This window comes from Ischnura elegans, chromosome 1 (genome assembly GCF_921293095.1).
Source record: "Ischnura elegans chromosome 1, ioIscEleg1.1, whole genome shotgun sequence".
NCBI classification, from domain to species: Eukaryota; Metazoa; Arthropoda; class Insecta; order Odonata; family Coenagrionidae; genus Ischnura; species Ischnura elegans.
Genome location: NC_060246.1, coordinates 169403725 through 169547903, shown reverse-complemented (window position 1 = coordinate 169547903; position 144179 = coordinate 169403725). Strand labels below are relative to the sequence as shown.

Below are 144179 nucleotides of genomic sequence, written 5' to 3'. Positions count from 1 at the left end.
TACCAGGAAAGAAAATAGAACTCAGTCTCATTCCATCTAGCATGACAACTAATCACATAGTGACTCGCCGCAGTCGCGTCCCGGTGAACCAAGTTCCGCGGATGACCAGGCGCTCATGAGTCAGTGAGCGAGGGGACTGCAGGCTCTAGTGCAGTGGTTCCCAAAGTGGGCGCTACCGCCCCCTAGCTAGGGTCCCCGCCCCATAGGCCTAGGGGGCGTTGCTGTGGTCTATGGGGGCGAAAAGTGCCAAGGGGGCGGGGCAGGGCGGCGCCGGAGGGTCCTGACAATGTGACAAATGCGAAGGCTCCGTAACCTTCCTTTTGTATTCGTTTTCAAGCTTCGTTTCTAAAGTTTACTTTGTTTCCCGCATACGGAAGTAATTTAAACCATGTGTTTTCTTACATTTTAAAGTAAGAACGGTTGAAAAATATTTCCAAGCCATTCTTGCACAAGGGAAACGTTTGAAGGGGTTTAGTTTCATTTGGTCTATCGTTGGTACAACTTCACGACACAGAGAACTTAATTATTTATTAGTCATTTAATTAGGCATTGCTTTTAATTTAATTATTACAACGTTCCTCATTTGGTTAATTCGTATATGATTCTGATTATTATTTGAAAGATACCGATTAGGGGGGTGTTGAGTATAGGTTTATGGATCCAAGGGGGCGGTGGCTCGAAAAAGTTTGGGAAACACTGCTCTAGTGGATGCGTTAGACGAGCGGTGCGAGAAGTATGGGATGAAGATTAATCACAAGCAGACCAAGGTAATGCGGTTTTGTAAAGCATCGCGAGCGAGAAATGTGACACTCAAGATAAAAGTAGGTTGGGAGAAGCTTGAGCAGGTAGCGCAATTCAACTATTTAGACTAAAATGGTTAAAATAATTTGATAGTCTATTTATCAGCTGCATCACGTTTTTTACAGATTTACGTGGATGAAAATACGTGTCTAAATATATACACACTGTTGATAATGTAGCTCACTTAAAAAGGATTTATATATTCACCATTATTCCTTTTACTTCTTTCCCACCTTCCCACAAAATATAAGCTTCCTCTTTTCTCCTCATTTGGTCTTCATATTCTTCTTCCTCTTTGATTTCCTTTCACTTTCCATGCATAAAAACAGAAAACTTGGAAAATCGCGCTCGCCCCGTTCCAAACACACCGCTCGCAGCACAACACAGGGCTTCGGACTTCGGATGATAAAGAAAAAAACTTGGCCTGCTGGGGTCCGACCACGGGTCAGACCGGCAGATGCAGTAGTAAGGACATCAGGAAGCGAATTGCATTAGCAAAGGAGATGTTCATGAACAGGAAGGAGCTTCTGAGAAGATCGTTATGTAAGAGTTGAAAGAAAAGGTTAGCGAAGAGTTTGATCTGGAGTGAGGAACGTGGACACTAAGGAAGGAGGACAAGAGAAGATGGGAGGCATTCGAGATAAGGGTATGGAGAAGAATGGAGAAGGTGAAATGGACGGAGAGGAGGAGGAACGACGAAGTGCTGGACATGGTGGGTGGGGAGAGGCAACTTTTAGATGAGATACGAAGGATACAGACGGTATGGATGGAGCGAGTACTTAGCGGAGAGGGGATGTTGAAAACAGTGTTATATGGTAGAATTTTAGGGAAAAGAGGGAGGGGAAGGAAGAGAATAGGATTGTAAGATAGATTTAAAGGGAGTAGGTCTTATTAAGAATTGAAGAGGGAAGTGCATGATGTAAGGGGAGGCTCCCGGAATTCTTATTAAGAACTACATGGAAACCTACCTTAATTGGTGTAATACAATAATAATAAACAGGACAAAAGAAAGGGTCTAACGGTGACATTGTGATGGAGAAATGATATTTGGTAACTAAATGTATTTTTGGATGCTACACCTAACAAAGTGAATGGAATTAATTTGCAAGAAATATTTAAATTCCAAATTTGCATTCGCTGTCTCCTTAACTTTCGAAAAAAATTAAAAAAAAACGAAAAAAATCGATATCTTACAACGCTTTTGCTATGCCACTAATTACGTCGCGCCGTGTGCATGTAAGTTTTAACTCAACGAGTATATTGGCGCTTGAATTCTTCAAGCGGGTTCAAAAAGGCGGAGGGAGCATATATGAGTCACCTGTAGCCGAGTCATGTGTCCATAAGAGACTTAATTTGGCTTAGGTTTTCAAAATTTCAAGAAAGCAACGATATTTGGTTTTTTTCAACGTTTTAAGTCCATAAGCGTTATGAAGAGCGGCTCTTGAAAATGGGATGCAGATTCGATAGATATATAAAGACATACCACCTACAAAACATACGTCTTTAAAGCAGTACGAAAAATAGCAATTTGTAACAACACCCAAAATCTCTTTAATCTTACAGAAATAGTTTTCAAGATATTGCATTTAGCAAAATAGCCTTAATAATGAAAACGATATTTCACCTAAACCGACATCTCTAATGTCAAATATGCGATCCTAATGATTTCCTTTCCAGTCAAATAATTAAACCCAATAAATGCCAAATTAACTATCCCAGTGGATGATAAATCCTTTGAGGAATAGCGATTCAATTAATTTGAAGAAAACGCAGATAATGTATATATCGAAGAGGAGTTCAACAATCATCCATATTTCCAATCTGACAAATATTTCTCGGGTTTGCATCCAAGTTAAAGCTTTTATGGCTTACATAAAAGCTTTAACCTGGATGCAAACCCGAGAAATATTTGTCAGAAGTATTCACCAGGAAAAACTTAAATCGTTTATATTTCCAATCATTTGCATGAAGAAGGCTAACATGGACCTATTCACCAAATTTTATCAGGCTAACTGAAATAATAATGTAGATATGCAATTTTCCGTATTAGATACTATAATCGAATCGAACTTTCGATAATACCGAAACTTATATTGAACGATTCGCGATCCCATTGAATCTTATTATCTACTCATTGGTCATTACCTTCATAATGAATACTCAACTATTCCCGCCGATGACAATTTCTATAAGTTATAGCAAATATATACCTACATTTTACAAAAACGCCGAATCGATGTGTATCGAATGGGAGCCTAGCCAGCAGGCAAATTTCCATAGTGCAGTATGAACAATGCCATGTTGAACCTATTCACCAAATTTTATCAGTCTAACGTCAACAGTTATCAAGATATGACAATTTGCATATTTCCTCAATATTCGTATCGAATTTTCGACTATCCTGACATGTGTATTGCAAAGTTCGCTATCCCATTAATATAACATTGATTCAACGGCCATTTTCTTCATACTGCCTTATTAACTGTCCCCGTAGATGCGAAAATGTATAAGTTAAAGCAGTTCGATATATATCGAAGTTGAGAGTACATGCTAAACATATTCCCATAGGAGGTTATGAGGAATATCAAGATATACCAATTCACTAAATGTCATTGGTCCTACGGAAACAATTATCAAGTTAAAGCAATTTGCGTATTCGCTTTAGTAATCGAATTCAAATTTCGATTTTACTGAAACCTGTACTGTAAAATCCGCAATGCTATTCATTTAACATCGAGTCTATGGTCATCCCCTACATTATTCCTTGTCAACTATGCCCGTGGTTGTTAATTTCTACATATCACAGTAATGCGATACATTTTAAGAAAACGCAGATTCGATATATATATAGAATGTGAGGCTACATAGAAAACAAATTACCATTGCGAATTATGAGGAATACCACGATGTACCTATTCACCAAATTTCATTACTCCGACGGAAATACTTGTCAAGTTATGCCAATTTGTACATTTTCTATAATAATCGTATCGAACTTTCGATTATACTGACACCTGTACTGTAAAATCCGCAATGATATAGATTTATCATTCAATCTATGGTCATCCACTATATGCATAATTCCTGCTCAACTATGCCCGTGGATATAAAATCCTAAATTTTATAGCAATGGAGAACTTGCAAGGATTTTGTACAGCCAATTTAACTCATGCATCGTATATAAAATCAAAAATCTTTAATATGTATACTTTTCTTTAACCTGAGAGACGCATATTAATTGAACAGTAGCGCCCTGAAAATAATGATATCGTTTTATGGCCTTTATGACGCGTGACGTCATATATGCCGTTCCGTGGCATGGTAACTATGGCATAACGAAGTGTTTATCAGTTCGAGACGCTTTACATTGAGATATACATCTCCTGCGCTGTAGTACAAGTTTAAAGATGTACGCTAGCCGTTTTTATTTCACACTTAAGAGAACTATCGGCATGGAAGCTGGATATATTCGTGCCCGGAAATCTGCCCGAATATATCCAGCTTCGCCCGGAGCCCGGAAATCTACCCGAAGTCGACTCTCTCATAATAATGGAGTACTTAATGAGCTGTGAAAAGTACACATCAGCTGAAATACGAAATGTAAAGGCTTTTCGGTAAGTATTTTATGTTATTAACGAGATAAATGAATACATAAATTGTTTTCATGTGAATTCTGTTGTAGTAGGTCGTCATTATTAGCAAGTCGTGATAATCATGTGACCTCTTCGCAATGTTTACATTATGAATCTATATTCCAGATCAATGAGAAAAGAATACATTGTGAGCGCGATTGAACGTGTGCGATTACAAAGATCTAATAATTCATGCCGGCTGAAGTGTGAGATTTGTCCGGAACATAAAGTTACGGCCAAAAATTATAATACCACCATGGTGTTCGACGCGTCGAAGACGATTTTGAGCCTTGACTGTCACGATTGCACAGCGTCGTCAGTTAATTATGATGCTTCGGCGTAATGATTCATTAATACTAGTTATTAACTAATTCGTGCATATCTTTATTAGTAGCTGAGGCCACAGTTAATAGCTTTATAAGTACCTTTATGTTATGATGTTTATTAGTAGTGGTTTCAAGTAACTCTTAAATTTAATGTAATTTCATCAAAGTTTAGACGTATACCGACGTTTTTTATAGACGAAATATGCACGTAGAAAAATGGTAATATGTAAAATAATAATTTGTAAAAAATAAAATGTAAATTATTTTTATGTAAGATGACTAATGATGCAATGTTTACCACTTCATGTTTAAGAGGGATGCAAGCATGCCTTGTACAATGCCTTTATTTATAAGTATTGCTAAAATAATAGACAAGCTCTCACTGACTCATTAAATCTCAATACCTAATCACACTTCTTCTTTATCTTATTTTGTAAATTTATCAACCCTGCAGCTATTTTATTGACATAATTTAAACTCACAATAAGATTTCTGTCCATGCATGTAATTGGCTTGAGCATTTTAAACTCTCTTAATCTTCCAATGACTCGCTAAATATGGATTATTAGACTTGCAATCCTCTTACTATGTATTACATTAGCCTTGCTGTATTTTTCTGCCACTTTATCTGAGGGAGGTCTAACTAACCTTCATCCTTTTCTCAGCTAATAAGTGGCCTATTCCCTTAAACCCTCTGTCAGCCATCATTTCACAGCCATTGGGTAACTCGTTTAAATAGCCACAATCTGTAACTATGCTGACATCAGTTGCTCTTCCTTCATAACCATCTGATAAAAGGTTTATGAGGCCATCTGGTGTTGCAGAAATTAAGAATTTAATAGTGTTTGCTTTCTTATGATTAGACCAAGTCAATGCTTGATGCGTTGGATTGGTGATCTTTTCACGCAATTTTTCCGACAAGTTGCCATTTAAGTTACATTTAATTACCATATAAAGCTCCCCTGCCCTCCCCAACACTCCGCCCGTGCTCCTTTTCCCCGTTAGTGCCGGCCAGAGTCCCGGAGGAAGCGGCCGGAACGGCGGCCCCCGCTGCAGTACTGCCTCGGAGTCCTCGGAACGGCATATGTGACGTCAGACCCTTGGAAATAACCACGCCTCCTTTTTTACGCCGTTTTTCGCGCCGTTGGATTTTCAACAACTTTGAGAATTTTTATCTCGGGAAAGAAGCCTTACCTAGCCCTCGGGTTTTTTGCGTTGCACAAGATCCAACATTCTCTATCTCCTCTATTTTTTTTCAAAAAATGTGCAAGTTCTCCATTTGATATTATTTTAGAAAACGCATTTTCGATATATAACGAATGTAAGACAGCATGCAAAACATATTTCCATTGCGCATAATGAGGAATACCAAGATGTACCCATTAATCAAATTTCGTTGGTCTAACGGAATTACTTGTCAAGTTATGCCAATATTCGTATTTGCTATAATAATCGAATCGAACTTTCGATTATACTGATACCTGTACAGGAAAATGCGCAATGCTATTGATTCAAATTTTATTCTATGGTCATCCAATACACATTTCCTCCTCAACTTTGCCCGTGGATGTTAAATCCTATGTGGTATAGCAATTCGATATATTTTAAGAAAATGCAGATTCGATATATATCGAATATGAGACTACATACAAAACATATTCCCAATGTGCATTATATGAGGAATACGATGATGTACCCAATCACCAAATTTTATCAGTCTAACAAAAATACTTATCAAGTTATGCCAATTTACGTATTTGGTATAATAATCGAATCGAACTTTCGATAATACTGACACCTGTACAGTTAATTACGCGATTACATTGATTTCTATTCCAGTTGTTGGTCATTTTTCATGCTATGTCGGCACAACTATCCCCAGTAATGAATATTCCAAATAGTAATTAGCATTCGATAAAATTCAATAAAACATATATTCGATATATATCGAAAGTGAGTCCACCAGCAGTAGTCAGTTTAACATTGCTGTATGGAAAATACCAAGATGTACCCTTTTGCCGAGTTTCATTGGTCCATTGGAAACACCAACGAAGCTATGTTCATTTGCTATTTTCGATGGATGCATAGGTCACCCGAATAGGCAATGGTCGTTCTCATCTTCAATTCATATACATATCCATGGTGCATGAAGTATAAGATATTAATTTGAAAACAAAAGAGCAATGCATTTCGAAAAATGGACTGAGATGGTCGATTGAGTATCGTCCCGTACTTGTCCAATGCATTATCCTTCCGTCTACTGACATAGATCCTTCTGATACGGCATTGCGTGTATTTCTTACGGGGACCGACCTCGGCCGTTCGCGCGGGAGTAATGGCGGCGAATGCCGCGGATTCAAACACATAATTTGGGAAAATTTCAAAATTAAATAATTCATTTACTATTACGATAGCTAAATAAAAAAGAAAAACTAAAGCACATCGGTACGCTTTAAATAATATTTTCGCAAGATGAATAGCTCAAGTTTCGGTCGCCAGCTCTCAAATCGAAATCCCATTAGATCGCGTGTAAATCGATATCTCGAAATCGGCTCGACTTGGGAGCTTCTAACCTATGTCAAAAAAATCGGCCAAAAAACTTATTTTTCTCATTTGGATCTCGTCCTCGTGCGGCGATATTAAGTGGGTCCTATCGCAAATTCATTTTTCCCGTAAGAGCCCATGTTAAAGTAGATCGATATATCTCGAAAAGTATCGCACTTTTTGGCATTTTCAGATTTTTCTCCCGATGATATTTTTCAGTTTTACCACAAAGATTCCAGCTTGGTAGTTTGGGCTGCGAATTTGTATAAATCACCCAATTAGTGAATCAAATTGCAGCTATTATGGGGGCGTAAATGAAATTTGAAGATTGAAGTCGGTTTCCATCCTAACAAGTAAATATTCAATGACGGCATTTATTGGATGTTGTTTGTGACATCTGAGGAACCAAAAGAAAAAATATTCTGTGTACAACTATACATGTTATTGACATTTATTTTTTATGGACTAAGTTCAACACTTACATCAGCATACAGATAATAATGATTTCTTTAAATCATGGGAGGCATAATTTCCTCTGGCGTTGCTATCTCTTCACGCTTCTCTCTGTACCCAGGCAATACGTTTATGCCACAAACCCAGTGTGTATGAACTTACATAAGGCATTAGTTCAATCACCACCATAATATATTTAAAATATCCAATAGCTCTATCTCGTATGTACTTATCTTAAGTAGGCACTATCTCGTCAATGGCAACAAGGTGAACTCTGCAGTGCTGAGGGGCTAGACGCCAGGACACCACCATTTACACCAACTGGGTCTCTGGCCGAGAACTGAACGGCAGGTTTTTCCCTGGGCTTGCATCCAGTTTGGAGAGACAACCATTTCCTAGGAACAGCAGAGAAGAGAAAAAATAATCTATATGCCAAAATTCTACTTTGATATAATTTTCAGTGACGCAGTATACACCTCGCATCTGCTTTTAAATGAAATTGAATTTAATAAATGTGAGAGACATGCATTCATTTTTCTCATCTTTGTTTCTTTTCTTCGCTTTGCTCTATCCCCAGAAAAATCATTCCACATAGCCAAAATTTATTGCGAAGGCTTCCGCTATGATCAGGATGCTCTCTCGATGAAAAGTCGCTAACCATGACGCATATATTTACAATAAATACGTGATCTTGTCAAAGTTAAAATGGCAAACGGACTGAGTCCCTTCCCCCCTAGCCGAAGCCTATTTCGACTAGAAGATAGGATTGACACGAGCTTCTGCTCTGCTTCGGTGGGTCGATCGCAGCATTGGGCACTCATAGATATACCTTGGGATACTCGTGCGTTATTTCGGAAGGCCGCTTTACACGGTGCATGATCATTCGAAAGATCATTCGAATGACCATCATTCATCGTGTATAACGGAAATTTACTGCATTCGACTGATCATTCAAATGAAATTTCAGGCCTGATCTAATTTGCTTGAATGATTTTCGTGAATGATATGAGCGCACGGCGTCCATCTTGCCATTGGCATCCACCTCGGAATTTTAATATCATATATAACAACTTTGGAAGCATGGTAACCCATGAAATAGCTCAAATAATCAATATTTATGCGAAAGATCCACAGAGAAAAAATCATTCGCCTTGACCGGGATTCGAACCCGGATCCCCCGATTTCCGGTCGAGTGCTTTAGCCAGTTAAGCTACCGAGTGGATATTTTCGGACACTACCGGACAAGGTGTTGTTGCTGGACTGCTGAGCATATGATGCCACAAGCAGTCCAAATCGTGCGCACAGCGCCACAGCCGGAGAGCAGGCCCGGACATAGAACACAAGGGGTGTTCGCTCTAGACTAATTTAAAGTATACCGGAACTAGCCGCGGTGATAACTTTTTACGGGAGTCACCCGCAATGCACAATCGTGCGAAAGATCCACAGAGAAAAAATCATTCGCCTTGACCGGGATTCGAACCCGGATCCCCCGATCCCCGGAAATCGGGGGATCCGGGTTCGAATCCCGGTCAAGGCGAATGATTTTTTCTCTGTGGATCTTTCGCACGATTGTGCATTGCGGGTGACTCCCGTAAAAAGTTATCACCGCGGCTAGTTCCGGTATACTTTAAATTAATCAATATTTACTTTGAAGGAAAGTAAATTCACAAGTATTAATTCTCTAAATAGAGTAATTCGGAAAAAACATTCCGGATTTTTAAAGTTCAAAACCGTCGTTTTTCTCCTCGATTGCGTCTATATTTTGTTTGATTTACAATTATCAAACTAAGTATATTTAATGATTTGGACGCTAAATTTTGGGGTGAGACTCCCAATTAATGACAAAATCTCTGTTTATTCGGTGAACACATTCCAGCCAAAACGAGCCGTGATATCATTGGCCCACCTAGAAAGTCACAATCTCACAGGGTTGCCTATAAGTCATGGAGCAAACCCCATAAACTAGCCCATTAATGTCACAGTCCACTTTCTTTCCCTGCATCGATATTTAAAGGACAGTGAATTCTCTGTGGTGAATAATTTAGGTACTCATAAAGCCTTTAACTGTAATTGCGCGCACCACAAGGCTACGAATGCTCTCAAGATATCCCAAAGGGGAAGTAGCAAGCAATGAGATAACACTGAGCCAACTTCATTGTAGAAAGTATGAGGATGCTGAAGCGCACTCTTTCGAAAATAGAGCAGGTCCCTCCTTTTTTCTCTTCCCGGTAACTTTCTTCTCTCGCACAGAAATGACCTTTGCTAGACTGCATTGTGAAGGCTGTGTACTCAAAGGGACCCCAAACATAAAAACTCTTTGTCGACCGGTCTTCACCTCTGTGGAGCTTTTGCTTTTGGCTTATTGTGTTTTTTTTTATTGGAGCTGGGCGCTGCGACGTCAATTCGGGACTCGTCTCCAGAAGGTAGGATTTTTCTGAGAAGCAACGAGCAGTTTTGCCCCAAATTATTTTTTCACGTACTTTATAATTTACTGGATCAGAATGGAAAAGTCCTCGGGAAGCCAATTGAAGTTTCCTTATGATCATGTTTTAGAGCGCACTATCTTGAAGTATTATCATGGTTGCTCTGCAGCGAAAACAACTTATTATGTACTTCGTGAAGGGATCACAAAATGCACCATTTATTAAAGTGGTTTTCCGCTATAATTTCGTACTGTTCTAAGTCCTGTCATTACTTAGTACGTCATACCCCACCGAAAGTCAAAGCAATACACAATTATATTGAAGCGCACATGTAAACCAAGCATTCCGTCGTCTGCGACTCCCAAAACAAATCATGTGGTAAGAAACGGTCGGAAATATCGTTAGAATCGAAATACATTATCGATGGTCGCACCAGTGCGCATCATTTCTGCGCAGAAAATTCGCCGAAATCATTCACCGTGTATAGCGGTACCGGCGAATGAATTTCATTCGAATGATCATTCACCGTGTAAAGCTGCCTGGAGATTTTTCATCTCTCCCCTCGGAACAGCAGCGCCGTGATCCACCCGCGGGGAAGGAGGGGACCTTGGATACACCTGACGGGTCAAGTAGATGCCATTTTCCACCTTTTATAGCAAAAATATTTTGATCTCCGCAGATTGGAGGCACGGCGAGGCGGCCTTGATGTCAAAGAGTGGTTGGCATTAGCTCTCGCGATTTCAACGAGTCGGTCGCAGTAATATTTCCCAGAGCTCCGGGCTTGAGTCGATTGCGTGAGCTCCCGTGAAGTCCTCCCTATGTTATATATAAGGAAACGCTACTAGCGGTTGAACTTAGATAAATAAATAACCATATGATTAAACACAGAGACAGAGGAAAGGAACTCACGAGATATTTCCCAGGCGTTTCAGTGGATGACCAACTCTTCTCAATGAGAGAGACTGCTGCCATCTATAGACGCCTTTTTTCTGATCGGACTCTTTCGCCTTCCGCTGGTTCCGCAATGAGTTGTTCGTTGTTCAAGGGCCCCGTGCGCAAACATAAAGTTATTGCCTCGTTCTTTGCTTTGTGCGTGCGAACGCGAATCTTGTGCCTGAATCCTAAGGATTCCATACGATATGTGATCAGCACGAACGTTGTTGACTTCGCGGAGAAGTTTCAATGATTATTGAAATTCATTTGTTCATGTGACCATCAAATACATTATAATGTTGTGAAAGCTGCTTAAGTTCATGGTTATGATTGTGTATCGATATATGCTTATGTAAAATATTTGGTAACTGTATAAACAAGCATGTAGCTGTTATTACCACATGTATTGTAACGAGGCTTTGTTGTAATTCATGTTGAGTAGTGAGTCTTCCTCAATGCATATTTTATGCTGTGCCGTCTCCTGCATGTTGCAGCCACTGCTTCCCCACTCTCTCCAAGGCAGAAATACTTGCGCAGGTTGGCTACAATCCGCAATATAGGCTGAAAATAAAACTATTAAACTTAAGTTTGATGTAAGTATAAACTGAAAACATCAACCCTAATATTCATTGACCAAGTCCTATTGGGCCCATTTCAGTTTCCCCTCTATTCTGCGAATCCTTCTCATCTCAATCACCCTCAGCCGTAAAGTACCTATTTATATTTTTTCCCATAAATCTGCTACACATGTTTTCACATTCCCTAACGTGGTTTCATACATATAATAAAACTTTCGTTTTTCTAACAATGTGCTGGTCCCAGAGAAGAAAAAGAATTCAGAGCTTCTACGATAGTTCTCTCCTTCGCAATTTTGTTTATCTCTTGGTTACTACTTCCGGTTTTATCCAACATCGCGGCAAAGGACTTCGCTATAATTTTTCCCTTTATGCACTCGTTTGCTATGAGTGGTAGGAATGTAAGTACATTTGCTGACTTTATTAACCTTTAACAACTTTGTGTAAAAAAAATGAACGCGGAAATCACAAGACCTTGAAACTGCGCTGCGTCGGGTCGCGCAAATGCGTTTTCTATGTCTAAAGGATCAAAATAAAAATTAGATGATTTTCGAACGGCCGAGATTTCAAGCAGTTTAAAATTTCAGCAGCGATCTCAAGCCTTAAAGAAATCGAATAAAATATAAATCCGCCATTGAATTTCTTGAAATATTTCTTATGGAGAAATTTCTCAATATTACTTGGATGTTTGGAAAGCAATATGGCGATGGCTATAGCGATCTGGCGTCAGGTTTATCAGTCCACAATTAACATTTCTCATCTAGTTTCCCGAAGCAAGATGAGAATCTGCAGCATGCTGAAGCGACAGTGGCAGACAGTACGGCGACGCGGCAAGACAAGAAAGGAGAGGATTGCGCAGGTGCTCGCATAATTTGTAGGGAAGCCGCGACGGTCCCTTTCCCACACCCTCTCGTGGCCAGAATCTCAATTAAAGAGCCGTGATTCATCGGAAGAGTTTTGTGACGCCACCATTGCAAGGCCGCTCGCCGCTCCCTCATCCAAGCACGCTTTATTTGTGGCCGTCATTATCATCACCTGACCGACTCGCCTTCCTGCCAACAGCCTGCTCTTTATTGACATGCTCCCCCTCTCTCTCCGTTGAAGGTTTTTTCCTCCCGTTACCTAATAAGTTAGTAGCGCACAACCTGTTCACATGCATAAAAATGTCTTGACTATGTAGCGATGGATCCGTCTGGTAGTCGAACATGCGAATCTCAAGGTAAGAATTCGACTTTGAAGACGGGACTCCCCTCTCCGTTGCCAAGGGGACGCCACTCCTTTTTTTGCATCGCACAATGAGACCGCCTCCTTTTTATGTCCTTGGTCTCGTCATGGGTCTGTAAGGAATCGCTTTACTTCACAATTATTGCCACAAGCCGGGATTCAGACCAAGGGCCTCAGGCTTTTCGGGACTCTGATCATACCACTTTTACCAATTTCACCACCTTTAACGGTGAAGGTTCGAAACTTATCACACATCTGTTTACATTTTAAGTCCGAAGTAACAATTCTATAGGATCTATGCTCAAACTTTGGACGGGAATTCGGTAATCTACCGGCAGTCGCTGTTTTCCGGACGGCAAGCGACGAACTCGGGTATGCAAAAATATATTCATTGGTTAAATTACTCAGGCCTAGATCATTTTTAAGCGGGCTCATTGTTTCCAGATCAATTATCACCTAATTAAATGATCACAATTTATTTTAAATCATTTCCATGAGTCTCCCACACCCTAGGGCCTCAGCCAATAATTCAATGAATTAACAAATACATTCATTATTTCACATAAATAAATTTAAAAATCCTATCTGTTGGGCAACAACTTTATCGCGGTGGAGAGGTTTGTGCCTAGCAATAACCCTAGGAGCTACATTGGGATTAATTTTAAATTATTCCCGGTAGGGCCACCAATGCCAGATAGGTCGAAGGGTAGGAGCCGGACGAAAGGTAGTCCACGTGATGGTGTCACTTGGATAACACTGTTGGAATGGAGGTGGGAAACCAGTGGGTCCATAACATGTGGAATTCTTGCAGAGGCTCAAATCGGCATCCGAGATGAATCAAAGAAGATGGAGACGAGCAGGAAGGATGTAGCGACTGCACTGGCATGGAATATGCGGGCGAGGGACTTAGAAAGAAAGTGTGAAAAGGGGATGGCAGATATGTTACGACTCTTCGAAGAGAGGGAGAGCGTTAGAATGTAATTAAAAGGTGGCGATTGGGCTATCACACATCGGGCATGAGAGTGGCTGGTGTGGAGTGGATGGTAACCGGTGGGATTCTTGCCGTAGGAATTGATGCGCAAGCCACCAGTGTTTGGGCGTTTTAGTGTACATGCACACTGTCAACGATATATGGAAAAGGAGCACAAGATAATAACAAGGAAATCCCTAGTAGACAAATTCATATGTAATGGGGGACTGAAACGCACAAGTCGGAAAATGAAAAAAAAACGAAAATTATTATTAGAAATGCGAAATGAGGATGGGGAGGAATGAGAATGAGGGGAATTCTTAGAGAATAGATGGCTCAAGCGTGGTGAGAGTGAAGGGAAACATCGGTTAGTCCAAGGGACGTTCTTTTCTTCAACGGAAACGATAGCCAATGCAATGGCAAAAGAGGCTCATATAAGTGCATATCGCGGAAAGTAACTAAGTGGGATTCGCAACAGCTCCAAAAATTATTGCTAAAGAAACCTCTGTAATTCTCTTTTTATCTTTCTAGAAGAAAGCACTGCTGGCATTAAGCCGGATAAAAAATTAATTGTTGGTAAATTAATTGTAAAAGTATGAATTGCTGATGAAGTTGAAGAAGCATAGAAATAAATTTCCTTTCTTTCCATTACAAACAATCCAGTCGTCACCAATCGAGGTACCACACACCTATCTTAAATTTACCAAGGATAGCAATAGTTTGCAGTTCGCTTCACGATTAACGCGATCTAAACTGATATTGCGAGAACTGAGCTTCGTGAAATTTCGAAGTGCGGCCAATGCCCTCAACTCCCACTCATTATGCGATTCCGAAATACATTATTCTCACGGCAACGTTCACGCATACTCGTTAATCTGATTCGTCGTCCATAGTAACGCCGGTTATGCATATGATGGAATAGGGTAGTTTCCTTCATCAAAGAAAACGAAAGGCATTGATTGCGATTCCTTACCCACCATTAGTGTAAATAATAATATACAAATTATTTGGTTTTAGAAATACCGGTTTAGACGAATGGCAATGGTCAATTTTAACCTCATTTGAAAAAGGCCAGATTGGCGCCCATGCGATTCCACTCCAAGTGACGTCACAGGGACCTAGTTTCTATACGAGTAGTCAGGAGTTTTACATCGTCTGAGATTACCAATGCTTGCATGAGGCACAGAGCTCAGGGAAACATGTCTTAATGATCACCTATTTTAACTCCCTAAGATCGAAAAGTTTCCTTCGTTTGATAGGGTATTAATGATCCTTATTTAAGCCAAGCGCTACCAGCTTGTAGGGTACTCTGCTACCTGCTAGCAGCCTGCGTCGTATTAGCGCTCAAGCCTCGCCTCAAGATCACCTCACAGGGCGGCAGCGGGAACCAGAAATACCTCACGCGGACTTTTCCCAGCATTCATACTTAGCCGTCGCGTTTTCGCGCTTGAAATTTTTCACTTTTCGTTTAATCGCGAAAAATAGATATCGTCATTCGAAAATCTAAGAGTGTGAAATGCGTACTCCAGGAGTTATAATCTTTCGATTTAGGCAATAAAAAATAATAGGAAACCACCCTATTCGGTTCGCGATACGTCTTCCTGAACAGGGAAGTAATTTAAATCGATGTACAGTACAGTATTCTCAATTAAATTTTAATGTTGACTTTTTCAAATATAAATTCTTACTGACTAATTATCCGAAAGACCAACAGCGTCCACCATTGATTGTCATCCTCCCCCCCCCCCCTTAAAAAGGGCCCCGTGAGAATCGGACTCGCTTTGCTTCCCTCGTCACGCGCCATTCCAACCTGATCGGAACAAATGAACCGACCTGTCCGCAGGAGTGGATGTGTCCATATTGAGTTGCGGCTGTGAATGGCCACTTGAAGCCTTCCCACCCGCGATGGCAGCGACAACCGTGCTTGCGCAAGCCTACTCTCAGCTATAAATCAGGGCAAAGGAGATAGTTATGCGCAGAGGAGGCACGTTTCTCTTCATACTTCGTAATAATGAGACAAGAATACTAACAGAAGATCCATTAGGATTAAAATCTCATCCATTGGCATCGTTAAGTGCTGGGAAGAAATTCTTTCCGAAGCATAAAAAGTTGAGCGCCATAATGCGTGCGTGTGTGTTGGTGCCATCTAGGCGCCAGATTCAATGTGGCTGTTTTTTCGTGGGTGTGAAATTTGCCTTTGAAACGCTTCGAGAGTTATTGCAGGTCTTTCAAATGGGCTGCACAGAGGATCCGTCCTTCCTTTATGTCGACTGCACTCAGGGGCGGCTCCAGCCAGGGGGCGCGGGGGGCGCGCGCCCCCCCCTGGGCGGTGACTGACGGAAATTTTTTGCTGCTTGAAATCTCCTCTTACCTATGCCAGGAAAGGCGAGAATGAAATGATGGCTCGTCACCCATTGTGCTACCAAGTATCAATTTGTGAAGCGAAGCGCGTGTGACCGAAGTCACCCCATTCTACGGTACATACATTCCTACAGCCAGAAAGAGTTTTTCTCGAAGTTGAGATGTTCCGAATAATTTGTTTCACTGTCGGCAGGCGAGTTTATTTTCTTTGCAGAAAATTTCTGCAACAATATATATTCCTTAGATTAGCTTGCCAGATCTATGATTCGAATTTGAAAGTCTGCAACTCCGACAACAGATTCATCGGTCGTTTCCACTCGTGCGCACGGTCAAGCAGCACAAAGGTGGAGCGCAGGTATCTGTTTTGCTGGCCTGCTGTTTGAAGTTGGAAGTCTGTACAATTACGAGCAAAAATTGTCGAAGATTTCTTCTGACGACACATTCTAAAGTTGAAGACTTTCTCTCTGAAACGGTTGGAGTAATTCATCAATCACACGTGAGCTTGGACAGTTGCATTCGTTTTGAGGTTGTATTCTTTTTTTATGTTATCAAATTGATTTCTCTTTCTTTGTGTACGTGTAGATCTAAATTGATTTGCATAGATATGCAAAATGGTTAGGTGGCTAATAAGGAAGAAGCCTCGGCTAGAAAATGATTCAAAGGAACAAGATTCGACATCTCTTCCCGCGACTTTTTAAAGCATCAAGTAAATGTAATAAAGCCATTGTTGATATCTTAGTTCATCAAATGACAGGTAACTGTGAGACTAGATGGGTAGAAAGGCATAAAGCTATTGTAACTTTTAGAGACGATTCACATATGATATTGCCAAAGCTCTCGAAAAAGTGTCAAAGTGGGATGATTATAAAACGGCAACTAAAGGAAGATGTTTATTGTTATCAATTTGTAATTGTGAATTAATTTGAACTGTATATATATATAGTCTGAGTGATGTTTTGAGTGCAATTTATATTTTAAGCAGATATTTGCAAAATGAGACTGTAGATGTTTTTCAAGCTAAAAAAAAGTTGACCTAACTTTTGAAGTACTAAAGTATAAGCGGATGAACTCTTATAAAATTTTCTTAAAACTTATGGAATTTTTGCAAAGGCTAAGAAAATTATGGAGGAAATGGACATTCAAATCCGCATTCCACGTGCAGCCAATCGGCAAAAGATTCGAGCAAATTACCCGGCTACAATGATGAAGACGATATAATCGCGTATTGGGAAAAAATAATCATTATTCCCATCTTAGATTACGTAAATTAGGATATCAAGGACAGATTTGTTGGAGAGTCAGTCGAGTGCTTCAAGTTGAATACACTAATCCCAGCTGTTTTCATGGAAATAAAAAATTCGGACTCGTTAGAAAGCATGCATGGAAATATATGTGATAAATGCGCACCGTTATTGAAAAAATAAAAGTACAATGTTAACGGAATTAAATTATAACTTTTTGAAGAAAATTCCGGAATTTAATGACATGAAACCAATGAAAACTGCCATAGAACTTTGAGTGTGCACATGATTGTATTAATAAATACTTGATAATAACCTCTATAATGACTTCTCAAAAATATTTTCCAAGATATTCAAATAAAATGCGGCAAATGATTTTACTGTCGACTTCAGTTGTATTTTCTCGATCAATCATGCAGTAGTTCCTGAAATCCAAAAGTAAAATACTTATGGGTAAAATTGGAATTTAATACATTGAAGGGAAAACTTCATTTCGCCCGCTAAGCACTTTTGCCAAGGGGTATGAAATGCGAACTCGCATCACTTACCGTAGACTACCCTTTATTTATAAAAGTTACGCTTATGTCTGCTTTTTCTCTCTCAATTTTTGGTCTACAGGGATGGGGTTTGCTGTATTTGGTGTGGATTCTCTGTTTTCATGATTTGATCGTAATTGAAAGTGCATAAATAATACATGAGTCGTAAATTATACTCACAATTTTCCCATAAGATTGCACAGCGTTTTTTTTTATTTTCTCGCCCTATTTCCTTCAACTCTCCATCGAAAACTACGATTCGAACGTCTATTCAAAGCTTGTGTCTCCCGTTTGGAACGAAAAATATACAGATCGTTTGAAATTCCACACTAAAATCGGAAATGGCTTTTACAACTTTTTCCAGAAAATAACACGGGCTTTTGCAAGTTTCTCGGTGTATTCGGTGTAATTCGCTCATTAAAACCATACAATTTGTACCAATTCCTTCATTCTTTCTCAACTATAATGCCAAAACTCTTATCTTATTTTGACGCTTGTATGTCACATCATGAGAGAGAGAGGGAGGGAGAGAGAGAGAGGGAGAGAGAGAGAGGGAGGGAGAGAGGGGGGGAGAAAGGGAGGGAGTGGGGGCAGTGGGGAGGGGTAAGCAGCCCGTCGCGCCCCCCCCTCAAGGAAATCCTGGAGCCGCCCCTGACTGCACTTACATTCACAATATCGCAATCCTAAGATTGTATACACACTGCAAGCGGCTGCCAATACTCCTGGCAACAAATGCAGCTATATTCGGTCATTAACTCTGTTTCGCTTGAACTTAATCCTTTTGGATAGCCAAATCTGAGCTATTTATTTACCATCCGTATTTCGGTGTAGATTAATTTGTTCAAGTAGTGATCCGGTATACTATTAATAATGGTTGATGCCCGGACCATAATAAGTACATATGTTTAATAAAATAAATAATTTCTTTACCAGTATATGCTCGCTTTTGAATGCATTTATTTCCTTCTGTAGCCCATAATTCGTCATTCCCAGAATTAAATATTAAACTAAAAGGTCCGACAGTTTTGCTCTTCATTTTTTACCCTCACGGTTTTCCTTGCAAAGATAATATAATAAATCTTAAGTGATCTCAAAATTCAAAGGAAAGCTGTCTGAGAACATTATTCCGGTAAAATAACATTCGCTTAAATTGTTCGGATACCTTGATAGCTTTCCAGAATATACTCCACGTGACATCACAGGGGCCTAGTTTAACATCGTCTGAGATTACCAATGCATGCATGAGGCACAGAGCTCAGGGCTTAATAATCACCTATTAAAACTGCCTAAGGTCGGAAAGTTTCCTTCGTTTGATAATGTATTAATAATCCTTATTTAAGTCAAGCGCTACCTGCTAGCTCTGTAATTTTCTACCTACTAGCAGTCTGCGTCGTAGCGGCTATCAAAGCCTCGCCCCAAAGGTCACCTCACACGATGGCAGCGGGAATCTGAATGACGTCACACGGGCTTTTCCCAGCATTCATGCTAAGACGTCGCGTTTTCGCGCGCTTGAAAATTTTCACTTTTCATTTGACCGCGAAAAATAGATATCGTCATTTAAAAATCTAAGAGCGTGAAATGCGTGCAAATGCGAAAAAGAGTTATAATCTTTCGATTAAAGCAATAAAAAATAATAGGAAACCACCCTATTCTTTCGCAATCGACGATTTAAAAAGGAAATAATGAATACGCAGGTTCTCCCATAGTAACCGAACAGCAACCGCTTCTCTGATTGGCCATCTGCCTCCACCCTTACTTTAATCCAAGTGTTGAGCACAGATACCTCGCTGTTAAACATCTCGATCGGACGGTGGCATTCGAAACAGGTTTCCCTTAGCTCATCCAATCGCAGCAGGAGTCGCATTAATTTGCATTTTATGCGTGGACGCACTGAAAACATGGCATCTTTAATCTTGGCATGGCTCCGATTCGCATATCAATGAGATTTCAGACCAAATAACACCTCATACGAACAACCCCTATGATGCTTTTAGCGATGTGCTTGCCAAGCCTGCGGGCAGAGCATCGCCAGAGCAGTTTCGGCAGCTCATAGTGGTCAGCGACGATGAGTTAATGAGTTTCAGAATGAGATTGCCTCAAAGGCCGAAGTGACGCGACGGGTATTAGAAAACGCAACCAATGGCGCGAGCATCGCCACCTTAATTCATTCATTATGATCCGCGAAGAGTCCGGGGACTTTATACTAATAACAATAATAATAATTGATTTACTCCTACATCTTGTTTTCGCATTTGAATACAAAAATAGCAAGAGAAGGAGCTTGAGAGGCGGTCTCCAAGGTCATAGGAACAGAATTGAGCCACCATCAAATAGCAAAATTTATGCCAATAAAAATTAATAATGCAATAAATGAGTGATTTAAATAAATAACATCAAAATAAATTTTCATTTATTTCTGGTGAGAAAAGGAAGTCTTTAGAAAGTCTTAACATTACATTTGAGGGTTTATTTTTTAATAATTATTCTAGCGGGCATAAATGAAATAACTTTGGCCCCATGTAAAGAAAACAGCGTTTATATAATGTTAACTTAGATCTGTTTGCTACTAGATTGCTTTGCCACTAGAAATCACTCACTTTTGCACGGATAGACATCCTATACACTTACTGTTAGGACTAAGTCACGATAATATGCATTATATATGACATTCAATAATGACATTTACTTTGTTCTAGTTATTTTCCTACTTTGATGGAATGACTACTGCAAGCCATCCCAAGGTTGACTACTTAGAAAAAGAAGAAGTTATTTGCCTTAGCGTTAACAAACGAGCGCGCCAAAATCGAAGGTGGATGCTTCAATGATTGGCCATGCTGATTATGTTGGACTATTCCTACATGCCACGGCACGAAGTTTTAATGTTACACTGGAGCTTTTTTGTTGTGTTGCCTCATTCGTAATAAAGAGCAATCGACGGGAAACCTCATCGCAAATGAGCTCAAAGTGAATTAAGTAAGATTGTTTGCAACAGTAGGGAATTGGCCAAAAGTTTGTAAGCACGATTCGAAGGTTTACGGAAGTAAAAGTGCCAGTGCGTAGGTAACTATTTATATTTGTATCATTATTTCAATTACCGATCTTAATTTAATTCATCTTTTTAACTATTATCTCTTCTATTATTATTTAACCTACTGACTCGCGAAAAATAATTTTTCATATTGAATTTTAGCCCACAGTGACTGAATGAATATCCATGGTTGCGGCAGTTCCTGGGCTATTTAGGTTTGAAACGTAGGCAAAAATAACTGGAGTTATAATTTGGTCCAGTCAAAGCAGTAATATGATCTTTATTTCTTAATCAAAACGCACCTTTTATCGAGGAATTTGTTCTTTCGTAGAATTAATTAATCAAAAGCAGAGTTCTGATTATCTCAATTTTTCTACAAGTTATTTTCATTTCGCCGACAGAGATATGTCAGTCAGCTATACATTTGCTTGGTTGAGGTTTATGAATAGCATTTGTAAGGTTTATCTTGTAATAATGCCATTGAAAACTTGGTCCGGATGTATGATCTTCTGATGGAAATATCTCGGGCTGGAAATCAAATGTTTGATTGTAAGATCAGACGATTACTTTTCATTCATTTGGTTTTAATATGCTTCTCGAAGCATTTGTGAGCACAAAAACATTTTTTTAATTGGTTCATTTTACATTTCTTTACAGTATGATTTTAAATGTTTTCAAGGTACAACTGTCTTGTTATCCATTAAACAGTTGTAACATCATGGTGCTCGGTTGTAACTCATTGTTAAAAATAGCATCCGCACCAAACAGAGGAGAAAGTATTCTTGATTTATTAGCGACAAATATACCTCATCAGGTAATAAACGTTAGCACCGTTGAAGAAATAAGTGACCATAGGGTAGTAACTGAAAATTTTTCTCTAAATACCACTGAAAACTTAAAAAAATTGCGTAAAGTTTTCATTTTTAAAAGAGCTGATTTTGATGGGTTTAAGAGTCATATTAAAAATGCTTTCCCCGCGTTTCAAGAATCAATATTAAAGTTAAATGTAGGGGATACTTGGAAAGCTTTTCTTTCGATCGTAACTTCGGGAATAAATAGCTACATCCCTAGTAAAACAGTAAAAGAAGGCAGCGAACCGAGATGGTACGACGCGGAAGTGAGAAAATCATTGAGGCGACAGAGAGCGTGTCATGCTAAAATGAAAAAAGACAGCACGGGTTTATCCGCTAATGAACGCGAGGTAATAATTAATATAAACAAGATGTCTAAAGCCGCCACGAAGGAAGCTTTCAGAAATGCACTCACGAATTTTAAAATAAAAACACTAGTAGAGCAGTTACGGGATAACCCAAAAGCATTTTGGTCACATGTTAAGGAAGTTCAAGGTAAACGATCTACCGTATGTTCTCTGAGAAACGACAATGGAGATGTGTTGACAAAAAGTTGCGATAAAGCCGATTTATTAAATTCCTATTTCAAGAGCGTGTTCACCGAGCCTTCCGAGAACTCACCCGAGACTGTTGACAATCTCTGCATACGAAAGATGCCGCCTATTGACATTAGTACGCACGGAATAGAAAATATATTGAAATCGCTCAGTCCAAATAAATCACCTGGTCCAGACGAAATCCCTTCTCCCGTATATAGAGAACTAGCCTCAGAAATTGCCCCCTGCTTGCGGTTAATATTCAGTAAATTTATCAAGCAACACCAAGCACCCAATGACTGGATAATCGCTAATGTAACACCAATATTCTAAAGTGGAGACAAGGAATATCCATCTCATTACAGGCCGATATCTTTAACGTCCATCTCATGCAAAGTCCTTGAACACATCGTAGTCAGCTCGGTAATGAAACACCTAGACGAGGAAAACTTTTTAATGAGAACTCAACATGGATTCAGGAAAAGCAGATCCTGCGAAACCCAGTTAGCACTTTTAGCCCACGATATTTAAGTCTCCGGAGAAGATAACATTCCAGTGGACGCGATTTTTCTTGATTTCAAAAAGGCATTTGATAAAGTACCCCACGGAAAGTTAATAATAAAACTGAAATCTTAAAGTCTAGACGAAGATGTCATTTCCTGGATAAGGGAATTTCTGAGCGACCGCGTCCAAAGAATACTATTAGACGGTGCAGTCTCCAATGAGGTTAGAGTCACTTCTGGCTACCCTCAGGGTAGTGTCATAGGCCCACCCCTATTCCTTCTTTATATAAACGACATTGGCGAAGTAGTACACAGTAAGTTACGATTATTTGCAGACGACGCAGTAGTTTACAGAGAAATCCGTTCCAGCAAAGATATAGATGAATTAACGAATGACCTTGCTGCTATCCAAGCGTAGTGCGATGCATGGCAGTTAGAATTATATTTGAATAAATGCGTCGTAATTAATTTCTGGAAGAAGAATAACTCCCTACAACGTAGCTATATCATTCGAGGCACCCAATTAAATGCAGTTGAATCCGTGAAATATCTAGGGGTTACACTCAATAATGATCTATCGTGGAATAAACATATTCGAGAAATAACCGGTCAAGCTAATCGTAAAATGGGTTTTGTTAAAAGAATATTAGGAAAGTGCGACGACAAAGTGAGATAAATTAGCTACTTTTCCCTCGTTAGACCACATTTGGAATACGCTGCCAGTGTTTGGGACCCTCATGTAAAAGGCTTAATAACAGAGTTAGAACGCGTGCAAAGAAGAGCTGCCAGGTATGTGAAAGGTCGTTACAATAGTCTTGTTAGTGTAACTGACCTCTTAGATAAACTCGGATGGGAATCTCTGTCGGACCGTAGATTGAAAAATAGACTAAACCTTTTAAATAAATTCAAGAGCAGTGTCTTTTCTGACGAAGTTAACCATATCTTGCGGACGCCAACATACTACGGAAGATCAGATCATATAAATAAAATAAGAGAAATAGATTGTAAAACAGACAGGTACAGAATGTCATTTTTTCCACGATCAATAAGAGATAACGGCAGCGATGGAACTCATAGATAGATTGCATGACTTGTAGTGTAGCCAACTAACCTATGTAAAACTAATTGCATATTTCTTAATTCTATTATTATTTCTAACAGCATATAGTAGTATAATTTCTTAGTATACGGGATTTTTTTTGGACGGTGTGGGGTGCATGTGGGAGTCCAATGCATGCTGCATGCTGGTGATTAGTCACCCCCTGCCAAACACCCTAGAGGTGGCTCGCAGGGTATTATGTAGATCTTGATGTGAACGAGGAATCCCTGCGCGGGGTGCATTTCCAAAAAGTAGTCCCGACTTGTGATACGTAATAATGAGCTTATTTCACATCCGATTTTGAAAATATTTGCATCACTGTGTTTGGCATTAAATTACAAACATTTTGAATACCCAAACCCAAAATTTGGAATTTTTTTAAAACATTTTGAATACCCAAAATTAATTTTCCGTTTTTTAGTTGATAGTACGGGCACCGTTACTTACAATAGTTACTTAGTTTTCGGGAATTAAGTCGTAATATTAACAAGGATCATCACTGTTTAAGTGCCTCCAATTAATATTAATGTCAATATAAATCTGCAAACGAACGCAAAACCGAGAACCGCAGAGTGAAAAATACTATTAGGTTGTTCAACGTAGAAAAGTTGATAGAGAGTATTGTCGTTTTTGTAACTGAGAAAAAAATGAATTAAAAGAAGTAGATGATGGCATGTACTCACGTTTAATCTAGTCCATAAGCCATTCTATGGCTTATTTCCAAACTCGGTATACGCTGTAGAGGGGCTCACCCTAAAGAACAAAGTATGCCTGAGAACACATAAAACAAAATGACGTCACAGCTCTGATAATATGGCCGACTGGTGTTTCAGCGCCTTATTAATTTTGAAAATTTTAATAATTAATATCTCACTTAAAAAGTACCTCACTATTCTCAGAGCTAATGAGCCTAATTGAGGTTTAAATTTTTTTTAAGATCACTTCCCAAAAACGTGCAAATACTCTGTTGCAAACGTTACACCTATATTCAAAAGGGAAACAGACGTGACGACGGCAACTAACGTCTAATTTCATTAATATCGATTAAAGACAAGATACTTATGATATATATACTTAAGATATGGTCGTTAGCAATATCATGACTTACTTGGACAGACGCAACTTCCTCCATGACTATCAGCACGGCTTTCGGAAAGATAGATCATGCGAAACATTGCTCGCGCTCTTTCTTCTCGAGGATCTCAAACCTGGTTAATCAAAAAGAGAAGTTGATGAATTATTTCTAGGTTTTAAGAAAGCTTACCACACGGAAACTCACAACTAGCTTATATACAAATTAAAGTCATGCGTAGTAAACGAAACAGCGATAAAGTGGATACGCGACTTTCTGAGTGATCGTAAACAAAAAGTAGTTCTTGATAGTATTAGCCCTGATGTAGTTAAACTGACATCAGTTGTCCCACAAGGACGCGTAATCGGCCCACTTCTGCTCAATGTATACATAAATAGCCTTTGCAGTTGAATTAGCAGTAAAATACGTTATTTGCTGAAGACGCTGTGATCTATCTCGAAATAAGTGATCACACTGAATTTCAAATCGATCGTCTGATATAAATAAAGTTCATCTGTGGAGCCAAGAGTCGGGACTCGAACTTAAACTGAGCCAATGCATGGATGTACATTTTTTGCATAGTTCGTCCAATTTTAACAATGTTTATGCTGTGAATGGTATTAACATAAAGGCAACAGACGAAGTGAAGTACCTGGAAGTTACGATATCTTCGAACCTATCGTGGGGAACACATATACGGAATAACATCGGCATAGCCGTGAAGAAGTTAGGATTTGTCAAGCATACTGTGGGAAGTTCTTCGCATGATAATGTAAAAAAAATGTATTTCCAGGTCCGTCAGAAGCGTTAAATTAAGAGTGATAATTTGTCCGACGGATAGACATAGGAATCGTTTTATCCCCGAACCATAAAGTAATTTAACTAATGCTAATCTTAATTTCGTTAATTGTTTGCTTTTTATACGTAGACGGATGGTGTTCTAACACCCCCTGCTACACTCCTTTTCGGCGGCTTGCGGGCTAGCATGTAGATGGTAAATGTCTCAACTAAATGCGACCCTTATAACTTATGCAAAAGAAAAAGGTCTGCAGGCATAAATAACGAAATTTACGTTAATTTCTTATGGAAATGATTCAGGGCCCAAGCCGGGGCCCATTCCAGGGCCTCATGGGTCCTGCAGAATAATGAAAATAGTTTACGCCTATTTCTCAGACCTGCTGAATATATACACCAAATTTCATAGGAAATGTCCAGCCGTTTCGGAGGAGTTCGGCTACAAAAAACTGTGACGAGAGAATTTTATTTATTCGAGAGATATACTATGGATATATGGTAATTGGAGGAGGCGACCGAGAGCCGAGGGTGGGGGAAGAAAGGGTGGAGGGACACCCGGCGTCAGCGTCAGCCTGCTCTTAACGAATGGCGCCAACGACTTAGCGTCCCATTCGACGGACGGAGCCTCCTACTCCAATTGGCCTAAACTAAGCAATCAAGCAGATATGGCCAGTCTCTCAAAATATCCGCCACCACTGGTATTTGAACCCGGACCCACAAGATGGGAAGCTCTAGCCAACTCTAGCTTTTTCCAATTTAATGAATTTATGAGAAAAATATTGACGACCTCCCTCCCTATTCTCAATAGATCATTGAAAATACAGCAATCACCAGACTAACAACAGCAACAACCTCTCGATGAAAACAAAAGCCGCTACATTTGTTTCGTAATGTGTCTCTCAGCTCACTTTCTCCAAACGACATCTAAGCTCGTCACTGTTAGGCTGGATTTTTAACGGCCAAACGATAAATTTCGATGGCATAACTCGATGAGAAGATCATACATTCGGTGGGTACTCTGTGAGTCGATCAAAGCATTCTCTCAGACGTCCAGGAGTTTCAGGGAATTGCTTCACTTGCCGTTGGGGTGCTAACCAGTCCAAAGAATTAGTAAATATTCACGTGCACCAACGTACTACCCTACAAGCAGCCACAATGCGTGAAGTACTCAGGGGAATTCAGGAAACCTTTCCAACCCAGTCAAATCAAGATTATACACCTACATCCCATATGATACCCTGCGAGCCACCTCAAGGGTGTTTGGCAGAGGGTTCATGCCAGCATGTAGCATGTAATTGGATTCCCTCTTGCACACCACACGGTACAACCTATATTGTACATTGGCAATACAGGTATTTAAAGTCGAATTAATGAGCAGATCATCAAAATTGGCTCGTGTTAGGTAACCAGTCATAAGTAAATAGAAAGGAAATAAATCCTTTAAAAATCGGGGGTATAACTAATGAGGAACATACACTACATTTTTCACACAGAATAATAATTTCCCTACTGCAAATGTACTCGCCAAAAATTTTACGGATGAATAATATTTTAAACTGAATTAAGAGTTTTTTTAAATTGCTCTTCATAGGCTGCTTGAAAACACGAAGTCATCACGAGCACACGCGCGTGACGTCACCGCACGGTATCTACTGATGACAGAGCGAGTCAGTGGATAGAAAAATGGTCTATGTAGGGGCTCAAACGAAAATTTGGCGAAAATATTGCTGTTTTAACGTCAGACTCAGTGAATATGTTGGTTTGCCAAGGCGTTGTTGAAACAAAGAAAGGGGATTGCTTGGGGAGATTAATTGAAAATAAGTTGATTGCAGATTGTAATATACTTTTCACACTTACATCATTTGTTCACAGCAGTAAATGTATTACACGATGGATCTTCAAGAGAGAAACGCGAGAAAACCGTGTAAATCGTGCATAGTGCCCCGTCCTTCAAGTACCTTTACTTCCTCGGCGGGGAAGGTTTTTGCTGGTGTTCTAAAGGACAAAAATAGGAGAAGAAAGTGGTTGATGACCCATAAAATGGAGTTAAATACTTTATCCACATTTTCAACGGGATATTTCTCAACGTGAGTGCACTCATGCATCAGGGTTACCGCAGGATTTTATCGAATCGCCAGTTTTTCTCGGATGGCTACCAAATTTAGGAAGTATCACTTAATTAACTTTCTAAGCCACCCTTTAAATGTACCTATTAGCCTACCCGTCAAAGGATTAAATATAAATGAATTTCCCGACTATTCACGAGAATATATAGGTACTGATTGCGATGAAACCAAGGGGGAAAATAAGGAATATACGATAAATATGAGGCTTTTGGCAAGTTAGACACAATATTTGGTATTGTGATGCCCATAACGTTCACTGCATATCAACGCAAAATCTAAAATTTCAATTCGTTTTTGCAGTGGGTCTCGGTTCAAAAATAGGAGACTCCAGGGGAATTCAGGGGAAATGTTGCAATTCCTAATTTAACCCAATAGACGATATTGACAATATAGGTATTTGAAATCGAATTAATGAGTAGATCATCAATATTCTCCATAAGGATTCTCAACTTGGCTATGCATACGTTATTATCGACGGCGCATTTAAATGTGGTTACATAAGTCGCCACTCCCGTCGCTCAAGTGCAAACCGATCCGAATTCCACTTAGAAGCAACCAATAATTAATCAAGGCCGTTGACCAAAATTTATGTGTATTCTATGTGATGGATGCCATCAACCAAATTCTTAACTTATCAATGCTATTTCTCTCTAATACAAAACAAAAGGGTCATTTCCATCATCAAATAAAACGAAATGCATTAATTGCGATTCCTTACCCACCATTAGTGTATTCATAATATACAAATTATTTGGTTTTAGAAATACCGGTTTAGACGAATGGCAAGGGTCAATTTTATTCTCATTTGAAAAAGGCCAAATTGGTGCCCATGCGATGCCACTCCACGTCACAGGGACCTAGATTCTATACGATTAGATAGGAGTTAATTTACATCGTCTGAGGTTACCAATGCATGCATAAGGCACAGAACTCAGGGAAACATCTCTTAATAATCACCCATTAAAATGACCTAAGTTCGGAAAGTTTCCTTCGTTTATTAGGGGAATAATAATCCTAATTTAAGCCAAGCGCTACCAGCTGGCATGGTACTCCGCTACCTGCTGGCATCCTGCGTCGTATCAGCGCTCAGAGCCTCGCCCCAAGGTCACCTCACTTGCGGCAGCGGGAACCATAACGACGTCACACGGAGCTTTCCCGGCATTCATACTTAGCCGTCGCGTTTTCGTGCGCTTGAAAAATTTTCAGCGTCAGATTATGAAGATGAAGAAGTAGAAGATGTCTACCAAGATATAGCGGAAGTTATCAAGCAGGTAAGAGGGAAAGAAAATCTTATTATTTTTGGTGACTGGAACGCAGTCGTCGGCGAAGGTCAAGATGGAATAATAACTGGGAAATATGGGTTAGGTAACCGAAATGAAAGAGGAGAAAGGCTACTTGAATTCTGCACGGAGCACAGGCACAGGTTACCAACACTTTATTCAAAAATCCCCTGCGAAAAAGATACACGTGGAAGATGACAGGAGGCCTTAGAAGATTCCAAATCGACTACATTCTAGTGAAACAAAGATTCAGGAACCAGGTGAAGGACTGCAAAAGTTATCCAGGGGCAGATGTCGATAGTGACCATAATTTAGTTATGATGAAATGGCACCTTAAATTTAAAAAGTTGAAGAAAGCCGTGAAAAACATATGGCAGGTTGAAAAATTGAGGGAGGTTCAGTATCAACTGGCTTTTAAAGAGGCTGTAGAAAATAAAATAGGAGAGGATACGACCAACAAACCAATGGAAGAGAGCTGGAAAACCATTAGAAGTGGTCTGCAGGCGGCAGCTGAGGAAGTTCTTGGTAAAAGAAGAGTCGTTATGAAAAAAACCATGGATCACGCAGGAAGTATTAGATCTCATTGAAGAAAGAAGAAAATACAAGGCTGCCAAAACAGAGGAAGGATAGAATCGTTACAAGAGAATAAGGAATGAAATATGTCGTAAAGCGCGGAAGGCTAGAGAAATGTGGATGAAAAGTATTTGTGAAGACGTGCAAAACAATCTTAAGCACGGAAAAGTAGAGGCCGCCTATAGGATAGTGAGGAACCACTTTAAGGAAAGGGGCGTAAGATGTAATACCCTTAGGGACAAAAACGGAGAACTAATGATTGAAAACGAAGAAAAAGGGAAGAGATGGATGGAATATCTGGAAGATCTCTACAAAGGAAGCAGCCTCAGAAGGAATGCTATCGAAAACGAGAGGGAAGTGGATGCCGATGACATGGGATCCCCAATTTTAAGATCGGAATTTGATGCGGCTGTAAGAGACCTCAGAATAAATAAAGCGTCTGGCATTGATGACATTCCTGCAGAACTAATCAAAAATTCAGGAGAGAAGACGTTGAACCAGCTATACAAAATCATTAGTGAAATGTATACGGCAGGTGAGATACCAAAGGATTTCGAGAGGAACATTATAATCCCTATTCCTTAGAAGAAAAGAGCGGAGAAGTGCGAAGATTTTAGGACCATTAGCCTGACTACACATGCATCAAAGATACTGACAAGGATCATCTATAGAAGAATAGAACGAAAAGCAGAAGAGTACTTGGATGAGGACCAATTTGGATTCAGAAAAAACAAAGGCACAAGAGAAGCAATATTGGCCCTTAGACTGCTCATAGAGAAGAGAATGGAAAAGAATAAGCCAACGTTCATTGCGTTTGTGGACTTAGAGAAAGCATTTGACAACGTGGATTGGAGCACAATGCTTGGAATCCTAAAGGAAATCGGGGTTCTTTATAATGACAGAAGAATCATCCACAGTTTATACAAAAACCAAGTAGCGGTGATAAAATCAGAGCCCAGCTGTGAAGAAGCAAGAATTAGGAAAGGAGTGCGACAAGGCTGTACATTGTCACCCGTAATTTTCAGCATTTACATTGAGAAAGCCATTAATGAAATGAAAGAAAAGGCATTGGGAGTGAATATTCATGGAGAAAAAATTAGCATGCTAAGATTTGCCGATGACATAGCCGTTATAGCAGAAACAGAGACGGATTTGAAAAATATTCTGGTTAATATGGGTAGGGTAATGAGTAGATATCAACTGAAAATAAGCACAAAGAAAACTAAGATCTTAGTATGCAGCAGAAGAGAAGTCAAGACTAACATTAAAATAGGGAAGCAAAAACTGATAGAGGTGGATGAATTCTGTTATTTGGGAAGCAAGATAACTAGTGACGGGAGAAGCAAGAAAGAAATTATCAGCAGAATAGCCCAGGCGAAGAGAGCATTCCACCAAAAGAGAGACCTGCTTACAGCGGGAAACTAAAATATGGATGTAAAGAAACAAGTTATATGAACCTACATCTGGAGTATGCTCCTATACGGAAGTGAGGCATGGACAATGACCGCAGCGGAGAAAGCAAGGATAGAGGCCTTCGAAATATGGTGCTACAGAAGAATGATGAAAATCAAATGGATCGACAGAGTTAGTAACAAAGAAGTCCTAAGAAGAGTAGGAGAGAAGAGAAGCCTCAAGAAAACCTTAATAAGAAGACGGAACAACCTTATAGGCCACATCTTGAGACATGATGGCCTGATGAAGACAATCGTCGAAGGACAAGTGGAAGGTAAGAATGGAAAAGGAAGACCTCGAACAAAATATATGGAACAAGTGAAGAGAGATGTGAAAGGGAAGAAATACGTAGGTGTGAAAAGATTTATATGATAGGAGAATAGAGTGGAGAGCTGCGTCAAACCAATCCTAGGATTGTTGACCAATAATGATGATGAAAATTTTTACTTTTCATTTCATCGCGAAAAATAGATATCGTCATTTAAAAATCTTAAAGGGTGAAATACGTACTCCAGGAGTAATAATCTTTCGATTTAGGCAATAAAAAATAATAGGAAACCACCCTATTCTGCAAAATATTTGGAATCGCTCTCGGAATATTGGAATATTTGGAATATTGGATTGGCGCGTTGCGGACGTTTTTGAAAACCGATTTAGAAGCGAACCATGCGGCGAGAAGAGAAATCAACCGTCTGTGGCATGGAATGAAGTCGACGGAGTCGCCCAGCAGCAGATCATGTGTTTATTCCATGAAATGAGCGTAACCAGAGAAGGCGGGATTGAGCGCCACTCTTGCCCTATAGCGACATCTGCACTCACTCGGCGAGACCGCAGCACAAGGGCGGCGCACCGCAGTCCGTCGGCGGAGCGAAAAACAGAAGAAAGACATCGACCGAATGACTGCATGGAGGCCACGAGTAACCCAATAGTCAGTCGGTTGGCTGGTGGTCGCACGCAACGAGAATACGTTCGGTCGGAGGTTTCAATCGGAAGTCAAGCAATGGATTCCCACGCCGCGTCGCGGAATGCAATGAAACGAACCCTTCTGGGAGCGAATGCACATGACACGCTCGTGGGTATTGGCAGGCGTGCGGTCGGGATCGGATGGACGCATTTCGCAATCGGCTTTAGCTCGCTCGACCTGGACAATGGCGATACCAATGTAAGCGCTTGTGAGCAGCACAGGGAAAAATCATTTGCCTGATCAACTGATGTGAAAATCGTCGTAAACAGTGCAGAGTACAAAAAAGCGGTCACTGTTGGATACTATTATCATTTCGCCAGTTTTGGTCCGGTGCTCACCAAATGTAGGGTCCGTCGCTTACATTCAGTTTTAAGTCTAAAGAATGCTAGGCATGGACGAAATTGCTGCGGCGGCAATTACTGAATGGTAAATATGGAACTCATTTCGTCCTTCGGCGCGACCAATTCATGTGTGCCTTTGGAGATGGAATTTCTATTGCCTCGATAGCTATCTACCGATTTGATCGATAGATTTTTCTTCCTCATAGGAAAATCTACTAAAATTGGTAGCATATTAATTGCGTACGCTTGGTTTCGCTGATGGTAGGACCTGCCCGCCTTGTGACGGTGCAGGATACCTCGTCCCCTCCCTTCCTTCCCCGTCCTTCCCCTGGAGGCGTCGTCGGGCTCTCATCGCGGCGGCGCCTCCTTTCCTTGTTCCTTCCCGTCCTTCCCCTTCTGGTGGCAGAGGAAAAAAGCTGATCGCTTATAGTCCCTGCCTCAGGAGTGTATCCCGCGAGCCCGTCCTAAGGGTTTCGTTCCCACTGCCTCGATAGCCGTAACAGACGATAATGAACGATCGAGTCAACTAGCGGCCAGGTCAGGAAGTACGTTTAGTAAATATAGAAAGACGAAGAAAGGGTGTCCTGTCTATAAAAACCAACGTCCCAACATATTTCAAATCCCAAGCCACTCCAGTACCATGACAATAAAAGTAATATAATAATGAGGAACTTGCATGGGTCGTAGATTGCTCTAAAAACTATTATGAATGAGAAAAATGGATATATTAGCTCGCAAAAATACCTTCAGTTTCTCCATTCAGCATCAAAAGAAATAAAAAAATTGCATTTTAAATTGATAAAAATTTCTCTGACCCGACCACTGCGCGAAGACACCCGAGCGTTGCCGAGGCCAGGCGTGACGTCATAGGTGCCTAAACAACCGTAGGGAGTTGGGAAATACGCTGAGCGCATGATGTATAATTTGTTTTGAGGGAGTATTAAGCCGCTCATCGTCACTTTATTTTGTTCTGTTATCCTTGGGCTAGTTTTCCTATTGCTATTGTGCCACGATTATTACTTGAGATATTAATAATGCGCGACATCGGGATGATGAAGTACAAGCGTTTCACTTCGTATGTTTTAGTTATCAGAAAAATTGATGATAACGTTGCCACTCGTTCGAATAGTACACCTGAAATTCATCTACATCTACATAATACCCCGCAAGCCGCCAAAAAGGCGTGTGGCATGGGGTGTTAGGACACCAGCTTTTTTTTAGGACACCAAAAATTGATGCCACGACCCTCATAGAATTTGTTAAGACAAATTATTGCTATACGTGGGCGGCAAATCGAGATGTAAAAGAAACTTGTAATACTAGAGGATAACGATCGTAAGCTGTGCTGTTGAATTTGGCAACGCCGAATTAGCGGAGAAGGTAGTCCTATCCGTCCTACGGTACGAATTCACAGCAAAACAGTCCGCACACAATCCACATGTGAGATCGCGAATCGGTTCCGCAGCCAACACACACACACAAGCTACAACCTATTTCAATAATATAGGTAAATCCATAAACAATATACTAGCATATGCCGTAAAAATATAGTGGGAAATAGGCAAATACTCTTATCAAAAACTGGAAGTCACTGTCACATTCTTATATTCATCACGTACAACTTACAATAACAGAACTCGTTATGATGAAAATAACTATTTATTCACTGATTTAAACCCTTAAATTAGCCCACACAAGTGACACAGGTGACTTTTCTCACTGCTATTCGTTGAAATAATGGAATAACAAACTTCACCCACAGTTTTTATTTCAATAGCGTGATCGTGAAATGTCATATCTACGGTGAACAGCGGAGGTGAACACGACACTGACAATATTTAAACTACTGTTAGACATTTATCGATAGCGTAATAGCACTTTTCACAATTCAATCACGATGAAACACTGATAACTCTTGGCCGAAATTTTTCAACCTTGTCAAACATTGAGCATTACAACCACTGGCACTGTGATTATTAGCAGTAGCTTAACGGGAGATGTCACGTTGAAAATAACACTATTTTGGCACAAAAATGTTCCTAGAGATCTCCAATCAGCGAGCAAAAGTTGCATTGACTGGAACTCACCCGATAATACAAGCACAGACAGTCCTAAACGACGAATTCTCCGGTACCTACGAATAAACGGATGGAGTCATTGTATATAAAAGCATAGCGGACATTAGTAAACATCAAAATCGTTCTAATTACATACTTAAATGAATGATATGCCGTCGATAACATCAACTTACAATTAACATATCCCCCTTCCAACGGCCGTGGATCGGACTCCTACTTCGATGTTATTTAGGTATTGTAAAATTTTTGGTTTAACTGCTCCAGTTTTATATTTTATGCCCTTACTCAGATATTAATATTATAAATAATGCAAAATATGAGGGCTTCCAAGGCTCTATCGTCGGATATTTATCTTTAAATAGAAAATAATCAACACGTCTAACAAACGAAGCTCTCACAACTGCTGGCAACTATTATAAACAATCACAACAATAGCTTCGCGTGATGTTTAGGCACCTTTGACGTCATCGAGGCTTCGTCGGCAGTGGCTTGGGGGGTGAGGGAGTTTTTCCCGCGCTTTAAAATTCGTTATATTTATCATTGAATATCTCGCGAAGGAAAACTCACATATACATGCGGTTTTCTTTGTTGTATTCAGAAAATAATTTTCTGTCCGCCTGCGAAATAAAAAAAATTCATGCAAGTTCCCCATTCTTACTGTCATTAACAAAACTCTTCCATCTCTTCAGGCTTCCGCTGTCCTAGTTTAATGTTCGCCCTATTCTCCACTCCTTTGCACCCTACAGACCTACAACCCATCGCCACGTTATGGAGGCCGAAGCAGAAGATCCATCACCAATAAGTGCCGCGTTAATTATGTTCAAAAGGTCGTCGCATCGCTTTCATCCACATCTAGGTAATATTGTTTGGACAATGAAACAAGTCGTCAATCCTAAATTCGGTGACCATTGGACAAAACCATTGCGAAGAAGAGCGTCTGGCACACAGAATTTTCCCTAGGAGACTTCGATTTGGGTTGTCAACCGGGTTAATGGGCCCTAGAGGCGGCTCATGAGTCAAATGCTGGGGTGGGGGGCACTCTCAACCGGGGTGTCAAACTTTTTAATATAGTATGTATTTTAGTGAGATTTTAAGGCAATATAGGTATTAAATTGGTAATGCCATATGTTCCCTTTTTTCAACAAAAATACCTATTTTTCCTATTCAAACTTGATTAAAAATACTATTAGATATACTAAAGCTTAAATATACTATTGGCATCTATCAATTTACTTAATACGTAGGTAACGGTGTTTTGACACTTCTTCATTTAGTTTTTGAATTCTTAATCTGCATGCACTATCTAATTGGACTCTTATTTCAAATGTTCCTAACACGGTATACTCAATGAAGGCATTAATATATTTTTCCCTCAATTAATGCTTTTTGACTTTATCATTAATTTTTTTTAACCCGAGACACCATCCACCGCCCATACTAGGTCCGCAACTCCCATTACCACACAAGGATAAAGAAAAGAAAGTTTAACTTTGCACCCACACAACCAATCGGCATAGCTGTACTAATTATTGGGAAATTTCTGAACGAAACTGTTTCGTGCTTTGGAGGCCTTTTATTGTTGATTTCTATTTAGTATAGGCCCAGGGGGGGCCTAAATTCTTGAGCTCGATCCTATGTTCCAGGTCCTTCATTCCATTACTAATAATAAAATTCACATCGTTGGAAACAGACGAGACCATTATGACTCACTAATACGCAAAACAATCACTAACACTAAAACACTAACAATCACTAACTCGATTAACTCAACTACAACTACGCCTATGTACATACCTATCACTCATTCAATAAAACAATTTACTCATAATAAGTCAACTGGTCACCAAAACAAGGTATTCTGCAACACTGCAACGCCAAGATTATACGGCCGCCAGCCGGCGATGTCAACTCACTAGACTAAGTCGCTCTTAGGGATGTCAACGACTAACTTTTGATGGAAATAATCGAAGAAAGATTTCGTTCTTTCCCGGCGAATGGACTTAGTGAAGAGTTCTCGAGATCGCCACCGGGTCAGGACATGGATTTCCTGACCCGGTGGCGATCCCGAGAACTCTTCACTAAGGAAATAATCGATTTTTCTCTTCCGATTAATCGATTAATGATATGATAAGAAGTAACCAATCAATTGAATAATTCATCGAATTTGATAAAATTAATCGAAATAGGTAATCAAGAATCGGAATGTAATAAGAATAACCTATTTTTTATTTAAAATGTGGCTTCATATTACGTTCATCATTTGCTAGGAATGAACCTGGAACAGTATCCACATTTCTTGAAGAGAAGGTGCTTTCGGAATTTGACCGACGATTTGATCAAGCTGAAAATATTTTTCTGCCGGCTGTGGCAACTATTCTCGATCCCCGGTTTAAAAAGATACATTTCTCCAATCCTCAAGCTGTAGCGTAGGTCCTCAAAAAGATCAGAACGGAAATAGTGGATTCCGAAACTGCTGTTGCAGAAAGTTCAGGTGATACATCAGAATCTGGTGCAGAGGATTTATGGACAACACACAAGGCTCTCGATCACAAAAAGCAGAATTTGGACAGCAATGCAAACACACCCTAAAGACGAGGTTGCCTTCTATCTTAATTCGTCAGTTATAGGACTGTAGGAAAATACAACTTAAGCACGGGAAGAAATTAATTTAATTTATCCGAGGCTTAATGAACTTAGCAAAATATTGCCACCCGTACTAGATGAACAATTATTCTCAAAGGCTGGAGCGAAGGCTAATGAAAATAGAAGCAGACTGATTACAAAAATACTGTCAAAAATATTGTCTATTAACTCTTGGATAGGGAGAGGATTTTTTAATGTGGAGATTTAAAATGACCAAGAGTACAAAGGTTTTTATTTTCACCTGGTGATTATGTAAATAACTTCATGTAACTTATTTTTTTATTGGTTGTAAAAATATCAAAGTTTTTTTACCGTTTTTCAATTAAAAATCGTCCGGGTTTACCCTAACTGAATTATATCATCTACAATCGATTATAAAATTATCGAATAGTTGTCCATCAATTAATCGAATAACTGGGAGCACCTTGTCGATTAATATAATCTTTTTTCCATCCCTAGTCGCTCTGCGCATGCTCGGGTGACGTCCCAAGACTTCCATAAAGGCCGTTTTACACGGTACACGGAATTGCGCAGGTTAGAGCTGCATTAATTTCTAAAATGGCGTGGAATTGCGCGAATGCATGAACGAAATTAGAACAGGGGCTATTTTGCCGTCTCGCGTCCACGCATTCTCGCATGTGTTCTAGCAATTCACCGCTTTACACGACGCAATTTTGATAGCGCCTTCACACGTACGTCAGACTGCGCAATTCCGTGTACCGTGTAAAACGGCCTTAAGACAAGCTTAGATGCGTCATAGCACCAGCAGCCCGCACAACTACCACCCTTCATATAACTGCATGGTGATGGATTGGGACCTTCTGGCCAGCGCCCCACGGCTACAAATACGAACTTCTCGCGCTATTTTTGCGTGTTTTTCGTACATTTTCGATGTATGCGATTGAAAAAACAGTAATATGCATAATTATAATTGAATGGGTATTTAATTTTTTTTTTCCTTTTTCGAGCCTTTGGGAGGGGCTATTCGTCCGAGAGTCCTTATGCGCAATCCGTCTCTGATGGGCCCATATTTCCCGACGTTTCGCCTCACAACGTCCTCAGGGAAGGATGAGGTTGAAACTCACGATAATTTCCTGAGATTGGTAACATTTTATGCTTCATGAAAGCTTCATGCATAGTTTCTTCCTTTTTGATATACAGTGGAACTTGGTTATAACGTCATCAAAGGGACCAGAAGATTTTTAACGTTATATCCGAGTGACGTTATAAAAAAGCAGCCTTAAATCTGAGTGAAAGGACAAAGTAAAAACGCAAATGTTCTGCTAAGTACAACGATGTTTATTGAAATCCACTCGTACATTGGAATATGTCCAGACACCAATTAAACAAAAGAGTTGCATCCCGTCACCAGCTCAACGTCCAGATTGTGACCTGTTTTTGCTTTTGATGTTTCTACACATGGTTTCTGTGAACTTTGGGACATAATACAATCACACTACCACTTTTGCAACCTAAGAATCGCAAAATATTTGACGCTATACCCGAGCGTCGCAATATTTGTTGACGATATAAACGGGTTTTCGTACAACATAAAATGTTCAAATGTTCAACACCTTAAAATGGTTTGTATAAAATGTGACGTTAAACCCGAGTTGACGTTACAGCCGATGCCGTTATAACCAAGTTCCACTGTATATGTTATGCGTTACAAATATCTATCAAGTGTGGGAAGTGATGATTAAAACATCAGTCTTCCATAATATTTAATAATTAAATGAATTCCGTCCTGAGAGGTACATAGAAAGAATCAATCGAGGATATCCATATCAAAGCTTATCAAGCCTTGTCATTTGCCAGATATGCACGGCCACAAGCACACCACTTACCAACATAAAAACTAGAATTTATGGCAAACCAATTTTTTCACCCGTTAGTCAATTTATGTGATCATCAGACAAGTGAATATTGCCTAAAATTCATCGTTTTGTATTACGAACAACATGACATTTTTTATACATTATGGAAAATATAGAGTATAATTTAGCGAATACAGTTTCGGTTAGTGGTAGTTTTCTGGGGCCAAGAAATGGTCAGGTATACTGGACGGAAGGGCGAACCTTTTTCGAACCCTTTCTCGGGCTCTCAGCTATAATCCGGGTCCTCGCGGTCCTCGCCGTCACAGTATGAGGTAACCGCTGCCGATATGACCTTTCGTAGTACATTTTTTACTTTACTAATGCCAGTATTTGAAGGTAAACAATTACACCTATCATAATCATTGCCGTTGAGCGATTAAATGCGTCTTTTGATCGAGGTTCTACGATGAGAAATAAGGATTTTACGAAAAGTGATCAAATTGACGCCCATTGCCTCCCCTGAATTGGCAACGCCGAAATTTTGTGAGTGGAGGGGGGAACGCGAAAAGCTCCTTTTTCTCCCCCCACCCCAATTTTTAGCTTGTCCACGTGTTTCAAGAATTCTGTTGACGAGGTTCCTCAAAGGTGTTTGGCAGGGTGTGCGCTTTCGCTGACCTTCACTACTTCATTTATTCTTCTACATCTGCATAACTCCATGCGAGTCAAGGGTGTCTGGCACGGGGTGTCCAATCACCAAGATCACCACAAGCGCATGGAAAAAGAAAAGCCTGTAATCGCCATCTACATAATATCTCTAGGGTGTTTGGCAGAAGGTGACAAATCACCAACATGCAGCATGCAACAGGACCGCCACATGCACACCGCACGGTCATAGAAATATTACGCATACTAGCAAAATATGAGTGCTTATTCATTTAAAAAACTTACTAATGGTTAGTAATTCCTAGAGCAAATACATGCAAGGTTAGAACTATGAAGAAAACACGCAATGAGTGACCCTAGCGAGCCTATCAATTGAGACAACCTTTGATCAATTGAGATATCCTTAATAGTTACGAGGGAAGAATGACATTCTAAATCTCTCTGTTTTGCAGTCTATTTCTTTTATTTTATTCTATGATCACGTCTACTATAGTACGATGGTAAACGAATGATATGATTCACGTCGTTTTAGAAAATATCGTCTTCGAATTTCCTAAGTAAGTTAAGCCTATACTTCGATCTACGCTCCTGTAAAGATTCCCATCCTAACTCGGGTAACATAATGGGAACGCTTCACTTTTTGTCGTAAAAACTCATCACAAATTCGGCTGCCTTGCGCTGTAGTCGACTAATTTCTGCTATTATTCCTACTTCATGAGAACAATAAGATTGCTCTGCTGATGATGTCCGTCAATTAGTTGGACAACTAAAGACAAGCTGCATGAGTTTTGCGGTGATTCGATTTTTTTACGCTACTTTAGAACAACATTTCAATTGAGTACTCCGAATTATCCGCTCTGCTATTAGAAAGAGCATAACGGTTCTGGTCAGCATCAGTTGAAATGTTTGAATACTTTGAATTAACGGGTGAAAACTTGTAGCGGCATCTTTATCAAATGCCCGAGAGCAGTGACAAGTCATCTTAGACGATGTGTTGGCGCGCTGGCTGTAAGGGCAACTCTCCCGTACTGAAAGGAGATAGATGCCCCTCGGGATAGATGCCCCAGTGCTATATTAAGGTATAGATTCCCTACCTGTATTTTTTTCAATTAATTGTAACCAATGCGATAGAAGCAGTGGCTGATCTATTGGGGGAAGTATGGGGGGGATAAATTGGATACCCGAGAGGGGGGCTATAGCCCCCCCCCCCCCTTGGGTATCCAATTTACTACCGGATCGACCCCCACTACTGCTGGAATTTTTAACCCCATTTAACCACCCCTTGTCCTTATCCTGGATCCGCCACTGGATAGAAGTAATATTAGTAAATAGAAGAGTGCTAAAGTGCCTCCTAATTTTTAATTGCTTTGATACAGTCTGATTTGTGGAGATGAGTATGGAGACGATCTCCACGATTATCGAATCAGTTTATTAAAGCTTTTTATGCAATGCCCTTTACAATCTTAGTCCATGACTTATTGCCTCAAGCATAAACAAATCAGCTAAGCCTCCTTGGCAACAATATAAATAATGATAAAACTATTCGCAACAGGTTCATCATCATCTATAGGTAATCACTTGTTGCAGCAGACACATTCCTCTTCTCAGCACTGCCTCCTTCTGACCTGCGTAATATTTAAATCCCATCTCCATTAGTGATTGACTAAGTCGTTTGTTTAGGTGATGTCGATCATCGCTCACTATTCACTTGAGTGATTCAATCGATTGTTTTTTTATCTTTTTCACTTTCGATAATGCTGAGGAGCAATTTAAAGAATCTCTCACGAGGCTTAAAGTTGGTGATAGCGGAATAAGTGAGGCTGCGAGGTACTTCTAGTCCCCTCTCGGACTCATCGCCGATGCAGGCATAGGGTAATGCAAGCAAAGCTTTAGGTCCAATTGGCATGGAGCAGAAAAAGCGTCTCGTCAGTCATAATCAACGCCTGGAAAAATCTGGGTTTGCACCTGATCGAGAGACTAGTATATCAATAGCCTATCAGTATGCTGAAAAGCTTGTCCTTCAATGTAGAGCTGAAGATGTCGGGTTGTGAGTGGCTTAATTCATTTAAAAAAATCCAGAACTTAGTGCTAGGCAGTCTTAAGGGTTGTCAACTGCTAGAGGTGAAGGTATGACTAGATAAAGCATTAGTCACTTCTTTAAAATACTCTCAGAATTATTTCAGGAGAATGATTTCTTTACCAGGCCAGCCAACGCCTACAATATGGGCGAGTGTGGTTGTCGGCTAAATAACGTCCTGGGGAAGATTTTATCCACAAAATGTGCTAAGGATGTTCAGATTCTGATATCTATGGAGAGAGAAAAAACCAACACCGTGATTACGTGCTGCAACGCTGAAGAGCAAGTTCTTCCTCATTAATGTTCAAAGGCGTCTGACCAAAAAATAAATTTTCAGACTCTGCATGGACTCCGACCAAGTTCTGGCTTCAGGGAGATAGACATATTTCTTATGGACACATCAACATTACCGTAACTGTCATTACAGTAACTGTCATTACAGTAACTGTCATTACAGTAACTGTCATTACAGTAACTGTCATTACAGTAACTGTCATTACAGTAACTGTCATAATGTCATTTTTTCCACGATCAATTAGAGATTATAACGGCAGCAATAGAACTCGTAAATAGATTGCATGACTTGTAGTGTAGCCTACTAACCTATGTAAAACTTAATGCATGTTTCTGAATTTCTATTCTATATTCTATTTCTAACAGCATATAGTAGTATAGTTTGTTATTATACGGGACGTTTTTTGGACGGTGTGGTGTGCATGTCCAAATGCATGCTGCATGCTGGTGATTGATCACCCCCTACCAGACACCCTAGAGGTGACTCGCAGGGTATTATGTAGCTGTGGATGTGTAGATGTACGTGTTTGGGTAACAAATTCATGTTTTCCTTGAATAAATCTGACGTTATTTGAAAACTGCCGTCTAACTGCCACCACACGGTCCAAAAAACGTCACATATACTAACAAATTATACTACCATGTGCTGTTAGAATTAAAAATAGAATTAACAATCATTCGTTAAGTTTTACATATGTTAGTAGGCTGCACTACAAGTCATGCAATCTTTTTACAAGTTCTATCGCTACTGTTATAATCTCTTATTGATCGTGGAAAAAATGGCATTCGGAATCTGTCTCTTCTACAATATATCTCTCTCACTTTATTTATATTATCTGATCTTTCGTAGTATATTGGCGTCCGTAAGATATGGTTACCTTCGTTAGAAAATACACTGCTCTTGAATTTATCCAAAAGGTTTAGTCTATTTTTCAATTTCCGAGTTTTTCTAAGAGGTCAGTTACACTGACAAGGCTATCGTAACGATCTTTCGCATACCTGGCAACTCTTCTTAGCACGCTTTCTATCTCTGTTATTAAGCCTTTTTCATGAAGGTCCCAAATACTGGCAGCGTATTCCAAATGTGGTCTAACGAGGGAAAAGTAGCTAATTTCTCTCACTTTTTCGTCGAACTTTCCTAATATTCTTTTAACAAAACCCATTTTACGATTATCTTGACTGGTTATTTCTCGAATATGTTTATTCCACGATAGATCATTATTGAGTCTAACTCCGAGATATTTCACGGATTCAACAGCCTCTAATTGGGTGCCCCAAACTATACAGCTATGTTGTAGGGAGTTACTCTTCTTTGAGTATTCTGTATACAGCTACATCATCTACGAATGGATGGATTTTTCGCGTGAGGTATAATGCCTGCCATTAGTGATTCAGGATTTGGTTTCTCCCAATGGCTAGTCGTTTAAACTCAGCCAATTAGTGATTCATTGTAATGTATAGTGTCAAATGCTTTGAACTTCACCGACAGTGTCAATCCCTACATGGCACCCATTAACATGGCTCAAATGCAATAACGACCCATACAAGGAGACCTTCATGCGAGGGGTGGTGAGTGCGGGAGTCGGAATAGGTTCTCATCAGGGGGTAACGTTAGGCCATGAGAATCTAAGAGCGTGAGTCCTACAATTCTGAAAAATGAGGGAAAGGTGGTCTTACTCACTTTTCCCTTCGTCTCATGAAGGCCATCTGCTGTTCCTGACTCGAGATAAGGGCTACCTTTGCAGTGTCGGCAAAGTGTGCGCAAAGAGACTGACCACCAATATGCGTCACAGGAGGTCACTAATCACAGCAGCAATTAAGCTTTTGAGCATAAATATACAGAGCTTTCAGCCAGGGAAATGGGAACACCCATTCCTAAATTCCCAAATGCAGCCACCGACAATGCCAAATGTCACGTGACTACCTTCCAAACCTTTATATATAAGGAGAGGGCGTCGCAGTTGTTCGCATACTTCTCAATTATTGACATCCAGTAGGAGATGGAGTTCATGGCTAGTATTTCCTTGTTCCGGGAGCATATCGCTCTCGTAGGGATAGTCAATTTTCTACTAACTTTGGGAATCATTCCTAAAGCGAAGAGATGCGGATGTGGAGGCTTGCGAGCTGTGAAGTCCAAGGGCAAGGGCAGGGTTCCCACTTACAGCTGTAGGAATCCGGAGTGCCTGAAGTCGACCACCATAAAGGCGCAGACTTTCTTCGCAGGATTTCATTCCAGCATAGCCGATGTTATGGCGGTTGCTGTCGGCTGGCTGAATCGCTATCCTGCCGATGTCATTGCGATGGAAGTACGGCTGGAAAGACACACTGTGGCAAGAATAGTTTCCAGCTTGAGGGAGCTCATTCTTGTATGGCTACAGGAGGAGAGTCGGCAGATAGGGGGCCCAGGACACATCGTAGAAATTGACGAGAGCGCCTTTGGTCGCCGGAAGTACAATCGTGGCAGGATGACCAGGACCAAGTGGGTATTGGGAGGAATTGATAGAGGAACCCGAGAAACCTTCCTTTGTCATGTTGATCGACGAGACGCTTCCACACTCAACGAGGCGATCCAAAAGTTCGTCAAGAAGGGGTCGATAATTAAGACGGATATGTGGAGGGGTTATAGTGGGCTTGGGATATCACCACGACGTTGTAAACCACTCGGTCAACTTCGTTAAGCCAGGAGAAAAGTTGACCCACACCCAGAATATAGAAAATTTGTGGTCTACAATAAAGAGGGATATGAGGAGAAGGATCGGTAGAATATGCGTGGAGTCCTTTGAGACACATTTAGTGGAATATGTGTGGAGAAGTAGGCACCATACAAAGAAGGAATTGTACGCTGATTTTTTTAGAGCGTTGACATACTTTTATCCAAATAAATAAAATATATAAGAACCTGACAAGGCTTTTAGCCGCTCATGTGTTTGACAATGCTTACATCGTCTGTGATCGTAGCTTATTGACAATGCCCTTTTCAGGGCTACCTCAGGTATCGGTTTGATTGGCTTTTATTTGAATGGTCATTCAAATTGATATTAGCGGTAGACTTGAGAGCGTACAACAGTTCTGTAGATAACTTTAATTTGGTGGTACCCAATAGTGCATTTTTAACATTCATGGCCTTTTCGCTTCCGTTCTCATCACATTTTTTACTCACTGAAGAGAGAAGAAGACTAAAGTGTCATTCCTGGTGAAAGGGGTAAAGTGATCTGAGTGTCGTTAATACATCAGATTCATCATTTCAAATAGCAACCGTACCAAATAGAGGAGAGAGTATTCTTCATTTATTAGCGACAAATATACCTCATCAGGTAATAAACGTGAGCACTGTTGAGGGAATAAGTGACCATAAGGTAGCAATAGCAAAGTTGTCTCTAAATACCATTGGAAGTTTTAAAACGGAACGTACAATTTTCATTTTTAAAAAAGCTTATTTTGATTGGTTTAAGAGTTATCTGAAAAATGCTTTCCCCCTGTTTCAATAATCAATGGTAATGCAAAAGGTAGTGGGTACTTGGAAAGCTTTTATATCGCTCGTAACTTTGGGAATATATAGCTACATCCCTAGTAAAACAAAAAAGAAGGTAGCGAACCGGGATGGTATTACGCGGAAAGGAGAAATTCATTGAGGCGACAGAGAGTATGCAATACAAAAATAAAAAGAGTCCCTATAAAGAGCCACGGATTTATCCCCTAATGATCGCGACTTAATAATAAACTAAAAATGTACTGGTGGTTGGTCACCCACTGCCAAACACCCGAGAGGCTGCTCGCATGGAGTTATGCAGATGTAGAAGAATAAATCTACATCTACATAATACCCTGCGAGCCACCTCTAGGGTGTTTGGCAGGGGGTGATCAATAGCCAGCATGCAGCATGCATTTGGACTCCCACATGCACACCGCACCGTCCAAAAAACGTCCCGTATAATAACAAACTATACTACTATATGCCGTTAGAAAAAATAATTGAATTAAGAAACATGCATTAAGTTTTACATAGGTTAGCAGGCTACACTACAAGTCATGCAATCTATCTACGAGTTCTATTGCTGCCGTTATAATCTCTAATTGATCGTGGAAAATATGACATTCGGAATCTGTCTGTTCTACAATCTATCTCTCTTATTTTATTTATATGAACTGATCTTCCGTAGTATGTTGGCGTCCGCAAGATAAATATTACGTAAGTAAATAAAGTAGTGCATGTCGGTGAAAACTCACACCCTGCCACACTAATATTTCTATGACCGTAAGTCATAACTAAAACCGTACTTCATAAGTAAGAGAAATGATCCAGATGGCATCCATAATTCTGGAGGAGTGGAGTAAATATTAAAGGTCTGTCCGGAAAAAACGGGAAGTTTCCACAAATTTCAATTTTTCGCAGGAGAATAGATGGCAACAGTTCACTTTTTATGAATTTTAATTTAGTTTTTCATATAAAAGCAAAGTATAAAATCAATCTGTCGAGTAAAAGTCACGGAAATCCGTTGCACTGAAGATAGGGGTGAATTAACGAACAAACTGACAGCAGTCCAAGCATGTTACGATGCGTGCTAGTTAAAGTTAAAATTGAAAAATTGCGCAATGGTGAATTCTTGAAAATAACGTACCCGCAACGAAGATATTTCATTCAAGGTACAAAATTTGAGACTGTAGACTCCAAAAGATGAAGGAGTTAGACTCAATAATGATGTATGGTGGAGTAAACATATTCGGGAAATGACAGGTCAAGATAATCGTAACTAATCGTAGTCCCCCATTTTTAGTTAGTTTATACTTTAGTTAGACCCCATTCGGAATACATCTTCATGTATTTGATACCCCGCGAGTCACCACTAGGCTGTTTGGCAGGGGGTGATCAATAACGACCAATGTTGTCATCCTCATGAAATAGGCTTTAAGCATAGAAGTTAGAACGCGTAGAGAGAGGAGCTGCCAGGTCCTTAGTGTAACTAACCTCTTAGAACAACTCGAAAGGAATCTTTGTCTGACCGTTGACTGGCAACTAGATTAAACCTGATATGTTAATCCAAGGGCAGTTTATTTTCCGACGAAGGTAGCCAGAAGGTAGACTCTTGCTTACTGGATGCTGGTGATTGATCATCCCCTGCCAAACACCTCTGTAGGAGGCCTGCAGAGTAATATGTAGCGGTAGATATTGGCTTCATTCTGTTGTCTCCCTAGGCCATAGAAGAGCCTCGATAATAGCTTCAATGATATAAATCTACTTTAACTACGAATGAATGTGCACGTATAAAAATGATGTAGATTATATGCTTTCATTTATCCATTGCTCCATTGGGGAGCGCGCTGGTGGGGATTCTTTTACTTGCTGCATGCTGGTGGTTGGACACCCCCTGCCAAAGACCCGAGAGGCTGCTCGCATGGAGTTATGCAGATGTAGAAGAATAAATAAAGTAGTGCAGGTCGGTGAAAACTCACACCCTGCCAAACACTAATATTTCTATGACCGTGCGGTGTGCATGTGGCGGTCCTGTTGCATGCTGCATGTTGGTGATTTGTCACCTTCTGCCAAACACCCTAGAGGTATTATGTAGATGGCGATTACAGGCTTTTCTTTTTCCATGCGCTTGTGGTGATCTTGGTGATTGGACACCCCGTGCCAGACACCCTTGACTCGCATGGAGTTATGTAGATACAGAAGATTAAATGAAGAAGTGAAGGTCAGCGAAAGCTCACACCCTGCCAAACACCTTTGAGGAACCTCGTCAACAGAATTCTTGAAACACGTGGACAAGCTAAAAATTGGGGTGGGGGAGAAAAAGGAGCTTTTCGCGTTCCCCCCTCACAAAATTTCGGCGTTGCCAAGTCAGGGGAGGCAATGGGCGTCAATTTGATCACTTTTCGTAAAATCCTTATTTCTCATCGTAGAACCTCGATCAAAAGACGCATTTAATCGCTCAACGGCAATGAGTATGATAGGTGTAATTGTTTACCTTCAAATACTGGCATTAGTAAAGTAAAAAATGTACTACGAAAGGTCATATCGGCAGCGGTTACCTCATACTGTGACGGCGAGGACCGCGAGGACCCGGATTATAGCTGAGAGCCCGAGAAAGGGTTCGAAAAAGGTTCGTCCTTCCGTCCAGTATACCTGACCATTTCTTGGCCCCAGAAAACTACCACTAACCACAGTTTCTTCTCCTGACCTTCCTTATTATTACAACAATGTAGTGTTATGATCTTGGAGTATAGGTCATGATTTAAATTAAATACACATTTGGCCAACGTTTCTGAGATTTATTCTCCTTCCTCAGGGCTCTTAATTATAATGAATGTTTACAAAGAAAATAAAGAAAATAAATTAATTAAGTGGTTACAAAAATTTTGAATACAATTGTGCAGTACAAATTCATGGGTAAATTAAAAATTGTGAACAGAATTAAACAACATACCTGTGATAGAAAAGTTTCGTTACTAGGCTAATCATGGTTACTAATAAATATTGATTCATTTGTTAACAAATGGTATCTAAATTATACTAAACAATTATACACATTTGTTAACAAATGAATCAATATTTATTAGTAACCATGATTAGCCTAGTAACGAAACTTTTCTATCACAGGTATGTTGTTTAATTCTGTTCACAATTTTTAATTTACCCATGAATTTGTACTGCACAATTGTATTCAAAATTTTTGTAACCACTTAATTAATTTATTTTCTTTATTTTCTTTGTAAACATTCATTATAATTAAGAGCCCTGAGGAAGGAGAATAAATCTCAGAAACGTTGGCCAAATGTGTATTTAATTTAAATCATGACCTATACTCCAAGATCATAACACTACATTGTTGTATAATTTAGCGTTACTTATAAAACATCAACCTTCGCCAGCCAAAGAATGTAATGCTATTGCGAATAATCACCAAGCAAGAAAATAATGCAGTCCTTGGCTAAGTATGACTTTTTTTGCTATACCTACTCGATACTTTAAATTGGAATTGAATTGATTGGATGCAAGAGGTCAATGAAAGAATACTGATTGTTTTTAAGTTTAAATGCATGATTTTTAAGGCATACACGTGTATCTCCTCATGTTCCATTGAATTATCATCGCGCACACTCTCGTTTTAGAGGCGATATACGGACAGTAAGAAAAATAATTGCTAACTTCATTAGATGCTTTCAAAATGAGGACAGTTAATGTTTTCATAGATGAAAAAAAAACTAGACTGATTCCCTGCACGAACTTTTCTGATGGTGGAATTATCGACCCTGATAACGATTACATTGTTAAAAATTATAAATTCATCCATATTATATTGACATAGGTACCGAGAATATTATTGCTTTTCCGTGTTATAATGCACGTTATAATTTAATTATTTTTAAATATGCAAAATATCATGAAATTTTCAAAATGGATCTTTAATCTAAGCCTTAAAAACTGTAATGAAGACTTACAACACTCCTAATGTTCATGATCTATATTGTTAATTAATTGATATTAATACTATTAGTAAGTAAGTAACTAATACTTTAAGATCTTTTCGTTAAAAAGTCATTCGTATTTTAAAATGATAAACTTTGGAAGGTGGCAAGGTGAAGCAATTATGAGCGAGTACCCGGCTGTGGCTCTGAAGGTTGACTTTGAAATCAGCTGCCAAATCGTTATATCTCGCGTGAACTACTCGTTTGAAATTTTCTTTGTGGTGAAAGTGCGAAGTGGTGGTGTTTTGGGAGCTCAAGATGAAATACTTATACCTACGCGTAACTCTTATTTCCATTTCATGCGATTGCCTTTCCGGACGCCCGGGAGGACTCGAAATGGTTGTACGCAAGCGTGAATTACTCCCGAGTAAAACAAACGAAAACATTTACTTGCTCCGAGATATGTTCTCTAAGATGCTGAGAGCGTTTTTCCTGCGCGGGGCTGTTGAGGCGGGCGCGGAGTCATCGTAAATTGATCGTTTTTTATTTGCCTTCGCTCCGAGAAGTCCGTTGCCGAGGAAACGCAATATTCACGGACGAGGAGGATGAAACTTAAGAGCTTGAGGGACGACCACTCTACACCGACGATCATAAAATATCCTTAAAAATATGTCGCTGAAATTTATGGCCCCGTCCACGAGAAATCTCCCCTCGAAATAAAATAAAATGCTGAATGCCATTTCCCCACCCGACGAAATCCAGCCATCGAATAAAGTGGACTCGGGGTTATGAAACGGAATACGCCGTCGAGTCTCCGATCCGGGTTTGTGCTTGGGCGAGGTGCGCTCGCTGGGCTACTTTATGAGCGACAGACGTGAAAATAAAAACCGGACAGCGTCGTATTCTTGGAAGCAATGGCCAAGAACGTATAAGCGGGCAGTCACCAACAGCCATTGTAATAACTAACAGAGATGACAGATAGATGGTGTGGTGGAACTTTACATTAAGTATAAAAAGGGAGCGCAGGTTCGAACGCTCTCGACTCATACTATGCAAATTACAAGTGAACAGCAAAGCGATCGTACGCCATCTAATGAGTAACTTTGTTAGCAGTCTTGCGCGCGGCTGCTACTTACACTAAGGATGAGATTCACAATGAAAAAAGAAATCATTCGTTTCCGCCGGAACTCGAACCCCGATCTCCCGATTTGCAGTGGGTGTGCTGCGTGGTTTTTTGCGCAATTGGCTGCATAGCTGACCGCGGCAATCGAGATACGAGGGCTCGATTCCCGGCCAAATGTTTTCGTCGTGGATTTCGCCGTCGACGAAAAGCAGCCGAAGGTAACAGCGAGTGGAGAGGTGACAACATGTGCAGAACTTTGGCCAGCAGGAGAAAAGCAAGAGAAAAACAAGAGAAAAGCAAGAGAAAAGCAAGAGAAAAACAAGAGAAAAGCAAGAGAAAAGCAGGAGACGAGAGTCTCCGATAGGAAGGGCGCAAGCGATCTTGAGATGACGACAAATATTGACTAACGAATCGGATAAGAAAGATCAGATTGCAGCAATGGGCGTAACCAGCGAGGAGCAGGGGGGACAGCTGCCACCCCCCCGAAAGTCATATGCGAAAGTCATAAAGAAAAATCAGTACTGAATTAAAACGAAAGTATTTAACAAATTTTCTTTAAACCCACGAAAATTGATGTGTATTAGTAAAAGATATGTAGCTAAAATAAAACTATTTTTTCAAGGAAATAATCTCATAAACTAATGTCACAACTTGGCTTGCCCCGTTAGTTATGATCCTGGGTACGCACTTGATTGCAGCCACATCCAAGATACTTAAGCTCTACTTACTCTTCCCTTTGCTAATCTCACATCATCATGATTTTGAGTGATTGCTGGATTTTACTGTTGATATAACACCTAAAATTATTTTATATAATAAAGATAAAACATTATGGATTATATAATTGGCGCTTTTACTACCGATGCCGATGATAGCTTCATAAACATTTCATTAAAGGATTCAGAATGCAATTATGGAAAACTGTCTGTGATATTATTTTCAAGTCATGCTAATGATCCAACAATTATTCATCTGTAAATGTAAGAGTAACCAGCGACACTTGTTGGAAATACTTAATCTCTGTGGGATGAGAATGGCACACAATAAAAGTAAATGTATAAATAAGAGGGTAGTTTCCTTCATCAAAGAAAACGAAAGGCTATTCCTTACCTTGCCCACTTGCTATTGCTATTCCTTACCCACCATTAGTGTATTCATAATATACAAATTATTTGGTTTTTTAGAATGCCGAGTATAGACGAATGTTAATTGTTAATTTTAACCTCATTTGAAAAAGGCCAGATTGGCGCCCATGCGATGCCATTCCACGTGACTTCACAGGGACCTAGTTTCTATACGAGTAGATAGGAGTTTTACATCGCCTAAGATTACCAATGCATGCATGAGGCACAGGGAAACATCTCTTTATAATCGCCTATTAAAATTGCCTATGGTCGGAAAGTTTCCTTCGTTTGATAAGGTATTAATAATCCTTATTTAAGCCGAGCGCTACCTGCTAGCAGCCTGTATCGTAGCGGCGTTCATAGCCTCGCACCAAGGTGGCCTCACACGGCGGCAGCTAGAACCAGAAATACGTCAGACGGGCTTTTCTCAGCATTCATACTTGGCGGTCGCATTTTCGCGCGCTTGAAAATTTTCACTTTTCATTTAATAGCGAAAAATAGATATCGTCATTTAAAATTATGAAAGCGTGAAAAAAGTTCTCCAGGAGTAATAATCTTCCAATTTAGGCAATAAAAAATAATAGGAGACCGCCCTATTGTGATGTTGACCACCCCCGATTTGAGACTGAGTGTCATTGGAGGCATTTTGACCTTGACAATGACCTTGATAGTCTCGAAACTGGATCATTCAGCATCATAAATGTGTGGAGATTTACTTGAAATGTCTCTCATTCTCATCCCATGGCATCTGTCGTCTAACTGTACTCACGTAGGTACTCATCCAGAAAACGGGCAATCGAGATAATAAAATGCAATAAAACGCGGGGACAAATATGCCCATGCCCTCAAATTCATTGAATACAAGCAGCTTGATAAAGTTAACATAAGTATTATACAAAAATTTAAAACCATGTCAATTAAAACTAATGGCTTCAGTGGAGATGTGGTCGAAGCGTTCCATCATAAACGAAATAGGTATTGCGTGCTTCATTGAATTGATTCACGGCCCAATTCGACGCGTGTGGACGCGATCGCGTCATTCACGGCACTCCTGAAACATCACAGATCGCAAAAACGTCTTTGTCGAATGGTGAGTATAAGTAGTTTTCAAGTGGAACCAGGGAAATCTATTTCATTTATGCCCAGGAAGTTCGTGTAATTCTTATCTATGAGCTAATTAAAATATCCCACCGATACAACCATGGATTTTCTCTACATTCCAGTGTTCATCTGCGGGGGTCTATCCAAGCGCGCTAACAATACCTAATCCCAGTTTTGCGGACGCAAGGGTTGTAGCATTTCTGGCTTCGACCTTGAGAGGAAGACTCACGCTTCGCTTCGGCCAATCAGCCGCTTTTGCCCCATCCTCCTGCTCTGTGGCAATCATTAATCAGCGGCTGAACGGGCATTCGCGGTCAGCGGACTCTGTTCGGACAATTTGATCGAGTCTGGCCCACTCGCGACCCCAAAAGATAACTCTCGGAGCAATTATTTTCACCGAATCCATGAATACATTGAGAGGCACCGAGGAAGAAGGACCCTCTCCTCTGATTAGCTGCCGCGAACTCGATTTTAGGGAAAGCGATGATTGCCACAACTCTGATTGAGACTAAATGGACGAAGAAAAAAATACGCACGATTCCGACCTTCCTCAATAGGGTGGTTTCATTTCATTTTTTTATTGCCTAAATCAAATGATTATTACTCCTGGAGTACGCATTTCAAAATTTTAGATTTTTAAATGACGATATCTATTTTTCGCGATTAAATGAAAAGTGAAAATTTTCAAGCTCGCGAAAACGCGACGGCTAAGTATGAATGCCGGGAAAAGCCCGTGTGACGTCATTCTGGTTCCCACTGCCGCAAAGTGAGGTGATCTTGGGTCGAGGACATGTGCGCCGCTAGGCGCAGGCTGCTAGCAGGTAGCATAGTACCCTGCTAGTAGGTAGCGCTTGGCTTAATTATGGATTATTAATACCTTATCAAACGAAGGAAACTTTCCGACCATAGGCAATTTTAATAGGCGATTATAAAGAGATGTTTCCCTGTGCCTCATGCATGCATTGGTAATCTTAGGCGATGTAAAACTCCTATCTACTCGTATAGAAACTAGGTCCCTTTGACGTCACGTGGAGTGGCATCGCATGGGCGCCAATCTGGCCTTTTGCAAATGCGGTTAAAATTAACCATTAAATTTCGTCTAAACTGGGATTTCTAAAACCAAATAATTTGTATATTATGAATACACTAATGGTGGGTAAGGAATCGCAATTCATGCATTTCGTTTTCTTTTATGAAGAAAAATATCCTATTCCTAAAACATTTTAACAGATTATCTGGAGCCCATACGCTCTCAGAATAATATTATATTTATTCCCGACCTCCGTCAGGGTATGATAAATGGGAAGAAATGCTGTGGCGACGGCCATTTTCAGTCGCACCTCCGAAACAATCGCGCATCGGGGAGCGACTCGCTTTACCCCCCTTGCCAATGGAAAAAAACTGCTTCAGGTGATATGAAGTGGAGCCGTTCCATCAGAAATAAAACGAGTCGATTAACGCTTGAATTCTTCAAGTGGGTCATAATTGGTAAACAGACATGTTAAGACACGTTAGTTTGAGGAATGTGTCCATTTGCGATTGCTAGATAGATAGATAGGAAAATTTAAATGAGATTAGAAATGGTTTCAAATACGTAGTGAAACAAATTTGACGATATTTCTACGTTAAATACATTTAATTGCATTTTTACCTATCATCACATATTGCATCTTAACATATCTTTAATGTAGTCACTGAGTTTATTTACCATAGCGTTACTAAATGCCTGGAGCGAATTTTACGCAAGTTCGCAAAAGCAAACGAAACTAGCGCCAAAAACTACTAATGTCGGGAAATCCATTGTAAGGATTTATTGAAGATGTTTGATGAGATGTGTGAAGAAAAATGAAATGTCTGCTTTACGGTCGGTGACACCCATTGATTGTTTTCCACGGAGCCTGAGTTCCGCCACTAGCGCCGCGCAACGGACACCTGCGAATGACGTATATTATTCGACCGATGATGACGTCATTTTTATAAATATTTCCGCTTTTAACACCAGTCCATTCGTACAAACGTCAAGGAAGAACGCTCATGCAGATATCCCAGAATCAACCGATGGAAATAGACCGATTCGTTTGAAAGCATCTTGTAGTGAACACAATTATAGCTTTAAGGCCAAACTCACAAACCTTATAACAGCTATTTCAATTACAACGTAAAAATGAATTTGTGCATTATTCTGTCTCCACTAAGTATTTTCGGCATCCTTTGCAATACATTACCACTAAACACAGCATATCTATGCAAAAAAGATGCCTCAAAGACATTCCTACTTGTGATCCACGGGCTAGAATTTTATGAATGCCAAGCCATTGAATGCATAACAGATTAAATGAATTTAAAACACATAAGTGAATTCAGACTGCGAGAAATATGAATGAACGAGGAATGTTTGCGAGTTTTATCTTATTTTGCTTTCTCGGAAAAAACAACTCAAGCGGTGGGAAATGAATGTCAACATCACCAATGGAAGTGAAAAGTCTTGATATTGATCTGGTTCCTTGAAAAAAAGTGAAAATGCTCATAAATTCGAATCGATTTTTGCTCTGAACAGTAAAAAACTGCTCCGTCTTCACGTGACAAAATAAATAAATACTTGTGCAAAATTCGTTAGCAACCAAAAAAAGACCCCCTGGTATGCTATGCTATAACACTAGGAGGAGGCTAGCGACTCTTTAGGTCATTCGCGAGTGGAGAGAAACCCGGCGCTCCGGCCGACTCTTATCGATAGTCACCAAGAGGGCCACATTTTACCGTCCCATCCGACGGACAATGTGAAATATCAACCATGAAACAATCAAGCTGGGATCGGGCAGTCTATAAAATTCCCTGTCCGGGATTGGAACACCGGCCCACGGGATGTGAAGCCTCTTCACCACACCAATGAGCGGGGGTGGATGGGCAGAACGCAATGCGCTATCTTTCTTTATTTCTTTCCTCCGCGATCTCACTGTTGCCTTTCCCGGCCCCTGCACTGCAGCCGCCCCTGAAAAGACGTCCTCCGTTCATCCTCCCCAATAACTAATCCTTCCTCGCACAGAGACGTTCTCTTTTTTAATCCGCTCATCTTTACGCACCCGACATTATCTTGCGACTATAGAGGTTCGAATCTCTATGCTTGCGACGCACAGAGACTTTAATCTGCTTCCAGATTCATTCGCACCATGGAGCTACAGGTGACACCCAGACACAAAGGGACTCCATTATCACTCCATTATGATAAAAGGGGACACTCTCTATTTCAATATTCATGCCCTGATAGTTCGCTTCACACGCATCCTAGCGGGAAGAAAGAAAAACGCCTCCAATATGCGGAGTAGATCAAAATATTTTTGCAATAAAAGGTGGAAAATGGCATCTACATGTCGCGCCATGACGCGTCAGGTGTATCCAAGGTTCCCTCCGTCCCCGCGGGTGGATAGTGGCGCTGCTGTTCCGAGGGAAGAGATGAAGAATCTACGAGAAGGCGGCAAACGGACGAGTACCCCAAGGTCTATCTATGGGCCGGTTTTATAATGTCTGGTTAACGTCACCTCCTCGCGGCTGAGCTTTAAGCCACCGAGTGCGTCCACCGGGTTGCGGATGGTGGGTCAACCGCTAGATATAGAGGTTAGCTGCGATATAAGCAAGTTTACTTGTCGAATAAGCAGTCGTGGACAAAAAGCGGCGGTTATCCGAGGTGGTATGAGTGAGATAGGCCATCTAAATGATACATTAAACCTGTGAAGATACCGTGACTTGGCGATGAGAGGCCGCCAACAATTATGCCTCACATCACCCGGAGGAGAGGGCAGCAGCTCTTCTTCACATGAGTGAAGGTGGAGATCACGATGGTCAGTACAGCGACACTCATTGCACTTCAGGCGTGGTAACATTTACTTTAACGGCTATAGTACTGCGATGTGGAAGGCAAGGGGAAACCACCACATTATTATCCCGAGGAGGCGCAGCTACTCCAACTTTAAATTGTCTGACATGATGGAATTCTCTCAGGTAAAAAATTCCGGAGGTAAACTAGTCCCCCATTCGGATCTCCGGGCGGGGACTACCCGAGAGGGTACATCGGTCAATTGTGATAAAGTTATGAGGATAGGTACATGGAACGTGAGATCACTCAGGACTTGCGGTAAGCTAGAACACCTGAAAGTGGAAATGGAAAGATTGAATATCGACGTGCTAGGAATCAGCGAAATGAAATGGCCTGAGGAGGGAGACTTTTGGAGTGGAAGCTATAGGATTATACACACAGGATCCCTGAACAGTAATGCTGGGGTTGGGATAATGCTCAGAAAGAGCGCCGGAATGCGTGTGAAAAGCTTCCTATAGTACAATGAAAGGATAGTTATGGTGAAGATAGAGACTAAGCCAGTAGATACCGTAGTGGTACAAGTCTACATGCTCACGACAGACTACGAGGATGAAGAAGTTGAAGACGTCTACGATGATATAAAGGAAGTAATCAAAAAGGTAAGGGGTGAAGAAAACCTTATTGTTTTAGGTGATTGGAACGCTGTCGTCGGCGAAGGCCAGGATGGAAGAATAACCGGAAAATATGGATTAGGAAATAGAAATGAAAGAGGAGAAAGGCTGTTAGAGTTCTGCACAGAACACAAATTAGTGGTGGCCAACACTCTATTTAAGAATCACATGCGAAGAAGATACACATGGAAAATTCCAGGAGACAAAAGAAGATTTCAACTAGACTATATTTAAATGCGATGGTGGTTGGCGTAACATGGTGAAACTCCTTCATGATGCACAAAGGTTAAGAAAACACTTAGCTGTTTCACAAAATAAAATATATTGCGACCGGTTTCGATACAGCGTATCATCATCTGGCAATTACAAGTCTCAGTACACAGAATTTATACCCTTGAAGGCGTTAGAGGGGAGGTAGAGTGGAGGTGGAGAAAGGGGGGGAACTTCGGAGTACCCATTATTGGATGCAATTAGTTTGATTGTGTTTAGCTCCTTCATCCTGTTGTAATTCGACAATGGAATCAATCATAATCTGTGAAGCATACAATGTATTGCTGATAGTTTGTGAGAGAAGTGGTGTCTTGAATTGCGGTGTATTATTTGGTGGAGGGGGTAAGGGAAGGGAAGGTAGGTTTGGGAAGTACGTCGCTGATGGGTCACTGCACGGTCACTACACCAACCCTCGGCTACACCGTGCAGTGACCCATCAGCGACGTACTTCCCAAACCTACCTTCCCTTCCCTTACCCCCTCCACCAAATAATACACCGCAATTCAAGACACCACTTCTCTCACAAACTATCAGCAATACATTGTATGCTTCACAGATTATGATTGATTCCATTGTCGAATTACAACAGGATGAAGGAGCTAAACACAATCAAACTAATTGCATCCAATAATGGGTACTCCGAAGTTCCCCCCCTTTCTCCACCTCCACTCTACCTCCCCTCTAACGCCTTCAAGGGTATAAATTCTGTGTACTGAGACTTGTAATTGCCAGATGATGATACGCTGTATCGAAACCGGTCGCAATATATTTTATTTTGTGAAACAGCTAAGTGTTTTCTTAACCTTTAGACTATATTTTATTGAAGCAGAGGTCTAGAAACCAGATAAAGGACTGTAAAAGCTACCCGGGGGCAGATATCGACAGTGATCATAATCTAGTGACGATGAAATGCCATCTGAAATTCAAGAAATTGAAGAAATCAGCAAAGAACACCTGGCAATTAGAGAAACTTAAGGAGCCAAAAAATCAACAGGCCTTTCAAGAAGTAGTGAAGCGCAAGATAGGACTAGATCAGTCTGAAAACTCAGTTGAGAATAACTGGACTACCTTAAGAAGTGGATTTCAGGAGGCCGCTAGAGAAGTTCTAGGGATAAGAAAATGTGTTAAGAAAAAGCCATGGAGCACGGATGAAATCCTAGACCTCATTAAAGAAAGGAGAAAGTATACGAATACGAATACTGAGGAAGGACAGGCTTGCTACAAGAGAATAAGGAACGAGATTTGCCGCCAAGCGAGGAAAGCCAGAGAAGCGTGGATGAGGAACCTATGTGAGGACGTACAAAATAACCTCGTAAAAGGGAAAGTGGAAGCGGCCTATAGAATAGAGAGGAACCATTTCAAGGAACGAAACACAAAATGTAATACCATAAGGGACAGGAATGGAAACACTCTAATTGAAAACGAAGACAAAGCCGAGAGATGGAAGGAATACCTGGAGAAATTATACAACGGGAGCAAACTTAGCTCAAAAGTTCTCGAAGAGGAAAGTGAAGTTGAAAAGGATGACATTGGAGCAAGCATCTTAAGATCGGAATTTGACGCTGCAGTAAGAGACCTGCGAAAGAATAAGGCCCCAGGAATAGATGACATTCCAGCAGAGTTAATAAAAAATGCAGGAGAAAAGGTCTTAACTCAACTGTATAAAACTATCTGCGATATGTACTCAACAGGAGATTTACCTAGTGACTTCGAGAAGAACATCATCATTCCCATGCCCAAAAAGAAGAGAGCTGAGAAGTGCGAAGAATTTAGGACCATAAGCCTGACGACACATACGTCGAAGATTCTCACAAGAATCATTCACAGGAGAATTGAACGAAGAGCAGAAGAATTCCTGGATGAGGACCAATTCGGATTTAGGAAAAGCAGGGGCACAAGGGAAGCAATTTTGGCTCTTAGGATGATCATAGAGAAGAGAATGGAGAAAAACAAACCAACCTTCATAGCATTTGTCGATTTAGAGAAGGCTTTTGCTAACGTGGAATTGAATTCAATGCTTAGAATTTTGAAAGAAATCGGCGTACTCTACAATGATCGTAGAATTATTCATAGTTTGTATAAAAACCAAGTAGCTGTGATCAAATGTGGACCAAACGGTGCAGAAGCGAGAATAAGAAAAGGGGTGAGACAAGGTTGTGCGCTTTCCCCCTTAATTTTTAATGTTTACATAGAGAAAGCCATCAACGAAATCAAGCAGAAAGCTTCGGGTGTCAATATCCACGGAGAAAAAATTAGTATGCTGCGATTTGCTGACGAAATAGCAGTCATAGCCGAGACAGAGAAGGATTTGAAGAAGACGTTGACAAACATGGAAAGGACAATGGCCAGATATCAGCTGAAAATCAACAAAAAGAAGACTAAGATATTAGTTTGTAGCAAAAGAGAGGAGGCTAAAACACACATCAACCTAGGAAAGCATAAGCTTGAAGAGGTGAACGAGTTCCCTTACCTGGGAAGCCGAATTACCAGCGATGGACGGAGCAAGAAAGAAATACACAGTAGAATAGCGCAGGCGAAGAGGGCTTTCTACAAAAAGAAGAATCTTCTTACAGCTTAAAATACCAGCATAGAAGTAAGGAAATATTTCAGATGCTACATATGGAGTATGTTTCTCTATGGAAGCGAGGCTTGGACGTTGACAGCAGCAGAGAAGTCAAGAGTGGAAGCATTCGAAATGTGGTGCTACCGAAGAATGATGAAGATAAAATGGATTGACCGTGTGAGTAACCATGAAGTGCTAAGGAGAGTAGGAGAAAAGAGAAGCCTCCTAAAAACATTAAACAGAAGAAGGGACAACTTAGTTGGCCACATTTTGAGGCACGATGGTCTGATGAAGACAATCATTGAAGGACAAGTGTAAGGGAAAAAGGGCAAGGGACGGCCCCGAATGAGTTATATCGGACAGGTTATAAAGGATGTAAAAGAGAATAAATATGTAGCTATGAAGAGAGTAGCGGATAGGAGAGAGAAATGGAGAGCTGCGTCAAACCAATCTTAGGATTGTTGACTAATGATAATGATGATGAACGTCACCCAGTGGCGGCTCGTGAGTCAAATGCTAGGGGGGGCGCACTCCACCGGGGGGTCATAATTTTTTAATATTTCGTGTATTTTATTAAGTTTTTACGGCAATCTAGGAATTAAATTCTGTGATGCCATACGTTCCGTTTTTTTCAACAAAAATACCTAGTTTTCTTAATAAAGCATGATTAATAAATACTAAATACAGTAGACTCTCGGTCATACGGATCGGCTTAGTCCGGACTCTCGATGATACTGATCAATGATCTTGAAGACTAAAAATATATTTGCTGCGATATTTTGCAAATACAAACGAAAATACGTAACTTTAGGTTTTAGCGCCTACATTCTTCGTGCGGATATGCCCGCAATACACTTATGGTGTTCGTTTTTCAATCATAATGCGTTATTTGTCAAATCTATTCAACATTTGCAATGATTTAGGTAGCAATGACACTTGTAACACCTGAGGAGGGAGGAGAGTGTCACTGACTTCCACTAGGCAACAAACACTACTAGAATGCGCGCGCTTTGCTATTGCAGATGTAAACTTTGATGGCGGTGTTCGCGTTGCTTCTTGAATAAAGTATGATTTAAAATCAACAATTAAACATTTCTCACACATTTTAAACAAAATATGAAATACTCACAGGCCTTTCGTTATATTGCAAAAGTCCATCCTTCTTTCATTCTGTCCAGCAAAGTGATCAATTACACGTTCGTTGAAATCAGCGCTGGACAACAATTTCTTTCTGATTAAACACATGGCAAGGGCACTAGTCTATAAATAAACAAGGGACGACACAAAATAGGCCGACGAAAAATACGAACAAAAAGAACAAGGTGCCTGGACACAGAATTGGGACAATTTTTCCCTATATTTCCCTTAAAAAAACGAGCACTGTTGATTAATTCAAAATTGTCTTCTTGAATGTACACTAGGCCGGCCCTTATTTTTCAGAATTGAGAAAAGTTATGTTTTCCTAGTCTCAAAATGATCCAAATGAGGTATATATTCGCGTGTTAAAATTTGGTTACTTTAAAATAACGGGAACCCGTGCCCCAAGGGCCCTAAGTACTAAGGACCCTCAATTGAGTTTTTTTGGGCCGAAAAAGTGCTATGCCTATGTAAAACGTAAAAGTAAAGCCCTTTAAGGCCATTTTTCCGTTCGTTTTGATCTATCTTTAATCGTTTACGAGATATTGTGCGTCGTAATGTAATCCACCCCTCTAGGGCGCTACCCCGCACCGCGGCGCCGCTGAGGTACGGCCCGCACCACTTACTAGAGACTTCCCCTCCACCCCCTCCCCTCCCTCGGCAAAGACTGCTCCTGATGGCAAGATTTACATGCTAGTGGTTCTGGGTTGATCAGACTGTTCCTCTTTTGCCATGATTAATGTTGTTAAATCCTGCAATGTCAATTTTAACCCTTCAACGCCGCCTTGTGTACTAGGTACCGACCCCTTAAATCTGAATTTTTTGCCACTATACGACCGTGCACCATTCCAGCATGCTTTGTTCCAAAGTGCTCTTTATGCACAAAATATTATAAGTATGTGATACAATTGTGTTCGTGAATTATCAAGGAATTAAGGAAATGAGCAGGGCATCAACAGTAGATAGAAATATTTAAGGAAGAAGAAACGACGCAGTCAGTTCACGGATGTAGATCAATGTGGAGAGATAGTTAATTCTTGTGTATAGTGTGCAAATGATAGGAAGTGCTAAGTTTTTTTAGGATATAAGGAGAAAAGTGGTGAAATAACTAGTTTGTCATGAATACACGTGACGTTCATTTTAAGAATAGGCCAACAAGGAAGGCATTTAATCAAGACTTAATCCAGGCATTGAACTGGTTGGAGAAAGAAAGAAAGTTAGGAAATACTTGGCTCAAAGTTACCTACAGTGAGAGAGTACTGTATATTTTTTCTTTCAACTAATGGGTTCGAAATTTATGAGACTTAGTGCGAGAAAAATCGTAAGAATTGCGTTTTACCCACGGAACAAAACGAGACCTGATATTACAGAGAATAAGGCGATTGAAAAGTTGGAAAAAGTACACAACGAATGGATGAAAGTGCGACGGCATTAGAAGAGAGCGGGAATTACCGTAGAGATGAAGAGAAGAGAATCCTTCGTGACAAAACTTGATGATTTGTTTGACATTGCAAGGAGCGGTGCCATTGAATTTTTGACGCACGAGGAGGAATGTGCAGTTGATCTCTCGGAAAAATGAGCTTGGGCTGAAGAAATAATATTCTTACGCAATCAAAGAGGAGCACGGAATGCAGTTATTGGAGGGATATATTTCAATATGTTCAAGAAGAAAGAAATAGATGATGTTCTCCGCTCCTTGTGCTACATCTGCTCCCAACCAGTGACCTGCAGTTCCTATAAAGACTTTTTAATTACGAAAAGGTTAATCTGGACTTTAGGAAAGAAGTGCAAAAGAGGTTTTCAAACCACTAGTGGTACCTGAGTGAATAGTTGGTAGGCCTGTCTTTCATTGACGGATCCTTTTCTAGTATTAAAAAGGAAAACGTGATACGCCGTACGAGGACATGTGAGGGAAAATATGATCCACCGAAGAAGGCATTCTAGAAACATAAAGGCATGACTAAGGTCTATATCTATATCAAATTTTGTCACTACTAATTTGAGAAAGCTATTTAATACATTGGAAATATGGACAGCATTCTTTGATGTGCCCATGTGAGAATGGGATGAACTTACTGATTACAAGAACGATTTGCAAATTATTCGGGGTCTTCAAGTGGTAAATGATCGTGCAGGGAAATGGGTGAAACTAATTCAAGATTTAAAGTCAGTCACGTAGGAGAAAGAGTGAATTACTAAGTGTGAATTTTCATCGTAACACGACCCCAACGTGCGCAAGGACACTTTAATTGTCAAATATGGGGTGTCAGTGAAAGATTAGAAATATGCAGAAAATGTATTTTATTTTGGTTAATATGTACCGAAAATCATGGACAGAGTGAAAATAGATCACTTGGATTGGAAATACTGTCGTGGCAATTAAATCCGTTAAACGGAAGCACATCTCTTCAAAGACTACATCTTGCCAATAGGAGCTAAGACTTTCCTGAGGGAGGGGAGGTGTGGAGGGGAAGTCTCTAGTGAGTGGTGCGGGCCGTACCTCAGCGGCGCCGCGGTGCGGGGTAGCGCCCTAGAGGGGTGGATTACATTACGACGCACAATATCTCGTAAACGATTAAAGATAGATCAAAACGAACAGAAAATTGGCCCTAAAGGGCTTTAGTTTTACGTTTTACATAGGAATAGCACTTTTTCGGCCCCAAAAAACTCAATTGAGGGTCCTTAGTACTTAGGGCCCTTGGGGCAAGGGTTCCCGTTATTTTATAGTAACCAAATTTTAACACGCGAATATATACCTCATTTGGATCATTTTGAGACTAGGAAAACATAACTTTTCTCAATTCTGAAAAATAAGGGCCGGCCTAATGTACACACAGCACTAAGAAAGTTCTTAATCGGCAATTAAGCACAGTTAACCCCTCAAAAATGATGTCTGAACTCATTTCACTCCGTTCTTTCCGAGAGTCTTGCCGTTACTATAAGGAAGACTCAAGGGAGTTAGAAGTCGTGGTCCACTAATGCTGATTCAGCTGAGGGACGAATTTAAGGTCAGCAAAGGCATTCAAGCAAACAAAGGACGTCACGGACCATCTCCTTGAGTCTAAGATTCATATGTGGTAAACACACGAGACGCCAACGGGTCGCATTTGGAATAACCGTGTCTTCGAAATCATTGCCATGATATAATAGAAAATAAGTTCTAGATCGTAAAAGAAGACGACTCGACTGAGCCACAGATGGGAGCTGTAAGGATTTCCGCACTGATATGAACTCTTCGAGGCCACATAAATCAGACCCAAGTGGGCATTTTCCGTCAGACAGCTACCGCTCTGCCGCTGAGGAATTAGGTGAACATGAACTAATACAACAAGGACGGCTAGAAAAATGATGAACCTACACACAAAAGGTGCATTGTACGCGGCACTTCATGACATTAATTGAATGACTCTATTTAAAGTCGCGCTTAACGATTTAAATTATATTTAATCCTTCACCCTTTCACGCACGCAACTATTTCTTAAATTATAAATCAGTGGGGAATGTTAGCTGATTTTTCCTAATACTGCAGGTCTTTTGATAAATTTATCTGAAAAATAGGTACCGCATTTCTAATCATCGGGAAGATATGAATACATTGTTAAGGCCTAAATATTATAATATTAGTTTCCCCAAGGTTCTTGAAATTCGTAATCATAACAGAACTGTGTCAAATACTAGAGAATAGTTTTCCTTCGTCAATACGGCCTTTAACTGGTTGGATTTTATGTGTTCCGGAATTCAAACACCAAAAAACGCAAGCATAATGGGAAAATTTATTTACTGTAGCAACATCTACCAGTAATTAAAAATTTAAATCGTTTAACTACACCCAGTACAGTGACCATTCTGATTCCGTACGCCCCTTTTCTGTGGCAGCACCAAGTAGACGCCAGATTATACGCCCGCCGGCCTGCGCAGCGATGTCAGCTCACTCGTCGCTCTGCGCATTTTCGGACGACGTCCCAAGACTTCCATAAGACACAACGTTAGACGCGTCATAGCACCAGCGGCCCCCACCACTACCACTCTCCATATAACTGCATGGGGATGGATTTGGACGTTCTGGCCAGCGCCCCACGGCTACAAATACGAACTTCTCGCGCTATTTCTTTTCGTGTTTTTCCAACACTTTCGATGCATGGGACTGAAAAAACGCTTTGATTAATCAGATGTATAATTATAAATTAATGGATACTTATTTTTTTTACTTTTTCAAATATTTGGGAGGGGCGGCGTCCGAGAGTCCTTATGGGCAAACCGCCACTGACGTCACCTCACGTTACCTAACGTGGAGTTTAACGAGAGGTTGAGTTTTATAAAGCAAATCCTACCGCCGCGCCGGTTGGCTGATGGGAACTTTGACGAGAGAAAAGCGCAGCTACTATAATTCTCATACTAAAAATTTATCGCGAAAATTGAAACAAACGAAAGTCGAAATTGAAAAATCGAGTGGTCATCTAATGGTCATCTATTACACTCGATATGAAGTAATAATTACATATTTTATCAGACTTAAATGGACTTGATTTTCATGAAATGGACCATTTCAGCATTATTAGTTTGATTTAAACAAATAAGAGAGGAAAAATAATCGACTTTCATAGGCGAAGACCTCAAAAAGAATATAGAGCCTGACAGGCTCAGCGCGAGTAATCGCGTTCCAAAAAGGGGCGCGAGTCCTGCAGGGTTAACTGCTGTAATTAATTGGCGATCAAATCACCACTAGCGGCGCTAGCGTCGGTGGCGTAATTTTCCAAGATGGCGGACACATTGGTGATAAAGTATGTTGCTAGATTAGATCGCAACGAGCGTTATATGGCAATTTTCCTCCATCTTCTGCTATATTTTTCCTTAATATCTATCGAGTTATTAAGTATCGTATTTGCACGTCACAGTACCGACGATTTTCCGTATGTAGTGCTCTTTTTCATTCAATATATATCGTTTTTTGAACCACTCTCCATTACATTGGTGCACATTTATCTATTCTGCTGGTTCATTATTAACTTCATTTTAGAGCTCTATCGTAATTTTCAACTTGTAAAGCGTCATGGAAAACACTAACAAGGCGATGGTCCCACCGAGGAAAACGACGATGAGGAGAAATTAAGCGTTTCTCAATGTTATTCGGTGGTCTTATCGAACTCTGAAATAGGAACTCCGTTCCCATACATTCCCTTCAGATTCCTTTTTTGAAACAGGGTTCTCCATAAAACTTCCTCTTATTATACCCATAGTTTAACTGTGCTATTAATTTCCTCACATATTTTTACTGCAATGGGTTTGTAATTATGAAACTGCATGCTAACTAAACATTACTTCATGAACATTTTATCATTGCTCTCTCTAGCAAATCACTTGTGTTACGATTGGGCCCATGATTGAACTGTGATTTAAATGTCCTCACATATGTTGACTTACATGGCTTTGTTTATATGAACCTGCATGCCAACTGAACCTTACTTCATAAACATTTTATCATTGCTCCTCCTAACAAATCACTTGCTTGATGATTAGGCCCATCATTGAACTGTGATTTTAATTTCCTCACTGTTGTTGACTTCAATGGCCTTGTATTTATGAACCTGCATGCCAACTGAACCTTACTTCATAAACATTTTATCATTGCTCCTCCTAACAAATCACTTGTTTGATGATTAGGCCCATCATTCAACTGTGATTTTAATTTCCTCACTGTTGTTGACTTCAATGGCCTTGTATTAATGAACCTGCATGCCAACTGAACCTTACTTCATAAACATTTTATCATTGCTCCCAGTGGCGGCGCGTGCGTATACGCATGTTAGCAAGTGCACACCCAAAGGTGAATAAATTATAAAAGAAAGCTATTCCTTTGCTACGAGAAGGCTAAAAATCCTGTCTGCATATGCAAGAAACATGAAGCTCCGAACGCTACAGCTATCTCATTTTCGAATTCACCGCTCTACAACTGTGCGGTCCCGTGGCATTATGCCGGGCGCATTTTCGGTCTGTGCGATCGCTTGAGGGAGCTCTGGCGGGACGTGGTAAGCGGGGGGGATGTGCTGTTCAAAGGGTCGATGGGAGCAGACTCAAAACCATGCGAATGCCCACGCGCATGTTTTTGGTGACTGACTAGCAGGTAGTGTAGTGGTGTAGCCGCCAACTACACTACCTGCCCCCAGGATCCTAGTCCGTCTACAGAGCCATCTGCATAGCCGTTTTCTACACTACTTCCTCATAGGGTGTAAGGAAAAGAGAATGAATTCCAACTACCGTCACTTGTAAAGGTTTGTTGAGAATAACTATTTTCATACATGCTAATATTATTTCTGTTCATGCAATTTTAAGAGTAGAGTGTACCAGTGATATGTTTTGTTTGCTTTGTATTCTTTTACGACGAAATATGACGCTCATGGATTAGGATTAACATAATATAATTAATTCATCCTATATCTACTATAATGCACACCCTAGATAAATTACCACCAGCCGCCACTGATTGCTCCTCCTAACAAATCACTTGTTTGATGATTAGGCCCATGATTGAACTGTGATTTTAATTTCCTCGCTGTGTTTGACTTCAATGGCTTTGTATTTATGAACCTGCATGCCAACTGAACCTTGCTTCATAAGCATTTTATCATTGTTCCTCTTAACAAATCACTTGTTTGATGATTAGGCCCATGATTGAACTGTGATTTAAATTTCCTCGCTGTTTTTGACTTCAATGGCTTTGTATTTATGAACCTGCATGCCAACTGAACCTTACTTCATAAACATTTTATCATTTCTCCTCCTAACAAATCTCTTGTTTGATGATTAGGCCCATGATTAAACTGTGATTTTAATTTCCTCGCTGTGTTTGAGTTCAATGGCTTTGTATTTATGAACCTGCATGCCAACTGAACCTTGCTTCATAAACATTTTATCATTGTTCCTCATAACAAATCTCTTGTTTGATGATTAGTCCCATTATTGAACTTTGGTTTTAATTTCCTCACTGTTGTTGACTTCAATGGCTTTGTATTTATGAACCTGCATGCCATCTGAACCTTGCTTCATAAACATTTTATCATTGCTCCTCCTAAGAAATCACTTGTTTGATGATTAGGCCCATGATTGAACAGTGATTTTAATTTCCTCGCTGTGTTTGACTTCAATGGCTTTGTATTTATGAACCTGCATGCCAACTGAACCTTGCTTCATAAACATTTTATCATTGTTCCTCTTAACAAATCACTTGTTTGATGATTAGGCCCATGATTGAACTGTGATTTTAATTTCCTCGCTGTTATTGACTTCAATGGCTTTGTATTTATGAACCTGCATGCCAACTGAACCTTACTTCATAAACCTTTTATCATTGCTCCTCCTAACAAATCACTTGTTTGATGATTAGGCCCATGATTGAACTGTGATTTTAATTTCCTCGCTGTGTTTGACTTCAATGGCTTTGTATTTATGAACCTGCATGCCATCTGAACCTTGCTTCATAAACATTTTATCATTGCTCCTCCTAAGAAACCTCTTGTTTGATGATTAGTCCCATTATTGAACTTTGGTTTTAATTTCCTTACTGTTGTTGACTTCAATGGCCTTGTATTTATGAACCTGCATGCCAACTTAACCTTGTTTCATAAACATTTTATCATTGTTCCTCCTAACAAATCACTTGTTTGATGATAGGCCCATGATTGAACTGTGATTTTAATTTCCTCGCTGTTTTTGACTTCAATGGCTTTGTATTTATGAACCTGCATGCCATCTGAACCTTGCTTCATAAACATTTTATCATTGCTCCTTCTAAGAAATCTCTTGTTTAATGATTAGTCCCATTATTGAACTTTGGTTTTAATTTCCTCACTGTTGTTGACTTCAATGGCCTTGTATTTATGAACCTGCATGCCAACTGAACCTTGCTTCATAAACATTTTATCATTGTTCCTCCTAACAAATCACTTGTTTGATGATAGGCCCATGATTGAACTGTGATTTTAATTTCCCCGCTGTGTTTGACTTCAATGGCTTTGTATTTATGAACCTGCATGCCAACTGAACCTTGCTTCATAAACATTTTATCATTGCTCCTCCTAAGAAATCTCTTGTTTGATGATTAGTCCCATTATTGAACTTTGGTTTTAATTTCCTCGCTGTTTTTGACTTCAATGGCCTTGTATTTATGAACCTGCATGCCAACTGAAATATAGGAAATTACTGCAAGCGAAGTTCGAATACGTGAGAGGCTGAGTTGTGAGAACAGAAAATTCAGTTACGTTACAGTTAAGAGTTACATAAAATATACAGTTTTGGAGGTATCACTGAAATGCGATGTAAGCGAAAGGTCTATTAAAGAGGGATAATTGTCAGGAAAGAAGCCAACAGGCGTCAAGGATTACTATAAGGCACTACGCAGCCTATATTCAGCATATGAATTACACGTACACAGTCCACTCTATCACCATCGCGCTGCTTACATTTTTCGCCGGTAGTTGGAGTCTTCCGGGCTGGAATCGCGAATGGTGAAAGATTTGTTTACGTTTGTTTTGAAGTGATGGTTAGCCTTGAGAAGGAGGATGACGCCAATATTTTCGGTTTTAATCGTTGACGATCTTACGGTCAATCATTATTGTACCGTTAAAATAAAAATACTCGCGTCGATTTGTGAATATTTGGCAAAGTGTTAATTGTATGAGTGCTGCGATACGAGTAAACCATAAATTACACGGAGATAATGAATGACTATTTGTGAATGGATCGAATCAAAAAGGAGTCCCTTTGCAAGAAGTAGTGGGAAATAAACCCTGTTTGTGCTATTGCACGGGAACGAAGATTCTCATTTGTATTGTGAAACCAATTGAAATAGTTTCTATTGAGTAGACACCAGAGCGATTTTAGGAACATTTTGAGGCTACAATGTAATCATAATGGCGATAAAGTTTAATCATACAGTAAGATATATCTTCTTAGCGTTAGTATGGCCCCTACGCTAGTTTATCATCATCTCTGCGTTCCTTAAGGAATTAGGAACCACTTGCAAGTTATGAATAATCAAAGCCTTTCCCGTTTTCAAAGTACTCACCATGGCCATAATTTCAATAACAGAATAGAGTATGTGCACATTTTTGGGAAATGATCTTAAAAAAGAATTTACACCTCAATTAGGCTAAATTCCGAGTCTGAGAATAAAGAGGTACTTTTTAAGCGAGATATTAATTATTAAAATTTGCAAAATTAATGATGCGCTGAAACACTAGTCGGCCATATTCTCAAGGCTGCGACGTCATTTTGTTCGACGTGTTCTCAGGCATGCCTTGTTCTTTAGGGTGAGCCCCTCTACAGCGTATACTGAGTTTGGAAATAGCCATGAAATGCCTTATGAACTAGATTTTAAGTGTGTACATGCCATCATCTACATCTTTTAATTCATTTGTTTCTCGGTTACGCTGACGACGAGAGACTATCAACTTTTCTACCTCGAACTACCCAATCGTATTTCTTACTCCTTGGTTCTCGCATTTGCGTTCGTTTGCAGATTTATAGTGACATTAAAATTAAGAGGCACTTAAACAGTGATGATCCTTGAAAATAGTACGACTTAATTCGTGAAAACTAAGTCACTAATTAGTAACAAACTTAGTAACTGTACCCGTATTACTAACTAAAAAACGGAAAATTAATTTTCGATAAAAAGTGATAGTTTGGGTATTCAAAATGTTTGCAATTTAATTCCAAACACAGTGATGCTAATATTTTCCAAATCGGATGTGAAATAAGCTCATTATTACGTATCACAAGTCGGGACTACTTTTTGGAAATGCACCGCGCGCAGGGATTCCTCGCTTAATGGATAGTCATAACAAGACACTTGTACCTTGAAAACCAATAAACTTATGCTGTGAAGAAATATAAAATGAACCAATTATTAAATTGTGCTAACAAATGCTTCGAGAAGCATATTGAAACCGAATGAATGAAAAGTAATCGTCTGATCTAACTATCAAACATTTGATTTCCAGCCCGAGAGATTTCAGTCATTCATCCGGACCAAGTTTTCAATAACCAATTTTTAGATATACCTAACAAATGCTATTCATAAACCTCAACCAAGCAAATGCACATCTGACTGACATATCTATGTTAGCGAACTGAAAATAACTTGTAGCAACATTGTAATAATCAGAACTCTGCTTTTGAAAACATTAATTCTACGAAAGAACAAATACGTCGACTAAAAGTGTTTTTTTTAAGAAATAAAGATCAGATTACTGCTTAAACTGGACCAAAATGTAACTTCAGTTATTTGTGCTTACGTTTAAAACCTTAAATAGCCCAGAAGAAGAAGAACCCAGCTCAGTAACGGCAATTTAATAATTAACTATGGATATCACCACGGGCCATAACTGAATATGAAAAATTATTTTTCGCGAGTCAGTAGGTTAAATAATAATAGAATAGAAAATAGTTAAATAGATAGATTAAATTATGATCGGTATTTGAAATGACAATAATACAAATATCGATAGTTATCTACCTACCGGCACTTTTACTTCCGTAAACCTTCGAATCGTACTAACAAACTTTTGGCCAATTACCTACTGTAAACAATCTTACTTAATTCACTTATGTTAGACCTAATTTCCGATGAGGTTTCCCATCCATTTCTCTTTATTATGAATGAGACAAGACAACAAAAAAGCTCCAGTTCAACATTAAAACTTCGTGCCGAGGCATGTAGGTATAGTCCAACATAATCAGCACGGTCAATCATTGAAGCATCCACCTTCGGGATATTATTTGAAGAAACCCTTACGAAACCTGATTCCATGATAAGCACTTAAACGTATTTCCCTTTACACAGATCAGATCCACCAACTTTTTCCAATGCACACGTAGTTTATTGAATCATAAACACGATCATAACACGATAAACACCTTGCACGCTGATGAGATAGACCAGAATGACGTCACATACCGAGGACCCAATAGATGAGCGTTTTCGTCTGCCTAATATCGTTGCGAAAACAATGCATATTAAATAGTAATTATTAAACAAACTAAGCAACAATTAATGCTGTTAATCGAAAGTAATGATATTAACGATACACTTTATCGAATAAACTGCATTTCAGTCGTATTCCTCCCGAGTGCACATACTCTATTGGTAACCAACCACCGTCTAATTAGACGAATTCATCGGTGCTCATTAAAAACGATAAGGTGCAGAATAGCTTCTGTCACGCTGAAGATGTCATTGTTATGATCAATTAATTAACAAATAATTCATGGTAATTCCTTTGATGATTTTTGTTTTTATAGAAGCATTTTCAGTTTTATTAAAATGTTCACAATAAGGAGGTATCTCCTTATTGTGAACATACAGCCATATGCCACTCATGTAACAGACACGAAAAGAATTCAGACATTTATTGTCGGCTAGCAGCAGATATTTCATAGCTTTAAATTATCTCATCTTATTTATGACTGTATATACTGTTGAGAAGCAATATGTTTCATGAAATCCATAATTACAGGCAAATAAAATTTCAATGAGGGACAGAACTAAGTTTAAATTTCTTCATTAGAGAGACAAAAACCTATTGCATGACACCAATTAGCCCTTTTTTTCATACTGACTGTCAATAGTGTAGTTGATATTGTAATAGGGAGGACTGTGAGTCCTAATGGTAATGCCATTGAGAAGTATTCATTGCCATCATAAAATTGAATTGATGTTCAGAAATCACTGATTATGAACATAACTTCACTGTCTAAAATTAAAATTAGAGAAGAATGAATAAAGTTTGAATAACTTATTCATATCCCTACCACAGTTACTTTAAGGGCTCATGGCCTAGGAAACTTGCCATCTAATTATTAAATAAATGTACAGTTTGCAGCAAACCTTTCATACTTAACAAGTAGGCTGCATGTTATCATAACAATATGCATCTGTAACAAAATATTGCTACTCTTTTTGGCTCATAGCTTGGGATGGGGGATCTATTCTTTATGTAAAGATTATTTTTGCAAACCTTGTGCTGGAATAAGTTTTAAGTGCTATCGCAACTAGACTTCATATGTAATCAACAGCAAAGGCTTGTATTGTATTAAGAATTTTAGGAAAATAGATGGGGTGCAAATATATTGAAGCTGCTGGGTTCAATTTATAAAAAAAATCTGTTTAAAAACATATCTAATCAGAATGAAATCATCAGAGGTTTTTATGGATATTATACTATACACGTGATACATATTTTATTTTATTCTCAGCCCACAAAATATGAAACTTTCATTGAACATGTTTGAATTATTTAGAAAGGACTAAATTATACAAAGACAGTAGTGGATCCAGGATAGGGACAAGGGGGGGGGGAGCTAGGTGAGGTTAAAATTCCTGCTGAAGTGGGGGTCAGAAAAAAATTACCATTCTATTCGGTGTAAATTGGATACCCAAGAGGACTTAATTGGATAGTCCTCTTACCCTCCCCTCCCCCCCCCCCCCCATAGATCCGCCTCTGTACAAAGATACAGTTATTTACATAGCATTTAAAGAACTTATTTGTATGAAATGTAAAGCATAAGGATTCCAGCATGATGACTCCTTCATTGCACCTGTCTTTTTTGGGATATGGGTTTTCTAAGGAATTATGTCGTTACCTGGTGTCATAGTAAGTAATTTTTTTTACTACCTACTTCTGGGGTAATTCTTTTGAATGCTCTACCAAGTTATCTCTGAATGCACCACATTGACATCACTCACTTATAATTAATGTTTGTGCTTCTATTATCATAAATGCGATAATATGACTTCCTCACAGAATTTTATCGTACCATGTTCTATTTAAGAGGTGATTATAGAAGAAATTTCCCTTACATCCATTCCACTTTCATAAATCTATTAAGAAAATTTGTCTTTGTGACATGAACATAGACTGTTGCTCATTACATACGTTGCAGCTATGCATGTTAAAATATATCTCTATAGAATTGATGCAGATCGGAGCGACACAGATAAGACATAGATAATCCTTGGAATAAATAAAAAGAGGAGAATTAAAGGGAAATTCACATCACCAAAGTGCAAATAGAAGTCTGGTTAAGATATATGGAGTAAGGTTTGGTATGGAACTGGTATTTTTGACCCAGAAGGAGGATAAGAATAGAGGTGTACAGGAATGTATAGATAAAATTGACAGAGGAAAAGAAAGTAGGAAGTGCTAGACCTGATAAGTGAGGTGAGGGAATTATTGCAGGAGATGAATTAGATATAAATGATGTAGATGAAGTATATATCAAGCTTGAAATGCTGACAACAGTGATTAAGGTAAGGATTTTGAGTAACAAGCAAAGGCAGGGAGACAATGGTTCTGGAATAAATGGAATAACCATGTATGTTACAAAGAACTACGTCAACCTTAATGAGTAGATCACTTCTAACAATAAGTAATGGAATGCGATATCTAGTCATGCATGATTATAAGTGTTGATGATTATACCTACTAAAAAAAGTAATCGATTTTTTGAACTTATGTACTCATTAGTGACAGTTCAATGGATGAAGCAAGAAAAAATTAATAAAAGCTACGTATGGGATTGAAATCCCAAGAAACTAACAAGTGTACCAGATATGTGATGTAAATTGGCTGTTATAGGAATATGTCTTCACTTATCCTTTTGAGACTTATGAAACATATTAGTTAGTTAAACGTCGACAAGCAGTAGTAAAGGTCATTTTAGGATGAAACCATACCAAGGATCCCACTTAAGACTTTGAAAGAGTTATTAGTAAAATTAGACATTGCAATATTTCCACTGATTTTATTATAATAAAACTCAGTGGAAATATTGCAATGTCTAATTTTACTAATATGAAGAACTTCTACAATATCTTGCTCAATATCATAAAAGATACTTTGAGAGAACTTATCTATGAAAAAATTTCAGTGGTCACTGATGAGCATGGAAAATAATGGGTGGTGAATGCAGTCATTTCCTGTAAATTCAACCTCATGAGCAAATACATATGTACACAGGCAACAGCTTTCCCATAAGCAAACAAGAGTAGCCCAGCTGGCTCAATATTGTAAGAAATACAACTGATTCTGATTGTTTCAAACATTCCCTCAGCAGACAATGCTTGAGAACCTTAATAAATATATTCCCTTAGCAGACAATGCTTAAGAACCTTAATATAATATTTCTTTGATTAATCTGGCTTTGATGTTCCATGAGTCTTCATGTGCAAGTGTCCAAATTCTCTCCTTGAATTAAGGCTCAAATGTGTGGAATAAAATCAAACTTATTCAGGATAAAGTATCGAATTGTTTACTTTCACACGATTAAAATATTCAAGCCTGAAATAAGATAACTAAGTATTGGTAACCAAATTGGTACTCTTATATATTAACCTGAAGTATCTTGATGGGCACCACTGATTCTATGGCTCTGAAGCTACTTTTGATGGTAGATAATTTGCTAGGCGGTTTTAATAGTACATGACCTGTGTTCGGCTACGAACAGCACTTTGGCAATAAAATCGAAATTTTTTCCGTTGAAGGCTACACATTAGAACACTCAGAGAAGAGAAGACTTCTCTTGCTTAAGGTGCCTTTCCAAATCTTTTTCTAACAAAAGGATGAGAGGTCATTACTTTAGTCATAAAAAATACAATAATTAGTAAACTTCCACACTCTAAATGCTCATTTGCCTTGAAATTCATTAATATGTCATACCATCCTATGAGCAAATCAGTCATTCTTACTTTTTTACCCACACGAGCTGTATTGGTTGCATCAATTTGCCTTTCTCAGCTTCCAAAGAAAACTCAAACAGTATCTTGTATACATTACGTACGAAACGTGCTAAATCATTTCTTTTTCACGCAATCTTTCACTTGCCTCACTCATTCCTATATATTTATCTCCAAGAAATACCAAGCCGTACACCAGATATTGTTAATGGACTTACCTACAATTTTTATTGTAGTACTTTGACAAACATATCCTTTGGAAAAGGAAATACGAAAATACTTTCACCTCATAACATATATCCTCACAATTAATTATGAATTCTATAGTGACATCACATGCTAGTAAATCAGAATGCAATTAGTAGTTACGATCTTTTTCTCTCTTTCGATTGCCAAATACGAAACTTGGCTGTTCTTATAATTCTAACTGTCTTTGTAAACACCGTCACATTTTGAATTCATTGATGAAGTCAGCAAACCGGGTAATAATAGACTTCTATACCTACACTCCTGTTTCACCTCCTCCTCCTCTCCTACATTAATAGAAATTGCTGGAAAACTACCTCTTCTAAAAAAAAAATAACTTTAGAGTTTTATAAACAAACATGTACCTTAATGGCAATAACTTAAGACTAACAAATAGGGGGTAAGAAGGCACAAAACGATTTTTGTTGGCAATTATTCTAAGTAACTTTTTTTGAAGTATCACTGCAGGGTTCAATGCCGTTTTGTGGGCACCACCCCAACATATCAAACCGTAACTTAACTTAGTGCCAACCAAAGCGTTGTACAATATTACTTGAAAATGGTAAGGACACTTATGTCGAATAAAATACAGCTTCGATACATAATATCGTAAGACTCTTACTAAATCATTTATATGGTGATACCATTTCAAGTATTTATCAAATGTAACTCCTAAATATTTTATACTGCTGACCTGCTCAATTACTAGACAACTACAGTTCTGCTTTAGGCAGTCTACATTATGGTAATATAATTTAGGATTGAATGCATAGCAGTTGCTAGGATCAAAAAACATAAATTTGGTTTTTTCACTTAGTTCAAGCCCATTATAATCAAACCATTTACCCGCCAGGGTGTGGGTGTTGCATACCCGCCAGGGTAATCGGGAGTTGCGGGGGCCCTCCTCCAGAAATTTTTTAAGATTAATGGTTCCAAATGGCGAGTTTTACGGCTTTCTGAGGGATGTTTGATTAATACTAAGACTTTTATATAAGTAATACTAATCCATTAAGTAAAATTGAATAAAATATAAACATTTCTCCGAGCTCTGGGAGTGGGAGGTTTAACCCCCAAAAACCCCCCCTCGCTGCGCCACTGATCCCGATAGAAGGGCATTAGGAAAAGAATGTTGTAGTACGTGGGTGCTAGAAAGAAAGTTTTCCAAATATATTTTATGAATTATCAACAAAAAGAAGAAATCTCTTTAAGATGTTGCAACGTCTTGTTACGCCTATAAGGGCATTTAACAATCGAGTGCGTCAATCAAGGTGAAGTCTGCATTACTCGAGGTCTGCGGAGATTTTGAAGACGGGGATCCGCCAACTGGTATTAGTGAAAAAAGGAATCGGTGGGAATAAGAGAGGAGCTGTCTGTCTGCACGAGCACTTCACTTCAGCTGCCATTGGGTATGTCTGATTGCTGAAATTGATAGAGTACAGCGCAGGGCGGCCAGATTTGTGGTGAGTTCTCGTCGTAAAAAGAGCAGAGTTTGCCGTATGTTGAACGATTTAGGCTGGGAATCTTTAGATGGGCGTTGGTCAAATTCATAGAGGCTGAATTTAATTAGTAAATTCGGAGATAAGTTTTACTCAGGCGGCGTGAAAAACATCCTTCGTTTACAGTCGTATTATATTAAACGGCATAACTTGTAGAAAAGTTGGATTATGAGTAATAGGTACATATGTCATGCACAAAAAAGACTTGCGAAATATCCTGCGGGCAATGAGACTTTTACTGACTCCTCCTTCAAATCCTACATGCACCTAACTACATATGATGGCACAACGTGATCATGAAACATATTTGCTTGCTTTTCGTATAAAAAACAATGTCTCCGGCGAAGCGTTGTAAATCTTCCTAGAATTCACTTGAGACATTTTTTCACGATGGGCTTAAAGTACCAATAAATACAAAATGCACAAAAACATTATGTTCAGATCTATCAATCTATATTAATTTAAACATGTTCAACACCATTCTCAGTGGTAATCTTACCTCTTAATAGAGCTTTACTGTTAAGCTTTAAAAAATGCCATGTCGCCCCATTACCAGAAACGATGAAGCCAGTGCCTGAACAGAGCTGAATGAAACATTGCCATTAAATGTCATGAAAACAAGGGAACAAAGAGAGAATCATTTTGAAACCTCGGCATAAGTCGAGCAGGAACGATAAATCCAAAGAGAGCGCTTTTCCAAATGAATAGGGATTCCTCTCTCGCCCGAACAATTAAGGATTCTAATAAATGCTAGGAGGGAGACAGCTCGCACATGTCCTTTCTTTTGTTAACTAACCCAGCACGGAGGTACCTCTTGAGTCGACTCGCGTGTTACACGTACTTAGTGGGGGTTATTTGCGCATTTGTGTCTAGGGAACCGCTGGCGCCGACTGACCTCGCCATCTAATTATTTCAGCGGCAAGAGGGCGCACGAATTGCGAGCAAGAATGTAGCGCTGGGAGTCGACGCCCTGACCACGAAGGTCACCGTCCGCGCGTCCCGCTGCTGCTGCTGCCGGGTAGTCTAGAGAGACGACGAAGCGGCTACCGGACAGCCGTCCGCGCCTCGCATGGCATTTGGGTCGACAATCTCCGGACGCATTTCCTTTCTCTGCTGTTGCTTGTTACGAAGTCGAAGAAATAAAGAGACCCGTATTCTTCCGTCTATCGATCCAACGCCTTCTTCCCGCGATTAAATATCGACGGCCTAAATCCTTGCGCATAATAGTTGATGACGTCACGGCATCATGTGGGGTGGCAATTTTTGCGTTTTCTTATTTCATTATAGCATTTTTTCTCTGGAATTCATCATCTCCCATTCACCGATAGAATCGTTTCACTAGATTTGGATATTGTGGCGAGTGAGTGAGTCCATTGTTCCCTATCATTGATGACTCTCTCCAGAGCAGCTCCATAGGGCACGTCACGGAGCATACGTATGAACTCACGAACACAACTTCAGATTATTCATTGCGAATCGAATGGCCGATGGTGGCAGCACCGGCGGAGAATGTGAATGTCTTTCACGTTGATGACTGATGTTTGTTAATGAAAATGACTCGAGATTTGCGAGTACTCGAAAATTCGAGTCGAGTCGAGTGGTTGGTACTCGAATCAACGAACATATTCCGCAAAAACTGAAATGTGATAAGGAACCACGCTGGTACAACAACGACGTCAGAAAGGAAATTTAGGAAACAGAGGAAACTATACAACGTGTACAGAAAGTCCATTACGTTAGATAATAAATCGAAGGAACTTGAAGCTAAAGAAAGTTACGCTGCACAACGCTCAATAACCAAGAAATCAATGCGAACTGCAATGCGAAAGTTCAAGAAAAAAGTACTCGGTGCATTACTCGAAGAAAATCCGAAATCCTTTTTGTCGTACGCGAGAGAGCTTCAACATTCAACCGTAGATTCGTTATTTGATAAAGATGGTAAACTTGTCACCGAAAATATTGACAAAGCTAACACGTTAAGAAAGTGTGTACACTACCGAAGATACACAATCTAATTTAGACATCCCATATACTGAGGAACCGATGGAAGAAATCTCTATACAACGTGATGGGATAACTAAACAACTACAATCGTTCAAGAACAGTAAATCTCCGGGTCCGGAGGGAATACCCGCGCGTGTCCTCAAGGGGTTAGCTCCACAGATCGCACCTTACTTAGAGATCATATTCTAGAAGTCACCCTCCGAAGGGAAGTTACCGCTAGACTGGAAAATTGCAAGCGTTACACCCATATTCAAAAAGGGAAACAGGCATGACCCAGGCAATTACCATCCGATTTCATTAACGTCGATTGTAGGCAAGATACTTGAGCATATCGTCGTTAGCAATATCATGAATTTCTTGGAAAGACGTAACTTCCTCCATGACTGTCAGAACGGATTCCGAAAAGGTAGATCATGCGAAACACAGCTCGCGCTCTTTCTTCACGATGTTATATAATCTGGGGAATCGAAAAGACAAGTAAATATAAGCATTATTTCTAGATTTTAAGAAAGCTTTCGACACGATACATCGCAGCAAACTTTTATACAAATTACAGTCATGCGGATTAAACGTAAAAGTGGTAAACTGGATACGCGACTTTATCAGAGATCGTAAACTAAATGTAGTTCTCGACGGAGTTAGCTCTGATGTAGTAAAAGTTGCATCAGGTGTTCCACAAGGAAGCGTAATCGGCCCCCTTTTATTCATTATATATATTAATGACCTCTGCTTCCGAATAAGGAGTAAACTACGTTTATTTGCTGAGAACTCTGTCATCTATCGTTAAATAAGTGATTACTCTGACTATGGAATTCTATCATAGGATTTAAACAACGTTTATTTTTGGAGCCAAGAGTGAGGACTCGAACTTAATCCGAGCAAATGCATTTCGGTACATTTTTTGCAGAGTCCGTTCAATTTTCACTATGTTTGTGCTGTTGATGATATTAACATTAACCCATTACCGGCCGAGTAAAGAAATACTTGAAAATATATTTTTTTTTCTCTTCAATTTACCTAATAACATGCTAAATAAGGTAAATTGAAAATATGGGCCTTCAAAAAAATTTGCTTATGGTAAAAAAAAAATGTTGCGTTTTCGCAACGTTGCACAGTGGGCGGAAATCGGAAAAAGCCGGACAAAATTACAAAATGGCTTTTTTTGAGTTATAAACTTGAAACTTCGCAGGTATACTAAAATATGATTGAAGTTTATTGATATGTACTTCATTTGACGTAGATCTTACCCGTTACTGAGATACAGAGGCTCAAACGTGAGCAAATTTCCATAAAAACGCCCGTCTTCAATTTTCCCTGAAAATCTTCCAAAGTAAGTGAATGGTGAAGTTATGGGTGGATTCTTGCCGAATAAAAAACCACATAATCTGTTAGCATGGTGTTTTTTCTTTAATTTTCCGTAATCTTAAAGAATACAGACCATAAATTCTTACCGTGCAGTAACAAAATGGCGGATACTGTTTTTCGACGAAGTTTTACATTTAGGTAGAGTTTCAAATAGGTTTTCGGCAAGGTCGCGCAGAGTAACTTATATGAGAGCATTGTTTGAAGATTTCTTGAGGTCTTTATGCAGTTTTCTTTGAAATAAGTTTGCGTCACCGGAAATTACATTGATTTTTCGATCGCGCGGCAGGGTTCTTCTCCGCGCGTCGGGAGTTGGATTAGCCGCGCCGCGGTAAGGTTATTGAAGCTGTATGGGTTTTAACGCTCAAAATTCACCGTTTTTATGTTTTGCTTCAAGACACCGATTCTCAAATGGTCTATGGTGAAGACAGTGGAGGTTTTTCATGCGATGTACTTGCACGTTTCATCGAAGTTCATTTCGTTATCTTTGGATACGATCGAAGACCATGCTTCTATTAAAAGCGTTCAAACCTCGACAAAGTGAGTTGTTTTCCTGGGACTCATACAAAAAGACCTACCAGAAAGATACCAGCTGAGACCTTTATACCTTTTTCAATCACCAATCCCTGACCCTCAGGATTCTAATTTCGAAAACGGTCGTTTTATGACACCCTGGAGTGGAGCCCTTGGCCGTCTTAACGGAGGCTGAATTTAAGACAAGGCCCTGATGCTCTGAAATTTCTCAATGACTTCCTGACGAAACGCATTCTATGGCCATACCTTAAGAAATGGGTAGAGTTCTCGATATAATGAATGATTTTTGTGTTGATACAAAAGTTGGCTCGCTGACTCTATAACATTTCCAGAATTTGTTATGCATCACTTTCCCGATACTTCAACGACAGCCGGTTGAGTATTGTATTTTTGTAAAAATCTATTCCTCTCAAATTGATTGACTAATTAAAATTCCCCCTGTAGCTTCATGCTACAAAATTCATATTATATTTGCCAGGCATTCCAGGGCGGCCAAAAAAATGTCGCACCTAATGTGTTAGATCACGCAGAAGAAAATTCAAACTTTAAAAACTACTGCTACTACTGCTGAGCTTGCTCTCGCGGCATCTGTGAGTTTGAGAGAGAGGGGAGACACTGCAGCAGCTCACCTAATTGCAGAAATAACAACTACGACCCCTACTCGGGCTAAGAGAGTTCTTTCAAAGTGGAGGACGAGTGAAAAGGTCCATCCTGAGATGACAGTGGAAGAGGCACTGTCATTGATGATTGCCTCTGATTTGACCAAGCGTCAACATCGGTCTTTTCGTAGGACAGCTCTGAGCCATGGACACGAATTGTATCCCAGTTATGATAGAATAGCGATAGCAAAAAAAAGGCAGCTTATAACGAAGGAATCAAAATAACTGAGACCATGTGCGAAGTAAACCTTCAAGCACCACTGAACCACACCATATTGAGAACAATAGCCTGCTTAGCCACCACTTCCACCTCTCAAGAATTAAAATGTGTGGTGAACTACAGATTAATCTCTAAGTACGGTTTTGATGGAAGTTCGGGCCACTCTCAATATAAGCAAATGTGGCAACAAGTGGATGCTTCAGATAAATTCCTAGTCATGAGTTCCCTAGTATCTCTTAGTTTGATTAAAAAGCAGCAGGTAACATAGGCGCTACAGGTAACGACTGAAGTTTCCACTTTCTCTTGGTTCATTACATTTATCTCTAAACTTTTGATAAAGAATTTAAATTGCATCGGAGGCACTTCTCACATATAGGCTCTACAATTTTAGATGACACTATCTGGGAAAATCCACTGCCGACGTCGACACGATTTTGTCATCCCATCCGCTTTAGGCAAAAAAAGAGACAAAAGAAGTTACAAAATCAGAAAGACATTACCTATATCGAAAGGCAGGTGGATGGCGTTAATGATTTCAACTCTGGATTTTACAAGATCAAGTTCTGTTTACTACTGACCATGATCAACGGAAAATTAATGCTTGCATTGCTTACCTTATTTTCCTAATTTTTTCTTAATCTTAAAACCCATATAATTTATTATCCTACAGGGAATTATAGTCATTTTGAAATTAAGAAAATCGATAGTTTTTAGTTTGCAACACACTGAAGGACAGCTGAATCATGGGGTTCTAAATCTGCGGTGCAATAGCGTCGGGTATGAATAGCTTAGGAGATGTAAAATATCGTTCACCTGATATCGATAAATATTCTGTTGGTTTGTGTACGCTGCACTGCCACATATGATTTTCTGAATGCATATTGGATATGTCGTATCGATTGGAATTTAAACAGTGGCATTTGATAATTTAAATTTAAATTTATTTTAGTTAGGAAAGGAATGCTAAGAAAATTTTCAGCTAAAATTGATAATATAAATTAAAATAACTATTTTGAAAAAGATGTTCGGGGATTTCTTCAAAAACGTACTTTCAGGCAAGTGGAAGTTTGAAATTTCTACGCTCCACAAGCAAATTAAAATCACTTTCACAAATTCTGCGCACTCAAGAGAACTTAACTTTCCTTCACCACAGTCAAAGTAGAACTGAGGGTATGAATCACGTTTTAAAAAATCTAGAAGTTCCCGTGGAATTGTCTACCTAAACTACCCTGTCTTCATCTTATCTGCTTCAACAACTTTCTAGTGCTTACTGTAGGTGCAGAACATGAGATTGTCACGCGATCCATAATTTTCGTCCATAAAATTTTGATTATTTAGTTGTCATCAGTAATCTATGTTCATGATTAGTAATGTTAAGTCACTGAACACTGCATTATTAGCCATCTTCTTGAACATTATTCTCTTCATCTCAAGAGTAAAACATTAGATTTAATGACGCTTTTTGCAGTTCGTTATTTGCTCAATTTGCCGACTTGGGTGGCGGCGGGGTAAAATGCTCGCCTGATAAAGAAGTGTCGGGTTCGAGTCCCGCATGGGTAAGTTTCCTTTATCAAGTGCAACGTTGTCGCAGAATGATTTATTCACGCCATTTATGTCAATATTGATCCGTCGGTACGTATGAATAAAGTATAAATTTTGTAACGTAAAGCTAAATGTGGAATAGTATTTATTCAATTAATTTGAAAGAAATAGATTTTTACAAAAATACCAACTCCCGTAGAAGTATTGAGAAAGTAATGCAAAGCATATTCCGGAAATGTTATGGATTCAGCGAGCCAATTTTTGAAGCGACACAAAAGTCGTGCATTTTTTCGTTCCCATGGAAATACCTCCGTTAAGACGGCCAAGGGCTCCACTCCAGGGTGTCATAAAACGACCGTTTTCGAAATTAGAATCCTGAGGGTCAGGGATTGGTGATTGAAAAAGGTATAAAGGTCTCAGCTGGTATCTTTCTGGTAGGTCTTTTTGTATGAGTCCCAGGAAAACAACTCACTTTGTCGAGGTTTGAACGCTTTTAATAGAAGCATGGTCTTCGATCGTATCCAAAGATAACGAAATGAACTTCGATGAAACGTGCAAGTACATCGCATGAAAAACCTCCACTGTCTTCACCATAGACCATTTGAGAATCGGTGTCTTGAAGCAAAACATAAAAACGGTGAATTTTGAGCGTTAAAACCCATACAGCTTCAATAACCTTACCGCGGCGCGGCTAATCCAACTCCCGACGCGCGGAGAAGAACCCTGCCGCGCGATCGAAAAATCAATGTAATTTCCGGTGACGCAAACTTATTTCAAAGAAAACTGCATAAAGACCTCAAGAAATCTTCAAACAATGCTCTCATATAAGTTACTCTGCGCGACCTTGCCGAAAACCTATTTGAAACTCTACCTAAATGTAAAACTTCGTCGAAAAACAGTATCCGCCATTTTGTTACTGCACGGTAAGAATTTATGGTCTGTATTCTTTAAGATTACGGAAAATTAAAGAAAAAACACCATGCTAACAGATTATGTGGTTTTTTATTCGGCAAGAATCCACCCATAACTTCACCATTCACTTACTTTGGAAGATTTTCAGGGAAAATTGAAGACGGGCGTTTTTATGGAAATTTGCTCACGTTTGAGCCTCTGTATCTCAGTAACGGGTAGGATCTATGTCAAATGAAGTACATATCAATAAACTTCAATCATTTTTGAGTATACCTGCGAAGTTTCAAGTTTATAACTCAAAAAAAGCCATTTTGTAATTTTGTCCGGCTTTTTCCGATTTCCGCCCACTGTGAGTTGGCCGAATCCGGTATCTATAGGCAGTTATGCAACCCGCAATACATTACATTGCCGTCTCATAGGAATATGCTGTTTTTACTGTCGGATATAATCCTATACCTTTTTATGCCACGTGCATGACAAATATTGTCATATTGGATAAATAAAATCCTTAGATATTATCTTTCCAGGGAGATGTTTTTGTCATTTGACCTAAATCCACTATAAAATAGACATGCTTTACGGTTTGAAAGAAATAGTCAAAGCGAAAATTTTCTCTGAAGAGCATGCATTTCACATTTTTTCATTGACTTTAATTTTATAATTGCAGATTAAATTACAACAATTAATGGCTAATTATGAAATACTCAAGCATTTTGGGTGCAATGGAACATAAAATTTCGAACATTCATACATGGTTTGGCTTTTACACTGTTTCGGCAACTACTGGATTTTTTGGCCAAATTCGTCCTTTCATGCTTCACGAGTCCGCGATGAATTACATGGCCTAACTTTTTCGATGTTTATGGACGCGAATTGTATAGGAGTACGTCATCTACTGACTGATTCACTTCACTTTTTAGATGCGTCCCTGCTAGATACGATTTGAAGTCTACCAGTGAAATTTACTTCCGTTGCATAACCTGTACAATCTCCTGGCGTTAGTGCAAACACTGTTGATAAGCTAGGACCTTTTTTCCCCTAAATTCTAATGCGGTAATTTGCATTTGCATTTGCATTATCAAGTAGGCCCATACCTCCCATGTATTTATCATACTCCCCAATAACACGAATAGTATTTTATTTTATTAAAATAGAATAGTATGTGAAATAGTATTTTCTTTTTCCTGCTGAAACTTTTCCCTATGCCCAATGGAAGCGAAAAACTTGTATTTCTGTCTACAGGGACAATGTAGTTATCATTCCATCGAACAATACTAAGACCTTCGGCTTTATCAAATGTTTGTTTTCATGTTCCTCTCTGTTTCATGTCGATGGTTTTATTATATTCTATTAGGCACTCCTCCGTTATATTTACACGGATGGCTCAAGTGACAAATAATCCTTTTTCTTTCAAAACAATAAATAGTCTTCAAGATGAAAAGAAGTTATCGAAAAACATACGATGATTCGAGGGATCAGGGATAACCTTGATAAATTCCAGAATAACACTTGATTCCAAGCCTAAATTTCGATGGAAGTAATTTTCTATCACCTGGTTGAACCCTAAAACCGTCCGAATAACATAAGCATCAAAGTTAAAAGGAAAATCTGAAAAGCTTGTTTTAAAAGAACATTTATGCACTGCAGTGACCAAAGTAAGGTACCACTTGCTCATTATTTCAAAATTTATGCGCAAATATTCCGTATTGTAATAATTTTTATTTCAAGTCATCAAATTGAGGTCATAATTTACAAATCTGTAATTTTTGTCCAGACAGGAATTATCTGAAAAGTGGAGATTATTTTTTATTTATCTATATGTTTTATATGTTCTATTTATCTATATATTTATTTATATGTTTTGGTTCAATCATTTCCGAACCAAATCTACGCCTTATCGTCTGCATTCACCCAATATCCTGTTGTGGAAGTCGGTGATATCGCTGAATCGTGAAGTAAGGAAGGACTGATAGAATGGATCGGATTGAATGTACAACGTTTTGTGTTCCATTGCACCCAAATGCTTTCATGTAATTCATAAATAGTCATTATTAGTTGTAATTCAATCTGCTGTGATAAAAATGTCAATTACAAATTGGAAAATACGTTATCTTCTGTAAAAATATTCACTTTGACTAATTTCTTTCAAGCCGTAATGCATCTCTATTTTATATTGGATTTAGGTTAAATAATGCAGCATCTCATTGGAAATATAATATCTAAGAATTTTAATTATCAAATATGACGATATCTGTCAAATACGAGTCATAAAAAGGCGTAGGATTATATCCGACAGTTAAAACGGCATATTCCTATGAGACGGAAATATGTGGTAATGCGGGTTGCATAACTGCCTATAGATACCGGATTCGGCCAACGTTGCGAAAACGCAACATTATTTTCCGGATCTGATTTTCACTTAATGTTGACTACCTGACGAAATATAAGCTTTAATATCTATTAATTGAAATTTCTACGTCCACATGGACGAATAAAAAACTTAATAAAGGGAATAGTTACTCTTAGGAAAAATTATTTATCTTGCTTAACCAGAGACTAGAAAATTGACGCATTTTGAGTATTTTTTAAAAATATCGAAATATTTTTAAAATGTCATTATAATCTCACTAAAAATCAGTTTAAATACATTTTAATCGAAAAAAGCGAATTCTAAATGAATAAAATTCGATTGAAACATTTTTTTTGCATTTCTCAACAATGTTGCGTTTTCGCAACGTTGGCCGTAAATGGGTTAAAGCAACAGACGAAGTACCTAGGAGTTACGATAACCTCGAACCTCTCGGGAGGAACACATATAAGGAATATTTGCGGCATAGCCCTGAAGAAATCAGGATTCATAAAGCGTATTGTGGGAAAATTTTCGGATGGGAAAGTAAAAGAAAGGTGCTATTTCGCTCTCGTCCGACCGCACCTTGAATATGCAGCGAGCGTATGGGATCCGGTGCAGAAAGACTTAATCCGCGAACTGAACAAAATACAAAGGAATGCTTCGCGTTTCTTCAAACGTACAAACAGCGTTACTCAGATGTTAAGCGAATTAGGCTGGAAGCCGCTTGAGACTCGGAGGCTGCGCGCTAGGCTTAGATTGCTTGAACAATTGAGAATGGATATCTTTAATAGCGACACAGAGAACATAATATTAGAGCCACACTATATTTTCAGGTCCGGTAGAAGCGATACATTAAGAGAGATGTTTTGCCGAACGGATAGATATGGGAATTCGTTTTTCCCCGAACCATAAAGGACTTAAAAAAACGCTATTCTCATCTCCGTTAGAGCACTTCATTTTTTATGTGTATATGGCTGGTGTCTTAACACCCCTGCCACACGCCTTTTAGGAGGCTCGCGGGGTATTATGTAGATGTATATGTAGACTCGAGCGTTTCGAGTAGCATTACGAATGTCGAGTCGAGTCGAGTAGTTACTGTAACAAAGCTTTCGAGGCTAGTAGGTCCAGCAATCTGCCGACAGGAAGCGCTGTCATAAAATTCATGTAATGAGACAGTTTTAAAGTCGATATCTCATTATAATGCCTTGGCCTGATAGTTTCAGCTTGCTGTTTACGCTATAGTTGTCGACGTGTGCGCCGAACACCTTTACGTCAGCCGCGGTGGCTGATCGTCTTACGACCCGGCGCACACTGGTCCGAAATCGGAAAAAGCTGGAATAAAGTCCAAAATGACCTTTTTGGGGATAGAGACTTGAAACTTAGGGTGAATACTCATAAATTATAACCATACATACATTTATAAGCCATTTTACATTACTACGACCCTTTAGTGGCCCAAACATGACCAACTTTTCAAAGCCACGCCTGATCTCGTTTTTCCTCGAAAATCTTTGAATTTATCCAGGTGGTGTTGCGCTGGTATGATTTTTATGGAATAAAAAAAAACAAAATATATTTTTGACCCGGTGCTTTGGCTATACTTTCAATGACTTTTGAAGATTTTGGCTCACATCTGTCTGGTTTTACAACGCAAAATGGCCGATCCGTTTTTCACGTGAAATTTGACATGAAGTGGACATTATCTTTCGTTTACGAACGATACAACTCGGAAAATTTGAATCGCAATATAAAGTAGAAATTTTTTAAGAGTACCAAGTAGAAGTCTTGGAAAAAAACTTTTGTACGAAGGAAATGAGAGCGATTTTTCGATCGCGTGTCAAGGCTATGCTACGCACAGCGGGACCCTGAAGCTCTGTAACTAAGGTCGATTTTTCAAGTTTTTTGAAACTTTATTCTTGAAAATCGTCATTTAAAGCACGGAATATCGTCTTCATTGACCTGAAACACTAAAATGAGGATGTTAAAAAGGATAATGCATAGAACGACTTGACCATTTATTGCATTACTCGAGTGAAAATACTAAGGATTGGATATTTTTCGGAACCATCCCACGCATAAGAAATATGGTTCGGGTTTAAGAGATTAAGTCGGCATGCTTAAGAGAGAGAAAAATGAAGCCAGCCCTTTTTCCCTTTCCACCTTCGCCGAGGTGAGTCGTGCGGAAGGGGGAGTTTTCACATCACAACGCATCTCTTTTTTATTACTGCGTCCGTCCGATTTGATATTCATTTGTTGCGCCTAGTTTCTTTCTTGAACTTAAAAAATAGAGAGTTTTTAAGGTTCATTAAACGACGTGAGAAATATAGAATTTTTTTGGCTCTACAAAACTAAAGCTATGTTCGAGAGTTCGTTCGCTTCGCTCTCTTGAATACCATGAAGATTGAAGATCCATAAAAATCGTTGATATAATTTTTAATAAAAAATTCCAAAGGTTCCGAAATCTTGCAATTTTGGTGGGAAAGTACTTGCCCAGCCAAACAAGTATGTAACAAAAGGCAATTTTCTGCAGGCAGTATACTGTAACATGGAGACTTCAAAACCTACTGGCTGAGTATGTAGATTAATTGGTTTTTCTGCTTGAGAATTTGAAAGGGCCAAATATTACATGATTCATATACGTAGTATGTAATCTTTATTATAGCTGTGAAAATTACTAGACTCAGGGCTCTCCCTTGCAGTTTGAATACATATATATGGTCGACATATTACTTGGGGTTAATTAATTTCAATTGTCCCTATAGAACTGTTGAAGACACATTAATTTTCATTCATCTCCTACTTCTGACAATAACCATCAACGATTCTCATTATATTTTCCTTCTTACATTAGGCTAGACATTCATCATAGAAAATTGGAGTATAATATATTTTAGTATGCATTGCTGTATTGGCTGGTTCAGAAATTATCATACTCAACTCGACTCGAGATCAAAAAGTGCTACTCGCACATCCCATTAAAATGACCTCCATGCATGAAGCCTTTAAGCATGTACAATATGGTGGCGTTGGCCTGCATCCTTTGAACTGTTGCATGAAATACTTTCAATTGCGATCAAGCAATTAATTAATTATTATTGAAATAGAAGTGATAACCAGTGTAAAGGCGTATCTGAGGAGGGGCAGCTGTTCCTTCTGACACGTGAATTCAATAGGTCGAGTTAAATATTCGATCTTTTCATTTGAAGGATGCTTTGTGCTATCAATGCTATGCAAAACGAATCATTACGTGCAAGTCTGATTCGGGAAGTGTTGATTAGCATGCTGATGTCCCTGCATGGTACCCGAATGTAATTTCAACGAACTTCAATCGATAAATATTTATTTCAAACAAAATTAATTAGTGAAAGCATATTTATTCTAAGGAATAACGCAAAATAATGGTGAAACTATTCGCAATCTTCACGAACGCCGTCAAAAAATGACGAAATTCACGGGATCACCTTTCCAAAGCTTCGATTCTTGGCCGCCCAGTGTCATGTCATTCGTTTGAATTCGCAAATTACCAATAGCTCAACTCCAATATTACAATAGGAAATAAGTTAAAAATGAAATACAATATTAACGTCGTTATACTTCTCCGTCACCGAGATGGTTAATTCAATGAAATTGAAATTTTCAGTCGAGATGAGCAAGATGCCCGACAGCTGGAATCGGACGCTTGGAGGACCATCTCCTGGGAGGACATTTCCCATCGGACGATTGCCGACAAACCGAGTCGCCCCATCGTTCGCTCCGCCCCGCCCCACTCGACGCCGCCCCAGGGCCAGCCTTTGGCCATTGCAATATTTTTTGAACTCCTAGAGGCTCTTGCTTGGACACATGCGAAGGAAAGGGCATGGAGAAGGCCTCACTGCGCCCTTTGAGAGTCATCTAGGGCGCACTCTCATCGGTTTTCAAAAATGTCCGCACCGCGGCAGCGAGTGCAGAGTGATCCATTTACGCCCAATATTTGCAATAGAATATTTTCAACCGCGAGGAACAGCATAGAAGAATAGGGCAGTTGTTAGATTTCATCATCACTAATATAAATATCAGCCCTAGTCATAGATTTTGTCTCCAAAGTGAAATTCGGATGGCTTTGCCGTTATCGAGGCGAGTGGCGACTTGTGTGAAATTCCCGGGGGATAAAAGCTGGGCAGTCGTCGTAAGTGACATTCGTATTTCAGAATTTGAAAACTGAGTTCCGAGCCTGACGTCCATTGCTCACCTGCCATTGCAACGATGGAATCGATAACAGTGCTTCTGACACCGTTCACTCAAATGCTGAGACTGCTCGCGCGGCTGAATAAAGAACCATAATAATAAGAGGCGGAAACCTGTGAAAAGATTCCCGGTTCGATCCCACGGTAGGGCTTCTCTAGATACAGTGAGTGCTAAGACTATTCGGACAGTACTTGCTCCCAGCCACTATTACTTCTTTGACTCCTATGGACTTGTTCTTCGGATTCAACATGATTTACTGCTCTGTTACAAGTTTACATGTTGAAAGAAGGAAAATGTTTTGCTACTTTACCATCAATCGAGTCCAACAGACGAATAGGCAAATACTTCGCGCGCAAAAATTATTCGGACACGCGGTTCACGTCAATTTACGCGTGTTCATAGGGGAGTCCACCGGTGCCATTGCTGTCCAGCTGTGGGCGCACAAGCACATGCTTCCCCTTGACTGTGACGAGATGGAACGCATCTTTGAATTGCTCTTTGTTGAATTCTGACGTTTTCACAGACGTGGGACGAACGGCAACTGAGACGACTAAAGCTGAGCGAAAGCTCATTATTAGACACTCTAATCAATGTAAGTCGCTAAATAAATAGATGGACTTGTCGAACAACCTAGGTCAACTGTGTCCGACATCATAGATCGGTTCGGGAAGATCAAGGCTGTTTCAAAAAGCCCCTAAGCGGACATCCACGGAAATTGACTGACAGTGACAACCGATTCATCGTGCGGGAGATCAAGAAGGAGCCAAAAACCAGCGCTCCCATGGTAACTGCTGACCGACAGAAGTGTGGTGCTTACGTACCGTTCGGAATGTGTGGAAGCAAAACGGTTACCACGGCCGAGTAGCAATGAGATCAGCGTGGCCAATCGCAAGAGGCAGGTAGATTTCGCTCGGGAACATCAATCAGAGCCTTTAAAGAAATGGGATGGCGAGATTTTCAAAGACGAGAGCAAGAACAGCATATTCTGATCCGATGGTCATCAAATGATGAGGCGTCGGAACAATACTGAGCTCGATCCCAGGAACTTAAAAGCAACAGTGAAACATAGGGTTGGTTCCTAGACGGTGTGGGGGTGCTCTTCTGGAGTGGGTAATTTGCACCTTTTGAAAGGGATCATGGAGCACAAGACGCACATCGCCACACTGAATCCACATTTTTAAGTTAATACTGATGAGATGGGACTGAGAAACAAATAAAGATTTCAACAGGATAATTATTCCAAAGATACGACAAATAAAATAAAGCTGCGGATCGTGTATAGCCTACCCAAACAGTTGAACACCCCTATACAATCACCTGACCTCAAATCGAAAACGCATCTGTTAAGTATTGTGGAGACAAAAATTAGGAAATGGCATATATATCAAGCAAGAATGACCTCAAGACTGCTTTGCTATAAGAATGGACAAAATACCTCCTATTGTCACATGAAGATTGGTTCCAAATATTGCCAAATCGCCTTCAGGCAGTCCTAAAAAACGAAAGGAATGCCACCAAATACAAATGCTAAGTATTGCGTAAAGTTTTCCGTATGACATCATTTAATATAAAAAAATCAGGTGTCCGAATACTTTTTGTGTGACACATTTGAAGTTATTTTTCTATTTTGTGTAAGGTTTCGAAAGTTTATTATTTTTTGCTGTTGTTGCAGTGCATACATAAACAAGTGTGTACCTATAATACACACTCTGAGAATCATTTAAAGCCAGAAACATTTAAAGCGCAGCACAGAGAAAATGGAAATTTTAGCTAGAAACAAGAGTTGTCCGAATAATTTTTGCACGCACTGTATGAAATATTTTTGCGTTATAACCGACCAAAAACTGCATCACTTCAACCACATCCAGATTGTAAAAAATAGACCAATGGCTATACATGGTCTAATTCACCGCTTTATCGAAACTTAAAATTTCCATACCACTCGAGTGCTACTTCCCACCAATCGTCTTCCCTCGCATGTAGTCCCGTTAATCCCCGATTTGATTCGAGCAAGCCCTGACTTATCTAAAATCCCTGTATCTCACCCATTCTTCTGAAAGAGTCAGACGTAGAATCCCACAGTCAGACAATATGTCCACTAGGCCGGCCCTTAATTTTCAGAATTGAGAAAAGTTATGTTTTTCTAGTCTCAAAATGGTCCAAATGAGGTTTATATTCACGTGTTAAAATTTGGTTACTTTAAAATAACGGCAACCCGTGCCACAAGGGCCCTAAGTACTGAGGACCATCAATTGAGATATTTTGGTCTGAAAAAGTGCTATTTCTATGTAAAACGTAAAGGTAAAGGTCTATAGGACCGATTTTCTGTTTGTTTTGACCTAACTCTAAGCGTTTAAGAGATTTCGTCCGTCGTAATGCAATCCACCCCCCAGACCGCTACTCCGCACCGCGGCGCCGCGGCGCCGGCGCCGCTGAGGTACGGCCCGCACCACTTACTAGAGACTTCCCCTCCACACCCTCCCCTCCCTCGGCACAGACCTTGCTCCTGAAGGCAAGATGTAGTCTTTGAAGAAATGTGCTTACGTTAAAAATAATTTAATTGCCATGACAATGCTTCCAATCAAAGTGATCTATTTACTCGTATTTTCACTTGCCCATGAATTTCAGTACATATTAACCAAAACAAAATACATTTTCGTATTTCTAATCTTTCACTGACACCCCATATTTGGCATTTAAAGTGTATTTGCGCACATTAGGAGCTGTGCTACGATAAAAAAATCACATTTAATGTTAGTAATTAATTTTGAAAGCTCTCTTCCTTCTACGTGACTGACTTTAAATCTTGAATTAGTTTCACCCATCTACCTGCACAATCATTTACCACTTGAAGACCCCGAATACTTTGCAATTCATTCTCGTAATCAGGATGTTCATCCCATTCTCCCGTAGGCATTTCAAAGAATGCAATGCATATTTCCAATGCATTTCATTAGTTTTCTCTAATTAGTAGTGACACAATTTGATATAGATACCTTAGTCAAATCTTGTCGTTCATAGAAAGCCTCTCCGGTGGATCATATTTTCCGTCACATGTCCTCATGCGGCGTATCACATTTTCACACCTAGAAAAGGATCCGTCAAAGATTGACTGGCCTATCAACTCCTCATTCAGGTACCACAATGGGTTTGAAAACCTCTTTTGTACTCCTTTCGCTATTTCCAGGTTAACACTTTCGTAATTTTAGGATTTGAAAGTCACTGTTGGGAGCAGATGCAGCACAAGGAGCGGAGAACCACAACTTTTTCTTACTTCTTGAGCATATTGAAAATCTATTCCACCAATAACTGCATTTCGTGCTCCTATTCGATTGCATAAGAATTTTACTTCTTCATTCCACGCACATTTATCCGAGAGATTAACTGCGTGCGTTAAAAATCCAATGGCACCGCCCCTTGCAATGTCAAACAAATCATCAAGTTTTGTTACGAAAGATTCCCTTCTCTAAATATCCACGGTAGTTCCCATTCTCTCTTTATGTCGTCGCACCTTAATCCATTCGTTGTGTAATTTTTCTAACTTTTCAGTCGCCTTATTTTCTGTAATAACAGGAATTCTCGTTGGGTTCCATGGATGAAACGCATTTCTTACTGTTTTTCTCGCACCAAGTCTGATACATCAAACCCATTAGGTTATAGAAAAAACACACAGTACTTCTCTCACTGTAGGTAGCTTTGAGCCAAGTATTTCTTCACTTTATTTTCCAACCAGTTTAATGTGTGAATTTAGTCTTGATTTCATACCTTTTATTGTTGGCCTATTCTTAAAATGAACGTCACGTGTGTTCATGATAAAATAGTTTTTTCACCACTTTTCTTCTTAAATCCTAAAAAAAACTTAGCACTTCCTATCCTTTACGCGCTATACATAAGAACTAACTATCTCTCCACATAGATCTACAAATGTGACATGATTGCCTCGTTTCTTCTTTCTTCAATATTTCTATCAACTGTTATGGCCCTGAAAGCCCTGGTCATTTCCTTCATTCCTTTACAATTCACAAACACAATTGTATCAAATACTTATAACATTTTGTGCATAAAGAACAGTTTTGAACAAAGCCTGCGGTAATGGTGCGCGGTCGTATGGTGGCAACAGACTAGGTTTAAGGGGTCGGTGTACATTACATAGGACGGCGTTGAAGGGTTAAGATTGATATTTTAGCCTTTAAAAACATTAACCATGACACAAGAGGAACAACCTTTACAATTCTGTACCACTAGCATGTTAATCTTGCCTGCAGGAGCAAAGTCTGTGCCGAGGGAGGGGAGGGGGTGGAGGGGAAGTCTCTAGTAAGTGGTGCGGGCCGTACCTCAGCGGCGGCGCCGCGGTGCGGGGTAGCGCCCTGGGGAGTGGATTGCATTACGACGGACGATATCTCGTAAACGCTTAGAGATAGGTCAAAACAAACAGAAAATCGTTCCTAATGACCTTTACATTCACGTTTTACGTAGAAATAGCACTTTTTCGGACCAAAATATCTCAATTGATGGTCCTCAGTACTTAGGGCCCTTGGGGCACGGGTTGCCGTTATTTTAAAGTAATCAAATTTTAACACGTGAAATTTTAACCTATTTGGACCATTTTGACACTAGGAAAACATACCTTTTCTCAATTCTGAAAAATAAGGGCCGGCCTAATGTCCACTAATGCTGCGCTGTCTCCTTCTCTAACCTCCACACCCGTAAAACAGACTCAAAATAGAATTTCAGCAATTAATTCCCGATTCGCACAACTCAACCAGTGACTGCCCTGATCAGCTTTCTCTTCTCAACCTCAGCAATTACGTCCCTACGCGACCCGCACGCTCGCATCTGCCCACATTCGATGTCCCCCACCAAGCAATATCGTCTCAATTCACACCCTCACCCAATATATCACGAAACAATTTAACCTTAAAGTCTACGTCCCATCTGTAAGAAAATACATAAAATTTCTCTGGTATCTTTGTTATTGGTTTTTACATTGTCTTTATACTTTGTCTTATTTTACATTTTTCTAACATATTCATTGTAAATTGGTCATGTACATTATTGATGGTAAATCGGCACGTGAAAAATGTTTTCAATAGTGAAATCCTCCGTTGCTATTATTGCGTGATGCATATTTACGTTGAAGAATAAATCGGTTCACTCCAATCCTTCGCAGAAAAACTCACGCTTCGATGAACGGAACGCAACGATAAGTAAGGTGGACAAGGGGTCCCCCCCCCCCCCAGCGACAAAGGAGACACGCAAAACATTGCCATAAAAAATCAAGACGGGTCCGTCAAACACCTGCCTCGCGCGCTGACGGAAACAGGGATGGCGGAGAACCCTATTTGTCGGGGAATGAAAAGGAAATGAGGAAAGGTTACACTTTTTTAGTTTAGGGGGTGCGAAAAGGGGTCCCTCCCCCTTTTAACCCTTCCCCCGGCAACGGCAACAATGGACCGTCCGAAGAGAAGGAGAGTGATGCAAATACGAAGCACGGCGCCTCCGTCGGCCTCTGATCTCGGGGGAAAGCGAAAAAGAGAGAGAGAGAGTGGTGTGGGGTTTGGGTTTTTTGCCGTCGGGCAGCACTGTCAGAGAGGCCTCAGCCGTCGCGCTTCACTGCGCATGCGCCAACGGGCACGTGACAAGTGTCCCCGGGAAAAAGGATTGGGTTTCTACGTCCCCCGTCCATTCCCTGCGGAAGAAAACTAGTTTCCGCATCATGCATGCAATCCATTTATCCGCTGCGACTATCTTTGCTGAGGCCTTGGCTTCCATTACGAATTTCCACCGCTTGCCGCTGCATGCATGAAGGACTGATAATTGTGGTTATCGCCCCTCACATCTTACACACTTGTGTCGTACCGATAGCACTGTTTTCCTAAATTTTTACCATTCAATTTAATATATCCGTTAGTGTGGACACTCAATACAAATAGCTAGCCATGAACTTAAGTCACAACAGTCGATGAAATGGAATTGATCCTTCGCGTACTTCCAAATGATGTGAAAATTTTCACTATCTCAAAACAGATTAATGACTAGACTTTCGTTTCGCTGTATTACTTTCCAGTCTCATCTCATTTCTAGTCTCTAGTTCTTATATTTGAAAATGATACCGTGTGTCGAGCTAGACGCAATTAAATTTCTCATAAGAGTGGAGAACAGAGTGATTCTGTCCTAGGTACATGGCGCACGGCATCGTGATGAAAAGGGTGGGAATCCGTCTGGCCAGTCTCAGGTAAACGCTGACGTTTTTGAAGTGGTCACCGTGACAGGGGCGATCCATTCGCTAGTTATGGCCTTGCTCTACTTCTGCTTCCCTCTCCTCAAAGATATGCATACATTAAAACTGTAATTAAATACACTCATAGTATTACTGGTTATCACAACGTAATATTAATATTAATTAGGACATGATGATCTAAAGCCTATCGATTAATTGAAAGTTATTCCATCAGGAATACTGCATTTTAAAATAGCATTCGTTTATAAATGGTTGAATCAAAAAAGTGAGTAATAAAAAATGGCATTATCAGAATTATTCCCATGATAAGTTGAATTTTGAATCGATTCGCTAAAGTTTTGCCTCTGGTGTGGTCAAGCATGCTAAAGTCGCTGTTCACAACAGCTTTGACGATGAAATCTACAAATAAGCGAGGTCAAATTGTTCCATACAGCACAGAAAACTATTCAACGGTAAATAATTTCGGATTGGTGCGTGCAACAGCGTGATTTTTAATTGCTAAATTTCATAATTTCTCGGCGAGATTTCTTCGCGAAAGCGAATGAAAAGCAGCAAATTCTCCTCGGGATCGCGTGATGTCATTTCCCGCCACGCCGCCTCCACAATCGCAAGCATCGCATTTCAGGCCACGACTCATGCTGCGACACAATACACACAAGCAAGCACCAGAGGGGCTGGGCTTTCGCTTCCAACCACAAACTGTCCACTCATTGTCAGCGCGATCTGTTTCGAAAGTGTCCGTTGCGCGGACCGATCCTATGATTCAAATATTTGCAATGGAGGGGAATAGCGCTACATGCAGAATTACGAATGTATTAGACAATATCGTCACGACTATAAACCAGGGTTAACAGCCCTAACTTTAGCTGATTTCCCCATTCAAATGAAATTCGGACCGCTCTTTCCGTTAGCAATAGCAAACGCATTTAGGAGATTGAACGATCTACGGCCGTTGAACAGTCGAAAGAAAAGCGCAAAGAGTTCGGTGTTGGGGAATTTATTACGCGAACGACCAGTGGTGCTAAAAAGACTTCCTTGGAACGCGCGAAATGATACATCTACATCTACAAATTACCCCGCGAGCCACCTCTAGGGTGTGTGGCAGGGGGTGATCAATCACCAGCATGCAGCATGCATTTGGACTCCCACATGCACACCACACCGTCCAAGAAACGTCCCGTATAATAACAAACTATACTACTATATGCTGTTAGAAATAGAATATAGAATAGAAATTCAGAAACATGCAGTAAGTTTTACATAGGTTAGTAGGCTACACTACAAGTCATGCAATCTATTTACGCGTTCTATTGCTGCCGTTATAATCTCTTATTGATCGTGGAAAAAATGACATTCGGAATCTGTCTGTTCTGCAATCTATCTCTCTTATTTTATTTATATGATCTGATCTTCCGTAGTACGTTGGCGTCCGCAAGATATGGTTAACTTCGTCAGAAAAGACACTGCTCTTGAATTTATCTAAAAGGTTTAGTCTATTTTTCAATCTACGGTCCGACAGAGATTCCCATCCGAGTTTATGTAAGAGGTCAGTTACACTAACAAGACTATCGTAACGACCTTTCACATACCTGGCAGCTCTTCTTTGCACGCGTTCTAACTCTGTTATTAAGCCTTTTTCATGAGGGTCCCAAACACTGGCAGCGTATTCCAAATGTGGTCTAACGAGGGAAAAGTAGCTAATTTCTCTCACTTTGTCGTCGCACTTTCCTAATATTCTTTTAACAAAACCCATTTTACGATTAGCTTGACCGGTTATTTCTCGAATATGTTTATTCCACGATAGATCATTATTGAGTCTAACCCCTAGATATTTCACAGATTCAACTGCCTTTAACTGCGCGCCCCGAATGACATAGTTACGCTGTAGGGAGTTATTCTTCTTCCAGAAATTCATTACGACGCATTTTTCCAAATTTAATTCTAACTGCCAAGCATCGCACCAAGCTTGGATAGCAGCAAGGTCATTCATTAGTTCATCTATATCTTTGCTGGAACGGATTTCTCTGTAAACTACAGCGTCGTCTGCAAATAATCGTAACTTACTCTGCACTACTTCGCCAATGTCGTTTATATAAAGAAGGAATAGGAGTGGGCCAATGACACTACCCTGAGGAACGCCAGAAGTCACTCTAACCTCATTGGAGACTGCACCGTCTAATACTACTCTTTGGACGCGGTTGCTCAAAAATTCTCTAATCCAGGAAATGACATCTTCGTCTAGACCATAAGATTTCAGTTTTAATATTAACTTTCCGTGGGGTACTTTATCAAATGCCTTTTTGAAATCAAGAAAAATCGCGTCTACTGGAATGTTGTCTTCCCCGGAGACTAAAATATCGTGGGCGAAAAGCGCTAACTGAGTTTCGCACGATCTGCTTTTCCTGAATCCATGTTGATTTCCCATTAATAAGTTTTGCGCGTCTAGGTGTTTCATTACCGAGCTGACTACGATGTGTTCAAGGACTTTGCAAGAGATGGACGTTAAAGATATCGGCCTGTAATTAGATGGCTGTTCCTTGTCTCCACTTTTAAATATAGGCGTTACATTAGCGATTTTCCAGTCATTAGGTACTTCGTGTTGCTTGATGGATTTACTGAATATTAACTGCAAGTAGGGGGCAAGTTCTGAGGCTAGTTCTTTATATACGCGAGAAGGGATTTCGTCTGGACCAGGTGATTTATTTGGACTAAGCGATTTCAATATATTTTCTATTCCGAGCGTACTAATGTCAATAGCTGGCATCTTATGAATACAGGGATTGTCATCGGTCTCGGGTGAGTTTTCGGAAGGCTCCGTGAACACGCTCTTAAAGTAGGAATTTAATAAATTGGCTTTATCGTAACTGCTTGTCAACACATCTCCATTGTCGTTTCTCAGCGAACATACGGTAGATCGTTTACCTTGAACTTCCCTAACATATGACCAAAATGCTTTTGGGTTATCCTGTAACTGCTCTACTAGTGTTTTTCTTTTAAAATTCGTGAACGCATTCCTGAACGCTTCCTTCGTGGCGGCTTTAGTCATCCTATATTTTTTAATTATTAGCTCGCGTTCATTAGCGGATAAATCCGTGCTGACTTTTTTCATTTTAGCATGACACGCTCTCTGTCGCCTCAATGATTTTCTCACTTCCGCGTCGTACCATCTCGGTTCGCTGCCTTCTTTTACTATTTTACTAGGGATGTAGCTATTTATTCCCGAAGTTACGAGCGAAAGAAAAGCTTTCCAAGTATTCTCTACATTTAACTTTAATACTGATTCTTGAAACTCGGGGAAAGCATTTTTCATATGACTCTTAAACCCATCAAAATTAGCTCTTTTAAAAATGAAAACTTTACGCTCTTTTTTAAAGTTTACAGCGGTATTTAGAGAAAACTTTGCAGTTACTACCCTATGGTCACTTATTCCTTCGACAGTGCCAACGTTTATTATCTGATGTGGTATATTTGTCGCTAATAAATCAAAATGATGCACGTGAGTGTTAAGAGGAATTGTGAAGGATGACTTCATTTGAATCCACGGGAATGTATAAATTAAAAAAATAAGTTTCGTTCCACGTGCACCGGGAATGATGTTTCACAATGTGCAATAAAAGGTGGAACGGACAGTGGAAAACCCAAAAACTATTTTTCGTTTCTGCATTCATACCGGTAAAAACGAGCAGTTTGTTCAATAAAAATGGAATACACAACGTCGGTTGAAGCAATAGGGGGCGAGTTAGGGGAGTTTAGAAAACTTAAAAAAATAGCGCATTTAGTCGCTACATCACGCATAAAATACGAATATCTGTGGAAAGTCTTCAGCGCCTCCAAACGGCTTTTCATAGGGCAGAAGGTGGATGACGGCGCAAGACATATTTCGGCAGCCTTGAAGCTAGAGCCACTGCATACAACCCAGGTACTGTCGACGAACGCTTTAACACACTGGATTTTCACGTAGTTCACGCGAGATATTAACATGAAGATTGTTCTATGCTAAAGGTCATTCCAATAATCTACCTGCATTGGATATTTTTACCCTTAACGATTTTTTAAGAAGAGGCGATATATTCGACGTTAACGAAGGTACAAGAGCAATAACGAAGACATAAGTTCGTTCACCGTCGGTGAACATGCTAATGTTTTGTGCCTTATACGTGCTGCTGCAAGTGATTAGTGTTATCCAAAGAGAAGTAATAAAGGTTAATATTTCAATGCAGTCTTATATTGGTATAGTAATTTCCAATTCCAAAATCGCCTACTTACAGAACAGCTCGAGAGAGCTACAGCGATGCAGCCGTAGGGTAAGTGGAGCGGGAGGGAAATAACTGCATAGTTAATGCACCAGTGTACCCCGAGCTCTTAATTAGGAGCAATGCCTGCACAGCAACGCTGAAAACATACGAAATATTTCAGCAATTGAGCTGCTTGGATTGAGCAGCGTCATATTGTAAGTGCTGAAATCATAAATCGATAATTAACGTAACATTCTTTATGAGATCGTTTATTTCATTTGTTTGAAACCCATATTAATTTAAAACTTATATAGAGCAACAAAGAAAATATTCGGGCAATTAAGAAGCACGAGTCGTTACGATAAATTGAAACCATAATTTTTTTACCGTAGTGAAAATTTAACAAATTTAGTAAATAAAGCCGACATTGTATACCTGCATGAGTGCTAGCTTATATAACCTGGTCTAGGTATAAGCCTAGATGTAGTCACATGCCTGCCTACATATAGTGGTGTATCTGTCTACATGAGGTCATGTAGTTGCCTACATGGAAAATATTTACGCGCATAAAAATAAAATTTTCAGTGAAAATCATAGAATATCAATGAATAGCAAGCTTCTTTAAAATAATAATCAGAAAGAATTTGTGAAAATGTAGCCGCTTCCTAGATTTGAACCCAGGACATCAACAGTACTGATTCAATCGCCGTAACCACTGAACTAAGGCTCCTGTTGTGAAATTGGCTTTTAAGGCTCTTTAGTTACGTAAGACATTAAGACGTACTAGTTAATGTAAAATTGTATGAACGCGTGAATGAACACGTAAATGCACCGTGTAACCATCCAAGTTCAGCAAACATATGAACGTAAAATAGAACCTGCTCTAATTTGGTTCATGCATTCGTACATGTTCCGTTCCAGTTCACAAAAAATCATTCATTACTTTAGATATTAAATTGTACGTGTAGCCAGGCCTTTATAGGTACGAGAATACATTCGACCTTTAAATGTTTATCAACGTTTTCCGTTTAAACTGCTGGTTATATAACCCCATATGTGAGGTTATTCGAGGACAGCTCTCGAAGGGCCATAACACTACAAAGTTTGACTGAATTCTGAGATTCGGACACTCCCCTTCTAAGACGAATACGTCCGTCCATTGTTTTGTGGCGCATAAAGTTTTCCATGTCATCTTCCAATCGGAATAGGCACTAGCACAAAGATTTTAATGCATATTTATGTAAAGTTATTGAATTAAAATATAAGAATTCAAGAGCTATGCTGTAATCAACTATCAATCCCTAAGTCAGAGTAACGATGCATTTCTACACGTCCCATAGTCATTTGATGTGCATTTTATACTCCTTCAGTTTTATATTCCAGTAGTTACATTCTCAGTATCGGAATTTTATGATTTTTTATTACAATTTAATGCAGGCATATTTACACACATTTATTTAGTGAATGCCACAACATTGACACATTTAAAATCGGGACGTAAATTTCGGAACCATGCTACTCGCCTCTTCTTCTCCCTATTACAAATACCATTTCAGGCGAGTTTTTATCATGCATTATTACTCATCGGTTCAAAGCACCCCTTATTGAGCTGCAGAAGCCATACCTTGCGTAGCAGTTGCGTTTTCTGCAGTTCAGCACCAACCAATGCCGTAGTAAACAATGCACCAGATACTACAAAGGTATAACTTGTGACGTCATTTTCCCATAATTCCGCGTTCCTGCTGTTTTTGCAACCGTTCGAATTCTTCAACAGTTTTTCATTAACCGTTGCCTGGAAACTGTTCAAAATGCAAAAGCATCTATTCACCACGAATAAAGAGACGGAAAAATTTTTCAGTACACTTTCAGGAAATTGGTTGATAAGCCAACGGTGGAATTTTGAGGATTGGTTCTATTGCAAAGAACACATTTGCCGACGTCGGTGAAGACGTAAGAAATATTTAATAAATATCGCATATCGTAAATTTGCATTACTGCCCAATTATCCGTTTTAATGTGAACATTAACTATTGGTTGAGTAATTTGTGCATAAACTAAGTAAATAATTACGGTAGGTATACAATTCGGACTTTCGCCCAACCTTGAAGCACTCACTAATTGTAAGTCGATGGTTGCCCCGTGCTTTGGCTACACATTCGATACTTGTGGTAACAGCTTCTACACTCGAACAGACTCCGCGTGCATTCGGGAACAAGTGAACGCTTTCGCGCGCAGAGGCTCCGCGAAGCGAGGTGATAGAAACAAACTCCTCCTTGCCCGCGAAGCAGACTCGGGCGAGGGCGTCGCGACGCGGGCACACTTGGTGCGGCAAGCGGCCACGAGAGAGCGGATTGGGCGCTGCCGTCGCGAGAGAGGCGCTCGTCCACAGCCGTTGAAGTCTCCTCTTCCGTCGGAGAGAGAGTCTCCGGTGTTGGCTGCAAAGAGCGTCCCATCCATGTATGGACCAGCAGCCACTCCGTGCTGTGTCTGATTTTGCATAATTCATTCGGTCGATACGAGGGTTCCTTCCATTGTTCCGTTTGGCAATGTCTGACACCGGAGATATCTTTCGGTGTAACGCACGGCGGATTTTTACATATAATACAACGATAAATATCGTCAAGCCGCTGATACTTTTCCTACAGCATCAAGAGATAACAAATTTCAGCAGTCGATGTGATTGCACTGGAGTAAACTTTCGGCGTTTCAAGTATATCTAATACTCATTTTACGAGGGCCGTTTTTTTCAACCTCCGATAGGCTATAAATAAAAGACAATTTCATCTACAACAATAACTTTATTACCAAAAGATTGGTACACTTATGGTTATTTTTCGACATAATCGCCGAAGAGATTGAGACATTTGTCATATCTGTGGACAAGCTTTTCAATACCCTCTTCAAAGAAAGTTGCCGCCAATGAGTTCATGTAGTCCTTGACGTTGGTTTTAAGGTCCTCATTGGTTTGAAAGCGCTTCCCACCAAGCCACGTCTTCAGTTCAGGAAAAAGATGAAAGTCACTGGGTGCTAAGTCAGGACTGTATGGCGGATGATCGAAAGTGTCCCATCCAAATTGTTCGAGAACCCGTTGAGTTGCTCCAGCAGTGTGTGGACGGGCATTGTCATGGATCAGAACAACTCCAGCGGTCAGCTTTCCTCTTCGTTTGTTCTGAATGGCTCTACGCAAACGTCGTAAAGTTTCACAATAAACAGCTGCAGTGATTGTGGTTCCGGGCTCCATAAACTCCACAAGCAACACACCTTGTTGGTCCCAAAACACAGTAGCCATAGTCTTTCTGTTGTTGAAGGTTTGTTTGAATTTCTTTGGCTTGTTTGGTGAATTTGAATGCATCCATTGTTGTGATTGTCGTTTTGTTGAAACATTCCTTGAAACATTCAGGCGTCAGTCGGCATTTTGCTACAGCCACGTAAACATGTCCGCCATTATTGATGCTCCCGCCAAGTGTGAAATGCGAAGTGTGATTCGTTTTTTACAGGCTGAAGGCCATAGTGCTGCAGAAATGCCGACTGACGCCTGAATGTTTCAAGGAATGTTTCAACAAAACGACAATCACAACAATGGATGCATTCAAATTCACCAAACAAGCCAAAGAAATTCAAACAAACCTTCAACAACAGAAAGACTATGGCTACTGTGTTTTGGGACCAACAAGGTGTGTTGCTTGTGGAGTTTATGGAGCCCGGAACCACAATCACTGCAGCTGTTTATTGTGAAACTTTACGACGTTTGCGTAGAGCCATTCAGAACAAACGAAGAGGAAAGCTGACCGCTGGAGTTGTTCTGATCCATGACAATGCCCGTCCACACACTGCTGGAGCAACTCAACGGGTTCTCGAACAATTTGGATGGGACACTTTCGATCATCCGCCATACAGTCCTGACTTAGCACCCAGTGACTTTCATCTTTTTCCTGAACTGAAGACGTGGCTTGGTGGGAAGCGCTTTCAAACCAATGAGGACCTTAAAACCAACGTCAAGGACTACATGAACTCATTGGCGGCAACTTTCTTTGAAGAGGGTATTGAAAAGCTTGTCCACAGATATGACAAATGTCTCAATCTCTTCGGCGATTATGTCGAAAAATAACCATAAGTGTACCAATCTTTTGGTAATAAAGTTATTGTTTTAGATGAAATTGTCTTTTATTTATAGCCTATCGGAGGTTGAAAAAAAAATGGCCCTCGTATTTCCAAAATAGTTACACTGCTTCGAAAATGCACGTATCAACATGGTAACCGTAAACAAATTCTGGAAACTTTCCAAATTATTTCCATCAAAATTGTAATCCTTGTAAGAAAGAAATTCGTAAAAAGCGATTTTTATTAAATTATTTGCCTGCGTAGTTAAATTATCAAGTTTCACTTGCGATGCATCCATGGCGACAGATTTCTATTCCATCTAAAGGTAAACAGTTTCAACTACGCTATTAGGACTACTCAATCCTCTATGTGATCACTTCTCAGTCGCTGTCCACAAGAGCGAGGCTACACTGCCAATAGCAGTCAACTTCGATGCGCCAATTTGATGATCAAAGCATTATCTGGTTTGGGAAACGGGTCGACGTGAACTATTGTTACAAGGAACTCACAGTCACCAGAAGCACGTTGAATCATAATAATATTTGTTAAAGAAGAAAAAACCTATCTTCTGATCGGGTACGAGTATGGTTGGATAAATAGACTCAAAGAGGCACATTCCTACCTTCCATATTGAGTGGGACCCCGAGGAGCGATACAAAAGGGCCCCGCATTCACGAGGGCCCTTTGAGGCCACAGTATCGCCGACCACCATCATTGTTATTACTAGATATACATCGATTCCATTCTCCTGCATGCCCACAATCCTTTGCGGAGGGCGCCACTTGCACCTGCAAACCCTTCCTCGAATGCTTTCTCTTCCGTCACGTGCATTGTTGACAATGGGACAATGAGGGTGGACTGAGAAGGAGGCATTGCGCAGACAACAATGCGGCCGTGAGAGGGGTGCGCCAACAATGTCGGCGGTGAGGCCTTCGGGGTCTTCTGGGGTCGAGGCCCTCATTCGGGATTAGAGGGCCAGCCACTAATATACCTGAAATATGTATTACCTGGGACACCACCACTCTATTAATTCATCCACTTGCTTACTTACTTCATCAAACACTCCATATCATCATCATGCTCCTTTATTTCAGGCGTGCCATTTAATTTACTCATTTCTTATTTCAACAGTGCAAAGACAGCCACCGCCGCGCCGCCCTAGCAATGGGGAATTTTCACTTTTTTTAAAACTCTGTCAAAATGTAGTAAACCTCTGGGAAAGAATATCTACCGGGGGAAATTTCAATACTAGCGTTAGTTTTCAAGATATTAAAGGTCAAAGTGGAGGAGTGGGGGGTGCGAACGAAAGTAGTGTGTCCAAGAGGAGTGACGTCATTTCTCCCCAAACAGAGTTGCTAACGTCCGAGGCGTGGAGCTTCGAGATTGTTGCGGTATACGTACGCCAGGAAGACGGTATGTTTACTTGTGTGAAGTGCTGATTATAATATCGAATAAAAAATATTGCGTGGTGCCTATGCGTTCAAATGCATCTCGAAATTCTAATAAAATATTCGTCCTTATGTCGAATAATAAAGCGAGAAGAAAGAAGTGGGTTAAGGCGATGAAGAGGAAGATCGATCTGTCGACGAAAACGACGGGATTTGTACGTGAAGATCACTTTACCTTAAGTAATTACGACAGAATGGGGAATTTTCACATTTTTTGAAAACTATGCCAAAATGTAGTAAACCTCTAGGAAAGAATATCTACCGAGGGAAATTTCAATACAAGCGTTAGTTTTCAAGATATTAAAGGTCAAAGTGGAGGAGTGGGGGGTGCGAACGAAAGTAGTGTGTCCAAGAGGAGTGACGTCATTTCTCCCCAAACAAAGTTGCTAACGTCCGAGGCGTGGAGTTAGGAGATTGTTGCGGTATACGTACGCCAGGAAGACGGTATGTTTACCTACGTGAAGTGCTGTTTATAATATCGAATAATAAATATTGCGTGGTGCCTATGCGTTCAAATACATCTCGAAATTCTAATAAAATATTCGTCCTTATGTCGAATAATAAAGCGAGAAGAAAGAAGTGGGTTAAGGCGATGAAGAGGAAGAACGATCTGTCGACGAAAACTACGGGATTTGTTCGTGAAGATCACTTTACCTTAAGTAATTACGACAGAATTATGCTGAGAAATGACTTGAGCGTGTGGTGCGGAGGACGTGCAGTTGCCCTGTTCGCGCAGTACCCGCCTGTCGCTTGCATGCTGTTTTTGCTGAGTTATCGTAGGTTGACGGCCCTCGTAGTACCCGATGTCTTATAATTATTGTATGTTTTGAATTCGTCAATGATTAATCATGATAAGAATACTTAAAGGGTACATACAGTAGGCTACCCTCCCTCTCTCCGAAATCAATTGATTCACATGCATAGTATTCCAACTGAACTCCCTCGAAACCATATTTGCTACCTAGCAGTGTATAATTTGTAAGAAACTCACTGATGCATAATCACTACCTCCTCAAATCAACTGACTTAGAGCCATAGGAGGAAATACAACCTGAGGAAGTGGTGGAAAGTCGAGGTCAGGAAAAGTCATGCCAATTGAAACCAGAATCAAAAATTGTTGGTGTTCAGAAAAGAAACCTGTTTCCGCCAATGCTGCTACTTCTCCTATGAATATGATAAGTGACTGACATGGAATCAGACAGGGAGATATGTAGCCAAAGGGTCAAGTATATTGTGTTTTTCTTGGAAAAAAGGCAGCATTGTATTTAAGAGTAGATTGTGAAATTATTTTATTGTCGATATGCTATCAGGAAAGACTATGCTATGGGTTACCTGTTATTGGTATGTTCAGGAAAATTAGACTCAACAAATCCTTAAATATTTTAGCCTAGAAGATCTCAATGTCTCACCCTCGACAGCGGCACGATATTTCTCTGCTTCCATTATTCCGGTGGCTAGTCTTTTGAAAAATCTAGTTTTTTGGGTTGACAAAAATAAGATGATGCTTAATATGCAAATTCCCTTTTCCTGCTCGCAATTCGCATGTAGAGTCAACTGTTGATTGTTTAGAAATTTATAAGCCAGGTAACCCAATTTGGCAAAGTTTAACCTGAATTGGAGCATAAAAAAATAGATCAGTACTCACTGCAGTGAGTGACATTTTCTATTGTATGGACGAGTTCTTTTTACTGCGATCAGTATAACATATTGCGCTTAGTTTATTACGCTGCAATAGGTATAAAGTAAAAAAAGTGAATATCGAAGGAAACTCTAATTCCGTTTTTTTACAGTACTAATCAGTGCATTATACTGCTGATAGTGAAGAAAAGTAGAAATAATGTTTTTTCAAACGCAATTATTCCAAAAGGAATCATTTTTAACATTACTATAAAATCAATTAATTGTTTATAGCTCAAATATTTCTATCTAAACTTCAAAAAAAATAAATCATATGATTCTTCTTTAGAAAATTTCATTTCGAGGGGTAATGGTGGCCGGGCAATAGATAGTGTCATTCGCATAGACTGGGTTTGTTGAGCAAATTCTAAAAGGCTGTGGGGTAAAAGTAGATCGCGCGTTCAAACTAACTGTTCACTCATTCAGTGGTAAAATTTGAGAGTTAACTAGACCACCAAGAGTTTCCAAGAATGTAAAGAGCTCTCAAGATGAAGTTAAGCTAACTAAGCAAATAGAAAGCTTTAGGACCCATGTGGAGAGAGTAATAAGAAAGGTCAGGGAATACAAGTTGCTTGTCCTTCATTCCTGCATTGACAACCGTTTGGTGCGAAAAAGCAGGATTAGAGGATAGCTTTAAAAGACAATCACTTCTACCATAACGATATTCGGGCTCTGCCTCAATGATGGGGAAATGTTTAGGAAGCGACGGAAAATACCTTGAATGATTCATTTATAACCTTTTTTAAAATAAAAATGTATTTTTCATTTAAAAACAGCGAGAGATTAGTTTCGCACCTAATACTATTTAACATAAATGATTGAATTTTGTTATACGTTTGCTAAATAGCTTATAATTATTTTGTAGGCATCTAATAGAAGTTTCATAGCTATATTATCTTATGCTTATGCCTATCGTTAAGCAGCCACTATAAAAGCTGCTCCAAAACTGCATAACCTGTCAAAACCTGTACACACTTCAGACAGTATGCATACAGAACACACCTTAAAACTGTACATAGTATGATGTGCATAATGTGCACAGAAAAATTACCTTAAATCTGTGCACAGAAAGCATTTCACAACATACTGAATTAAAAAGCTGACATCATACAGAAAGCAAAAAATCATAACTTGTACCATATAAACTATATTTGGACTAACTAGATGCATCAACATTTCGTGCAGAAATTTTCAACGGAGGTCGAGAAGCTACTACTGTATTCGTAGAAGCTGGTCCAGTAATGCCATAATAAACTAGAAAAACTTACCGCGAAGCCTTCACTTCTCTAAATTCTGCAGCAAAAAGGTCTGGGTTACTTTTAAAATATAATGCCATCATTATGGAATTCACCTCTGGGAGATTATTGCAACAGCTTTTTCACGAAACCGTCTTCCGTTTCGCATGCATTCGATATATTCTTGTTCTACGATACAGAAAATGGATAAAATATACTTGTGACTAAATAACGTCATAAAATGTCTGAGAGAAAACACAGATTAAAAACATACCGAGATATTCACTTACTCAACGACTGCTTCATTGTAGCTTCTGCGGCCGTGCATGCAAATCGAAAACGCCGTAGGGAGAAATGACGTCACCAACAATCAGAGCTAACTTCGCGTTCGCAGAAGCATTTCACTGTTTTAAATGAATTTCATGATAAAATCTATGGCTTACGAGAAGTTTGATTGGTGAAAATGGATTCCTGGTGAAAATTGCTATAAGAATCATATATTATTTCGATGAAAGAAATTTCATGCAACTTCCCCATTGGTCTCATTATCGCACGCCTTGCAGCAGCGATGGACCACTTCTGATTTATTGTCGAGAGTGATAGCGCTCTAGTAACATCCATTCACTCCAATTTTTCGAGCCAACGTGAAGCACTAACTTAAAAAAGAACTTTCGCAAAATCGACATCAGTTGTCGAGACCCAGGATCCTGTAGCTCAGCCTTGACGCGCGATCGAAAAATCACTCTCATTTCCGCACACGCCAAATTATTTCCAATATATTTGTTTTCAATTATGTAAAAAGAATCACTATTTTACTCTAGTAAGTAAATTTCTCGAGATACTTATTTCGCAAACGAAACATAATGCACACTTGAGGTAAAAATTCACGTGAAAACCGGGCACGCCATTTTTAATAGCAAAAACAAACAGATGTGAGTTAAAAATTTTCTAAATGCACTAGGAAGAATCACCAAGTCAAAGGAATATTGTGTTTCTTACTACATAAAAATTTTACCACGGCATCATCACCTGATTAAATTCAAATGCGTTCGAAGGAAAACAAGATGGCGCGTTTTTTTTAGGATTTTTTGAATGGGATGGATAGTAATTGGAGGGCTATTATATGTGCAATACATGTACTATTATATCTTAATATTGAAATACTATTGCTGTATGTACTCTTTAAGTTGGATAATCTAGCACGTATCCACGCGAAGTGAAATGGGAGGATTTTGTGGAATGCATTTGTGTGCGTTCCAGGGCAGGCCATAAAAAGAGGCCCACTCACATTTTAAGGGGCACTTAATTGGCTTCGCCCCACCTCGCGACGAACGCTGCTTTTTTTCCCATCCATCGCAAAGTGCGAATCATAAAGGCCCGCACTCGTCTTTTAAGACCTTCTTTCCGGTTTGACGCGATCCCATCCCACGAGCACTGATTCTCTCATTTATTTCGTTCCACTGCCGTCCCGTCGTGCCTTTCGGTCGCGACCGACGTGGACTCAAATCTCAAAACACACATTAGCGAATGCGCGCACCTTCGGATAAACGTTCGCCTTCTCTCACTGCCGTTCTCATCCTCCTGGATGCGCGATAAGCCCTACGAACCCTTTCCAAGGATGAAATGAAAAAAGCGAACCCACTGCTGGGAGGCGGGCATTTAAAGGGCCCCCAGGGGCCTCAGACGAAGCCGCTGGAGTGAAGCGGGCCTTTCATCAAAAACGTATTAAGCGGTCTCGTGTAAGGAGACGCCATCGTTACCTCGGATCATCCGCCAGGGGCGCTGGCCACCGCCTCGTGCTGGGGCGGTCATCAGGAAAGTATTAGCGGGCTCCGACAGCGCCAATGCGATTGGTTGGATTTCGGCGAAGGGTCTGTGGAGCTCAATTGGTTGCACTTTTTTTTAACTGTGACTGGCATTCGTCACCGATTACAATTTTTTTAAAGCAATGTTAGCCGAGCCCAGTTACAATTCTCATTCAGCACTTTAACTCTCTCTCTCTATTCTTCAAGACCTGCTCCCCTTTCTTCACAGCACGAGTGCGCTGTGAAATATTCTTCCTCGTCGTCGAGGAGGGGGGGGGGGACGAGTTCATAACTCGCGCACCCGCCGTATGACACTCGAAGCCATAAATAACGACGAGCGGAAACTGAAATGATTGGCGCGGCGCTGCTGCTGCCCTCTAGGTCCTCAAGGCACGCCCCCTCCCGGCAACGACGACTTGTGCGCCCCAACATCATTTGACTTGTTGGCGGTCGCACCTCTTCCGATCACTCCATTTCTCTTTCGGAGTTGAGCCGGAATTCTCTCTTTGTCTGGACTGGCACTTCACATCTGGCAGCAACCTCGATGACATTTAAGCTGCCGGTCATCTTTAACGCCGCGGTTCGTTCTTGACAGCATTGTAATATTAAAAAATGCTGGAAATAACATTCGTTACCTTTTAGCACGCTTTCATCAAATATTCTACAAAGATGTAATTTATTTCAGGAATAGCAAGTAATTGAAATTATCTTAAACATCACACAATTTAACCAAATCCACACAAAATGCGGGATTCATGTAAAATCTATCCCATTGGCTCGAAATCTGATAGGGGGGTGCTATTTGCTTACTGATTCCTAATTTTTACTTGATAGCCAAAAATGAGGGTGGTATCAGTTGGTGATATATGAGTAGGTGATCTTATCAACATTGCAAGGACTTAGGCGCAACATCAATGTGAAGAAAGAAAGTGAAAAGGAAGTTAATTGTCGAGAGCCAAAGAAATGGTGAGTGCGAATGCACGACTCTCATTTCTACATCGTCATAACAGGGGCGCAGTTAAGAATTAAAGCTAAATTTAAGCTCAACTAGTACTTAGGGATACTGGGGGTATTGCATACCCGCCAGGGTAAGCGGGAGTTGCGGGGGCCCTGCGCCAGAAAAATTTTAAGATTAATGGTTCAAAATGGCGAGTCTTACGGCTTTCTGAGGGATATTTGAATAATAATAACTCTATTCTATAATTAATACTAATCCAATAAAATAAAATGGATTCACCATCATCATCATCACTGGTCAACAATCCTAGGATTGGTTTGACGCAGCTCTCCACTCAGTTCTCCTATCAGCTAATCTTTTCACTCCTACGTATTTCTTCTCTTTCACATCTCTCTTTACTTGTTCCATATATTTTGTTCGAGGTCTTCCTTTTCCATTCTTGCCTTCCACCTGTCCTTCGACGATTGTCTTCATCAGGCCATCATGTCTCAAGATGTGGCCTATAAGGTTGTTCCGTCTTCTTATTAAGGTTTTCATGAGGCTTCTCTTCTCTCCTACCCTTCTTAGGACTTCCTCGTTACTAACTCGGTCGATCCATTTGATTTTCATCATTCTTCTGTAGCACCACATTTCAAAGGCCTCTATCCTTGCTTTCTCCGCTGCGGTCATTGTCCATGCCTCACTTCCGTATGGGAACATACTCCAGATGTAGGTTCTTATAAATTGTTTCTTTACATCCATATTTAAGTTTCCCGCTGTAAGCAGGTCTCTCTTTTGGTGGAATGCTCTCTTCGCCTGGGCGATTCTGCTGATAACTTCTTTTTTGCTTCTCCCGTCACTAGTTATCTTGCTTCCCAAATAACAGAATTCATCCACTTCTATCAGTTTTTGCCTCCCTATTTTAATGTTGGTCTTGACTTCTTCTCTTCTGCTGCATACTAAGATCTTGGTTTTCTTCGTGCTTATTTTCAGTTGATATCTACTCATTACCCTACCCATATTAACCAGAATATTAAACTTAAATATTTCTCTGAGCTCTGGGGGGGGGGGGGGGGTTATTCCCCAAAACCCCCCTCGCTGCGCCACAGCGTCATTTTAAATTTTAGAGGGTCGAAAACTTCGAGTTTTTAGTGGACACTGATAGAATAAATATTCACAAATACACAGCAATAAAATCAAGCATACGAATGCACCCGCGTGCATCAAATGTTTATAATGAAAATCGATATTTTTCTAAAAAATCACTTCATTTACGTATCTTCCTCTTTTCGTATAAAATTTAAGTGATTTATCACCAATCGTATATTCATCAATACTAATAAATAGCACTTGCTTTTCACAGCTTACATTATACTAATACCGCTGAGGAACCGTTCTTAGTGACTGACGACCGCGCAAATTATTTTACTTACGCTTACGGCCTCCACGCTACTTCCGTTCTTATTTCTTATATCTGGTATTGAGGAGCACTAGACATTGGATGGAATGCTCTAAAAATCACTCCAGCCCATATGACGTCCACACAACCCACAATAGAAATATTTTGCACTCGTGTCCCTGCCTGCGCCTGACCCTACTGGCTCGCGATTGGCGGCTAATATTTTGAAATGTTGTTTTGTATAACAAGGATGACATGAGTTACCATATCAAGTTTTTATCAATTACATGACACGAATTTAATTTATGTAGAGAAGAGCTTATCAATTATACTGAATTTTGTGGCACGTGTTTCAAATGCAATGAGGACTGAAATAAGCTAAACTTTGAATTGTGACTACGTAGGCTTCCGCGGTGTCGTGATTGCAATGTCTTCATTCTTCCGGCGCTACCGCGACGGTTTGAAGCAACATTTTCGCTTACACTGCTGCCAGCGCCCTCAGGTCGAAGATGCTGTCTTCAACCAACAATCGACAAGGTAGCACCCGAAGAATGGAGACATTACACTTTGATTGTGTGCGAAATTTTCATTTCACGATGATGGTTTCCGCCGCAGCGGTATGTGGCGAGGGCTTTGGCTACGTTGTCAAGTGGATGCGGGGTCTGCCATGTTGGTCCACCTCGGTTGCAGCAGAAGTACGCATGCTCTCATGATAAATATGCTCACTTAAACTCAATATTTTACTTAAATGAATACCATTTCAACACATTTATGTTTCCTTACTTAACAATCTTTACCTCTTCCCACCCGTCCTTACCCAACTTGGGTCACAGGGGCACGTGCCCCCCCCCCCAAAACCTTTAAAAAATATACAAGATTTTAAAACGGTCTCATTATCATTGTGTTCGTTTTGTATTACGAGGTATCCGCGTGTACCCTAGAACAAAATCCTAGATACGGCCTTGCTTGTGCCCTCCCCCCAGAAAGAAATCCTGGATCCGCCCCTGCATGCCTGTATTATGATATTCTAAAAAAAGTTGGGTACAACATGAGTTCCCATCGTCGGTTCATGTCATGCAGTGGATATCATACAGCAAGGATTCATGTAATTCAGTCATTCAGTTGGCAAGGTTGTAATTGATCTTGAGAAGAACACAAAATGGACTTCACTTCGTCGCAAAAACTTCTAATTTTCTGAAGAATCGATTGAGAAATATTTCGAAATGATATGAGAAGTTCTCATTTCACGATAGTGGTATTCGCCTGTATTACCATTTCACATGAACAAGTGACTATCACTGAATCAGGGAACGTCAGGCCATTTCTCACGCGGATCCTCGCACATGCACTCTCGGGGAGACATTTTATTCCTTGTGACAGTTACACAAGAGCCCACGGGCATCTAACCTCTAACAATCCATTCTTACGCATTGTTTCATTTCACACTGTCAGCCAATAACCAACAATGAACGTAATTTTCAGCAGTACGCCTACTAAATGCATAGCTGATGGAATGGAACGTATGCTTTTGGGATGAATTGAGAGCGTGATATCAGTGCTGACTTGTCGCCCTTCAGCAAATATGAGCCTGCACCAGATTATCTTATCACAATCCTGAAATATCCACTCACAATCAGTTCTCTTATATTTTTTTTAGATTAATAGATTAATTTATTTATTCATTTAACTATGTACAAACAAGAAATAATGTTTATACAACAGTGTAAATTTACAAATGAAAACAAACATTCTGGTCCCGCTCATTTTTCAAACATTTTTCGCTCATAAGTATCTAATCTCCTTCACATCCCTTATTCTATGTTCTTCATACACATTTTTTTTCGAGGTTCTCTTTCCTTCGCATCCACTGGTCCATCGACGATTATCCCAATCAGATTACTCAAGATGTCGCCGGCTGTTCCACTTTTTCCTTACGATTTTCACGAGGCTCCTCTTCCTCCCCATCCCCTCATATTTTATTTAAATTAACACATTCAGTGCGGATGACATATATATATATATATATATATGTCATGAGGGCTTTTCCACTCAGGCGGATGACATAAATGTATGTCTTCGGGAGTTCGTTTTTCCGCTGGTCACTAGGGTGCTCCGAGCGCGCCTAGCGTTACTTTTTCACCCTCCCGCAGTTCGGGAGTGACCTTACACCATTGCGGAAGTGTCCGTTTCTATTTCTACATGTTCCTTCATTTTTAGTGTTTTTTTGTTTACTTTACTGCTGTTTTTGGAACAATTTCGCAGGTTGAGATTTTTCTTTTCATTTCCTTCGTCTCTTTTTCATCATTCTTATCGTAAATATCATAATCATGTCTTACATATGGATTATTTTTATTTATTTGTTTTTTTACCTTCATTTTTAATTTATTCATATTTTATGTGCTATCACAAAAATTATGATTAGACTAACTTTTTTATTAAAGATATTTATCCCCGTTTCATACTCAATACATAATAAAAAAATGATCTTAGTGCGGTGCTTCAGTTAATGATGTTATATTTTAATTTCTTTTTCAAGGAACATTTTTTATTAATGCAAATTACGTTTATCCTGTGTGATTTTTTTTGGGTCTTTTTCCTACTTTTACGGCATATTTTCTCATTCGTTTCCCTAGGTTAATTACCAATCCTCTATTCATTTCGATTTTATTTCATTTTCTGAGTTATTTATACGTGTTGGGTTAGTTGCAGATTTTCTTCCTTTTCATAAAAAAATAACATATTAATGGCTTATGCAACACTGCATTACATTATCTACAGTATTGGTCTATATTTTTTTACTCGTTTATTTGTTTCCTTAGCTTTGTAAACGAAATTGCGGAAAATAATAGACTCAGAGGTATTTTAAGCATTACGGCATTTAACCATTATTTATTCCCTTGAAATAGTATTTTTATCTTATTTTTTAATTTATTCATATCTTGTGTGCAACCACAAAAGTTATTATCAGACTTAGTTTTTGTTAATAACGTGTATTCCCGTCTAAAAACTTACTATTTAATTCCAAAATGTTTCCATGCGGTCCATAAGGTCGTATTTTATAATTTATTAATAATTTTAAAATAATTATTGCAAATTACGTTTTTTTAGATAATTTGGGTTTTTTCCTAATTTTACGGCATATTTTCTCACTCATTGCTCCACATCAATTACTTGTCCTCTGTTCATTATGGTGTTTTCATTTTGTAGGTCATTAATACATTCTAGTGTTAGGTACAGATACAGTCTTAATTTTCCTAAAAACTAAGATATTAATCACATATGCAATACTCCATTACACAAATTGTACTATTTTGCTGGATAATTATTAAGGCTCAAGGTTGGAGTCCCTCCCTACCAGCGGCACTCGCAGAGATTATTTCAACTTGCAAATGATATTTTCTTTGAAATAATCCTCCCATAGACGGAGAAAAATGCAGAAAGCATTTTCCACCAAAATCCTTCACCAAGGGCCTTCACTAAGGGCATAATGGATTGGAAGCCGTTGGACAGGGAGAACTGGAAACTTCCACACATGGGCGCAATTAGGGTTAACACGATTTCTAACGATTGGAGGTCAGAATTAGTGCGAGTAGCGATATTCGGGAGAAAATGTGCCGTGATAGGTTTTTAGGAATGATGCAGGCTCTTCATTTCTCCGCTAACCGTGAAGGCATCCGTAGGACAGTGACTACGATTTGCCCAGAATGTGAAGGTCAACCAGGGCTCTGTCTAAGGCCTTGCTTTCAAATATATCATAAACATCTGTTAGAATTTTTATTGAAATGTTTCAATTTTGCAATAACTCTGAGGTAACATAGATTTAAAAAAATGTTTATCCCATAAATTTATATTTTTCTTGCCGTTCATTTTGTTCTACTTCTGTGACTTGAAAAAATTAAATCTACGACCGATGAAACAAAAAAATACACGTAAAGACTAATTCCAATATATTTTCGTCATTAACCTAAGAAATCAACGGTAGAAGAAGTATTATAAACGGAAATAAGAAAAGTTCACTTCTTCATACAAGGAAAATTGCATGTGTGTAATGCGGGTTGCGTGAATTGTCAATTACTGGTGACGGGTGGCATACATGTATGTCATAAGGGTTTTTTACAAATTGCTTGAAATAGAAACAAAAAAAAATTGCAAATTCTGTTGTATTACTTCCAAGACCACCGTTATGAAGGAAAATCACCCATCCGTCACTGGAGGTTTCGGTGAAAATATCATCCGCATTGAATGTGTTAACGTTTGTCGCAATTTTGTGCCCTTTATAACTCGAATTTGGCGTTTCCGCTTCAACCGTACATATAATTGCTCACGGCGCCAATGTTTCCTTTTCACCACCTGAGTGCCTTCTCTTCAAATCTGGGCCCACAAAGGTGAGATTTTGCGACAGCAGCAGGGATTTGCGCCCGCAAGCTGGCGTCGAACCCTCAACCCCAGGTTCGAGCTGCACGCTACGCCCTTACAACTGCCTGGCCTTGAACCCAGGACAATTGAGAGGGCGTGGTTTGTTCACCGGCCGCGAGAGGGCGTTGGTGGCGGCGACGTGAGTTATGACGGCGCGGGCGGTGAGAGATAGCGATAGGGAGGGAGAGAAAGGGGCCATTATTGCGGCGAGCAAATGCGGAGACGCCCGATGACAGGGCTGCCACCAAGCAGCGGAGAAACGAAGCACCAGAGTGCAGTGTCATAGGTGTCCATGAGGATAGGGCAAACTGGTTCCCTCGGACTGGATACCCTCTATAGGTGCGGTAAGCTGTACTTAAATTTGATTATTGAATTTGGAATTGCGAAATACAGTAATATCTCTTTATTGTTTTATTTTAAGACGTACTGGTGAATAATATTGCATAAAATAAAGAATTAAAGTTGCTATATCGTTTTTATAGGTGCGGTAAACAAGTAACGACGGGAATGCGCATCGATTCCATGATTCCTTTCTGAAATATATGATCTTTGATACCAAGTAGTGATGGGCAAAGTCGATCATTTTAGTGATTCAATCATTTTGACTCGAGTCACATAAGTGATTCAATCAATTGATTCAATCACTATGATCGAAAAGACTCAAATCAAGATTCAATCACTATGATCGAAAAGACTCAAAGGAGTCATGATTGAAAAGACTCAAAAGGAATCATGATCGAAAAGACTCAAAAGGAATCAAGATCGAAAAGACTAAATCAATGGATGTAATAAATCACTTTGAATAATCGAATAAATACTGCCTCATCTGCGAAGAGCATTGGTAACGCTGATTGCTATCCATATTATCATTTCATATACTATTTTAATTGTGAATTCCTAGATGAGTAAATTAGATTGCAAAAATGAAGGAAGCAGTGTCATGAAAATATTTGGGAAGGCGAAACTGCCACAGTTTCTTAACACTAATAAAATAATTTCTAACTATAGTTGATCAAAATATATCACAAAATACACCACACACTATGCATGAATCTGATCTGCAGGATAATTTTATGAACGGCACAATAAAATATAACCAGCTTTAACTTCTACTTCTTAACGTTCTCCTACAGGAGTCATCTTAAAATTTTCCTTTTACGTGTATTGGTGTTATTAATACTGATAACTGCTGGAAAACATTTAAGAAAAAGATTACACAAGTATTCAGTTCTTCATAACATAGTATTTAATTTTATCACAACTATTTCTGCCCTGACGAAAAGAGATTAAGCATCGGTCGTTCCAAATTTTGAATCAAACCGGAAACCGAGATGATTGATATGAAACCGGAAGTCGGAGTGATTGATGATCGACTTGTTTAACGAAATGAATCATGAGTCATTTGATTCACCTAGTGATTCAATCTTTTTGATCGAATCGTTCATGATCGACCCATCACTAATACCAAGTTATCCGTTGCTTGCGGTTTGAAATCTGTCGTGCCTCATTGCTTTTTTTAAAGCAAAAAGTGTTGAAAATGTGCTTCAAGCTAAATTTAAAGTGAGATAACGCTTTATATTACGTAGCAAATGTGTTGTCAGTGGCTGTCAATGAAAATGCAGTGAAATATTCCGATTTCCGTGACCACTCACCAGGTAAGGTTTTGTTGATTTTGTCAAACGTTCATTTGATCTGTCATTTTATGGGGTTTTTGTTGTTAATGTTGCCATTATTTCTTTAAGGCATACTCAACATAATAATCCGAGGATGTCTACCTTGAAGGAAATGGCTATGTTGTTTGTGCGGTTTGACTGCACATACTACTCAGACGGCTATACAGGCTATGAAAGTGGCTGTAAACACCGTCTACGCGGTCATTTATTTCGTGTAAGTTTTTGATGTATGTAGTGCTCAATTTCTGGATAAAAATATTGTCTGAAATGTTTTAACTTGCGCGATTGTACGTAGATGTGTGTTTTCTTTTGCTGTTGGATGTAGTTGATTACCTAACTGCGGTATGTGATTAATTGTCGCTGTGTTATAGTTAATTGACTTGTCAGTTTGAGTTTATTTACCAATGAAATGATAATGTATAAAGCCTTGAAAATAGAGATAAAATTGTCGGTATAAAAAACTTAAGAGCTACATTAGGTGACGGTCTCAGTACAACTGCATTCTGTGTAAGTGATCATGACGGTGAATTAACACCGACGTTAAGGATATCATTTCCATTGTGCTGGTTTGTATGTATTATGCTAATTTGTTGGCAATTTCGTTTACAGCGAATTGCCAGGACTATTGTTTTTATGCCGATATTCTGCATGCTAATCTTATTTGTATTGCATTGATTTGGAAATCTTCAGAAACCATGTTATACCATAAATGCTGATAGCTCTTTAAAAATAAATTTTTGGCCCTCTCTCTTTAAATAATAAAGATATGTCAACGACCAAGTTATAGCATACCCAAGTTTGTGCGGGCCAGAAACTAATTTTGTGGTGGCATTCATATGGAACGACTTGCGCATTCCTTGGATTTGGTATTCAGTATACCGTTTTCTTTTGTGCATGGCTTTCTACGTGACAGCAGAAGAAGTGGTGAGAATTATGTGGCAACCCTAATTTGTTCTTACAAGATGTTGCTAAGCTAAATAATAACTTCATTATTTGTGGGATACATTATTTCAGAGAGTGATTTACAAATGAAACCCTCAATCAAATTTTAATGCCGTGCCATCTCTGTTTTTTCTGTTGCCTCTTATAAATCCATTGTTAAAATTTCCTCTGGTGTGAATATGGTTGCTTCTACATCACATGGTAAAGAAGGTGAAAGCTCTTGCATATCACAAGTAACTTTGTATCTACTCATCCACATATATTGTGCATAAAATTCATAATTAATCATATAGCTTTGCCAGTATTTTTTCTAAGCAAATTATGTCCATGGTATTCTATGAAATGGTTGCATTTCATAACAGAATAATCAGCAAATTGCTATTACATATGCATCCAATGCTTTCATTTTGACCATTATCATCAAATTACAGTTGCCTTTCACATTTTTTGCAGCTAGCTGTTCGATGACCTCAAGTTAGAATTCTCCTCACAAGGATGGTGGAAGTGTGTTGCTGTTTAACTAAAGGTCGTGTAATTATTATTTTATTTTTGCTTGCATTTAGATTTTATATCTCTTGTGGCCCTATACCACAGAGGATTTAAATGAACACTCTGCTGCATCTGGAGTGCATTTTAGTATGTAGTGATTATGCAGTATTTCAATCTCTGGAGGCCATAATAATTCAATGTGTATCACCTTCTTGAGACCATTGGCTTGTTCAAAATGTCTCTCACCTGCATTTTTTGTTTCAATATATTTTTAATTATTTGTTGCTGCATGATGGATCAGAGACGCAATGTGAAGTACACTGTATGTGCCCAGTTTAATTTTTTATAATAATATTGACAGAGTTTTGGGCCCTGTACGTATATTTACAGGCATATTGGAATTGTCATGCAGGAATATTTTTTACACTGTGACAGTACCAAATATCTTAGATAATACTTTAATGTGAATCTTCATTGGTGACTACATATTACAAGAACAATGAAATTCCTACTGGTATCCACTTGATTAGGAAACTTACCTGCCCCAACTACCTCCACGCAGACTGAGTCTTATCAACTATGCACAAATTCATTCCTATTTAGCCTACAAAATTTTCTTCTGGGGAAATGTTAGTGTAGTTAGAGATGAAGCAATTTCTAATGGAAAGGTGGCTGTTAAATCATTGTTAAGGGTTTCAATAAGGACACTCACTCTGCCATGTACTTATGATATTGTCATGATTTGTTTTACGTTTGTCTGTAGTAATCAACATATGCTGATGCCTAATTCTGCTATACATAGCCATGTGAAATGTGGTAAAGAAAATTTTCATCTGGCTAATCAGCCACTGAACATAAGCAAGAAAGGTCCTCAATTCAGCCTCAATGACCTACAATATGATTCCTAATTCAATTAAACATTTAGCCTGCCAAAATATCTTTAAAAATAAATTAAAATATCTGCATATTCATAAATGCTACTACAGCGTCGCTGAGATTTTGCATGATAACTTTTTTGTAATCTGCATTTTACTGCTTATTTCTTCTTTTGTATGTATTTTTTCTATGATTATGCCCTATGTTATTCATGTTAACCTGTAGGACATTAAATGTTGTTATTATTATCATTTTTTAATAAGGATGGTGGCGCACTTGCCTTTTTTTAATGCAGATACATTAATGTTGGTAATTTCTTTCAGGGTTTCTTTGTTGGAGTAAATATCAAGGATCATCACTATGGAGAACATTAGTGGCTTTTATTCCTCTAAGCAATGAACAGTAAAATGTATTTTATTGGAATGTGTGATGTATTTTTAATCATCATGGATTCATGTTGACATCTGCTGTGTTTGACTGCAATTGTATTGATTTTGTTGTGTTTACTGCTCATTATTTCGTTAATTAAATCTTTATTAGGAAGTGCAATTTTTTTATTTATTTTCTATCTCCCAGTATACCAAAGCGTGCAACCTGTGATTTATTGCAGCAATTTCACTAATAATCTCTAAGCTTCGCAGTACTCAGAGATTATTTTGGTAAATATTTGATTCTACATAATGATCAGTACTTCTCAGTGAATAAATTCCTATTAGGGTGAGATGTTCCAGTTTCACGATGCTTCAAACAATAAGTAAGTATATTATGAAGTCCAGTTGTATAATTAGTCTTTTAATTTCAGGGAATGTTTTTTTCTAGGGAGGTTTGGTCTATTGCAATTAAAATTATCACTTTTACATATTTGATATGTTGGTGGTAATTTGAGTTGTAATAAACCAAGACTCCTTGGAAAAAAATATCCCTTTTAAAACTACTGGAATAAATGGAATAGGCAGTGAGGCTGATTTGAATTTCCCGGTGACAACTAACGCCATCTATTGCTGCGTATGAGCACTAGGTCGGCCGGGCCACGAATTTAACACACAGTCGACACTCCTTGTGCCCCGTTCACATTACCATCTTTCTTAACCAGCGTAAGATGACGTCAGAACCAACGCGCGTTCACACTCAACCATGGTTAGACCCTGGCGACATCTGATGAGTGGTAGAGTAATTCCAAGTGAAAAATGAATTGACAAGAGCGAATAACTCAGAATAACTTGTTGGACGGAAATATAGAATGTGCAGGGAAAAGTTCTTGTGTTAATTGCAATGATATTGATGATGAATTTAAACATATGTGCATATTATGAGCTGCTTATGAATTAAAAATTGCATTCCAGCGTCGACAATCATTGTTCCTTGCTACGTAGAAGGTAATTCAAATGTGTTCGTCCAACTAATCATTTCATCCATAGTGTGGCTTGCATTCTTCTACTGCTCTATTTAATACGAATGAAAGCGAATATTGCTGATAATTAGGTTGATATCAACAACATATACTACTACTTGCCCTTGATTCGGATGTGTCGACAAATCATTGATGTAGGTGAAGAAAATCGAGGACCTAATCTTGAGACTTGAGCCTCAATTTGAGACACTTGTGATTTGGGATGGAGATACACTTTTCGCTGCATTACATTCTTAGCTATTATTGTTTTCTGACTTTGACAAAGGACATGATCCACTCTGATGCTATACCGTAAATTAAAACTCTTTTACCTCTTCTTCAAATGTGGACGAATAACTTGCAGAAATGTGACGATTGTTGAAATTTAACTTATGAAATAAGAGAGAGAACGTGGTAATTTTTGCGATATGTGGTATCACCCGACGTTTCTAAATTTATTTTCTATCGTTACATCTGACTAGCCGTTAGCCTGATACTTTATATTGATATGGGAAGAACTTTTGTTCAAGGATGAACGTAAGTTATCTTTTTCAAACTGGGACAAAGAACTCTTAACAAAACATTAAAATCATTGTGACCTTCGGATTTTTATTATGGTAGTTTCGCACATTTTACTTAATTCTAGCAAAATATTAATATAGATTATTCAATCTGTCCGTAACAATACAATACGAGCTAATAGCTAATTCACTACGAACTATAAAGTATATCGCATAACTTCAGGTTTAAAATCTCATACTATACAACACATTACGGAATGAATCAATAGCACTTTCCTTTGAATTAATTCTGACGAATATAATTCAACAATAACGGCCGTCTCCTCTTCGAAACTTTATTTTCTGTTTTCTTTCCTCCTATCCCACTTCGTTGCTGCTTCGCCTTCTTCTTTTTCTAACCAGCTTTTAACCAACTTGCGTTCACACACGCATGAACTACCGCCAACCATGGTCGGAAAACGGTGGTCAGAATCCCAACCACGGTTAACGGGAACTTGCGTTCACACCTCGTTTTGTAACCATGGTCGGGGCTAACCGGCGTAAAAAGGACGTAGTGTGAACGGGGCATTGGCGGTGTTGTGCACTCTGCCCTCGTATCCTTGGGGACCATCGGAACAATCGAATGGCACCACCATCGATAACGGTGGAAAGGTCCGAACGGCCGTGTGTTGCGCTCGTTGACGAATGGTGTTTTTGTTTTTGGAAATTAAACGATAGCCTCGATAATGCAGGTCTTATAAAACACGTTATGTTGCCCAGATGCTTTGGACTGAAGGTACGATGTCGTTCAAAGCAAACACTCGGATACATCGATAGTTCATTTGCAGAAGTAATTGCCGACGGACATGTACTCCAGAAAGGGAAATGCAATAGAAAACCTCATGAGGATAAATTTTCGATCTTGTCGGTGACAGCGTCAATGCTATATCTAATAAAACATTGTGTGCACATCCAGTTCGGAAGGGTGCAAGACCAACGAAAACTTCTACGTAAAAAAGAGCGGAATTGTAAAGCCATAAAAAGGAAGACACGCGAAGCCAAATTATGAAAATCATCGTAAAATAAAAGGACAAAGGAACGCCTCTTAGCATACTGACGTCCCCAAAGTGCTCGGCTACCGAATGACGATCGATTAAAATTCAATTCAGTCGGAATTATTATATGAAAGCGTATTCCTCGGAAGCCATTTCATCCGATATTACAACGCCAAGGGGGAGTGCGTGAAGAGGTAATCAGCAAAGAAGATGGGTTTGTGAATGATTGACAGAGGAGCTTCAATTGGAATCACTCCTTGCTCGCATTATGCGTGCTTTCATGGCGCCAATTTCTTGTCTGTTTTTATTTTACCATTCCGGGAAAAGGTTTGCCACTCAAATGTAGCCCACCTCCCGATATGCTATCGGCCTAAAATATTTAGTAAAGATCAGAAACAGATCACAGTGAATTCCCTTCGGAGGCAGCGTGAATTGCCAGTGTTTTAATTAACTTTTGTATTATTCGCTCAACTATAGCGAAACAAATGAAGGAATTAATTCCTGGCAACCAGATAAGAGGCTCAACAGATAACAGGCTCGACTACAAATCAGAAGATTCCGAAGTTACCAATCCTGCCGGTGTCATTCCTTTGTCCTTTAATTTCATGATGTAATTCACAACTTGGCTTCACGCCTTTCCCTTCCTTTTGGTCTTCGGAATTCCGCTCTTTTTTAACGTAGAAGTTTTTTTGGCCCCATAGGTGCCACTTTTATAAATTAAAATGGAGAAAAAGATATTGTAATCGATCAAAAAATTAATGCAACAGCCCACGTTTTTATTCGAACTAAAAAAAAAAGGAAACCACTTTCCCTCAACGTGGATTAATTTTTTTTTTCTTAGTTTGAACAAAACCTAGGATTTTACATTATTTTTTAATGCACCGTAGTACTATTTCTTCCTAAATATAATTTGTGGAAGTCAGCAAGGTTATAAACATCATTTACACCATAAGGCAGATGTCGATGGTTTAGGCCTTAATTAACAAAGTATTATGTAAAGCTTAAAGCGAAAACCAATACTCTGAAGACATTTCGAATGCTTTTGCAGTTTCGCCCAATAAGCCGTGGATGACGCAATACCAAGTAAATAGAAGAAAACAACTGCAGAAAGTAGGTGGCATAATGGCAACGCCGCCCGAAAATGTCTGAAAGTGCAAAGAAACGTGCATTCGAAAAGGAAGATGTCCCGATTGAGGGAGATTCACGGAAATAAATCTTGGGCAAGGTCGCTCCACGACGAAAGAGCCAGCGACAATTTAGCTAAAGCGATTATCCTTCCTTCTTCTTCTTTCAAAGCGTATTCACCACCTGTTCTCAGAAAAAAACTTATACCCTGCCTAGCTTGCATAAAACTCCAATGCAGTGATACGATATTTCTTGTCGTGGTAAAGTAAGTCATCTGAAATCCATCAACCCCAAAAAAACCCCAAGTCCCGATCAAATTCCCGCCAGAGCGCATAAAGAGCTAGAAACTGAAATAGCACCTTTTTTAAAATTAATATTCGAAAAATGTCTCGCGGAGCATCGTGTCTCCTGTTAGACTGGAAAATGGCGAAAGTTACTTTTAAGAGTGGTGATATAGAATATCCTGGTAACTGAGGACCTACGTAGCCGATAACCGTAACCTCGTGACGATAATCATTGAAAATTGAAAGTGATTATTTCAACATTAATGAAGTACCTATTTCCATAGGGGACACTTGATTCAAGTGAAGATCAGACAGAATTCGAAAAAGGCGGGTCAAGCGAGACTTTCGACATGACATTGTTTCTTCTGGAGAGAAGCTCGTTCAAAGGGACGCGTTAATTGTCGATTTCAAAAAAGCTTTCGATAAGAGTTCTGGACGGGAAATTATTAGTTAGCTGGAAGTCTATGCAATTCTATTTGGATGTCATACATTGAATTTCTTAAACAACCACAAACAAAGGGTAGTTGTAGATGGCGTTCTTTCAGATAGGTCACATGCTGTGTACCCCAGGGAAATTTTTGGGCCCTTATTATTCCATTTGTAAATTAATGAAATGGTTATGGTTGTATCTCGTGAAATGCAACTTTTCACGGACGATGCAGTGCTGTACTGCAGGGATATAAACAACGTGTCCCACAGAATTGCGATAAAAAGAGTTCCCTAGAAAGCATTGGTGTGGTTCATGGGATTTGATTTTAATTTGGACAATTAAGTAGTAATGAATTTTTGGATAAGGGCAGACTATCCCAACGAAACGTATTCATTAAATCAAGCAAAATTATTAAACGTAGAGTCGGTTAAGTATTTATGAATAACTCTTGGCCAGGACTTATCCTGGCGAAAGCACAATCAGGAAATTTGCGGGCAGGAAACTCAAAAATTAGAATTTATTAAAAGAATTCTTGGAAAATGTGATTAAAAATTTATGGAACGATGTTATTATTATCTCGTGAGATATTACTTGGAGTACGATAATGGTGAATGGTACCCGTTTGCAAGAAGATAATTTTCGAATATAGATAGAATATGGAGGCGAGATGCAAGATTGATTAAAGATTGCTAAGGTTACGACAGTAGCGTCGCCGAATTAACAAGGAATTTATAATGAAAGTCTAGCAGGTACAAGGGAAAATTTTGGTTAACTCTTTAGCGGAAATTTTAAGCTGGATACTTTTTGCCTGATGCTCAAAATATATACAAAGAGCCTAATTAATGCATTTGAAACGATCATATTGATAATATTAGGGACTGTGGATCTGATATATTAAAGATTTCATTTATTTCGCGAGCAATATAATAGTTGCGATAGGTCTAGGATAATTTGACTTGGACTAAATAAAATGAAAACTGGAACAATTTCAACAGGGACAACGGCATTAAAATTAGCGGCAGCCCGTAGTGATAAGAAAACAATCAACAACCCACTCCTCCAACCTCCCGCTCCCCTCCCCCACCACATGACACGGATACCTATATACAAGAATTAGAATTCCCAACTCTTCAGAATCCCTTGAGAAAGCGACTAGCATCGGTCGGGAAACGTTGGGGCCACCCAAGAATTGACGCGGCGACATAGCCCAAAAGTTTTTAATCATAATGACGAGCACCCGCCAAAGTTTTAACGAAGAACTTATTATATTAGTAAATGCTAACAGATGCATGAATTTTTTTGGCATGTCGTAACACGTGCATGAATCCCTTATTACACCAACTTTTCGTTTTTTACTCTAACTAGCAATTACGTCTTTCTATTATTAACTAGCTTTTTCGTGTCCTTCGCTCTCTCCTAGTTTCTTGTCTGACCGCGTGTCGCTGTCCTTGTTTTTTGCTGAGTGCTTGGCCGGTGTCTGGCGAAAGAGCGACTTTTTGTCTAGGTCCATGGTGTTGATTCTCCTTTCGCCCGCGTGTTCGGTTTGCAGAAGCAACTCGAAGCGAAGCGAAAATTATTTCCGCTGTTATTCTCGTTCGTTTTCGCCCAGCTTATCGCTTCACTTCGGGTAACTTCGTTCTCCCAGGAAACTAGTGAGTAAGCAATGAGGAATTGCCCATAAGTCATCGGGCATCACATAATTTCAGCGATCCACAGGCTTCGCCTCCGCAGTCAGAAACAATTGAACAGATCGAGGCACGTTTTTATGTTCAAATCATATTTCTAAAACATATTATGCCATGTTTTGTTTACTGCGTGAAACTATCAAATTTCTACATTTAGTAAATAAATCAATATTCCGCCCTGATGATAATTGCCGAGACGGTACTTGAAACGTTGGGCGTTATAAAAACATAAACCCGGTGGGAATCCCGAGAAAAGTTTACCCACATTATCCGCCGGGAAAGCATAAAATCATATTTCACATTTAGTATTGTTGTGCAATATTGTTAATCCATTAGTTGTTTTCCATAGTTGAACATAAAACCGATCTCTTTGTTTTTCATCCTTCTGGTAGGTGTAAACGATGAGTCCAAAAGTCACTCCGGTGAAACTTATGGGTTAGTATTTTCAATTTTAACCAAACCCAGATGGTACAAAATAAGATTGTTGTATGTTACTTATGGTTTTTTTTCGGAAGAAAACGATAATTGTACGCTAGGGTCTTATGTAAGGCAAGGATAGGATAAGATTTTTGGGAAGAATAGGTAAGGAATGCAGTCAAATATCCTCATAGGTATTTACATAATTTTCTTATGTTAGATGAACACCAAAGGCTGCAGAACAGCGTACTACACATCCTATGCTGCCTAGAGCTCTGCTGGAAATGAATTTAAAGCCTAATAGAGATATTCAGTGAGTCGTTATAAGAACTGAACAACTTTTACGAGATTTTTCCGGTAAATAGAAAATGTTGAGATAACTTCACGCGACTTGCTGGTGAGGATGAAAAACATTGTCCTTACGTAAGCCTTTTCTCTTGTGGGGGAGAGAAAAAGAAGTCATTGTGGGAGGAATCGACCTCACGACGTTAAGATTAACAGAGAGCCACTCTATCCACCACACCACTACGTCAGTACCGAAATGAACGCTCTTATTTACCAAATCCCCCGCCAGTCTCTTTCTTTTTGTTTCCGATGAAACGTTCACGAGCATATGAACCGAAACAGCCAGTTTTCTCAAGCTATCCAACACATTAATATGCTCAGAATAACAGCACTCCCACGATAACACAATGCGCTTATCAAAGAAAAGCTTCGCGGTTCATTCAAATGCAAACCCACTTCATAGTCTGTGTACCGTAGGGTGACGGACGGGCCCGCCAGCCGCCTGTGTCGTTCCCATAGAGTTTTTGTGGTCGGTCCTTTCCTCTCCTTGGCGGTCGCGGACCGACTCAGGCAACTAGCTGGACGAGCGCCACCCTACGGTATACAGACTATAATTCCCATCTATTTAATTACGAAGAAAGACAAGACGAGTAAAACAACGCACAGGTTGTACGCCAAGCATTTGAATAACAATTAAACTCATTGGGATCAAAATAAAACATAAATGTGATGTAAAGCGGTAGTAAAATCACCAGTCTGTCTCACGTAATTCTTTCGTTAGGCCGCTAGAGCGAAGTCATCGCCATCGCTATCGGAATTCGCTCTTGGCGAATGTTTACGTTCGCTATATGCTCGCCAGACAGAACGAGAATAACTTTTTCGTCGCCAGAGCCACGAAGCGAAGCATTCACGGCGAAATAGCTAGCGAATGAAAACGAGAATACGACTGCACACACCGTTCGCCAATCTTATCGACAAATCGCGTTGGCGATAGCCAGAAAGAACCAGAATCAGGGGCTGAACCTGATTCAGGGCAAGAGTTCATACTTTAGGGAGTTGTCAGATTTTGTGGAGGTGTGTTGGACATGACTCTCATCTCATGAGTGTCAGAGCAGGAGATAGGCAGGAAATCGGAGTCAAACGCCATTGAGAGGAAGGGAGGCTGAAGATGACGCGAAACGCATTGATAAGGAGCTGAAGGACCAGAGGAACGTAACGAGTAATCGAGAGCGCGAGGAAGCCATTCACTAGGCTGAAGTGGCAGCCGGCATGCAGTGAGTGCTCTTGGCTGCGCCGCGGAAGGAAGGAGCTGATACCTCCCCCAGGTGTTTTCTCTGCTGAAGGGTAAAAAGAGAAGCACTCGCCAGAGCGCCATCCCTATGAAAGGCAAATTATTACTTACAATACACACGAAGATGCAGCCAAAGTGGGACCACATCATCAACAATCGTGCATCGAAACCAAAGTCCAGTGCAATTATTTGATCACACCGATGCGATGGTCACTCAGGGAGGTGATGAAGGAGAGAAAGCGTTGCTGAACGGAAGGCCCTTCTTACTTCGGACACTTAGCGACGATAACAGTCCTCGGATTCGTCAATGCACTGAAAACAGTGACTGAATGTTTCTCTTTCACAACTTATATGAAGAAGAAAGCGATAGAGAGAGTGGTAAAATGCGATTCTTTGCTCGCCGTCACCTCCGCGGAAAGGCACGCTGCCGAGCGACACAAAACAGCCGCAGAGCAAACGCTGCAGCCATGGTAACTACCTTTACTTATACTTTTTGTGGCGCCATTGCTGCAGCCCGCAGTTTTGAGCCGCTTTTTGCGTACGTGTGCGAGGAAAGAGTGAATAATGGTGCCTTGCCATTCCACTAAGCTCCTGCGTTATGAATTGAATTGTAATTGTGGGCATACTTGTGACTTCTGAAATCGCTTTTTCGTCCGCGTCGCAAGTGGGTGCGGTGAGACGCGACTGGATGCTGAAGCCATGGAGATGTGGATCGGTCCATCACCAAGGGAGCGGCCCACGCCGAGGGGGAGTCCGGAGGGAATCGACCCCGGGGCCGGGGCGTGGGAAGACGAGGCGCGGACGCTCCCATTGACATTCATTGGCGAGGGTGCGCGCCCGACACGTGGCAACCACCCCCACCCCCCCCCCGGGAGGCAGTGAGGCAGCTTTTTTCCGATGGCGGAAGGAGGGGGATTAGGCACCCTTGACTTCGTATCTGGGGAGGGAGGGGGGAAAGGGTCACGCGGAGATACGGCCGCCGTGTGCTTACCATTCACTTGCTCTATTCGACGAGCAGAAGTACTGCTGATTCCATCGACCGAGTTGAATCACTAACTGATCCTTCATTGCCATGGCTATGAAGTGCGCGAGAAGGATTTTTAGGGCTCACCACTTTGATTCTGAAATCGTCATGAGACCGTCATAACTAAGATAATAAATATTCAAGAGCAGTGTCTTTTCTGACGAAGTTAACCATATCTTGCGGACGCCAACGTACTACGGAAGATCAGATCATATAAATAAAATAAAGAGAGGTAGATTGCAGAACAGACAGATTCCGAATGTCATTTTTTCCACGATCGATAAGAGATTATAACGGCAGCAATAGAACTCGTAAATAGATTGCATGACTTGTAGTGTAGCCTACTAACCTATGTAAAACTTAATGCATGTTTCTGAATTTCTATTCCATATTCTATTTCTAACAGCATATAGTAGTATAGTTTGTTATTATACGGGACGTTTCTTGGACGGTGTGGTGTGCATGTGGGAGTGCAAATGCATGCTGCATGCTGGTGATTGATCACCCCCTGCCAAACACCCTAGAGGTGGCTCGCAGGGTATTATGTAGATGTAGATGTAGATAACTGAAAGTATGCCACTCTCGTCATCATATCGGCATCGGTGCGTTTGGAGCGATTCTATACTTCAGACAGACTTGAACAACACTTCCACCCCGTCAATTCTTAACACGGGTGGGAGGGACCGCAATAGCTAAATACCTATATATAGTATCGCACCTCGATGTTTTCCTCGACTGTTGTCCTCGATGAAGACAATGGGACAATCGCCGTGTTCACTTCTTGTTGCACTATATTCGGCGAGTTCTCCATCACCCGCATTGCATCACACACTCCGCGGCACAAGGCGCACCCGCCGGCCCTGCTGAGGCCCCTTCCTCGATGTACTACGTTGCCACTCTGCCTGAGAATCGGTAAAATATAAATAGCACGGCCAAGAGTGCTTGGCGTTCCATTAATTAATTGCTTCTCATACTTCCTTGTTGGTCGCCTCGATAGGCGTGTGGTGGGGGATGAAAGGTTACCAGCCACATTCACATAAAAAGGAAATGCTCTTTCTAAATTACGCCGAGTATTAATTAAAGTCTTTTATCGTGCGGGAAAAAACGAATTTCCACACTTATTCGCTTGAAAATTATCCCTCTTAATCTTTCAGACTTGGAAATTCATCTAATACGATGTTCCTCGTGTCGCTCTGAAATAAATCCATTCTCAATTGCCCAAGCAATCTAAGCCTATCGCCGAGTCTCAGAGTCACTAGTGATTCCCAAACTAATTTCCTTTGTGATACATTCTGTTCACGAATAAAGCCCTTCTGCACCGGATCCCATACGCTCGCTGCATATTCCAGGAGCGGTAGGACGAGTGAGACCTTTCTTTAACTTTCCCATCCGAAAATCTTCCCACAATACGCTCGACCAATCCTAACTTCTTCTGGGCTCTCAACAAATATTCCTCATATGAGTTCCTCGTGATAGGCTCGAAGTTATCACAACTCCCATGCACTTCACTTCCCGTATCGCTTTTATGTAAATGCCATTCACAGCATGACAGCCATGGAGGAAGTTACGGCTGTCGAAGAAATTCATGATATTGCTAACGACGATATGCTCGAGTATCTTACCTATGATCGATGTTAATGAAATTGGACGATAGTTGCCTGGGTCATGTCTGTTACTCTTTTTGAATATGGGTGTAACGCTTGCGATTTTCCAGTCTAGCGGTAACTTTCCTTCCGATAGTGGGTTCTTAAATATTATCTCTAAGTAAGGTGCGATCTGTGGAGCTAACTCCTTGAGAACACGCGCGCGTGTTCACTCCGACGATATACTTTACTTTATCGATTGTAGTTGTTTGGTTATCCCCACGCGTTAGATAGAGAGTTCTTCCATCGGTTCCTCAGTACATGGGATGTATAAATTACATTCAGTATCGTTTGTTACGCTTTCGAAGTGGAAATTTAATTTGTTAGCTTTTTTGATATTTTCGGAGGCAAGCTTGCCATTTTTGTCAATTAAAGAATCTACGGTTGAAGATTTTACCTGAAGCTCTTCGCATGTGACCAAAAATATCTCGGATTTTCTTCGAGTAATTCACCGAATAATTTCTTCTTGCACTTTCGCAATGCGGTACGCATGGATTTTCTAGCTTTAAAGCGTTGCGTAGCGTAAATTTCTTTTCCTTCGAGTTTCTGCGATTTTTTTAACCTAACATAATTTAATATTTTACAAAGGTGAGTAATGGTATTGAAAAGTTTATAATGGAATGTACACCGTATAAAGGGCTGTACATCGTACGTTATCATCTTCAAGATGATAACGTACGGTGTACAGCCGTAATTGCAGCTCCTCGAGAGAATCCATTCGGACCTTATTGCCCCTCAACGACGAATGCAGCAACTTGAGTTCACGATTGGACATGAGCGGTGGGCTCGCCTCTAGGGGCGGATTGGTGAATCGTTTACAGGGGGAATATTCGTGGCTATGGAAGGGCTATTTTAGGGCACAGCATATTGTGTGCATAGAATAAAATTCAAATGTGGTCCTAAATAATTCTGGTGAAAATCAAAGCCGATACAGAATGGCGTGCTCTGCGGTTATCGATGGGATACTTAAGCCTTGTGACCACGAATTCACCCTCCAGTTCACGATGAAAACTGTTCGAATGCTAAAGTTCTTGGCTCAAACATATAGGCTGTAGCGTAGGTAAGCACGTAGCAACCATCGGAACAAGGTTGAAGAGTACTTGGTTTTTAACACCGCGAATTATAATAAAGACGATTATCTCATCGTAAGTAGTTGATTATTTTTAATGATAAGATCGGTATCATTGAATAAATTTGTTCATTCATGACATTGAACAAAAAAGCAGACTCATACAATGAACTACACAAAACCCTTGGAAAAAGAAACGCAGATGAAATTCTTTAGACAAATATCTAATCACATGATATTTTGACGTGAGAATCGCAATCTAAGCAAGCGATTTCTTATCAATACAGTGCAATTAACGGCTCTAGAAAATGTTTTTCTAGAAACCTAGAAAATGAAAGTTGCCCGTAAGTTGAAGTTGAAGCTCACGATAACCTTTTTTATTGATTTTTTTTACCACGACGCAAATACCGCACTGTAGGGATTTAAGGAAGCTGAAACGCCTTTAATATCAGATATCACTCCAGATTAATTGGAAGTAAATGAGAAATAGTGAAACCACGTAACGCATTTTCCCATGTATTTCATGCCTAGGCTACAGCGAGTCAATTTTTATTCCCTAATCATATTCCGATGTCATTCCCTTTCATTGACCTCGAATTTGTTTTCGTCTAAAGAACCGACCGCGAACTGCCGCGATCGAAGTATTGAAATTGAATCGATTTGTTGGGATGGATTCGGTTTCTAAATGCGGCCAAGATCCTGCTCCTTTCCTATATTTTCGTGACTTGATATATATTTCTTACGCACCACCAATTTCCGGAAAAACAAGAAAAAGTTTGCAGCGGCCGAAAATACGATACCATCGGCGCAGAATATCTTACCAGAGAACTCAAGACTCAAAATTGGAATAGATTTTTTAAGCAGAGTCGATAGCAAAACACACGCATTGTATGCAATCTTTTCGAAATTGCTCGATAAATATGCACCTCTGAGATTCTTTCGCCAGAGGCATTTCCATTTGTCTGAGACGTGATGTTCGTACGACCCTATGTGAAAGAAAGAGTTCGCGAGAGACAGAAATTATTAAACCACAAAACCCATGATCGATATAAAAGGCTTAGGAATAAATGAGTCTGCCTAATTAATACAAACTCCGTGTCCCTGTGCTCAAACCGGTGGCGAATTTTTAAAAGGTCTTACCAAGACGGCCGCGATGAGTGGTAGGTTTCCTCGGCCAACACGGTGGCGTATACGAAGTAGGTGCAGCGACGGCTAATATGCACTATTTTGGCGAACAATGCCGTTGTTTCAAGCAGTGACTGGAAGAACACCTCGGGGCCACCAAGATGAAAGGCTTTTGTCACTCGGTAATGATCGGCTGTAATAGCATGCGAGATAAGAGTGCACCCCGTCATCAGATCCATTTTGGAAAATCCGGAGTGACTGCCGATGAAAAGAGTTGACGCAAGAGGGCGTAGCGCTCCATCCAAAATGCAAGGACAATTCAACAGCGAGGACAGCCACCCGCCCTGCGACGCTTGGATGACACTTTTACGAAGAACCCTAACCCAAAAACGACTTGAGCCAATCAAAATCGACTTGAATGAATGCAGACCGCTCATGCGACCACTTTGGCGTATACACATGACAGGCCCTGCGGCTGTGATGAACTGACATCAAACTCCACTCCTGACTTGAAGGTGCTGGCGAGATTGCCGGCGAAACTGTCGCCGGCGGGCATAAAACAACGCGGTGGATACCCGGGAGCCGTGAGAACGTGGCGGTAGCTTTTCTTGACTGGTTTTCAGAGGTGTTGAGTTGAAGGCAAAGGATCTTCTTCCCATTCCACGATACAATTCATTGGAGACAGTTCGTCATTTGAAGGGCCCTTACGCACTGCGATCCCCTCCCCTTCTGGTTTCGGAAGGAGCAGCTGCTCACTCCAATCCGTCTGCAGGGAAATCCGTTCCCATGACTCCCTCGTACAGCGGAGGGACCGGGGATGAGCTCATGGCTGAGACCCGACCACCCAAAGTAATATTCTCCCCTTTTCACTCCAAACAAGGCACCCTATTCTTCAGGACCCCAAGGTAATTAAACAGCCCAAATTCAAAGTTACTAACTGCAAATTTCCCGCACACACTTCAATTTGCCTTTCACGAACCGTTTCAATACATTTTGTACTATCAGGGTAAATATTCGACCCAGCATATAAAAGAAAATGTGTTACAACCGGTCGTGAAGGGCAAATTGAAGCAGGTATTTGCTAAAAATCGCCAGTGACTTTTAAATCACAAATATGTTAAAATTACATCAAATTAAGTATTTAAAACTCTCTATATTACAACTGAAATTCGTACCCGCTTTTACCGGACCATTTTGTCTCCATTATTGGCCGCTATTTAATGAGATTTTGTGTCTCCACGATATGCTAAGGTACTTGATCGTGTGTTGTTCCCATTGACTCGAGGCAATTCAATTACTCAGTGTAGGATTCCTCTTCAGCTAACGACGTGGATTGCCGAAGAACATGGGAAACAATTTTGCCCAATTCAATACATTGCGACAATGGGATCGAATTTTCCACTTTGTGCAATCATATCGTTTTCTTTCAGCCACGAGATATCACAGCAGGGCGGCAGTTTTTCCTATATTGATGTACTACTACAAAGATACTAAACTGATCAGAAATGAAATGAATTGGTGAGAGCCATTCATTGCCTTCGCAATATTTATTCTGTAGAAAGCCAAGAAGATATTAATGTCGGAGTAGAATGACGGCCAAGAGGCTATTAAATTGCCTTTAACTTTTTTATCTTTCCTTGGGCTGTCGTACACTACGAGGGGAAGATTTTAGCTCTCACGGAGCGAGAGCCAAACAGGCTTGTGTAAGAGCGCTGTGTTGTTGGCAGGAGCTGAGCATGCTTGGTTGGAGCTCATACCACTTTCAATAATGTTCAATTCTTATTTAAATTATCATTTACTTACTATTATTTCCATAAATATGAAAGGTTTGTGTCCTTTCACGGAAAAAGCCGCCGTTTCGGAAATGTATTCTTCATTTTCAAGGCTTAATGTGAACACACGATAGGCACAACAAATACAAAAGCTGATCCATTATTTACGAATACTTTTAGAGTGCAAATATTATCCAAAATACGTTTTAACTTTTACATTTGTTATTAAAAAAAACAAATTAAGAAAGTTTATTTGGCTTATCTTGTATGAAGTTATTTAGGTTTTTTAGTTGCTATGTTAGAATATTATTTTCGTCTTTGCATGAATTTTGATTGAATATATTATATTCTGGTTAAATATCTATGTCAGTTCTTTTACTACATTTTTTGTTGCATGTATAAGAGGACCATTTCTTCGAATAATATTTTTGATAAATTACATTCTGTATCTGAAGTTTCTAAAGTGTTGAAATTGATAGAGTTGTATTTATTTGTTTCATGATTAACAGGAGCAAAAACTGTGAGGTATTTGTAAAAGATTATTCATGTGGTGAAATGCTGTTATTTTGGCATTAAGATGTTGGTCCTATGTGATAGCCTTCACAATGGCGGCAATTTCTTCCTCATTTTTCAGGGGTTTTTCATTTCGTGCATCAAGTTTGCTCTCTGAGTAATTTGATTCTCATGACCTACATTGGATGCTTTCCATTCATCGACACACGTCGACACAAGTCAACTTGCATCGCAGTTTTTGTGTTCCATTCCGTGCGTGTACCCGACTGTTGTGACACAAGTCAACAAACGATTACGCGCAGGAATGGGGAACATGCATGACCTTTGTTTCTCCCGTTATTGTAGCCTATCTTATAGAGAAGTTTCTCACCAATCCGAATATATAAGCCAAAGTTGTCTACGTCAATCACAAATGCTGTAAAGTGCTAATGAAATTCTAAAAAAAAATCGACGAAAGTCACGTGACCCGAAACGCTTTCTCGTTGGCTTGACGTCACCGAACAATATTCAGTCTCAGTGGCCTCAGTTCTCCGTAAAATTCGATGTCTAAATACTGCTGTTTTTCAATGAATACAGATCTTTAATGTCGTTAGGGAGTTGTTGATGGAAAAAGAGGGGGATTGTTGGAGGAATGAGGTGAAAAGAAAACTGATTGACAAAATGACTGAAGTGGGATTTAAGAAGGCGCAGTCAGACAATTTACCTATGGTTGACTCCTTTATGGTGGCCACCTTCCTTAAAAACAGTGATTCTTTCGTCGCCGCCGAGATGCGTGGAGTGAAAGCAAGCAGGTAAGCAAGCTATTTAATGCATAGGAAAATTTTTAAGTTTTAACATTGTTTTCTGTTTATAAATACTTACTTTTGAAATCAAATAAACTAACCTTCATCAGAGGTTAATAATTAGTTATCCATACATTTAATACCAAGCTTATCATGCGGTTCTGTTATATCAGCTCCATAGTCGTTTGCATATAAGTAATGAAATAAAATACTAATGTACAAATATGTTTCAGGTATGATTAATGCCTAAATAATTCTGAATTATTACAACATCTTCACTCACCAAAAATACGATTCGGCATTTAGGAAAGTAAATGTGTCTCATTATATAACACTTTCTCTGAAAAAAAGAAAAAAGAGCTGCAATTTGTGTTGCTGCTCCTGATTTTGAGAAGACAAAGAATACTTCTTGTCTATGGATTGAGTATGACCATGATTTTGTAATGAATTTTGTGGCTACCGCCACAAGGTTTTGGGAGAAAAATATTTTTCCTATTCTTTTCAACAGCTGTAAACACGATTAGTTTTTTTAGTTACCCCAGAACTGGCCCCATATCCTTCTTGTTATTTTTTCGTAATAAATTTATTTTGCACTCCCTTTCACTGTAGGCATTTTTTCAAGGATGCTACTTTATTAATGGAGCCTGAAGATTAATTAAGCCACAAGATATAATAATCACATCATCCATCAAGGTAATAAGATTGTGATCTATACAGGCATGAGGTACTAACATTTTAAATTCCCTAATGCGTCTGATAACACGCTCAACATGAATCCTCAAGCTGGCAATTTTTTTCGTCTCCATTACTTCCTTTTTGGTGCTCTTAACTTCAGACTTAACACTGGGGGGTGGAATTAATGTGCAGCCTTTTGTACCAAGAAAGCTATCAATGTGTTTGAACCCCCGATCAGCCATCACAGCACAATGAGAAGGCAAGTATTTAAAGTAATCACATTGTTCTACAAGCAGTGAATCAGATATCCGACCTCCAAAGCCCTTAGATATGTATTTTTTTAATCCATCAGGTGTGCTAGACACCAATTACTTCAGAGTATTTGCAGACTTGTATTCCGACCATGTTAGAGCTTGTTTTACAGGGTCCGATGGTTTTTCTATCTCTACTTCTAAGCAATCAATAATTGATTGTACATGGCTATACCTTGATCGAAATGGTATGTGCAGTAACTCTAATATCTTTTTCTTGGCTGGCCATATAATGAGCTGTTTCATACATTGGGATATTTTTGGAACAGCATCATGGAACACCCTACTAGCTGTGCTGAATGATATGCTAAACTCATCAGAGAGAATAGTAAAGCATTCATTAAGTCTAATCTTTTTTAGAGATAGCATGATCATGGACATATGTAAATTTGTGTTTCTCTGAAGAGTGCCCAGAATGAAGCTACAGTTTTCAGGTACACCCATTTATAGCTTAGGGTTTCTATTAATTAAATTTATTCCTGCAATTGCTACTTGCTTTCTTTCAACTGAGTCATTTTCATTAAGATATTCAGCTTCTGAGTCATTAGATGAATTATCAGAAAAACTGTACTCATCTTCTTCACTCATATCCTCCTCAGAGCTCGACTCCTCACAAGTTTCACTGACTTTCCTTCTCTTCAAACTTTGAATGGGGGATGTCTGGGTATTTACAGATTTTAATTTTTTTTTATGTCGCCCTATCAGAAACACATGTCTTTATTTGCGTTTGTTTACTCCTGAATTTAGTGCGTACTTGAACCCCAACACTTGATGTCACTTGAGAGGAAATACCTGAACTACTCTCCCGGTCATCCTCTGACTCAGCTTCAAGTTCACATAGTTTGTCAGCTTCATTGCCACTGGAACCTGTGCTAAATTATCTATATATATGAATTGAAAAATGCAAGTATCAAAGCTCCATGCACACGTACTTAAACCGGTAGAAAAATGCGCAGCAAGGTCAACCCGAAAACCTTGCTGCGCATGCTGCACCACCCCGCGAAAGTCTCCATCAACACGGTAGAAAAATCTTATAATAATACTTTTCTTGAAATATAATAACTCTTTTTCCGTTCATAATTAAATTTTTCCTTTGATGTGATTGTTTGTAACTTTTCAATTTATATTACGTAGCAATAACATCCTTTGGCTCAATTCAATCTTTTTTAACTCACAAAAATAAGACTTGCAACCTTACTGGCACGTACGCTGAAATGATCCTCACAACAGAAAGCTGTTGATAATTTCGATATAGAATTTACGTCTCTTTTGCAGGCTCTCAACCATTTTAATCCCTTCTTCGAATCTTTCGGGACATAAATGAAAACCTCCTTCGGCGTGGAATTTGAGGTATTTGAGCAACAGGGCACGACACGAGATTTGTAAAACTTTCTCTCTTTTTTCTCGTTTACATCCATTATGCTTGTTATGCTTGAATGAAATAATCAATTAAGGTTAGTGAAAATCACTAATTAATAAACAAAAGCAATAATTTACTCTAAATGCCGTTCCATCATTAGCATCCACTTACTTTCTTGTCAAAATATAAACAATAGTCTCTAGCAATATCCTTCTGTGACGTCACGCGTCCATTGCCCCATGACGCAGTGTTTTCAGGCTGCCGAGAAAGAATTATTTTTAAAGAGTGATATCTCAGTAAAAAACCGCAGGCCACCTGTGAAATTTTTACCAAATCCATTTTAGATAGTGGTCTTCCGATTCATCTGGTTATAAAAAATTGTGCATGTTCCCCAATAAACAGTTTCCGTGGGTCGACGCCAGGCGACGCGTCAGTCGCATGAGTGGAAAGAACTCACTGAAGTCATTTTTTAACTTTCGTTGTTTGCTCACTTAAATATTTTATGCAAATAATTCCACATTAGGGATAATGGGATGGTGCTGTTCTATTGATAGTTCATTTTTGTCTAATGGACTTGAAATAGACAAGCTTTTGTGTCAATTGTGCATCTCACTTTTCCACACAGTTATCCCTGAAATGAAAAATAAATATCCAAAACGTCAACACAAATGTTTTCATATAAAAACACCTAAAACCCTGATTTCTTATCTATAGAAATCAAAGAAAGATGTGAATAACGAAAGAAAAAAGTGCATATGATCGATTGCGTCACGTGATGTGTATGTGAGGTCCCGGGTGCGTGGTGTTGTGTTTCACGCTTTTAGATTTTTAAATGGCGATATTTATTTTTCGCAAAAAAATTAAAAATGAAAATTTTCAAGCGCAAATTTGTTTTTCTCTAATTATAAATGGTTTTCAAGGCACGACCCGTTCATAAGCTAATAGCTATTAAAACGTTGAAGCCAAAACAGGTTTCATCACGGTATTGTTGACAGTAGTTATTGGTAGTTATGTTAGGTAAAACATTTACTCAGTATTAGCATCAAAGTCGGTTATTGTAGCATACCTACTATATTTTTATATAATAAGAAATGGTTATCATGAGCTTACAGCCATTTTAAAAAATCAATACAATAATTACTAATTATAAATGCGAGACGATAAGCGGACGAAACCCGGCGGCCATATTACTTGTAGCGAGTAGCATGCTATGGACCTCACTAGACTTTGCAGCGGGTGATCGTAGCGGTGCTCGGCCGCTATAGCAACTACGTCACCATCTGATGACGTACCTAGCAGTAGTGAGGTTTCTAGATACGGCCCTAGGTATTAATGCTGGGAAAAGCCCGTGTGATGTCATTCTGGTTCCGGCTGCCGCTGTGTGAGGCCACCTTGCTGCGAGGCCATGAGCGCCGCTACGATACAGGCTGCTAGCAGGTAGCAGAGTACCCTGCCAGCAGGTGTCGCATGGCTTTAATATGGATTCTTAATACCCTATCAAGCGAATTAAACTTTACGACCATAGGCAATTTTAATAAGTGATTTTTATGAGATGTTTCCCTGAGCTCTGTGCCTTATGCATGTATTGGTAATTTCAGACGATGCAAAACTCCTGACTACTCGTATAGCATTGCCCCCCTGTGACGTCACATGGAGTGGCATCGCATGGGCGCCAATCCGGCCTTTTTCAAATTAGGTTAAAATTGACCATTGCCATTCGTCTTAACTGGGATTTCTAAAACCAAATAATTTGTATATTATGAATACACTAATGGTAGGTAACGAATCGCAATCAATGGATGAAGGATTTTCTTTGATGAAGGAAATACCCTCTTGCGATCCCAGCAAATTGTACACCGTTAAAATAAGACTCACTTTTCACTGTCCATACGATTCGGATTCGGATTCAATTGTTTGCGTATTCCGTCGTCATGAGTGCAATCATCCAATCCAATGCGAGAGGCCCTCACCTGACACTCCCGATTCGAGCGGCGGCTGAGAGCTCGCAGGAGGGAGGGCTCTCCCTCTCTTTTTTTATCCCGTTGATAGGGGGCTCGTGAGATGGGGATGTGAATGAGGAGGATCTGCTCCATCCGAGGAAGACGCAACAGCTGAGAGCGCACTCACCCTCCCACGCCCACTATAGTAGTAGTGGCGGACCACATGTTACTGTGGGAATCCTCCCGTGCCCAACGCCTCAACGCGACACTGCCCCAACAATCTTAAACAAAAAAAAGAGGCGAGTGGCTCCCCCATCACTCCTCATCTCAT

At 39.7% G+C, this 144179-nt stretch overlaps 1 long non-coding RNA gene across 1 annotated transcript; it reads left to right on the top strand.

Annotated features, from left to right (window-relative positions):
* The first annotated feature begins 120622 nt into the window (after positions 1-120622).
* Positions 120623-123721, top strand: LOC124154064. The gene is made up of 4 exons (XR_006863819.1): positions 120623-120847; positions 120935-121079; positions 122261-122333; positions 123496-123721. It is a non-coding gene; the product is annotated as an uncharacterized LOC124154064 (long non-coding RNA).
* The last annotated feature ends 20458 nt before the right edge of the window (positions 123722-144179 follow it).